At 40.6% G+C, this 133304-nt stretch overlaps 2 protein-coding genes across 2 annotated transcripts; both read right to left on the reverse strand.

Moving 5' to 3' along the window:
* Positions 1–19722: 19722 nt before the first annotated feature.
* On the reverse strand, positions 19723–20682 carry LOC135219247 (transmembrane protein 60-like). Its single transcript, XM_064255844.1, has one exon. The coding sequence runs from the start codon at positions 20680–20682 to the stop codon at positions 20203–20205; it is 480 nt and encodes a 159-aa protein (XP_064111914.1). The 3' UTR covers positions 19723–20202.
* A 232-nt stretch (positions 20683–20914) lies between these two features.
* LOC135219246 (F-box/LRR-repeat protein 12-like) lies at positions 20915–120786 on the reverse strand. The gene is made up of 5 exons (XM_064255843.1): positions 120559–120786; positions 74092–74270; positions 64124–64299; positions 32489–32632; positions 20915–21052 (listed from the first exon to the last, which is right to left on the reverse strand). The coding sequence occupies exons 1-5, from the start codon at positions 120648–120650 to the stop codon at positions 20942–20944; spliced, it is 702 nt and encodes a 233-aa protein (XP_064111913.1). The 5' UTR covers positions 120651–120786; the 3' UTR covers positions 20915–20941.
* Positions 120787–133304: the final 12518 nt, after the last annotated feature.

Here is a 133304-nt window from a genome sequence, read left to right on the forward strand (position 1 = left end):
GAAGCAAGAGATGACACCGCATAGCTGCACGAGGGTTGGGGACTGAAGACATCCTCTTTAGTCCTAGAAGGAAGCGGAGACTTATCCACATCCTTGGACTGTCTCTTGAGGGGGGTGTGAAACATCTTGAAAGTGTTCGTGACGACTTGTTGGGAGTCGTGCCATCCAACTCTGACAACAGATCATGAACACAAAAGGAGACGCCTTTTCACAAACCTCTCTTAGACCTCCGGTATGTCTTCTCCCATGTGCGGGGGAGTTGGGACAGTGACCTTTGTATAGGAGCACTGTTGGGCCAGACAGCCACATCCCCTACACAATCACTATGCACTGTACTAACATTAGATTGATTGCCTTTTCCATTAAGGCTTTAACAGAGGCACCAAGTTCCATCATCGCAGTTGCTAAAAATTCAAACTTCTTATTGAATTCTGACTCGAGGCTGGCAATGGTGTTGGGATCGGAAGCAAGCACATCTGGAATAGGAGTTACTGACACAGGAGCAGGAGGAGAAAGGATTGGAGAAGCAACAGGAATTACTGGCGAAACAATCATGCTATTTTCTACCAATTCGGCAGCTTGAACATTTTCTAAACTAGATTTACTTTCTGCCCTAGCAGCTGCTATCCTCTTTCTGTCCTTATCCATCTTGTCCTGATAGGAGCAAAAAATCTTCCACTGCTTGTTGTCCCATTCACAACATTCAGCACAAGTGATTTCCTTCTTGCACTCTTGACCTCTACATTTACTACATCTGGTATGTAGATCATAAGATTTAGTGACCCTGGTCTTACAACCATCTGCACAAAACCTAACAATAGTTGTGCTAGAATCAAACATATTTGAAAGACTGCGTTATCACGAAACAAAAGAGAGTACTTCACCAAGAACTCCGAACTCATCAATACAATATGTTAAAGAAGGCTGCCTAAACCACCGATGTTCACCGGGAGCTGGCAGAAAATGAACTGAAGCTCTCTGCCAGGTTGTTCCCTATATTAGCCCCTGTAGTGGGCAGGGATTTCAGCTACACTGTAACCGAAACTAGCACTAACATACATTTTCAATTGTTAAGCTGCCATAGGTTAGGAAGCTCTTAGCTATACAGTGGTCCCCCACGCGGGGGTGCGTACAAGACCCCCCCATGAATAGTTAGAACCCACAAATGTTTGGAACCCCTATAAAAACACTAAAAACAGCCTATTTTGTTAGTTAAAACTCGAGAAAAACCCACTACAAATTTTCATACTTGGTTTTTTAAATAGTTTTATCACAAAAAGTGCATTTTATGATGAAATTGATCAAAAAAACCAGGAATTTCTGGATATTTCTCATAGAAAAATACCGCGAATAATGTGAGGAAACGTTCCCGAGAGAAATCTGCGAATGTGTGAGTCCACGAATCTGGAGAACGCGAATACGGGGGTCCACTGTATATATATACAAAAGTAATTATTAAAAATATTATTACCCTCCAATAAAGTTACTAGACTGTCACAACTTGGGTAACTGAGATCTAAGTGATCTTATGGTTATGTGTTAACCCTTAAATGCCGAAGCGGTATTTTAAAAATCGTCTCCTGTATGCCGGCGGCGTTCGCGAGTGAGCGCCAAAGCGGAAAAAATGTTTTTTTTTTTAAATTACAGCACGCTCAGTTTTCAAGATTAAGAGTTCATTTTTGGCTCCTCTTTTTGTCATTGCCTGAAATTTAGTATGCAACCATCAGAAATGAAAAAAAATATCATTATCATATATAAATATTGGGATATATGACAGCGCAAAAAAAATTTCATATATAATTGTATACAAATCGCGCTGTGAGTAAAATGGTTAAAGCTAACGAGTTAATTTTTTTCCCGTTGTATTGTACACTAAGTTGGGATCATTTTGGTATATAACAGATTGTGAAACGATCAAGGCAACACAGAGAAAACATTATCACAAAATGATGCATGAATTCGTAATGCGCGGACGTAAAAAAAAGCTCTTCAAAAATTCACCATAAATCAAAATATTGTGCTAGAGACTTCCCATTTGTTGCAAAATGAAGGTAATTGATTGAATATTACTAGACTGTAAGTGTTGTAGCTTACAATTGCAGTTTTTGACCATTTTGGTCGAGTTAAATTTGACCAAAGGACAAATTTTTTCTATTTATCGTTATTTATTTGGAAATATTTCAAAACTGATAAAAGCTACAACCATGGGTTGTTTTTTTGTTGTATTCTACATGAAATTGCGCACATTTTCATATATAAAACTTTATGTAACAGCTAATTTAAAATGGTGCAAACATTATGGCAATCATATGGCATTCGATGATAATGATTCTTTAGGAAGAGAATTACCGCTTACAATGCGTAGGAGTTTAGTTCATAAATTGGCACATAAATCAAAATAGTTGTTAGAGACTTTTCATTTGTTGCAAAATAAAGGTAAACTGAGGTTGATGATTACCTAGAATGTAATTACCTTTTTAGCTACAATTTGAAAACGAATTTTTGACATTCGGTGGAGTCAAAGTTGACCAAGGTTGAAATTTTGGCACTTAGTTGGTTTGAAACTGCACTAGTTATTTTAGGATATTTCAAACTGGATGGAAAACGCACACCATAGTATTGTTGAGGTTGATATTACTAGATGATTTTTTAGATTGCGCACAGTTTTCAATATTAAACTTATGGTAGAGCTACAAACCTTTATGCTAAGCATTTTTACGTAACTAATTTAAAATGGTGCAAGCATTACGACAATCGGACAAAAAATTTCTGATTTTGTTCGTATGAGTTACCGCGCGGACATAAGGAATTTTTTTTTTTCATAAATTCACCATAAATTGAAATATTGTGCTAGAGACTTCCAATTTGTTGCAAAATAAAGGTAAATAATTGAATATTACTAGAATGTAAGATTTTTAGCTTACAATTGCGTTTTTTTACCATTTCGGTCGAGTCAAAGTTGACCGAAGGTTGAAATTTTGGCACTTATCGTTATTTATATGAAAATATTTCAAAACTGATAAAAGCTACAACCATGGGTTGTTTTTGGTTGTATTCTACATGAAATTGGGCACATTTCCATTTATAAAACTTTATGTAACAGCTAATTTAAAATGGAGCAAACATTACAACAATCGGACGAAAAAATTTCTGATGTTTTCGGAAGAGTTACCACGAGGACGTAAGGAAAAAAGTTTTTTTTTCATAAATTCACCATAAATCAAAATATTGTGCTAGAGACTTCCAATTTGTTGCAAAATGAAGGTAAATGATTGAATATTACTAGAATATAAGAGTTTTAGCTTACAATTGCGTTTTTTGACCATTTTGGTTATTATTATTATTAATAGGGGTTAGTTTTTCCAGACCTCTGAGTCTCAAGTAGACTCTTCTCGGGCTGGTTCTCAGGGATCAATCCTGAGAAAAAAAAAAAAAAAATTAGACTTTATTTGAGAAACCCGTCTTATTTAAAAAATTTATGATTTTATTAATTGAAAAATCCCTGCTTTCCGCAAGAATATTTTTCATTTCCGAATTCCGCAGATAAATAGATCTTTCCTGGGTCAATTTGGGCACTCAACAAGCAAATGCTGTACTGTCATGGGTGTTTGACATCTGTTACATTTCACTGGGTCAGCATGTGGTGTTGACATCAAGTGACCATGTGAGAATCTTGTGTGTCCTATACGTAGCCTTGCTAGGATCACCTCTTTTGCTCTTTCCTCCTGTGAGGATGTTCTCCATGCATAGACTTCAGTTTTTATATTTTTAAGTTTATTTGTTGTTGGCACCGAGGCCCATTCTTCTTTCCAATCCTGGTAAATTAATGTTTTAACTGATTTTACCCAGTCTGACACTGGGGCATATGAAATGGAGTGATAGTGCAGGCTAATTTGGCAGCAGAGTCTGCATATTCATTTCCTTTTATTCCCACGTGTGCTGGGATCCAACATATTTCCATTGATATTCCTGATTGGAGGAGTTGATGAATTTTTATTTGAATTTCCTGTACTATTTGGTTTCCTGGTTTATACTGTCTTATTGCATCTATAGCGCTACATGAGTCACTGAAAATAACAAAGACACTTGCTTTTGCCTCAGATATCATATCTAGAGCCATCTGTATGGCTGTGACTTCAGCAGTAAATACTGATGATATTGAAGGTAGGCTTTTTTTACTTAACATATTTTTCGAATATGCAGATGCTCCTACTCCAACATTATTTTTGGAGCCGTCTGTATATATCATAAATTTGTCGCCTTTTCTTCTAATGTGCTCCAAAGCATGTTGGCGGTACATTTCCGTACTTGTCATTTGTTTTTTGAGTAGGTAAGACAGGGAGGTACATATCTTTACTCTATTTAAAATCCATGGTGGTAGCAATTCCATTGGTGGGTGAAAAATTGGATTCATATTATGTATGTTCATTATGTATCTAGCTCTTTTTGGGAAAGAGCTAGCACTATTAACTGCTGTTACTTGATTACAGTTTTGGAAGCAGTAAGTTGCAGGAGACGATCCCGCTTGCATTGAAAGACCTCTTTGTATTGTTATTAAATTACGGTGATGTTTTAAGGGCAAAACACCTGCCTCCACCAAAAGTGAGTTTGTTGGGGACGATCGGAAAGCTCCTGTGCACAATCGCACGCCTTCATGGTGCACTGCATCGAGAGATTTTAATGCAGATTCTGAGGCGGATGAATATATTGGACAGCAGTAATCTATTATGGATAAGACTGTTGCCTTATATATCATTAATAAAATGTCTCGCTTTGCTCCCCAATTAGTGTGTGATAACTTTTTTAATATGGCAAGGGCTTTGATGCCCTTGGCTTTAATGTATTTGATGTGCTCTTTCCAATTTAAATGTTGATCAAATATTACTCCTAGATACTTGATTTTTGTACAAAATTGTATTTCAGTGCTATAAAGATGCAGTTTGATTGTTTGGTTCTTCATCCACCTTTTGTCTTTGTAGAAGACGATTGCTTTTGTTTTATCAGTTGAAAATTTAAATCCAACTGAATTTGCCCAACTACATATATTTGAAATGGCAGTACTGAGAACTCTCTGAGCATGTCTCAAATTACTACTCGTATAGTAAATGACAAAGTCATCAACATATAAACTGTTTTTTACACCACTTGGTAAATTTATAGTAATGTCATTGATTGCTAAAGCAAACAATGTACAGCTCAAGACACTACCTTGAGGGATTCCTTCTTCCAGTTTATAGGTTACTGAGTAGGAATTTTCTACTCTTACTTGAAAAGTTCTGTTTGTTAAGAAGTTCTTAATAAATATTGGTAAGTGGCCTCTTAGTCCCTTGGAGTGGAGTTTTTGCATGATGTTATGTTTCCATGTTGTATCGTATGCTTTTTCTATATAAAAAAATATAGCTACTGTTAATTTCTTTTGTTCAAAGCCTTTTTTGATATGATCTTCTAAATGTGTTAAGGGATCTAGGGTTGATCTGCCAGCTATTGAACCAGATTGTGTTGGTGTTAAAATGGATTCTTTGGTTATTACATACGTTAATCGTGCATTAACCATTTTTTCTAAGATTTTGCATAGGCAACTTGTTAGAGATATCGGTCTATAATTGGATGGATTACTTGCATCCTTTCCTGGTTTCTTTATTGGAATAATTATGGCATGTTTCCATTTATCAGGAAAGACACGTTTTAGCCAGATACTATTGTAAAATTTTAATAAATATGATTTAGCTATAGGAGCTAATTTTTCTATCATTTCAAATGATATTTTATCATATCCTGGTGCAGAGGGATGACAAGACTTGATGGCATTATCTAGTTCATCCATGTTAAAAATATAGTTATATTCCAGGTCTTCAAGAGTTTCAAAATTGAGTATTATATTTTCTTTTTGTTTTCTGATACTTTGAAAATGTGTATCTAGGCTGGAGTAAGCACTGATGTGTTTTCAAAATGTTTCCCAATTATATTTGATATTTCATAAGTATCATGGTATATTTTTCCATTTAAATGTATTGCACTTCTTGGAGGTCTTATATGTTTTCCATTGATTTTCCTTATCTTTTGCCAGACATCCCTTGTGGATGTGTTTGAAGATATGTTTGAGACATATTCTTTCCATGATGCGATTTTTTCAGCTATTACCGTTTTTCTAAATTTGGCTGTATATTTGTTATATAGTGGTTTAATGTGGTTAATTGTTATGTTTGTTATAACTATTTTGTTTAATATGTTTATACTATAGGGCATTTTGTTGAGTGATTTAAGGCGAGTTTTGAGTCTGTTTAGATTGCGACTCAATATATGTTTTATTTTACTTAATGTTGTTAATGTTGGATTCCACCATGGGACAGGGGATTTTGTGGAATGTGTTTTGGTTTTTTGAATACTTTTATCTGCAGCATTTATTATGAAGTTTGAGAAGGATTCACATGTAGTATTGTGATCTTCATTATGTGGGAATGGTGGTATGTTTTGTGTGTATAGGAAATATTTATCCCAGTTAGCTTTTTGGATATTATATCTTGTAGGTGGCAATATTTTGACATTACTTAAGTAGTTCAGAATGATTGGGAAATGGTCACTTGTGTATGAATCGTCTAGGACGTTCCATTCAAATTTCTCCGCTACATCATTTGAACATAATGAAATGTCAATTGAAGAAAAGGTTAGGTGTGTATTTGAAAAATATGTTGGAACTTCACTTTCATTGAGACAATACAGGTTGTGTTTCATTATAGTATTCTCTATGTTGATTCCGGATGTGTCAGTGGGGTTATTAATATCCCATAATGGATTATGTGCATTAAAATCTCCTACTATAAGTAGTGGTTCCTGTATACTTTTGCTAATAAGTTCAGAAAAATCACTGAAATTTGCATTGAAATTTGGTTGGTTATATAAATTACAAATAGTAATTTTACTTTTATCTGGCATATACAGTTTAATTGATGTTATTTGATATGGCATAGATGGTATGTCAACAGGTTCATATGTAATGCTATTATGAACGTATATGGCTGTGCCTAATTTTCCACCGTCAGTTGGTGAATAACAGGCAATTTTATAGTGTTGGATATTTGTAGGGTTACTTCCTATATGTTGTAGACATATGCACATTGGGTTGTGGTCTCGTATGATTCTTTGTAATTCACCCAGACGTAGTCGGGTTAAGAGACCATTTATATTCCATTGAATGATTTTATATTCCATTATTGGGAGGAATTGGTGTTAAATCCTGTAAATTGATTGCTGATTTTACTTTATCTCGTAGTTTATATGCATTTGAATTTATTTGTGGTTTTTTAATCATTGTATTTGTATGTTGGTTATTAGATTCTGCAGTTGTTTGTTTTTCATAGTTGAATATTAATAAGTCTATTTTTTATTTTATAATTTCCTTTTTGTATTTTTAAGGATTCAGAACATAATTCGTTCTCATGTTGGTGTGTTAAAGGGCACCTCCTTAATTTGGTAAAATTGTCAATACAATTTCGTACTGTGTCCTCTGTCTTGGTAGTTAGTTGGTTATATGTACTTACAAAGCATTCATTACAACCACAAGATGAAGCATGTTTGGTAATGTTAATTATTGGTTCAGAAGTTTTTGGTCTAGCTTTAGAAATTTCTGGTTTTGTAATTCTATTGTTCCTTTTGTGTAGTGATAAGGACTGTTGGTTTGAGGGGTTATTTGTTTTGTTGTTGTTAATGGGATATTTCGGTCTTGTGGATGGTTGGGGGGTGATAGTTATATTTTGGTTTGGTTTAATGGTATGATTTTTATTAGTATTATTTGATGGAAATTGTAAAGAGTGATCTTTACTGTCCAGATGTTGGCTGTTTGATTGAGATTGAGGGTAATTGTGTAATTTTCACTTGTGATGAGGTTAGTTTAATATCTTTTTTAAAATGTTCTCCTGGTGTAGTTGGAGTCTCTCTGGATTGATTGTAATTTTCAATATTTACTTTTTTTTCCCTTAGGTGGGGTTCTTTCTAGAATTCTTTTCTTTTTGCCAGTTCGATTATCATCATTATTTAATTCTTCTTCTATTGGAAGTTCTTTTCCATGGATAACTGAATCATCTATGTTAGTGGTGGTATTGGTTGTTGTAATATCACTTTTATTTTGGGTTTCAGTATTATTGGTATGAAATCCAGTTTCCATGTTTATACTATCTTGTTTGTCATTGTGCTGTTTGATGTCTTGATTTTTAGTCACATTTGAAAAGGTGGGGGTTTTGGATGGATTGTTAACGCCTCTTACTTTTAGCTCAAGTCTGGCTTCCATGACTGACATTCCTGTCCTATTTATTAACAACTGAAGTTCTGTGTTATATTGGTAAAATGAACACTCCTTAGATTTTGCGTGATGGGCTAGTCCACAATTAATACATTTTGATTGATTACTGTTCCAATTAGTGGTATGGTCATCTGATGCACAGACTGCACATATAGCTTTATTACTGCATCTTTTGTATGTGTGTCCATACCTTGAGCACTGTGTACATTGTAATGGTTTAGGAACAAAAGGACGAACTTCTCTATTTTGTCCAAGAATTTTTATTTTAAATGGTAAGTCTTGGCCTGTAAATTTTATTTTGGCAATGTTGATATTTTTACTTTTATCTTTCCTACTTGAAATAGATTATATTTCTAAATCGTGGATATTGTTATATCTCAATTTTAGGGAGTCTAGCAATAGTTGTTTTGAAGGAAGCTCCTGCTCGCTATTGGGTAGGACGACTGTACCCTGTACATAATTCAATGTTTCGTGGCTTGTAATTATTACCTTTATATTATTTATTTCTGTTATACTTAAAAAGGCAGTGGACTGCTTTTTATTGGTTACTTGGATAAGCCATTCATTGTCCTTGATGTGTCTGCATTCCATGTCTTGTGTTGGATATATGTTAAGTAATTTGTTTTCTAGCATCGCTGCTGAGATTTTGTTGTCAGCTGTGAGGACTAAATATCTTGACCAATTATCTGGTCCAAAGAGGTCATCAAAATGTACCAATGTGGGATTAAGTCGGTAATTTTTGTTTCTCTTTGGTCCTTGTTTTATGTATGTTGCTTGTCTATTATGATTTTTATATTTTTCTGTATTGCTGGGAGGATTATTTGTCTCTAATTCAGAATTATTGTTCATCATATATGGTTCCATTGTTACGATATTGGAGTTTACCAATTTATTTTTGTTTGTTTCTTTTTTATTTATGCACTCTATTTGGTTTTCTGGCTCTGCTGCTTTACTTGGAACAGGGTGTTCCTTTGTATCTTTTATAGTACTTTCACTACTTGTGGCAGTATATACCTAGGAAATTCGGGAGTGACGTGCCAATGGTCATCAACTGTGCCGTAGTTTTTCCATCATGGGGCCCAGGGGTACTCAAATCATTTATTTCACAGTTCATAAATTTTGAGTTAAAAAAAAAAAAAAAAAATTCTTGAAAAGATATCATTGGCCCTTCGCGAAGTTAAATCTTCTGCCAAAGGCACAAGTGAGAAAGGACTCCCAAATGTCCGCATCCCTACGCTACCCCAAAAGGGGATGGCATAACATGATTAGTATGGCCCAAGTGTAAGCAGAACCCGCTTGCTAGGACTAAGAGTATTATGTTAATACAATTATCCCCATCCTAATCACATTATGGGCAAACTGGATAGAATGCCGAGAGTTCTATTCCTAGAACCAGGCCCCCCCTGGAATCCGTGGTCCAGCTCCACAGAATAGTTCCGCCTGAAAAACAGGTCCGAACATTGTCGGGTAGATGATGGATCTACCACAGTTCTCACTATTTAGCTTCGGATTTAACTCCACGTTAAGCCATGATATGTTTTCTCATTTATTTGCTTTCAAAAATTTTGGCAAAAAATGGAAAAGTCCACATAAGTTTACTCGAAAATATATAATGTCATATGGGACTCTTGGGTTCGAACCTGGGAAGAGATTCCTGAGGTTCGAGAGCCCCCTCACCACGTCAAGGTGGTCCCAAAATGAGGGGGGACCATTTTGGTAGAGTCAAAGTTGACCAAAGGTTGAAATTTTGGCACTTATCGTTATTTATATGAAAATATTTCAAAACTGATAAAAGCTACAACTATGAGTTGTTTTTTGTTGTATTCTACATGAAATTGCGCACATTTTCATATATAATACTCCATGCAATGGCTAATATAAAATGGTGCAAAAATTATGTCAAAGTGACAAAATAATTTCTGAGATGTCTTGCTGATGCTTTTTAGTGCGAGAAGAAAGAAATTCCCGCTTGCGCGCCTGGGTAACGATTGTAAACAAAAGAACGCCTTGATCTGTGAGGTCCCAGCATCCCCCAAGGCGCATGGTTCAAAAGTTTTTGCCTAGTAGGCCTAGGCCTATAACTATTTTTCCGCAAATTAAAAAAAAAAATGTTTATATTGACGTATCATACGTCCAATTGGCACCCAACAGACAATTTATATCGACGTTTAATACGTCCAATCGACGTTAAAGGGTTAACCTACCTGAGTAAGATCCTCTTTTCCTTCCACAAGTGGCTTGAACTGCAAGTTCTTTGTTTGTTTGTTTATTTGTATGGTGTTTTTACGTTGCATGGAACCAGTGGTTATTTAGCAACGGGACCAACAGCTTTACGTGTGGCTGCACATATTAGGTATGGATCTGTACACAAAAAATAAATTTTGTCTTGAAAAAATTGCATTTTCCTGTGATGGGCCAAAGGATACACAAATTAATCAAACATTTCATTATAAAATTAACATATACATGCAGTTCACCATGAAACTAGATATACAGTAATTGAAAAAATACATAGTCAAAAGAAAATGTTTAAAACTAATTATATATACATAATGGCAAGCATTACAAATGAGCAATTTTTTTGGAAGATTATCATTTCTCTCATTGCTGACTTATATAAACAAGTATTAATTTTTGGGGGAGGAGGTGTTCAAATGTAAGACCTTTCAAAATATAGTAATATAAACAAAATTACCAGTGAAGCAAGTTTATATACCTGAACGTCACTTCCCAAATTTTACAGATCTAGCATTTAGTTATTCTACCCGTATACAGCAAACTTATAAAGAAACTAAACTGGCAAACCTTCATATAGTTTCTTGTAAATGAAAAGTATTGAAATGACAAAACATTCAACTAAGGTAATGCTGATTAATGAAGAAGATAATTTAACCAACCCTCTAAATCAAAACTAGCTCTCATTCCTGGTTAAATTCATTAATTTGGTTATTTTTAAAGGTAGATTCTTTTGACAAAAGTATGAAACGGCTACACTGTCTCAAGAGTAAAAAATAATTTACTTAAATAAAAGACAAGAATTATTACATCATTATGGAGCCAGGTGTACACTTCTTCCTGTTAACATGTAGTGCTGCTCCATGCCTTTAACTGGGGTCTATGAATTATTTAAAAAAAAATATATTAGTTTTGCCCACAGTTACAACTGATGCAGGCTGAATTTAATAATTCAATATAAATGTTAAATTTAAAGTATTGTATTGCATTACAATGAAGCAGGATAACATAGTGAACAAAAGCATGATAAAATAGTGAACACATCAATACATATCTGTTTTTTGTTAAAGGAATGTTAATGATTGAGATTTTCTGCAATATATTTATATATAGATATATTTATAGATATATAGATATATATAGAGATATTTTTATAGATATATCGATAATATTTTTATAGATAGATTATATTTTATTAGATATATTTATATCTAATAGATATATTTATAATATATAGATATATATATATATATTATCTATATATATAGATATCTTTATAGATCTATATATATATATATATATAGATAGATAATATATATATCGATATATTTAGATATATATATAGATTATATTTTTATATTATATAGTTATAGATATATTTTTATATATAGATATATATCTATATATATATATATATATATATATATATAGATATATATATATGCATATATATAGATATTTATATATATATATAGATATATTTATATATCACTCATGCTGGCGAAAAAGGGGGTAAGTCCAAAAATGGCCTAAATGAGTTATGACTGCCAAAATGTTGCTAAAACGGGCTACTATGCTGAAAAAAAAGGGGGTAAGTGTACTGTGAATATGTTAGTCGGTACGTCAAAAAGTCGCCAACAGAATGATGCAGCATCATTCTGTTGGCGAAAAAGGGGGTAAGTAGAACATACCCCTTTTTAACCACATTTTCATTAAAATTCATAGCATTATATTGGCGAACAAAGAGGTAAGTGATACATACCCCCTTTTTAACTACATTTTCGATATAGGTCAAAAGGGGTTAAGTAAACAAACTTATTAATATTTAGGTAATTATTCACTTTTTATCTATAACTCTGCAATTTTAGTTCTAATCTAGTCATAAAACTCATACTCTTCTTCTTCATTTAATATGCCAGTATTAATCCCACTAGGCCTAGCAGCTAATGCACTCCACGAATGTGTATTATTGTTGCCCGAGACAGGGCCCAAACTCGTTCCCTCTACCTAAGTGCGGCTTGGCACATCCGCACGCACTAGATAGAGAGAGATATGACGTGTTGTAAGCTGTGTCGTCGTTCTGAACGCGTATTAACCAGTGTTGATTACAACTCGCCTTTGATTGCAGGAGTAGTAATTTATAAGATTCTAATATTATGAACTTGTGTATAGATGTAAATTGAAAACGGTTTTGGTGATGGATGCATCCAAATCACGTGCTCGTCGAATTCTTGACAAAGCATTACACGAAAATGCAGAGAAAAGAAGAAAAATGGACCTGGAAAACCGCCAAAGTAATGTCAAACACTGGCTTATTGCTAATAACTTTGGAGAGGAAAGAAATGAAGGTATGTTATTGATGTTCCTGGGATGCCTGCAGTTTAGTGGGACACCTCTAATTCCGAGCAGTGATTTCCTTTTGACGGGAAATCTACTTGTAGTGCCATTTTTTTATGTGTTTTAAATGATTTTAATAGTTATTTCTATCGGAAATGAGCCATTTCCAAGTATGAATCCAAACAGTTGGAGCTTGTTAAGATGGACATGCAACCTTAACCTAGGCCTATTCCCAAAAAATTAGAAAAACAGGCCATTAACCTAACCAAACCACACCAAATCTAACCTCAACTAGTAGGCAGTTTCACAGTACCTAACCCCGTGTTACCTAGCTGGGGGAGGACCCCCGTAAGGGAGTATAAGTGCTATTTTACGTAAATTGAAAATTGTCATAAATCGGTATAAGAAGTATGTTTTCAGGGGTTTTAAGGGATGCTGAACAACTTTTCTTCAATAAAATTTTTCGATATAATGAATATTAACGACTTGCACGTCGATCTTAACACTACCCCTCGAATAGCTGAATAACTTTTCTTCTATGCATTTTTACAAAATAATGGCTCTATAGTAGATATTGGTGTCCCACTAAACTGCAGTTAACCCATGTTCCTTTTATAGTTAACCCAGTTCCTTTTATAGTTAAGGTAAAAATTTGTTCATATTATAAAGTAATTTTTTAATACGATTTACTATAGAAGTAATACTATCTATTTGTTCGACGTACATCACAAACCTGAAGGATACTGTACTTTTGATTGTTTTATGACTTGTTCACATGAAAGTATGGTAACACGTCATATTTGTTAGTGTTTGTGGTTTGAGATGTTCATTATTCAGACAAAAAGGGATATGTCATTTCTTAGATTTTGTATAAATAGCATCAATTTTGTTTATTAACCAGTGGTAAACAATAGTAGGAACTTTGTTTATGAGCCTAACAATTTTAGTTAGGCTTAAAATTCGCCTTACAAAATGAGCTTCTGCCTTCACGGCAGCTGTATTGTGAAGAGCCAAAAATTTTTTTATATGAACGGATCTTTCGTGTTTGGTGGTCGACACTAAATTTCATTGTAACTAGAATTTTTTATGTACATTTGCTCATAGAATTTGAAAATCACAATCGTTTGTCAGAGAAATGGTTAGATTTTTAGTTAAAAGCATCCAAAAATGAGTTTTTCACTATTTTATAGGTACTGACAAAACACGAACTTTGCAGAAATTATATTTTTGCAATGTATGTTGTCATTTGTCATTTTTCATGATTTTTCAATGTAATTGTGTGGATGGCAGGAGCACGGTTGTTCAGTATAACAAAACAAAAATATAAAATTAATTTTAAATCAAGTATAATGTTAAAGTTATTGTTGATATTAACACAGTCTGAATACTTTTATAACAGATTATGATGAGACGCCTGATAATTTCTATGATGATGATGATAGTGTAAAAGATCCAAATTTTGAAGTTACTGATGAAACCTGCAGTGTATCGTCTTCGTCCACAATTTCTCGTGAAAATAACAGTAAGCATGAGATTAGACTTAAGGGCAATCAAGAAGCAGAACATCCAAGAGAGGAAGAGGGCAGTCAAGAAGCTGAAAATCAAAGAGATGAACAACCTTGCCAAACTCCAATGAAAAGGTACTCAAGAAGAGCACGAAGAGAGAGAAAAGAGTGTCGACAGACCGGTAAATCGTATACGACTGCGTCAGGTAAATTAGTTTCCACTAGAAAACAAACTCCACTAAAGCAATGTAGATCTGCAAATATTATTCATTGAATATTGGGATTTGGGCTCAGTAGATTCAAGAAGAAACTACCTCGCAACTCTTATTACACCAAAGAACCCATTACGTACCCGCCTAAGAGATGGAGGCGGCGAAAACATTAGAGTGCGAGATGTAACCTACGAGTATGCCTTAGAAATTCAAATGAAAAGACATCCTATTTGTCAAAAATGCTTTTTGAGGGATTTTGGTGAAACCAAAAAGTTCTTGGAAGTATTACAGAAAAAGAAAAAGGAAACTGCCTCTGGAGTGAGCCGAGGGGATAGGAGAGGAACAACTCCAAATCCGCGTCGTATTAAAGAAGAAGAACTTTCTAAAATTGATGATCATATCAAATCATTTCCAGCATACGAGTCTCATTATTCTAGGGCACACTCCTCCAAAAAGTATTTGTCATCAACACTTACATTAGCAAAAATGTATTCGTTGTTTAAAGAACGCTACCCAGAGTCCTCAGTAACACGCTTTACATATGAGAAAAGATTTCATTGTCATAACTTGAATTTCAAACAGCCTAAAATAGACACATGTCATACCTGCGATGTGTTAAAGATGCAATTAGATATCACCAATACCCCTGAAGAGAAAGAACGTCTACAAGCCGAAAAAGAAAGTCATCTGTTAAGAGCTGAAAATGCCTATAGTCGTAAAAGAGATGATACAAAGTTAGCTTGCGAAAATCCCTCATTTGCAACATACACATTTGACTTACAACAGTGTCTCCCCACTCCATACTTACAGTCTTCCGTAGCTTTTTATAAGCGCTTGTTGTGGACATACAATCTCACTGTTCACAATAATGTCAATAAAAAAGTGGACTGTTTTATGTGGCACGAAACCATTGCTGCTAGAGGTGCCAATTAAATAGCATCTTGTCTAATGAATATCTTGCAGAATTTGCCCAGTGATGTCCAGCACGTAATTTTTTATTCTGATGCTTGCGCCGGACAGAATAGAAATTCCCATATGGCTGCTATGTTTATGCATGCATTGTCCAAATTTCCCAATATACTGACAATAGATCACAAATTTCTCATTTCCGGTCATTCACACATGGAGTGTGACTCCGACCACTCTGTCATTGAAAGACTCAAGAAAAAGAGAGCCACTGCAATCCACCATCCACGTGACTGGTACCAGCTGGTAAGATTGGCAGGAAGAAGATTTCAGGTTCATGCAATGACTCAGGAGGACTTTTATGATTACGCACAGTTATTTAAAGGCCCTCTGGTAAAAAGATCAAAGAACAGCAATAATGACAAATTTAACTGGTCACAGTGCCAGTGGTTCAGGTATCAGCGCCCCATTGGAATTTTGTTGTATAAAGGATCTCTTTCAAACGAGGAGGTGTTTGAACAAGTAGATATGAAAAGAAGAGGACAGGATAATCCAAATTTGTAGATGTCAAAAAGGAATATCATTCATTACTGCCTATCAGTAAAGAAAAAAAGAAGGACTTGATTGATCTATTGCCTTTGGTTGATCCTATGTTTCACGATTTTTATAAGGCACTACCAGATATGAGTAATGTTCAGGATTGTGATCCTGACTTAGAGGAATTTGTTGAATAAAGCAATTTATAGCTTTTTACACCTATGCAATGCTAACTAAAGTTGTATTTCTTTAACTAGATGAATCTCTGAGGAAATAATTTTTTGACATTTCATTATGTCTAGATTAGTCTCTGGGAATTTTTTTTCAACATTTTATTATACCTAGATAAGTCTCTGGGAATTTTTGTTTCAACATTTTATCATACCTAGGTAAGTCTCTGGGATTTTTTTTTTTTTTTATGGAAACCTAATTTTCTTCAATGAATTGACTGTACTAAAACTGTATTTCTGTAACGGTTTATTATACCTAGATGAGTCTTTGAAAAATTGTAAAGTTTTATTTTTGAAAAAATATTCCTTTTGTTTTTGTATGATTATGCAATGCCAACTTAACTTGTCATTTAACCGTTTATTATAAATAAATAGGCCCTCTTGAGAAATGAAAATTATCATCAGCTGTATTTTCTTTACAGAATAAAGTTATAGTATCATAAAAATGCATTTAATTAGCCTAAAAAGAGCTATGTGACAAGTAGGTCAATGAGGTTAAAAAGGGATATGTATGATATGTAATGATAACAAAGTGGTTAAAAAGGGGCAAGTCTTGGTCAAAAAGTGATATGTACTGATAACAAAATGGTCAAAGAGAGGTAAGTCCTTAAAAGTATATAAGAACTTTGAATATATTAATGTCTTCATAGTGCATGAAAAATACCTCAAATCCTTTAAATTTAGTAAAGAGTTCATATCGCTATCTTCTATCAGTGATTTATTGAATGCATTTGAAAACTTTAAATGCAATTTTCTCAAAACAAAAAGTTTTCCATTTTTGGACTTACCTCCTTTTTTTTTTTTTTTTCGCCTCATTGATTGAATATATAATATGTATATTTTATATTTTATATAGATTCTTTATATTAATATAGAGATATATTTTATATATGTATATATATATATAGATATATATATATATATATATAGATATCTTTATGTTATATATTTAGATATATTTATATATATAGAGATATATTTTTTTATATATATTAGATGATATTTCTCTCTATATATAGATATCTTTCTATTTATATAGAGATATCTTTATATTCATAATCTTCTATCCTAGATATATCTATCTTCGATCTATGTATATATCTCTTATAGATATTCTTTATCTATATAGCTATATATCTATATCTATTATCTAATCGTTCTCTTTCTATCTATATCTCTAAGAGATCTTTATATTACTCTAGAATATATTAAAATATATCTATTAGATTATCTATATATTTTATCTCTATAGCTATATCTATTTTATTATATAATAAGATATATTTATATTACTTTTATATAGCATTAGCTTTCTATCTATAGTATATCGATATATTTTATATATATATATAGATTATTTTATTTATATAATATTATAAATATATTTATTTATATATATATATAATATAATTTATATATCATATTTAGATATATTTAATTATTATCTATCTATAATACTATAGATATATTTATATATATAGTATATAGGATTAGTTATATTTCTATATATCTCTATTATATAGATTATATTTCATAATATATTATATATATATAATATAATTTTAATTATATATATAAGATAAATCTATAGATATTAATTTTTTATATATAATCTAATATATATATAGATTATTTTATAGATTTATAATAATCGATATATTTATATAATATATTATATATAGATATTATATATATATATATATCGATATATTTATCATATATAATATATAATAGATATTATTTATATATTATATATAGATATATTTATTATATATATATATAGATATATTTTATATTATATATATTATATATATATATATATTTATATATATATATATATAGATTATATTTTATATATATAGATATAGATAATATTTATATATATCTATATAGATAATCTTTATATATAATATATTATAATATATTTATATATATATATATAGATTACTATTTATATCTTATATTATATATATAGATAATTATTTATATTCTATCTATATATAATAGGATCTATTTATTTATAATATAATCTATATATGTCATCATATATTTATTTATATATATATATCTATAGATATTTATTATATATATATATATAATAATAGATATCTTTTTATTGTATATATTAGATATGTTATATATATTTTATTATCTAGATATATTTATATTTTTCTATTTATAGATTCTATTTATTTTATATATATAGATATATTTATATGTTTATTCTATCTATATCGATATATTTATATATATAATATAGATATATTTATATTTATATATAATAGATCATTTTATTTCTATATATATCTAATGATATTTATTCTATATATATATATATGATTTATATTGATCTATAATATATAGATATATTTCTATATATATTATATATATACTATATTCTATATTTAATTATTATATATATATATATATATATAGATTATAGATATAACCATTTTCCTTACATAATTTCAAAGTAACTATTTTCTTACATAATTTCAGATTAACATTTTTTAATCTTAATGTGTACCTAAATCAAAACTTTAAAATTTTACATTTATATTTCCAATATCTACCTTTCAGATCTATGACAAATTTACAGAAAACTAAAACTAAAGAAATAATGAAATTTACACAAGCATAAACTAAAATACACAAGAATCTACATACTACAGTATATATACATTCAAAGGTCTTCTTCAGCAAGCTAAATGACCGCAAGACAGTTAACCAGAATAGCATTCACGCCTTTCACAGAGCTGGCTTTATCTTCTTCACTTAAACAATTTCCTTACTTGTTTGAATCCTACCAGTCAGTGCTAAGCCCACCATAGCATACGCAACATACAATTAGCTAGAAAATTAACAGCACAGTTGGTATTCTCTTCTGTAGAAAAAATGCCTGTCTAAGATACTTTCAAATGCGGGTTAACAAAAAATAATTTATCTTGTGGGTAACAGAGAGAACATAGTGCATATACCACAGTGTAAAGATTTATAATGAAAAAATGCACTTTGTTGCCATGAGAATCATACAAAATAACAATTATGAATCCCATTCCAGAATATGATGTTTCTCATAACTTTATTGTAATGTATGGTATACTTTAGCTTGAATTATCACTAAACAGAAAATATGCATTCTAATTAAAGACTCGGTTCAACAATTAAAATCATATACAACTTGCTCATCAATACAGTTCAAAATATAATTTAAATTCTACTGCTCATCAATACACTTCAAAATATAATTTAAATTCTACTGTCACATACTTATTGGTGCCAAGAAATGGGTTAAGAGTATTGTAACTTCAGTCACATAAACTGTAAGGCATACATTGAAGTCTATAATAAGTGACATGAATAGTAAAATTTTTGTGGCCAACACACAATTATGTGCAAATAACTTAAGCTTTCAAAGTCTGCAATTTCCTCTCCAGCACTAAATGACCTCTAGGTCCCAGTGCTTGGCCTTTGGCTAAACTCTATATTCAATTCAATGCAACAATTTTAAAATTCCGATTAACAAAGATAATTAATAATTAAACCAATGTCTCCAAATTTGCATTGTAGCCAATAAAGCACCAACTACAAGAAACTTGTAATAAAGAAAGAGAATGGGATAACGAAAACTGGGAACTAATATGAATGATAGGAAAACCCATAGGGATAGATGCCTGATCTTTGGTGATATATCCTTACTAACGACTGTCTTAAAGCAACATTAAGATTTATCATGACTTATTTAGGAAGATAATATACTTGCTGTTACATTTATTTACGAAAACAGTACGTTGGTAGTGCTGGCTACACAATGAAAGCTTTACGTACTTAGACAAAGGAAATCTATTACACCTAAAAACAGAAGGGATTTGTTTCAACTTGTGCTATGTATTCCGAAAAAATTGCAGCAAAGTAACCTCCTGCCAATACCACTCCTATTCTTTTTATTCTGGATACAAATCCCTATGTTGCAGTACCAGGCAGTGAAGAACATTAATACACAACCCTAAGAGTAGAATCCACAATGGTAAGAGAACATGATAAGAGGGAAAACTATCTGACTTGCTTTCCAATTTCAAACATAAAATTACCATAAAAGCCATCTTCAGTATAACAGCACAAACAGGCCACACACGTTGCAAGATCGCTGACACCCGCTGATGAGCTGTACGGTGGTGAGAGCCACCTGAGCCACCAACTGCTGTGCGACATTCATTAATCATTTTTATACTTATGTATATGAGTAATATTGCATCATAAAACCACATTGGTATGAAAACAATGAACCAGTTCCACTTTGTTCTTTGATCTAGCCTCAATGCCAATAGAATAAGAAACACTAAAAGAAGAAACCAGGTGAACAGTGCTCGGTGTAACATAGCCATGGCTACTCCAAGTCTCTTGCCTGAAAGACAAGGAATCATTCAAGTGCTGTCTGTATTTAGATTTGACTGATGTGCGATGGCATATCGATATGCCATACAGGGAACTTAATATTGAATCCAATACAAAATACTGCTTTGCCTTTAAACTTTTTAAAACATTACATACATTTGCAGTGCCAACCTATAAATATAAAAAGCTAACAAATGACAACAAATATCCTAATATAATATAAGACAACAATCTATGTCTCCATTTATTACATATTGACAACTTGTGGTCTACAAGCTGCATACTCAATCAAGCTCTCCACTTTCTTGTAAGAATGATGCTGCTACTGTGCTTGTCATCTCGCTTGTCCCATGAACAATGCCCAGTACGGGTATATCTGGCTGGCCCTACATTCACAATCTGGAAAGAAAACATACCTTATAAACATAGTACAGGTGCAAGACTAAATCAGAAATAAGAGGTAATTTGTTGAAAGCATCCAGAAAATTGGTTATCTGAACAACTTAATAGAAAAAATAAGAAAATTATATTTAATGAGATGGAACCAGTAAGTGGGAAAACCTACAAGAATATCTAAAGAGCAAAAAGAACAGGCCTATGGGAAAAGTCATGTAAAACTTCTTTAGCATCAGTTTGGGCCAAGAAAATCATTCAGAAAGGCTTTTACAATGAGGAACTACAAGAAATTAATAACTCACATCACATATTTGTCAATCTTTAGCAGGTATTCAACAGTATCAAGACGAATGACTACAAAGGCAGATGATAGCAGGAACTCATACTGAACAAGATCTAAGCATCAAGTCTGGAGCAGGTGTTAGAAGAATATGAGATAAATGTCCTAGTCCATCAGGGCTATAACTGTTTATTACAGTAAAAGAAAAACATTCAAATTACAGAAAGGAGATAACATGAACATGGAATTGCTGCAAGCAAATGCCTGGTGTTAACAGCAAATACTGCAGAGTTGGTCATCTTAGAAATTTTCTGAAAGATGAATATGTACCGGTATGCAGAAGAGTGGAACCAAAAATCAATGTAAGCAAAATAACAATCAAGGAAATCAGAAAGGAAGTAAACAAAGAATTACCAAACTTTGCTGCAGTAAAAAACAGGTTTTGATATAGGAAAACCCTATATTTGGTAGTCACTGTTGAATCCTCAAGGAGTTAGTTACCTTTCCATGGTCTAATCAGAGCTCCATGAATACCAGACTAATGTCAATGAATTCTCTTTTAGCTGGTCTTGTGGCTGGGTATTGTCATAATGATACACATTATAACACATGATAGAGTATAAATGGACTTAGGATAAGAGGGCTATTACTCTTTTCCTCAGCAAATGCTAAACCCAGTTTACCTACATCAAAATCCACTCGAAGAAGTGGTTATGCACATATGCGGTGTCATATTTTTTTTCATATTTTTTTACATGTGACCAGAAATGTATGAAGAAGCCATTACTTCTGTTGGTCAATATAGGATAAACCCTTACCCAAATCCCATGTCTTTTCATCAGGGAAGAGGGAGGGCTTTGAGGGCTCAACAGGGACTGCCAAAAATAAGTTTTTCCTACGTCAAAAGCTGTTTTTTGATAGCGTAGTCGCTGTCTCGTCCTCAAGGGGCTTTACAAAGAAAATGACGGGTGAGGAAAAGCTCTGGAATTTTAATCCCAACCAGTTATCACTGGTTATCAACACCATAAGCGGCATTATGATGCCATAAATCACAAAGTTTCGGCTAATGTCAGTTTTTGCTTATTGGCACACCCCTGGGAACAAAACCCCCACCGATAGCCGGGACTGCCTGTATACCAGTTACTGGCAGGGATTCCGTTCTTGGAGGGGTGCTGATAAGCAGAAACTGCCATTAACCAAACCTTGGCGAATTATGGAGCTAGGTTTCGGTTAATGGCACCTAGTTAGGTACATTATAGCACCATAACTCTATTACCAGCACCTTATGGCGCCGATAACCGAAATGTGGCCTGTTATGGCACCATAAATCATCTACTGAGATTAGAGAATTTTTATGGTACATGTATGTACTATGTTCATTAATATTTTCAAGTAATAATAATAATAATAATAATAGTATACTTTATTAAAAGTAAGGCTACTTCAGCAACATTACGCTTGTAGAGATTCTTCTCTATTTTTTGAATAGCGGCTTTCTCAGTATCACTTAAACAGGCTAGTAGAGTGCCTATGGAGGTCATTTTCAAATGCGGGGCAAGATCAGTGTATATAATTTTATATTTAAATTTTACAGATAAGCAATGATACCATAATCATCAAAGCATAACACTGCTGAAGTAGCCATTACTTTTAATAAAGTATGCTTGAGAGAGGGTCTGCTTTCTAAGTAAATAATAATATAATAATAATAATAATATTAATAATAATAATAATAATTATAATAATAATAATATAACTGTAATACAAAAATTCTTATGTGATATTATTTCAAAGAAATAAAATAACCTTTTCATTTCCCTTTTAAGTAAGGACAACTCTTCTCTCTCTCTTACCAAGATGAGAGAATTATGGAACTGTATATGTTTATCAATATTTTGAATATTAATAATAATAATAATAACATAACTGTAATTACGAAATTCTTAGAAAATAGACTTTTCCTCATCTTTTGTTTTTAACTGTATGAGAAGCTGGAAGCTAAAGCTGTCAAATATGTCAAGTTAATGTGTCAAGTGGGGGTGTTGCTGATTTGCAGGCCAATGATATTCTCTCTCTCTCTCTCCCCAAGATACGTATGTCATAGTGATATCTCGCTCTCTATTTTGGCTGGAAGTGTTAGAGGTATGTATGTTTATATCTTTAAGGGTACTAATATATAAAATAACTTTGAAATTATATTAATATTAAAATGACTGAAATTAAATTAATAATATAATCTCAAAGATTAATACAATAATAAGATAATAATTTAAGGTAAATTTTATGTAGTATGTTATTTAACCCTTTAATGCTGACTGGACGTATTAATCCTCTACGAAAATTGTCTGTCGGGTGCCAAACCGACGTATGGTACGTTGACGAAAATTTTTTTTTTTTTAAATTCGCGGAAAAATAGTTATAGGCCTACTAGGCAAAAACTTTTGAATCACACGCCTTGGGGGATGCTGGGAGCTCACGGATCAAGGTGTTGTTTTGTTTACAATCGTTAACCAGGCGCGCAAGCAGGAATTTCTTTCTTCTCGCACTAAAAAGCACCAGCGGTTACATGAAGCATTATATATGAAAATGTGCGCAATTTCATGTAGAATACAACAAAAATCAACTCATGGTTGTAGATTTTATCAGTTTTGAAATATTTTCACATAAATAACGATAAGTGCCAAAATTTCAACCTTCGGTCAAATTTGACTCTACCGAAATGGTTGAAAAACGCAATTGTAAGCTAAAACTCTTATATTCTAGTAATAATCAATCATTTACCTTTATTTTGCAACAAATTGGAAGTTTCTAGCACAATATTTCAGTTTATGGTGAATTTATGAAAAAACTTTTTCCTTACGTCCGCGGGGTAACTCTTTCGAAAAAATCAGAAATTTTTTCGTCCGATTGTCGTAATGTTTGCACCATTTTAAATTTGCCGTTACATAAAGTTTTACATATGGAAATGTGTGCAATTTCATGTAGAATACAACAATAAAAACTCATGGTTGTAGCTTTTATCAGTTTTGAAATATTTTCATATAAATAACGATAAGTGCCAAAATTTCAACCTTCGGTCAACTTTGACTTCACCGAAATGGTAAAAAAACGCAATTGTAAGCTAAAAATATTACTTTCTAGTAACATTCAATCATTTACCTTTATTTTGCAACAAACTGGAAGTCTCTAGCATAATATTTCGATTTATGGTGAATTTATGAAATAAACTTTTTCCTTACGTCCGCGCGGTAACTCTTCCGAAAAAAAATAAGAAATTTTTTCATCTGATTGTCGTAATGTTTGCACCATTTTAAATTAGCCGTTACATAAAGTTTTATAAATGAAAATGTGTGCAATTTCATGTAGAATGCAACAAAAAACAACCCATGGTTGTAGCTTTTATCAGTTTTGAAATATTTTCATATAAATAACGATAAATAGAAAGAATTCGTCCTTCGGTCAACTTTAACTTGACCGAAATGGTAGAAAAATTATATTTTAATGATAAAACAAGGTTTCACATATACTTACCAAACAATTACACTAGCTGTACGCTTTCTTACCTGGCAGTCGAAAAATCAAATTCCTGGCGGCGGTAGCAGCGCTGCCATCGTCTGTGTAGGTAATACAGATGCCGCCCACTTTTGGGAATACCTGGTACTGCTGAGCTTTAGACTTCAAATTCGTTGAGCAGCAACGTCCACATGTGGGGAGGAGGGAGGGCTCTGATTATGTAATTGTTTGGTAAGTATATGTGAAACCTTATTTTATCATTAAAATATCATTTTCACATAAGTGACTTATCAAACAATTACACTAGCTGACTCCAAGAAATAACAGTCATGTGCTCACATTATATATAATGTCTGCAGTACCTTATCTTGTGAGAGAGCAGCTACAGGTAGATACGTACTGCCTCTGGTCGGCGCTCTCATCACATGTAGGAAACATGGCAGTAAAGGCCAGGGTCGTCCGTGTGTGAAGGACTTGGAGAAGACGCTTATTTTGACACAATTGGATATCTTAATAACCACTGAGAAGTCCCAATTGATTCCTACTCAGAGGATTCTCTATTACGGATGATTCTCTCTAGCTTTTCGGGTTTTTCTTTCCCTGAAGGAGAAAGAATCCTGCCTGTCGCCAGTCCAACAGTTTCTGGTTTGCCCATCCTACTCAGCTCTCGAATGGATGAGCCTAGTCAGGACCCTGGCTTCACTGGAGAGTTTGTTAAGTCACGATGCCTACACATGAGGCCACTTCAGTTCTTGAAAACAAATTGGTCCTGGAAGACACAGTCGGACTCGCTAGTTTTCCCCCTGATGGAAGAGATAACGTTGGATCTTCATTGGTGGCTTTCAGGGAAAGATTACAAGAAGGAATTTCCCTAGTCGTGTCGAACGCCGACCTGCAGTTCTTCTCAGATGCCTCAGCCAGCGGATGGGGAGCCCTCCTAGGAGCCAAGAGAGTATCAGGTCTGTGGACAGAATGAGAAAGACCTTGCACATCAATGGGAAGGAATTGAAGGCCATCCTTTTAGGAGTACAAGCGTTCGACCTTTAGTCACCGGAGGAAACATAGCAGACTACTCGGCCAACACCACAGCATAGTCGCATGTGCAGAAGCAGGGAGGGACCTACTTGTTCTCTCTCAGCAAGATAGCCGAAGATCTCCTCACCTGGACGAACAAGAAGAGGATCACCCTTCTTCCAAGATTGCATAAGGGAGAATGAACGTGATTGCAGACGAACTGAGTCAGGTAAATCAGGTGTTACCAACAGAAAAGACTCTGAACAAGAGTGTGTGTCAGGACCTCTGGAAGCTTTGGGGAAGACCATCAGAAGACCTGTTCACCACATTGAGGGACAATCGCCTTCCCCTTCCTGTTCTCCTATTCCAGAACCACTAGCGTGGAGAACAGATGCGATGTTGCTAGATTGGGCAGGACTGGACGATTGCGCTTTTCCTCCCTTCGGAATGATAAGAGATCTTAAACAAGCTTCAATCGCACCAGAATGTGACAATGATCCTAGTAGCGCCATTCAGGCCCAGGAAAGAGCAATTCCCGGACCTCCTCAATCTGCTGGTGGATTTACCAGACTACTTCCACAAAATCCATCGCTTCTCAGATAACCCCATTACAACCGATACCACAAAGGTTGTCCGCTCTGGTCTTGTCAGGAACCTGGTCCGAGCAAAAGGGTTTCCGCGAAGGGCGTCAGAAGCTATTGCTAGCTGCAGAAGAAGCTCTTCTGCCGAGCTCTACCAGTCCCAGTGGAAAGTTTTGGGTCATGGTGCAGACAACCTGGCATCTCTTCTTCTGAAACATCTATAACAGAAATTGAGGAATTTTGTTATTTCTGAGGGACACCAAGAAGTTACATCAGTTTCCAAGCATGAAGAAGTGGAATGGAATTGGATGTAGTTTAGGGTGGCTCAACGGTCCCCAATTCGAATCATTGAGTTCGTTAACCATGAGAGACTTAACTAGGAAGACACTATTCCTAGTCGCCTTAGCCACAGCAGGCAGAGTAAGTGAGAGTCCACAAGGCCGGAGAAGTCTCCTTAGGAGGAGAAAGAAAACTCCCAAAGAAGGACCTTCTCCTGTCGCATAAAACCTGTAGTTTTTATTTGCAACTACGACTGAGGGAAGGTGAACGAAGCCTTGCCTGACTCCCTCTTCTTAGCAAGCCACTCTTCTCTTCTTTCAGTGCTTTCTTCGAAGATTGGTTTCGGTAATCCCGAAAGCGTTGATCTCATATCCTTCACAAACATCGGCGGAGGGGAATAAAGCGAAGCTCATTCAAAAAACAAATTCCGTATACGTCTGCAACAGGAACCTTAACAGACTAGAATAAGCAGAAGAGGGCTTCGAATCTTGGTCTTGAGTTCCTCTTCTGACAAGACGGCCGATACCACGTCTTCCTCTTCCATCTGGCTCGTTGTCTTCTTCAAAAAGACCATCAATTCTTGAAGTTGATGTTTAAGGAACCCAGACCGGAATCCTCTAGCAAGGGTTTGGCCTTCGCATCATCCTTAGGCGAAGACGATGTCGTGGCTGTCGTACGGCTCTTCTTTGAAAACGAACGACTGGGAGTCGAAATAACACGAGACGTATAAGGCAAACGAGTCGAAGCAGCTCAAGATGTATGAGGCGAACGAGTCGAAGCAGCTCGAGGCGAACGAGTCGAAGGAGATCGAGGTGAATGAGGCGAACGATTCAAAACAGCTCAGAACGAATGAGGCGAACAAGTCGAAATTCCTATTGACACACAACTAGGGTTGCCGTATTGAGGAATTTCGTCTATAAGTGTGGCTTTCTGGTGACATCTGGCAACTCCTCATGGCTTTTCCGACCACAGGCTATGGCACTGAATAATGAAATTCTTCATTTGCCTTTATGTAGAAAAAACGGCACCACTGCACACAACGAATCCAACGATGCGAGTCAGTCTCACAAGTGTGCGAATGTAACACACCTGAATGTCTGACTCCGTCCGAAGATACGCTATCCGTTGTTCAGCTATACGCTGAACAACTGGGAGTCGAAACCACACGAGACGTAGAAGGCGAACGAGTCGAAACAGCTCGAGACCAATGAGGCGAACGAGTCGAAACTCCTACCGATACACAACAAGGCGAGTCAGACTCTCAAGCGCTGTAAAGCACGTGAGCGTATGAGTCGAAGCAGCTCGAGGCGAAAGAGGCGAACGAGTTGAAACAGCTCCAGACGAATGAGGCGAACGAGTCGAAACTCCTACCGATACACAACGAGGCGAGTCAGACTCGCAAGCGTGCGAGCGCTCTTAACAGGCGGCGACGTCCCTCTCGTATGCTGGGCATGACTCTTCAAAAGACGCGACGCTAAATCACTCCACACTTTTCGCCTCGACACAGGCGACTGCACTTCTGAGTCAGACAACAACTGTGCGTCACTGATATCTACGCCCTTCCAGCGGTGCTTCCTGGGCACTTGCGAGTCGACTACGTCGACAGAGTCGGCGACTGACCGCGGGCAAACTCCCCCAGTCTCCCTTCGACCTCCGGTATGTCTTCTCCCGGGAGCTGGGGAGTATGACAGTGACCTTCGTCTAGGAGAACAGGGGGAACGGACAGCCGCCTCCTCGGACACTACACTGACACTGACACTTGGCCTAACACTGGCCTTATCGCTTGACTCTTTACGAACGCACTTCTAACATGGAAATGGTGTTGGGATCGGAACATGGGATACCTGGTCTGGAGTAATTGGTACTGAAGTTGGAGGACTATCAAAAAATGAAATATTAGATAAAAGTGGAGAAGATAGTGACGGTTTGCTCGCCTCTAAAGGCACGGAAGTTGTCTCTACTCTAGTTTTACTACACGCTCTAAGCGCTGTTTCCTTCTCCTATTTTTGTCCATTTTATCCAAATGGGCTTGAAAAGTCTTCCAACCTTGTTCATCTAAACTACGACACTCATCACAAGTTAATTCCTTGCTACAGCACTGACCCTACATTAACATATTTTGGAGTGCGGATCGTAACATAGTTTAGCTAATCTAGATTTGCAGCCACTGCTGCAAAACCTAACTGAAGAAGACCTAGCATCAGACATCTTCGTACTTTTTAATAACTAGGCAGCTTACTGATGAAGCAAAAAAGCCAACCAAGAAATTGTACATCACCAAAAAGAAAAAATCCACAATGGCGACGAAAGTCGACTGCAAAAAACCACCGGTGTTACCCCGTGGCCGGCAGAAAATGAATTGAAGTCTAAAGCTCAGCAGAAACAGGTATTCCTGAAAGTGGGCGGGATCTGTATCACCTACACAGACGATGGCAGCGCTGCTACCGCTGCCAGGAATTTGAATTTTCGACTGCCTGGTAAGAAAGCGTACAGCTAGTGTAATTGTTTGGTAAGTCACTTATGTGAAACTGCAATTGTAAGCTACAACACTCACAGTCTAGTAATATTAAATCAATTACCTTCATTTTGCAACATATGGGAAGTCTCTAGCACAATATTTCGATTTATGGTGAATTTTTGAAAACGGTTTTTTTTTACGTCCGCAAGTTACGAATTCATGCATCATTTTGTGATAATATTTTCTCTGTGTTGCCTTGATTGTTTTGCAATGTGTTATACAGTGGTTCCCCCGTATTCGCGGGGGATGCGTACCAGACCCCCTCGTGAACAGTTACAACCCGCGAATGTTTGGAACCCCTGTATAAACGCTAAAAACAGCCTATTTTGTTAGTTAAAACTCAAGAAAAACCACAACAAATTTTCATACTTAGTTTTTTTAATAGTTTTATCACAAAAAGTGCATTTTATGATGAAATTGATAAAAAAAAAAAAAAAAAAAACAGGAATTGTGGATATTTCTCATAGAAAATTACCGCGAATGCACGAATTTTCCGCGAATAATGCAGGGAAATGTTCCCCAGAGAAATCCGCGAATGTGTGAGTCCGCGAATCCGGAGAACACGAATACGGGGGGCCCACTGTATACCAAAATGATTGCAATATAGTGTACAATACAAAAAAAAAAAAAAAAAAAAAAAATTAACTTGTTAGCTTTAACCCTTTTGCTCACAGCGCGATTTGTATACATATATGAAATTTTTTTTTCGCGCTGTCATATATCCCAATATTTATATATGATAATGATATTTTTTTTCATTTCTGATGGTTACATACTAAACTTCAGGCAATGACAAAAAAAAGGAGCCAAAAATAAACTCTTAATCTTGAAAACTAAGCGTGTTGTGATTTTTTTTTTTTCCCGCTTCGGCGCTCACTCGCGAACGCCACCAGCATACAGGAGACGATTTTTAAAATACTGCTTCGGCGTTTAAGGGTTAAGGTATACATTTGGTATTTGAACTTTCAAGATAAGCAGTTATAAGCATTTTTAGAGGGGGTACTAAGTATTTGTAGATTTTAACTATTTGTGGAGGTCTGGTACTCATCCCGTGAATACAGGGATCTACTTAGTCATGGATCAGTTAATCACGGGTTTTTCCTTGGACCACTTCTCAACCTATATTGCTGGTATGAATCGCAGCATTGCGGGCTTGTCCTGGTAGGCTAAGCCTCGGCCGCAATCCATAACCACCAACATGCATGAACAGATTCACATTATGATATTAACAGACAATAAAATTAATAAAACCATTCTCACCTTATATATTATTTGCATATCTTCACAATAAATAGCCTATTCATGGAATAATTCCACATCATTGACATCAAATTGTACTTGGAGTGAGTGACCAGCAACGTAATGTAAACATTTAGTTACAGTGCGGTCACAGCGACCTTTATCATTCTAACCTTTTAGAAATGTTAATAGTAGTGTAATTATGGTAGTAATAACATTTAGGAAAACATTAATTTTCAATTCGAACTTCATTATTATTTTCCTATAACTTAATTAACTTCTCTAAACAATGTAGTCATACAAACGAAATTGAAATTGAAGATCGGTAAGAATTTATAAAAGATTTGTGACATTATAGACATATAACTTAAACACACACAAACAAAGGAGGCAAGGGAGCCATTTCAATGACACTACCCTTCTACTACTACTAATAGGAGGAGCCATAGATAGCTTTAAAATGTTAAGTTGCAGTAAGTACATGTGTATCTTCAATCTACATAGGATAGCATGGTCCAATCAATAGTAAGTACCCATATGATAGTTTGAGGCATATGTTTTAAAATTAGTATTAAAATAGGCAGTTAACCTATAAGAGTTTTTATAGGTAGGACATCTTTGGTGATTTAACTACTGAAGTAAGCAGTTGGGGTGGGTATAGCCTGGGGTTTTTTGAGGTATGTGATATCACGGATATTTGCTTATCGCGGGTGGTTGTGGCCCCCAACCCCCACGATTATCGAGGCCCCACTGTACCTCTCTGCAACTTGTTTATACACAACTGTGCATTTACCATTTTAAAAACAAAATGCAGTTATTGGTAGCATATAAGGAGATGGTATTCATATTTTGGAATCCACTGATACTAATTCTAATGTTAATGATGCATAACCAAAGGAACTCTTCAAGATAAATCCTTTTTTGTTTCATCAAAATCCCATCAGCCATTATACACATTCGCATTTGTGGTCCTTGGATGTCCATAGCTTAATAGTCGCTTGTTTAATAAGCAAAAGTATGGTAACGTCAAGGCACAAGTGCCATTTGAACCCTCAGATACTTTTCACCCTCCTCACTTTCCTTGAATATGCAACGGTATTGACAGCTCTCTTAAAGATTTACTAAATATGCAATAGTATTAACACTCTATTCAAGACTTACCGGACTGTTCCCTCCCTCTCTGCAGGCTTGCCAATTTCCAGTGTTATTCTAAAGATTATTTCATTAATCACTGCTTAATTCATCTTTATTTTCACTTTTCTTGAAATAAGGATACACCAAACTGTTTTCTCACCTCAGCAAGTACTTTTGGTTGTCTGTTTACCTCTTTTACTCTGATTTATTGGTTTCATGAAGATAATTTACTGTGAGTACATGTCTCTGCATTTGCTACTAGTACTCCAAAGAGTTTTTCGATATTTTGTGAATATTATTTATCAAAAATATCACTTGTTTTGGTGTCAGTTTCTTAGTGTTTGTGTGTTCACCAATAACTGGCTAACAAGCAATTAAATAGTTAACTCTTGAAATCAAACATTCTCCAAAAGACAAGTGCAAATATTTCAAAAGAATCTAAGGATTCAGAATAAATTTAGAATCAAACAACCTAAAATAGCCAGGGTTTTAGTAAAATTATGGTAAATGAAAATAAAATGCATAAAAAGGTCAGAATAAGCACATTAAAACACAAAATAATACTGCAATAACTATCTAAAGTTAAAACTACACAAAATTGTCAATAAGAGTACACTGTCCTAAAGCAAATATTTTGAAAATTTCTTTATTTGTGCTAAAGTCCCCATTTACTTTCTTTACTTTACAATGAGTGAAGGGAAGTTACCTATCCTTTCCAGTTGGTGCAACACTTTTGGTATTTTATTACACAAAAGGCTCTTGAGTCTGCAGACATTCAAAGACCATGAATGTGAGCACATACATGATTGCATGATTGATGGGTTTGTATTAAAAACAAGTTTTGTTTCAACAACTGATTTCTACAGACATAAGCCACTAACCTGTAAAGCAGGGCAATGACTCATAAGAAGGGTAAGGTCTTTCTGAGTAAGCCAAGCTCCGCAACCTTCAAGGATCACTTCCTCCAACACAGGCAAGTGTTTCTCCAGCCGGAAAAATGGTGAAGTTACAACAACCATACGGTTCTGAAATATTTTGAAAACATAAGTAACAGAAATTTTGTAACAGGTTATATTTCCAAAGTAAAAATCTCTCACGGCTTATGCATAATACTTGATATAAGATAAACTAATTATTACAAGATATTGTTCTACAGAAAAAACTTGCTTCACTACCAGGAGAAAAGTCCTCTAATTATCAAAAGTTCATTAAATGTCATTCCAAAGCCTAGGTGAACTGAAGTTTCAGAATGGCTTATTCAATCATAATCAAACCGCATTTACCAATACTAAGCTAGTCTCCATTCTATGTTCATATAAAGGCAACACCACAACCTGGAGTTTAACTATCCTAATTTACTTTTGTAATACAACCATGGCCGCATGTGGAGGATTTTTCAATCCTTCCCAGGACCCAAGTACTTCCACAGAAAATCATATGTGACTCTCACTATTAAACTGCACCAACAAAGCTCAATCTATAACATTGTAGTCTTGATTCTACAAATAAACTCCTACTCTGATACTGAAATCATGAATCATCCATCATTCTTATTAATTTAAAGTTATGGAGACACAAATAAGGTTTTTTTACAGTATTACAGTGTTCCCCCTCGTATTTGTGGGGGATGGGTACCAGACACCCCCCACTGGTAGCTTGAACCCACGAATAGTTAGAACTCCCTTCTAGAACTGCTTACATCTGCCTATCTTAAAAGTTCAAATACCAAATGTATACTTAAAAGCATCATCCTACATCAAATATACCATTGAATTGTTATTATAAATATTATTTCAAAGTCATCTGAAACATTTTACCATTAAAAATATATACACAGTCAATAAAGTGTATGTACAATAATACACTTTATTTACAGGTATGTAGTAAATATTAGTAGTATATGTAGTTTAAGTTAGGTATTGAATGGTCCAAATTGTTGTATTTCATTGTTTATTGGTCAATTTAGCTTTATTATAAAATTTACTGGGGTGTTTTTGTTGGGCTTGGAATGAATTAGGCAATTTACATGTAAAATGTGGTTCAACATACGAAAAAATCAGGTTACGAAGGCTGTTGTGTTCTTGAGATTCGCAGACTCACCTATCTGCTGATATTTCTTTGGACCATATCTGCCCATTATTCATGGGAAATCATCTTTGTTGGTTTTTCCGACATAAATATTCACTAATTAGTGTATTTTTATCATATTCTCATGACTAAATAAATTTTTATGATACAAAAATAATTTACTAATTTTCAAATATCAAAACTGATTAATACTGCATTAGTAACTTTAATAATATTATGACATCAAATAAAATAATAATTCTCTCTCTCTCTCTCTCTCTCTCTCTCTCTCTCTCTCTCTCTCTCTCTCTCTCTCTCTCTCTCATTAAAATGAGAGAATTTTTATGGTTCGTGTATGTATATGTTAATTAATATTTTCAAATAATAATAATAATAATAATAATAATAATAATAATAACTGTAATTGCAAAATTCATATGTCATAGTATTTTAAAGAAATATGATATTGTTATTGTACAATAAAGTTTCATACATACTTACCTGGCAGATATATACTTAGCTATAGACTTTGTCGTCCCCGATAGAAATTCGAATTTCGCGGCACACGCTACAGGTAGGTAGGTCAGGTGATCTACCGCCCCGCCGCTGGGTGGCAGGAATAGGAACCATACCTTCTAGAACCAGATTTTCTCTTCCACCTGTCTCCTGAGGGGAGGCTGGGTGGGCCATTCAATCGTATATTATCTGCCAGGTAAGTATGTATGAAACTTTATTGTACAATAACAATATCATTTTCATACATTCAACTTCCCTGTCAGATATATACTTAGCTGATTGGCACCTTTGGCGGAGGGTAAGAGACAGCTGATTACTGATTAGACAGGTAAACAACATACGTTGTAGGTAATAAATAAATAAAACCTTGGTTCCTATGCGTTTAGACGAAGGGTCGACTTCCTAGCTATTGCTAGTAGTCTGCTTCGTCTCAAGAGCCTCAGTGAGGATGTGACCTATGGCTAAGAGTTCTTGTAGATCTGTCAATGGGGTCTTATCCACTTACTCGACAGAATCTAATGGTCATTTGTCAATGGGGTCTTATCCACTTACATGACAATACACCTATGCCTAGGGGCATAATTAAGGAGCACAACACCGATCCCAATCACCTGATCCTAACACGAGGGTTTGTGCTTAGTTTGAAAAGAGCTATCCCCAAACTCCTTTCAAACAAACCAAAGAAAAAAAAAAACCACTGTTAATATAAAAATTAACTCACTTAGTTAAGGATCAGTGTCGGCTCCCTATCCCAGCAACGTATCCGTAGACACGTAAAACCAAGAGAGAAGGATCTCTCGTAGGTCAACTTGACCTCCTTCGTGCAAAGGGAAGTCAACACAGAGTTGCATCTCCCGTAAGTTACAGCTAATATGTCCTTCACGACATATTGTTATGTAACGAACAAGAATTCATAAAAGCTCGCACTTCAAGCGCTTTTAATTCTCAGCTGTTTGAAGGAATCATCAAGTTATTCATGAAGTGCTTTAGTGATCACACTTATTTCAAAGAAGACCAGGGCTTCCTTTGAAATGGATCTTTTCTGGATGAAGCCTAGAGCCTGGGTGGCGCCTCGCGCCTCGTGCCTGGCTGGCGCCTCGCGCCTGCCTGACACTTGGTTGGCGCCTAACCCCTGGAAGGCGCCTCGCGCCTGGAAGTAGCTTCGTGCCTGGTTCCAGACTGGCACTATTTGGCGTCTGGCGCCTGGCTGACTCCTCTCCACTTGCTGGAGCTTCGAGCTTGGTAGAGTCTTGAGGATGTCTGGCGATGCCCACATCGGACACTCTTATCTGTCCGATTTGTTCGCCTCTAGCGCATCTGCGCTAGGTTGGAGGCCCCCTCTTTCTCTTCATCAGACAATGACAGTGTTCCTTGAAACTGTCTGCCTCTGGCGTTTTTTAAGCCTGTTTCGGCATATGGCACCTGGTTGGCGCTACATTGTCCAAAAGTCCTGAACATCCACAATAGTTTATCAGGAGATTGGAGAAGAGTGGAAGAAGTTCTTCCACTTTGAGCTTTGGCCTCTCCGGCAAGGGGAGGTGATTGTAATCAGCTACATCCAGTAGACGATAGGATATCTAACCGTACGAGAGATAAGAGGAGGGTCCTTCTTGAATACTTCCGTGCTCACGAGATCTCTTCTTACATGTTGAAGGGGTGTCCTCATTGGCAGAAGATCTTCCCTAATCCTTGCCCGAAGGAAGGGAAGAAGCCTGGAAGTCGAAGGCGACTCCGAGCTGAAATTGGGAGTACTCCTGATTTCTAGCTCTTTATTGTATCCCTCTGAACACCTTCTGGGAAGCATTTCGAGCCGTCATCGCATTCCAAAGACTCTGTAGGCAAATGTTTGAACCATTCTACTGTAGATGAAAACGTAAGTACCCTGCCTGGACAACGAAACCTCTATCTGAAAACATTGAATCAGGAATAGGGGGTTTTAGTTCTTTTGCCAGACATACTATGCTGGCAAGAACCCATTGCCTAATCTCTATAGAATCTGATGAGAGATTCCAATGCTCAAAAAATTCACTTGTCTTCTTGATCGTTTAGGACCAAGAGAAACAAAGAATTCCCTCATAAAAATTTCTCAAAGAAGTTTGATGAGGAGCAGTTCCATCTTGTCGGAACATAGAATCTGTGGCCACAAAAAGATCCCATTAGAAGTACATGATATCCTACTCTTGTCATATTGAGGTATCGTATAAGATCCCGAAGATCTTAATCCTCTGCTATCTCCAATCCCTTTATAGAGACAGAGTATAGCCTTTTACTGCATTCTTTGATAGCAGATATATACAAAGGTGATTCTTCCCTCTGAAAGGGAAGAAAAAACCGCTATGTGGTTCACAGAGGTATCGGAAGAGGACAGTTTCCTCTTTCCCTCTAGCACGATCTGCAGCAATTCTATATCTTGTCCATGACTATTGTCATTTACCTTGAAAAATCCTCTCATTCATGTCCACTTCTGGTCAGTCTGCACGCAGACAGACTCAGAGTGAAGAGGTTGTTAAGGTCCATTTATAATAGATGCTGATAGGATATTCAGACTGTCTTGGAAAAGACTTCCAAAACATGCTGAGAAGAACGTGACCTCTGTGAATCCAACCTCTCTAAGGCCAAAATGAGGCATAAAGTATTATCCTCTCTTTCTTTGATGCCCTTTATCTTAAATTCTGTAAAGAATTTATATTTTAGGGGAAAAAAGACTAAAGTTTATTCCCCTTTCTATAAAATAAAGATGGCGTATATTCCTACCTCTCTTGGTTCGAGGAAAAGGAAGCAGTCTACAGGAAGACTGTTCGTCTTCTACCTTGCTAAGAGATCTATGAAGAAGACTTTTTGCAGGTTCTCACAACTCTTTGCAATAAATGTTAGACATACTTTCACAGTTATTATCGTCGATCGAGAAGGTTCTCACGGACATGCAAAATCTTGCATCGAACCTCTTAAGGATCATTACATTCCCTGTCTGTTTTCCGAATAGGTTCTCTTTGTTAACGCGAACAAGAGCGAAAAAAGAGATTCTCGATGCTCTTAGCGATATGAGAGAGTCGTGGAATTGGCCTAAGTGATTAAATGGGTAACGAAATCAGGAACGAATCTTGTCGTTACCGAGCGTGCTGTCTGAGAGGCTACTGGACTCTTAGGTTAATAACTCGCAAAACGAGAAAATATCTTGGATGGTGCTCTTGGCTCATTGCGCCAGGCTGGTGCTTCTGGCGCAATTTTGCGCCAGGCTGGCGCTTTTTGGCGTATTGCGCCAGGCTGGCGCTTTTTGGCGTATTGCGCCAGGTTGGCGCTTTCTTCTAATTCTCTTTATGTTATGTGCCAGAACATCTGTGCCTTTATGATACCTGACATCCTTTCACATGTTAATTCCGTTCTTAGTAAGAAAAAACTCTTAAATAAGTAGTATAGTCCATTCAAGGAAACCATTTCTGCCACGAAGAGAATGTTTCCCATCCCACTCATCCATCTTCTCTTGAGCAATATCCGATTCTAAAAAGGTTGTGTGCGTTTCTCGAAAGACTTGACCATACCGTAGTCTTAAAGTGAATTCTCTACTACATCCATCTTCTCACTAAGCATGTATTCTAATAAGCCATGCTTTCGTAAGCATGAGAGCATTATATAATATAATGTTCTGCTGCGTTAGAATCCTTTAATAATGTTACCTACGGTAAACAGCATTGAAAGGTTATAATATCTTTCTTATTGAAAGCTTCTTAGCAAAAGGCAGACAATATTTTATTTATGTTAGCTTAACTATCCCCTCCATTCGAGACTAAGTCCATGATTGTAGGGGGAATATACGGTTAACCATTCGATCCCGTTGGAGAGAGAGATGTAACCGACTGGTCATGACTGAGAACTGGATGGTACTGTATTGGCCTTAGAAATTTAGAATGACAGCCCGGCAGTCTCGCTCGCTGCCTGGCTGCATTCATCGTGAGTTGCCAGTTACTTCATTCAATAAAGGAATATAATAAAATTATTCTCGAGCCTAAGGAAGCTCTTAATAATGCAAATTTAAGCCAAACAACCTTTGTTAAAATACCGAAGCTGAGTAGGAATTGTCGTAACAAACCTTTTAAGCGAAGTCCTTACCAGGAAAATCCTGTAAGGATATAGATAATTCCGTAGCGAACCACAAAGGCAACTATGGTATGCGTATATGACTTGTCATTCAGTAGTCGTATACAGCAAGTCTTGCTACTACATTCTTTCCTCTCCGATTCAGAGAGAATGGAAATCTTGCCCTCTTCGTTCTTTTCGTCAATAAACACGAATTAGTATTAGTCAAAAGAGATCGCAATGAAAACTCTAGGATCGAAGAGAATCCTCAAATTTTTATTTTTTTATTCTCTTGGATATAAGGCCGTATTCTACGCCTCTATTATTTGGAAGAGCCTCTAATCAATGAATGAGAGCTCGTACGAATCTTGTTTAATTTGCAAACGATTGCCACTCTTTCTGTAAATGGTTGGTTGCATTATTTTAGAAGGGGGAAGATTTTAATATCGTCTTATTAGTAATGAACTAATTTTTTCCAATAAAAAAGGTTTCCAATTCCGATCTATCTTCCATTTCCTGTCCATCAAGTTGGGAGAAGAATGAGCAACCGAAGGAGAGCGCCTGCTTTCGTAAGGTGAAGAGCTTTTAGCAGTACCGATTCTAACCTGACAAGGGCTACGGCCGCCTGTGCGACATCTTGAGTCCCCGCCAGGAAAAAAGCCGATCTTGCTCTTGCCTTTACTTGCATTAAGACTATCCAGAGAAGGGCGACGGCCGCCTGTGCGACAACTCCCGTTCTTATCAGAAGAAGGCCTCGAATGTCTTTCACCTTTCGCAGAATCAGGCTCTAACTCCATCTCCGATGAAGATCCTGGTTTATAGTTTCAGGCGCTTTGCGCCTCATCTCAGGCGCTTCAGAGGTTTCAGGCGTTTTGCGCCTCTTTTCAGGCGCTTCAGGCGTTTCAGGCGCATAAGGCGCTTTTCGCCTCGATTCAGGCGCCAGTTCAGGCGCTTTGCGCCTCAGTTCAGGCGTTTCAGGCACTTTGCGCCTCATTTCAGGCGCTTCAGGAGCTTTGTGCCTCGTTTCAGGCGCCTCGGGCTCTTTGCGTCTCGTTTCAGGCGCTTCAGGCGCTTTGTGCCTCATTTCACCCGCTTCAGGCGCCTCTTTAGAATCCTCTCGCCTTGTCGGCGATTTGCGCCTGGCCGCCTCGTCCGAGCTGTCAAAGACTTCTATCGGACGGGATTTCTTAACAGGAAGGAAGAGATCCTTTCTCCTGGGAGGATCCTTCTTCAAAACTTCTATTAACAAAGATATCTACTGTTGCCTTTCTCCTAGGATCTTCGTAGAGTCGTCTACTTTCTCCGTATCCAATCTAGGGGAAGGAGGATTTAATGAATAAATGTCTTTCTTCTTCTCAGGTGGATAGCCTTCCGGAAAACTTTCCAGGACAGAATCCCAAGCTGGCGATTTCCACGACCTTTTAGAAGGTCTCGACAGCTTGTGAGAACTCCACCCTATTTTCCTTTCGATGAAGACTCGGATGACGCAAAACCACTGTTTTAGGATGCCTTTCCAACGGCTATCCTTGGCAGTCTGGGACGCTAATACAGATCCTGCCGAGGGGACGCCCGACCGTTGGGGATTCTCTGAAACCTCCTTAAGGCTTTCGACATTCCTCTCCTCTGGGCTTGTGAGCTTGGAAGAGGTCTAGGCCTGAGAGCGAGACACAGCCGATCGGAACGCACCCTCCACTATTTTAGGACGCCTTTCCAATGGCGAACTTGGCAGTCTGGGACGTTCTACAGAGTCTGCCGAGGGGACGCCTGATCGGTGGGGATTCTCTGAAACCTCCGTGCGGCTTTCGACATTCCTTCTCCTCTGGGCTTGTGAGTTTGGAAGAGGTCTAGACCTGGGAGCGAGACAGAGCCGATCAGACGCACCCTCCACTTCAATGGGGAACACTAAATTCACTTCTTACCTTTTAAGAGCTCGCTTTTGAGCTACATCCATTATCTTCAAATTTGCATATATAAATTTGTAGTTTCTGTGGAGTAAGAAGGTGATGAGGATGTAACAACTACCAGTACTGCTAATACTCTAACTGCTCGTTAGCACAAACGCTATTAAAGCTTATAAAGTAAGCGTATCTAGTTATATGCTTTTCTGACTTCCTAAAGTAGGAAATTAGAGTTTAATATTTCCTCAATAAAGTTGTAACCTTTATTATATGTAATAATGAATAAATATTAATAATTCCCTTTATTGCAAACTATGTGAGTGTCTACCGATAATTTCGGTAGAGTCACTTAGTATTTTCTTCGAAATTTTGAAGCGAAGTTCATTAAAAAGTTGATAAAAGCGTATGCCGAACCAAAGACCCAGTACTTCCCTGCAAAAGACAGCCCAGAAGATCGATGGCGATGAAACACGAAAATCAAATCAGGATGAACGGTAAACGTATGTTTACATTCCAAACGATAGAGAAAATCTGGTTCTAGAAGGTATGGTTCCTATTCCTGCCACCCAGCGGCAGGGCGGTAGATCACCTGACCTCTCCCCCCACAAGATACATATATCATAGTGGTAACTCTCTCCCTTCGTTTTGGCTGGAAGTGTTAGAAGTGGATGTATACTACATCTTTAAGGAAACTATTACATTTTGTGATAAAATAATAATTAACCGTACTAATTTCCAAATAATATTAAGTAATAATAAGATTAAACAATAATAATAGAATTTTTCTCTCTCTCTTACGTGTGTTTATTTGTTTTGTAGTATGATAAATAAATTATTTACCTAATAACTAATTTTCAAATACTAATAAAATTAATAAAAGAAATAGTGATTCCCAGTCTTTTTATCCACTTCGAGAAAGGAGGCCAGGGGAGTATTGGCAGAGGGGAAGGAGTTAAGGTGTTATTCTCTCTCTCTCTCTCTCTCTCTCTTCTCTCTCTCTCTTCATTATTATTCTCTCTCCCTTCATTATTATTCTCTATCTTAGAAATAATACATAATTTCACTCCTGATGGTCAGATACTCTATGATGTTGCCAATTCAATTCTCTCTCTCTCTCTCTGTGTTATTGGCTGTATGTATATATTTTTAATAGTAAAATGTTTTAGATGACTTTCAAATTGTATTATAATAATGTAATTGCATAGATTAATACAGTAATAAGATAGTAATTTAAGGTATATTTGAAGTAGTATGTTATTTAAGGTTACATTTTGTATTTGAACATTCAAGAGAGGCACTTATAAGCGTTTTTAGAAGGGGCTCTAAGTATTTGTGGGGGGTCTGATACCGTACGCATCCCCCGCAAATACAGGGATCCACTGTACTTACCCAGAAATTACACAGCTATAAGTGGATCCACTTATATGGCAGCTTGAATAAAAAATTTCATGGATAACACTTCAAACTATGTGTAGGCGACCAGTCCCACCTACTAGTGGGAGAATAGGAGCAGCAAGCTTAGTTTGTTCATGCTTGTGTACATCAAAGGGGAGGGAAGGCAGGCTCTGATCATGTAATAACTCCGTAAGTATTATTAAAACTTTGTTTTATTATAAAATTGTCATTTTTAATTAAGTAACTTACCCAGTAGTCATTACATAACTGATTCCCACATTGAAGGAGGTGGTAGACATGGACATATACTACTACAAAATATTACGTAATAAATTGAAATAGAAATGCTATCACTGAATACAATGCTTGTCATTTCCTCATCAGTTAAGAGAGCTACTCAGATAATGCCTCTGGCTGGTCCTCATTTTAATCTGTAGTGGCGATTTGGTGTCAGGGTGTAACTGGTACCAGAAGCACTTTACACCAGTTGAGCTATGAATCTGGGACTGGTGGGCGCTTGTAGGAGTTAGCAGGAACTCAGCACAAGAGATGGTGCCAGGATGTAACCAGTGCCAAATGAATAGGGAGCTAGATGAGCTGGACGCCAAACAAGCTCAAGGCTCATGGCTCTATAGTTGGTGTCAGATAGTAGCTTACGCCAGATTGTAGCTGTCACCCGGTGAACTGAGTGTCAGACAGTTTGGTTGTCAGACAAGCTAGAAGTTTGAGGCTCTGTAAGGCCTACTCTGGGGGCCAGACTTTTAGCTGGCTCTAGGCAAGTTGAACGCCAGGAGAGCTAGTAGTTCTGGTTTCACTTAAGAGGAAAATTAAATGCAGAGGGCAATTATACTTCCAGTAGGACGATACAGAAAGGAAGTAAGGGACATATTGTGTCTGAAGTTAAAGAGGAAGCTGGATCTCACTAGTACGTCCTAGTCAAACTCAGAGCTTACTCATAAGGGTGTCTTCAGAGTAAGGAGATCAAGATGAAAACAAGGGAAAAAGCAAGGCACATGGACATACATCCAGGTTCCAGGAGACCTGATCCCTTCCTTGCTTGGATGCTGACTCCTACTGCTGCAAAGGGAAAACACCTTCACTTTTTTGGGGGAGGTTTGGATGTCGACTTCTTGAAAGCCTTGGAGGGGAATCATATGTTCACTCTCTGTCTGGATTGTGGCCTTGTCTACCCCTTTAAAAGGGCAACTGTTGTACAGGGGAATAGGTTTGGCACTCAAAAGTTGAAACCTCCCTAGAACGTTTCGAAGATTGCACCAACGAGTCCTGAGTTGACTTTCTTGGTAACTCGGAAGTGATACCACTTACCACTGCTTGTGGAAAAAGGAAATCATGAACTAATGGGGAAAACAAAAGTGCTGACTTCTGTGCTGAAGATACACCTTTAAAGGTAAAGGAACACCAAAGTTCACACTTCTTAAGTATCCCCATAGTAAAGTAGATGTCAACTCCAGGGAGCCACCCTAACTGCTCTGTCAATGCATACATGAAAGAATAGCAAAATAATAAATCTGCAGAAAGATCAGCAGGCAGAGATGGATGATCTTGGATCTTCTTGGCCAGATTGCCTACTGCCCAATCCAAAAAGCTGATCACTTCAAACACCTTGAAGTGATCCAACTCGCCTGACGAAAATATAAGTTTAGCAGTCGAGAAAACAGACTTGCGTGGAAGCTCAGTAAGTCATGAAAAGTCCCCTTGGAATGAGGCAAATGCACCAAGAAAGGGCCTTCTACAGTGGCATAATATGAGTGTCTTCTCTTTGACAAACACAAAGGAGGGAAACAGAAGCAGCATTCCCTTGCACCCTTTTGTCCACTAACCCGCATTCTATTTTGGTCAGGATCTTTCTTTGAAGTAGATAGCACCATATTGGGTAGTTTAACTGCATCCTAGGATAAACTACTCATTTGGAAGGCAGAAGAGGAGAAGACTGGGCTACTGGGATGAAGAACAATGGGAAGTTCATGAAACAAAGGGAGCCATAAACAGTTGGAAGCAAAGGCTCAACCAGATTTTGATTCTCTTCTGCTGAACCAAACTGGCAAAAAAGTAGCCTCTACTGCACTAGAGACAGTGTAAGTTTTGAGAAAATGTAAAATGACATCAAGACACTGTTAGATGGGACCCTAAGCTGGGTCTAGTACTTTCATAGTAACACCTGAGGAAGCCGATGAAGAAAGTCTCGACTACTGGGCGCTCACTAATCTCTGGGCACTCAGTTGCTACTGTTCATTCCCGAACCTTCGGTAGGTTGTAGACTACTGAGTGCTCTGGTGCCAATGGGTGCTCTTTTGCCAATGGGCACTTTGGTGCTAAAGGGTGCTCGGTAGCCGAAGAATAGTCCTTACGTTTTGTATCTTGCACCACTGGACACTCCTAAGACCACTTAGGAGAATGTACATTAAGTGATGATCATTCTGACACTACAGGGGGCTCAGACAGAGAACACAAAGCTAGCCCTTCCAGACACTCGACGCTCTTTGGGAGAACAAAACATGAAAAAAATTTAGTCTATTCCAGAAACTACAAGATGGTCTCTATTTTTTGGCCTTCTTGGGAGGAACTTGAGGGGTGCTAGACACATCCACTGCTTACCTTTTCAATGGTTGGTATTCACTGCTGGAGCACCACTGGTGCCTCTGTTCAGGGCTCAAAGGTTCAGAACTAGATGAGACAATGACTGGAAAAGGTGTAAAAAGAAAAGGCTGAAAATTTTCTAGTTATTCCAGAGTTCTACATTTAACAAAAAATTAAATGTAGAACCCTTGGTGGGGAGTGTAAAGAAATATCTTTATGCTTTTCGTATATTTCTGTTGTACTGAAAAGTACATTATGTCTTTTGTTTACTTTGATGGTGGTTGGAACTATGGGCATTTGTTTAATGGTAATTTGCTTTATGGTTATAGGATAATTTGCGACTTTGTTTACTATTGAGCCTGAATAGTTCTTGAAACTGACTGTTTGATGGTTAAATATCCCCTCACTCTGCCTTTTGAGTATTTATATTCAGCGGTGCAGAATCCAGGCCACGGGCAGATGCCAGTAGGACAGTTTTTCCAGCGGAGGAGAGTCAGGATTCCAGTCCAGAGACCAGCACAGAAAGCAGTCCGGAGTGGAGTGGCACCAGACCTTTGAGATTTTCTGACATTATTTTTTACCCTGGAGTTTTCAAGTGTCATGGAGGGATAAACTCCACCTAGGCCGAGCGATAGGATTTCATGTTCGGAGAGAGGCAACACGAGTAACTGGACTTATCATCTTACCACGAAAGACCAGGATCTAAAGAAACGTAAGTCAGTTGAGAGACCTTATGCAGGCTCAAAAGGATTGATCTGTTTCTTAGATATAATTTACGCTTATTATAGTTTAAATTATGGTCGCCAACACGTCGAAAAATTAAAGTAAAGGATTTTATCATTATAATTACCATTATACTTGTGCCTTTGGTTTATAAACCAGTAGAGTTTTCATTTGACTAAGATTAACTACGAACGTAATTCAAATATATTTTTTCTTATTTAGTAACGAGTGTTCATTTACGAAATTTACGTTTTCACGAAGCTAGCTTGCTGAATTTCTTTCCCTTCTCGTTAAATTCGTCGATTTATTTCTTACGTTAATTGATTCTTTTCAAGAGCGTATTCTTTTTTATTATTTTAGGTCCTTTACATATGGTAGATGAGTTACTGTGGAGAGGAAGTGGTGCATACATCCGAAGACAGCTCTTTGGGTGATTTCCTCTCAAGACGAGAAACGGCAGTTCAACATTTATAATTTCACCTATTAAACTCAATAGTTTTCTTCGTCTTTGGTTTAAATCCTCAATGTCAATTCATAATTTTTACCATATGGCGACCGAACAGGGACTTGTTGGTTATTTGCTAGTTGTTGCCGTTTCTCCGTCCTTTGTTTTCTTATCCGCTCGGCCATTCGAAATTGTTTTGGTGATTTAGGGTTGTTTTTAACAACTGGTTACTTTTAGTTAGAGGTCTTAACGACTTTTCATTGTGCCCCTTGAGCAGTTTTCTGTCGGGAGGTCTAGTTCAATTTTTTTGAGTGAGTCATTTGCGACTTTCTATATTATATTCATTTCTTTAGGTTTGTAAGGGGATCGCAGGCATGTCAAAAGACTTGAAATTTCTGATTAGTTCTAGGGCTAACTATCGAGGACAGGTCAACCGTGTTCATTCTGAATTAGACAGTTTTGGTAATAATACTCCTCAGGAGAGAGACTGCCTTGTTAGAAAATTGAAAAGACTCAAGGATGAGCTTGAAAAGGCCGACTCGGTCATTCGAACCCTGAAATGGGAATTAAACTCCGAGGATGAGACGAAAGCCATAGCTGAAAATTATAAAGAAATTGAAGAATGTTGTAAGTATGAAGATAAGATCAGTGAATGTTTGTCTACTCTGTCTCATCTGGCTACATCCAGTCCAAATCCTTCCAGTCCAGAAGTTTCTAGAAGCACATTTAGCAGCATGCTTAAGAGCGCAACTGCCCCTTTACCTAAATTTACAAGTGAAGAGGGAGAGGATCTTATTAGGTTCTTTCAGCAATTTGAAGATACGACGAAACGCTTCAGTTATTCTGACTAAGATAAATTCTTACTTTTGAAACAGCAAATTTCAGGGCGTGCCTTATCTTTGATAAATTCCCTGGACAGCATACAGCATTCTTATAACGTAGCAAGAGAGCTTTTGTTGAATGCTTTAGCCTCTCCCGTCACTAGAAAATTCAACGTCATCAAACAAATGTCGAATCTGAAGCTTGATTACAATACAGAACTGTTTGAGTACATAGGGAAAATTAATTCTATTTGCGGATCCATTAGCGCTTTGAAAATAACCTCAGAGGATATTTTACAGTATTTTGCCTGGCATGGTTTGAATGAGAACTTCCAGTCTCATTTAATTCATATCACCAACGAAACCAGGCCATCTTTGAATCAGATAGGAGATAAATTTTTTGAAGCCACTGAAAGGTACTTAACCAGTCAACGACAGTATAAAATTAAGCAGAAAGCAAGAGAACTTTGTCCTAAGAGAGCTACGAGTTTTGCTGCAAATGTTAATTACCAAACAGGCCCGTCACTCAACGTTTTCAAAGTGTGCCCTTTATGTAATGAGGATGGTGACTCCTCTCATCCCATTCACAAGTGTGAAGAGTATCCTAAACCTAGGTTAAAAATCAACAAGCTAAGAAATTTGAAGGCTTGTATAAAATGCGGCAGATTGGATCATAATGAGGATACCTGCAAATTTCACTTCCGGAAGCGTTGCGATTGTGGCGCTTGGCACTTCAAATTTCTATGCATGAGCCAAGAAAGCAGTGGAGTCCTGAGGGATAGTGGTCAAAGTAATGTAAAATTGAAAAAGGAAAATTCTAAACAAAGTGATCGAGTTGTGAAGGAGAGTAATTCAAGTATGATATTTGTTGAGAAATTTTCTGAGTCGTTCAAGTCACAGACTGTAGCCACGCAATACTCCCTACCTTTTCTTGCATTCTTCAGGAGAGACAAAGATTCGTTGCATGAGGGACAGCGGGTGTCAGTCAAACTTCATAACAGAGGAGAGGGCAAAGTATGAAAATTTGCCTGTCATAAATTCTGATCTCAGAATCAAAATCAATGGATTTAACTCTTCCAAAGTTTATCATACTAAGTCTTACAAAGTGCCTTTGATGATGGAGATCATATTTACGAGATTGAAGCAACGGGTGTGCCATCTATTCACACTTCATTGAAATTGCCTGGCTTGCAGAAAATTGTTCGGGAATTTATGAACAGGGATATTCCTTGGCTTTTGATGATTTCTTGAAGGACGGAAAAGATGAAATTAATAACATAGATTTTATTCTTGGGTCAAATTTTGCTTATTGTCTTCCTGAAACAACGAGTTTTCATTGGGGGGTAATGAGAATGATGCACCGTCGGTTTATTCCTTGACTGCCGCAGGTGTAATGCTAGTGGGTAACACAGATCAAATTTGGAGCAATTTGAAGCACCTCCCTCCTTGTTTTGGGGAAGAAAAGACAAAAGCTGAAGTGCCTTTGTATACCTGTGAGGATCTTTGCCCGTTTCAAGTCATAATTCTTTAGATCCTCTCCTTGATTGTGATGATCTGACTGAAAGTGAAGGCAGGATAACAATAGTGAACGATGCAGGGAGAATCAACTATGCTTCCTTGGAAAGAGCTACTCAAGAGATCCTTGATAAGTGTTGCACAGATACCTTAAATTATGACACGCAAATATTTCCCGGTAAGGTAGTTGAAAACGAAAGAATAATAAATTATGTTCTTCAAAATACAAGGCGTAATGAAGACGGCAGGTTAATCATGCCACTAATCTGGAATCACAAAGTGAAGCATTTGCTAGGGCAAAATAAAACTCTAGCTACTAAAATTCTAAATTCAAATTTCCAAAGATACTCTAAGGGTGATGGAGTAAAGTTGAAATTAATCGACCAATGCTTTAGAGAGCAATCTGAACTAGGCATTATAGAAAGAATTGACAACCTTGATCAGTACTTAGAGGAAAATCCAAATCACAGTTTCTTGGCCCACATGGCAGTATTCAAACCAGAGCGTGACACTACAAAATGCCGAGTAGTATTTTTATCTAATTTATGTGAAAATAATCCTTTACAGGGAGTAACCATGAGTCACAATCAAGCTATGTTGAGTGGACCTTGTTTAAACCAAAAGATCACCACAGCTTTATTACAGCTACGCTTTGATTCCAAACTCCTGTGTTTCGATATTAAAAAAGCCTTTCTCAACATATGCCTCTCTGATCTAGATTCCAGCAAATTACTTTTTCTATGGCATCGTAATGTACAGAGGGGAGATTACAGTATTGTTGCATATCGTAGCTTAAGACTTCCATTTGGTCTTGTTTGTTCCCCATGCATATTATTACTTGGACTATATAAAATTTTGATGATTGATACTGATGATGATGACCAGGTAAATTTGCTTAAAAGACACATTTATTCATTAATATATATGGATAATGGCAGTATTACTGCAAATACGTAATGGTGAAAAATTGAAGTGGGCCTTTCAAGAGTTAAAAGGAATATTTGAGCCCTATAAATTTTATCTACAGCAGTTTGTAACAAATGATACTGAAATTCAAGAGGAAATTGATAACAGCTCTGGAGAGAAAACTAGCAGATCAGTCAGATTATTGGGGCTCTTATGGGATAGAGTTGATGATACCCTATCCACTAAGCCTCTAGTTTTAGATGGTGAGGCAAATACAAAGAGGAATGTTTTGAAAACTATTGCCAGTCACTATGATGTATTTGGCTTTACTTTGCCCATTCTGAATCGAGCACCGCTCTTTCTACATAAATTACAATGTGATTCGTCCTGTACCTGGGACTCCAAATTGCCGGATGCAGAAATTAAAGAATGGAAAAACATATGTCGACAGGCAAATTCCTCTCCCAGCCTCGGAATTAGAAGATTTGTTGGCCAGAGAAATGGAGAATATAAACTGATTACCTTTACCGATAGCAGTAAGGATATATACGGAATTGTTATCTTTATTCAGGATATCCATTCATTAGAAGTGAACTTTGTTCTAGCTAAGAACCGTTTTGTGAACAAGCAATTATCTGGGAAGAGCATGCCTTCCCTTGAGTTTCAGGCCATTACTTTGGGTGCAGAAGTGTTAATAGATATCTATAAGGAATTAACTGGGCCCTCGTGTGTTGAAGCAATCAACATCAAAGAACTCCATCTGTTTTCTGATAGCTTGGTGTCCTCATCCTGGATTAATTCCTATTGTTATAAATTAGATAAGATGCATAAACACAGCACCTTTATTCGTAATAGGTTAGAACATTTAAGTACCTAGTGTGAGACGCATCCTATAAGATTTCAATTTGTTTCAGGTATTGAAAATCCAGCTGACGTTGTCACTCGTGTAGCTTCATATAAAACTACCGTTAAGTCTAATTTCCTCTCTGGGCCAGTGTTTTTGAAAGAATCTGCTAACTTCTATTCAAGTCGCAGTGATATAATCAATATCATTGTACCAAACCCCAGTGCAAAACCAGTGGATGTTGTTTCGGAGAATTACAATCAAATTAATTTCGGCTCCACCGAAGAGGAATGTGCAGAACATTTAGCTTCAACAGGCGGGTGTTCTGGGTCTTTCAAATCCGGCCAAATTACTACTGGTGCAGCCGGTAAGGGAGAACCGGAGCACTTGGTGACTGTGAACAGGTTTTCCAGTTTGTCTAGGCTTGTATCTGTTCATAGGTACGTGCTTAAGTTTATTGGGAGCCTAAAATGCAAACTTTACTCCAAGTATCCTGAGAGGTATGGAAACCTGAAAGTTCTTGACGAAAACTTATATGCCAGGGCAATGAATTACATAATTAGAATAGAACAGCACATTTATTTTCCCGAGGTATTCAGGTATTTTGACAGTGATTCTAAGTTCGTTAAAGATATCCCAAACATTGTTAATCAACTCAATGTATATCCTGATAATGAGGGAATTCTAAGAGTGAAAAGCAAATTCTCAAGATGGAAAAATGATAAGAATTACAGATTTCCTGTTTTGCTCCCTAAGAATAGCTACATCACAAAATTAATTGTTTTAGATTTGCATGAGAAAATGTATCACTCAGGCTGTTACAAGGTTTTGTCTGAATTAAGAAGACAATTTTGGATTCCACACTGTTTCTCTGTTGTGAAACGCATCCTGCAAGAATGCATACTTTGTAGAAAACTGAAGCGGAGAGCTATTAAACTAAATCAATCTCCCTACAGGTTATTCAGACAAGAACCACCTAGTGTTCCCTTTCGTACAATATTCATAGATCACATAGGCCCTTACTTTGTACTTTACAATGGCAAAAAGGTGAAAGTCTGGATTCTTTGCATAACTTGCCTTTGGTCGAGGGCTATTAATTTAAAAGTTTGTCTTGACATGACCTCAGGTGAGTTCATTAGAGCTTTACAGCTTCATTCATTTGAATATGGAGTGCCTGAATTATGTTTATCTGATCTTGGTTCATCCTTAGTTGCAGAGCTAAACATGTTAATTACTGACTTTCTGATGATCCAGAAACCCAGAATTTTTTTGAAGAACAAGGAGTACGTCCATTAAAATTTGAGCAATATTTTAAAGGCCATCATCCTCTTGGGGGATTAGTAGAAGTATGTGTGAAGATGGTCCGCCAGCTGCTTCATTGCTCAATCAAGAAAAATGTTCTTCAGTACAGAGATTTTGAGTTTGTGGTTTCACAAACTATTCACCTGGTTAATCGAAGGCCTATTGCTTTCTCGGAAGGTCTAAGAGATACCAGTGATGACGTAATTCCAGACCCTATTACCCCAGAGAAGTTAATACATGGCTTGGACTTAGTGTCTTTGAATCTTATTCCAGCCATGCAGCCGCTTCACACTAGCAATGATCCTGATTGGTCTTTAAACTCTGACCCTATTCATACCATAAGAACCAGTTATGAGAAACTGAAGAAAGTGCGCATGCATATGATAGAAACCTACAATGCAGAATTTTTTAATAATTTGATGACTCAGGCTGTCAATGATAAAAGTAGATATAAGCCGGTTACCCACAAAAAATTACAAGTAGGGGACATTGTACTGATAAAAGAAGAGAATTGCAAACCTACTAATTTCCCATTGGCACTTGTTAAAGACATTAAAACTAACGTAATTGATAAAGTAACTGACGCTGTTCTGCTTAAAGGTAAAAACAGGGAGATGGTTCGACGCCACGTCACATCTTTAATCCCCATATTAATGCGCAATGAAATGTCACAATCAAATATTAAAACATTGAAAGATCATATTTCTGTTAATACTACCGATCCCAAGGCAAACCTGGGGGAAGATAAGCCTCAGAAAAAAGAGAGGCCCAAGAGGAAAGCTGCTCTGCAAAGCATGCAAAAGACTCGAGGTATGATCAGTGACATTTGAGGAACCTTTCAGGAACATAACTGTATATAGTTGGGTTTATTAACTGTACATAATTTTGCTCATTTCACAATTATATATTTTCATATATAATTTGGGATTAGTCCTACATTTACTAAGGATAGAAATGTAGAACCCTTGGCCTGGAATGTAAAAGAAAAGGCTGAAAATTTTCTAGTTATTCCAGAGTTCTACATTTAACAAAAAATTAAATGTAGAACCCTTGGTGGGGAGTGTAAAGAAATATCTTCATGCTTTTCGTATATTTCTGTTGTACTGAAAAGTACATTATGTCTTTTGTTTACTTTGTTGGTGGTTGGAACTATGGGCATTTGTTTAATGGTAATTTGCTTTATGGTTATAGGATAATTTGCGACTTTGTTTACTATTGAGCCTGAATAGTTCTTGAAACTGACTGTTTGATGGTTAAATATCCCCTCACTCTGCCTTTTGAGTATTTATATTCAGCGGTGCAGAATCCAGGCCACGGGCAGATGCCAGTAGGACAGTTTTTCCAGCGGAGGAGAGTCAGGATTCCAGTCCAGAGACCAGCACAGAAAGCAGTCCGGAGTGGAGTGGCACCAGACCTTTGAGATTTTCTGACATTATTTTTTACCCTGGAGTTTTCAAGTGTCATGGAGGGATAAACTCCACCTAGGCCGAGCGATAGGATTTCATGTTCGGAGAGAGGCAACACGAGTAACTGGACTTATCATCTTACCACGAAAGACCAGGATCTAAAGAAACGTAAGTCAGTTGAGAGACCTTATGCAGGCTCAAAAGGATTAATCTGTTTCTTAGATATAATTTACGCTTATTATAGTTTAAATTATGGTCGCCAACACGTCGAAAAATTAAAGTAAAGGATTTTATCATTATAATTACCATTATACTTGTGCCTTTGGTTTATAAACCAGTAGAGTTTCATTTTGACTAAGATTAACTACGAACGTAATTCAAATATATTTTTTCTTATTTAGTAACGAGTGTTCATTTACGAAATTTACGTTTTCACGAAGCTAGCTTGCTGAATTTCTTTCCCTTCTCGTTAAATTCGTCGATTTATTTCTTACGTTAAATTGATTCTTTTCAAGAGCGTATATTCTTTTTTATTATTTTAGGTCCTTTACATATGGTAGATGAGTTACTGTGGAGAGGAAGTGGTGCATACATCCGAAGACAGCTCTTTGGGTGATTTCCTCTCAAGACGAGAAACGGCAGTTCAACATTTATAATTTCACCTATTAAACTCAATAGTTTTCTTCGTCTTTGGTTTAAATCCTTACTGTCAATTCATAATTTTTACCATAAAAGGTCCCTTTCCACTGGTTGTCTGTTGTCATCTGGGATTGTCTACAGGTGCGACTGAGAGGCCGCCTACCCAGTAGACTCCTTGGACTACCCTGGACCACCAGTATGTCTACTTCCAAGGGGAATACGACATGAACTTTTAAGTCTAGGATATCTGGCAGGCCAGATAGCCGACATTTCCACTACACCTCCATGAAGACAGATAGCCGAGATTTCCACTACACCTCCATGAAGACATCTTTTCAGTGACTGTCTGTCAAGACCTGGATTAGAAGCTTGACTGAGGAGTAACTATCCAGAGCCAAACCCTGACAGAGACAAAGCACTAGGATCTATAACTCAAGAAGTCAGGACAAGCTCAAACTCCTTTTCAATGGTTGTCTGTCAAAACCTGCAGACAATAGGTTTGACTGAGGGGTAACTATCCAGGGGCAAACCCCTATGAACCCCATAGACCGACAGTATGCCTCTTCCAAGGTTTAGGGGAGTATGACAGGGACTGGGTTAGGAAATTCGATAAGGCCAAATAGTTACATCCTCCACTGCACGTCCAGTAAGACGCTTTTCTAATGGCTGTCTGTCGATACCCGACCTCCCTTGGAACTCCAGTTTGCCTCCTCCCAGGAGCAGAGGAGTCTGACAGGGACCTTTTGTCTAGGCGAATTAAGGGACGAACACCATTTCCTCCACTGCACAACACTTCAATAACACAGAGTTAATATTGTTAACCCGGCACAAACCGGAAAGGGCATGGGAAAGAAGTGAAGGAGTCAGACGCAGAAGCAAGTGGATAACATTATAGGGCTAACAATAGGAGAGAAAATAAGGTATGTACTGACTGTTCACTCTGTTTGGTTCATGTTACAGCCCCCCACAGGGATGAATCCCTCTGGCATATTCTTGTAGTTTTCAAAATAAGGTGTTTCTTGTATTTTATAATTGTCTTTGTTTTCACATCAGCATCATATTTGTTCAGGAAAAATGAGTCTTTAGTTGTTCTCTTCTTGTATGACCTTCAATTTAGGCACATTAGATGTTGACCATGGGTGTTCATGGACACTCTTGGGTGCTTATGGACGGTCCTGGGTGCTCATGAGTGCTTAAGAGCACTGATGGATGCTCTGGCGTGTATAAGTGCTTTGAACACTTGGGTGCTTTTAGCGCCTTGTAGCTAAGAGCGCGAGCTGTTGCCCGATGGAAGATGGTGCCAGTCTTGCCATCGTGTGGTTTTTTGTCTGATAACATGGTCAAATAGTATACAAGTTTTTAAAATTTAATCTTTATATAAAAGTCAAAACGAATATCCATCTCCTACATATAGTCAACTTTCATTATGGAGGCAAACTATGCAGATGCAATTGCATTGGCAACACTGGATCTAGTCATTTCTCCACACTGTGTGTGGTCAAGGCAACAATGCTGGCCATCGAGCACTCGTAGAACGAGCTGGCGTCACACTGAAGTGAACACTTCTAGCTTCTGGAAGACAGGAGCGTTCACAATCTTTGATGTGTGTTCTCTTTGTACAGAAGATATGAGAAAACACCTCAGAAAAGTCTTCGGAATTCACTGCTGAAGTGAGCACAGGTCGTTCCCAGTTATTGGCGGGGATTCTGTTCCTGGCGGGGTGCTGATAAGCGAAAACTGCCATTTACCGAAACTCTAAAATTTTTGGAACTTATGGAGCTGCCAACCAGTTAATGGGCGCCTCTGTTTGGTATGTTATGCTACCATAACTCTATTATTGGTGCCTTAAGGGTCCCGGCCGGTAAGCCAATACATATACGTATGGTGGTATAGGGCGAAAAATGCAAAGTCATGATAAAATTCATGGAGCTATGTATGGCATTGGAGAATGTGTATACAAAATATTTTGTAAAAATTCCTCTTACTTTCATATTTATAGGGTAACTGGTAAAAGTAACTCAATAAGCCAAAAACATTGATCCGTACAAGAAAATGCAGTATTTCTTCTGTTATCGTAAATTTTGATAATTATTATCATACAAATTGTGAGCAATGGCATATGTAAAGATTCCATGAGTCACAAGATGGGAAGTTATGAGGTAATGCCCTTCAGTGCAAGCAGAAACATGAGAGAGTACACGTTCGAGTTTCACCTCTTGACATTCACTTGCTTTCATGTCTGTTTTTCTTTGTTTCAGCAAGAATTTCATTATGCCAAAGAGGAATAGACAAGCAAAACATCTTGCTAACATACAGAAGAAAATTCACTCAATAAGAGTTCAGAAGATCATAATATTGGCGATATTAGCGGAGTTAGTGAAGAAGAGTGTGTGTGTTCTGCAAGAAAGAGTGCCCCATCTCACCTGACGCACAGTGCCCCAGGCTATGATCTTTGAGCGAAGGGATCTTTATTTATAATTAAATTATTATAAATAACAGAGTTTTGGTTTATTAATACACTAAAAGGAATATAAAATTCATAAAAATCATTATTTATTAACACTGTTTTTGTAAAAATACATTCCCTTGCTTTTGTCTTTTTTTTTGTTTTGGCAAGAATTTCATCATGCCAAATAGGAAAAGACAAGCAAAACATCTCGCTAACATACAGAAGAAGAAAATTCACTCTGATAAGAGTTCAGATGATCATAATATCGGCGATATTAGTGGAGTTAGTGAAGGAGAGACAGAGTGTTGTGTAAAGAGGAGTGCCCAGTCTCGCCTGATGCAGTGACCAAGGCTACAATCTTTGAGCAAAAGGATCTTCATTTATGATTAAATTATGATAAATAAAATATTTTTGGTTTATTAATACCTAAAAAGGAATATAAAATTCATAATAATCATGATTTATTAACACTGTCTGTAAAAATACAAAAAAAACTTTGAACGCCCGTATCTCAAAACTATACCAAGTTCTGTACACATACAAAAAATGCAAAACTTTGGTTCAAAGGAATGACAAAATATTCAAGAATTACTTTAAGACAAAAAACAGCTTGTGAGTGCTTATACTTTGAAAAAAATCATTTGAGAATTTAATACTAAGTCCAAACTCTAAACCATAGGTTTACAAGCAATGAGGCACAGTAAACAAAACATACTGTAATGTTTGGCCTAAAGGAATGACATAACAAGCAAGAATTACTTTTAAGGCTGAACTATTATCATCGGCTTGCAAGCATAAACAAAAACTAGTTGATGAACAAAATAATAAGAAAACAAGTAAAAACTCATCCTGAGATTCAATTCAAGGTTACTTATTATGCATTCCAGCAGGAATGCACGCTGCTGAAATCCAGTTCAATTACCAGAAAATAATGAACAAGCTACTGCCATCACTGGTGTTTACCAGATGATGGCAAGAACAAACTGAGCTTGCTACTCACAGTCGTTCCTATTCTCCCGCTAGTGGGTGGGACTAGTTGCCTATGCAACAGTTTAAAGTGTAATCTGTGAAATTTTGAATTCAAGCTGCAGTAAAGTGGAACTTATAGCTATGTAATTACTAGATAAGTTACTAGGTTAAAATTCCCAATTCTTGAGTCAAACAAAGTCTTCCATAAGTCCTCCGCGCACTTCACCTCTGAAGTGGAACTGAGAAGCCAGTAGTCCAGATAGAGAGAAATGTTGATGTCGAGAGTCACTTCCCAAGAGGTGCGAGATCTGAGTGAACACTTGTGGGGCCCATGGAAGACCGAAACATAAGACCCGAAACTGGAGAACTTTCCCCTGAAAGATAAAACGTAGGCCCTTACTCGATTCTGGATGTATGGGGACATGAAAATATGCATCCTGCATGCCTACAGTGCAAAACGTAGGCACTTCCTTGATTCTGGATCAGGGTGACCATCCAGTTGCCCAGATGGAGAGAGGACATGACTGAGCAACTGGTTTCCAATGAAACTTTGTCTTCAGGACAAACAAATTCAGGGCGCTGACATCCAGAACTGGCCTCAGGCTTCATGATGACTTGGGGATCACGAAGACACGGTTGTGGAATCCCTCTGAGCTGCAGTTCAATACCTCCTGTACTGTTGCCTTTGCGAATAAGGAATTCAACCTCTTGAGAGAGGGCAGGAAACTTCTCAGATCCTACTGAGTACGCTGTTAAGGTGATCGGCAACTTGGATAAGGGGGGCGGGGGCTCCCCTCTGAATGGAATAGTGTAGCCTTCCTGGAGAAATTAGATTACCCAAGGTTCTGGCCCTCTGTGACTCCATTCCTCCTAAAAAAGGTGAAGCCTGGCACCTACTGGGGCACGAAGGATGACTTTCACTTCTTGAGGAGGGACGCAGATTGGAATGAGGTCTAGATTGAGGCCTCGATCTTCCTCCTCGAAAGGACTGTGGTTGCAAGGACGAGAAAGGCTTGGTCCCAGTTGCAAGCGTTTCTTTCAGGCGATTCATCGACTGAACTAAAAGATCAGTAATGGATTTCTTCTGTAAATCCAAAAGGACTTCTTTAACTGTATCTTGAGGGAAAAGATGGGATCTGTCCAAAGGAGAGAACAAGAGGGATCTTCCCCAGTGGCCTAAAAGCAATACATACTTCCTCTTGAGCTGCTTAGATGGAGGGAAAGCAAAGGTAGCTTTGCCTTGCTCCCTCTTTGCAGTCAACCACTCCTCTACCTCCCAAAGAACTTTCCCCAAGGAAGAAAGGATCAACTTTGGGAGGCAAGCACTGTCAGGCATATGTTTCCTCATAAAGAAGGTTGAGGCAGGAGAACTAGGAGCATCTAGCCAGAAAAAGTCTGGGAAGTTGGCAAGGGAAAACTTCAATAAGGAAGTATAAGCAGAAGACGGAGCTATATCCCGGTGCCGAGTGTCCAGCGGGTGGTGCCAGGCTGTTGGGTGCAGGCGCCAAGCAGACTGGTTCTGGCAACAAGCGGTTGGGTACAGGAGCCAAGTGCCCTGAAGAAGAAAGGCGCTCAGATATGAGATAGTGCTTAGTAGAGGGAGACATGTGCTTATGCTGAACATCAGGGTGCTCAAGACACAAAATGGACTCCAGACTATCCCACGAAGACCGGTGATGAGAAGCAGAAACAGCAGCGCAGAAGGCAGAGCAGCAAAACTACAGGGGGGGCTGTGGGCTAACGCTAGCCTCCTATTACCTCTTGGCAGGTGGAGGGGAGCTGTCCACAATGGTAGTGTCTCTTCAATGCCCAAGGTGGAGTCAACTGAATCTGAAGACAAAGTTAGCACTAAAAGAGACACTTTGGCAGTGGCATTTTGTTGAAGCCTGGGGATGGTCAACAGGCTCGACAGAGGGGGTGACTGTCTGTGGGGTATGGGTAACCTCAATGGCTTCCTTTGGACCTTCGGTATGTCTTCTCCCCAGTGCAGGGAGCAGGACAGTGACCTTTGTCTAGGAGCACTGGTAGGACAAACAGCCACCACCTCAACATTCACTGACACTTGATACAATGAGAGAAGATTTCTCCATAAGAAACCTGAAAGATGTACCTAATTCTATTATTGCATTTGCTAAAAACAAACTTTTTGTCAAATTTAGATTAAAATCAAAAGAACCTGGTAATATTAGAATATGAGGTAAATGAGTTGGGGGGGGTGATTAAGGATGGGAGATATGACAGGAAGTTGAGAAGAAACAGCACTATCTTCTACTACATTAGATAAAACCTCTAAAACAGCTGTATTTTTTTTGGCTCTGAGGGCCACCTTCCTCTTCCTATCTCAGTCAAGTTTATCTAAGTGAAACTCTAACACCTTTCCATTTCTTATCCTCCCAATCCTTACCTTCAGGACAGGTTAGGTCTTTTTTACAATCCTGCCCTCTACACTTGACATACTTACCATGAGAATCTTACATTAATTTGGTAAGTCTAGTCTTACAACCCTTGAAGAGCTGGGGTTATAGACATCATGAAGAAAACTAAAAATAAATTTAACCACAGCTAACAACATAACTAACTTGAAAAGCCAACACAGAAAAGTGAATACTTCATCAAATATACAGGACAACAATCTGAAAAATGATGGAGATGACTGCCCACAACTACCGACATTAGTCTGGACACGTCAGAACACAAATTGAAGCTCTCTGCTGTATTGTACCACTCAGTCCCTGAAGTGGGCTGGACCTGTTCACCTGCAAGAAAAATGGTAGCACCACAGAGGATTTTGAATTTGTAGACTGCCGTGGTAGGAAGCTTCTAGCTATATGTAGTGGTCCCCCTTATTCGCGGGGGATGCGTATCAGAACCCCCCCCCCTTGAATAGAACCCCTATAAAAATGCTGAAAACAGCCTATTTTGTTAGGTAAAACTCAAGAAAAACCCACTAAAATTTTTATACTTGTTTTTTTTAAATAGTTTTATCACAAAAAGTGCATTTCATGGTGAAAAAAAACAAAAAAACAAAAAAACAGGAATTTGTGGATATTTCACATAGAAAAATTCTACGAATATGAATTTTCCCCAAATAATGCAGGGAAACATTCCCGAGAGAAATCCATGAATGTGTGAGTCCGCGAATCCAGAGAACGCGAATACTGGGGGGGGGGTCCACTGTAATTGCTTGGTAAGTCACTTACAGTAGGGCCTCGATAATCGCGGGGGATAGGGCCCAGAACCTCCCGTGATAAGTAAATATCCGTGTTATCCTGGTAAACCCCTCAAAAATTGCTTAAAACTGCCTACTTTAATAGTTAACCCACCCAAGACCACTATTCCAATGTTTATAACTGCCTACTTTAGTTCAAACACCAAATATGTCGTCAACTATTACATTAAACTAAATTCAAAGTTATTTTACAACATTAGCCTTAAAAATATATGTAATATACGTACTACTGTACATATGTAGCCTATTATGGGGAAACACCGCAGTGGAGCCATCGTCATTGCGTGGCTCAACCTTATTCACTTGATATTTAATGGGTGAAACAAGAATATAATTACATCTTTAAGCATACCATTCAAAAGATTGAAGTTTCGTCAACATAATGTGCTATATGAAAGTGCCATACGAACTAAAATAAGCATGTGAGGTCTTCATAAAATATCTTTTCATGGCAGTTTTGAAATCCAATATGGCGGCAACCGCGAGAGGTGTCGTTCGTAACCACAGCCAAGCCACCATCTTTCCTAGCACTCATTTGAGCAATGTTAGAGTATACATGTAACGTTTATTGATCTTACTCAAGATTGCAGTTGTAATCAGCATAATAAAACATTTTGTTGCTTATATTAGTGAAAGTATGAAACTTCTTATTCCCGGGGTGATGGTTTGAATTGAAATTCACTTTTACCTTGTAATCGGTGGTTTTATAATAACTACCATCACAACTGAAACTACAGTGCTTATCTGATTGTAATTATACATGTTTTGGTCTTAATGCACTCCAAATTGCTTTAGGCTTCTTTCCCATAAGAGTAAAAGAATCAAGGCTTTTGGATGCCACAATTAACTTGTTTACATAAGAACAATTTAAAGAACGTGGCGAACACGACTTCAATATGTAACAACATGAACGAAACGTGGGTAGGCCAGTGTCGCCAAATGGGAATGGCAATTTCTTGCTAGATTTTGATCCATAGAGTGCCTAAAAATTCACATCATACACAACAATGCCACCCAGCCAATTTCAACCGATTGCTCTCTTTTTTTATTCAAACATGTTTCTAACATACACAGTGTATTGTACATTACGTTACATGATTCCTAATAATTTCGAAACCTATTCTGTTCAGTTCCTGAAAATGGTTTTGCAAGATTTTGTTCTTTTTCTTACATGATATATCAAACATAGTAGAATAAAAGAAATATTCAACTTAGCATTACAAAGTTTTGATCTCAAATACGTATGCTAGATGTATTTGAAAACAAATGCAAATTTTCTTGCCAGATGCTAAATTGAACATTTTCTTGCTAATTACCTCAAGAAAATGAAAGCTAGCATTAAAAATACGAAATTGGTAAAACTGGACTCACAGATCCGTGTTATTAGTACAAATGATAGTTACTGTATCATTAAAAACATCAAAATAAACGACGTCACAAAGCTGATTCTATCCATGTTTTTCCTAAACACGTAGCCTAAAAGGAAAGCATTATTTTGTTTGTTTCATGCTTCCACAAACCCCTGACAATGCAGAGTACATATGATCATTCTATGCTATTATTTACTACCAGAATAACAATGATATTTTGTATTGAAAATGAATGTTATGCATATTTCATTTACGCTTCCTCGCACAGAGAGAGAGAGAGAGAGAGAGAGAGAGAGAGAGAGAGAGAGAGAGAGAGAGAGAGACTCTTTCTTCAGATCTCCATAAAATGAAGAATGAGTAAAAATGTATATAATTTTTACCTTTGGAAGCCACCATTGAATATTGGCAGTGACAACTTAAACACAACTCGATAAACGCTCGACAGTGACGTCAGCAATCAGCTGTTTTCTCTATCTATATATATATATATCTATATAAGATATATTAGGTATATATATATATATATATATATATATATATTTAATTATATATATATCTATCTCTTATATATATATATCTATATAGATATATATATTATATAATATGTATATATATTATAATGGGAGGAAGAGAGAGATCTATAAGAGAGCGAGAGGTGAGAGAGAAGAGGAGAGAGGAGGGAGAGAGAGACGAGAGAGAGAGAGAGAGAGAGAGAGAGAGAGAGAGAGACTGTTGCCTGATTAGGTTGTAACATTGATAGATATCCATTAACTAAGTTGAATAATAATTGTGTATTGAGAATAATGATCATTTTAATAAAACTGTTGTTTTACTGTGTCTAATCATACTACATGTATTATTAGCATATTATAGTATTATGATATGAACATACCGATCTACCATTTGCATTCTGGTTTTGTTTACATTCTTAAAATAATCAATTTATGTTTTACCAATATCACCACTGTTTTTAGTTACCGAATAGAACTTAATTCAGAGATATGGCTTTATTACCTTTATCGTCAGTTAATATCATAATGTGAATCTGTTCATGTATGTTGGTGATTATCGCACTGCAACTATGTTTAGCCTACCAATGAACGTCATACATATACCTTAAATAGGCTATTTAGCATGAAGATATGCCAATAATATATAAGGTAAAAATAGTTTTAATACCTTTATTGTCAGTTAATATCATAATGTGAGTTGTTTCATGTATGTTGGTGATTATTGGACTGTAACCGAGGCCTAGTCTACCGATAAACATCGCATACCGCAACACGTATGCTGTGATTCATACCAGCTATATAGCATGAGAAGCGGTCCAAGAAAAAACCTGTGAATGATTCCGTGATTGCTGATCCGCGATTAAGCAATGCCCCACTGTATATAAAAATGGTAATCAGACACAACCATCTGCTGAAAATACAAAATCAAGCTGCTCAAACAGCTGAAGCTCAGTCATTAACTGGCAGAAACAAATTGAATTCCCAAGTTGTGCTGTATCTATTCTTCCCGTCAGTCCCAAAAGTGGGCTGGACCTCTTCACTTACATGAAAAATGGTAGCGCCACAGAGAATCTTGAATTTGTAGACTGCCAAGGTAGGAAGCTTGTAGCTATGTACGTAATTGCTTGGTAAGTCACTTATATAAAAATGGTGATCAGACACAACCATCCGGTGAAAATACAAAATCAAGCTGCTTAAGTAAATGAAGTTCAGTCATTGACCTGCAGAAAAAAATTGAGCTCCTCAGCTGTGTTTGTCTATTCTTACCCGGAAGTGGGTGGGGCTAGTTATGTACACTAAAACATAGGAGTGCTACTGTGAATTTCAAAATTTAAGCTGCAACTATACTAGTTAGAAACTACAGCTATGTAATTACGTGGTAATCAAGGGTGTCTGGAGCATTTCAAGAAAGTGCAATTGATAGCTACCCTGACAATTACTGATGACATCTATGGTAGCAATCAGGTCCTACCTAGTTGGTACAGTCCTTGGTAGATCCTCTTAACATTTTTTGAGGGCAGTTCCTGAATGTGGCATGGCATCCTTTGAGGATATACCCTAATGTAAGTGCCACAACATACAGAGATGGAACATAGGAAGTGATAGACCACAATTCTTTCTAAGGATATTATGCTATGAAGGGTGGGGTAGATACTCATCAGAATGCTCAAGTTTTTCATTTTTGCAACAAAATAAAATTATTTGTCTGTTTGGGTTAAAGGGTGTGACACACTGCATAATGATTTCTCTTTGGATATATTCACCCTCTTGGTATCTGGAACTTCATGGCAGAACGTCCTTTCCTAGAGGGGTAGGGGGTGGGGGGGGGGGGGGGGGGGGGGGGGGGGGAGACGGGCAGTGTGCATGTACCATTTCTTTACATTTTTCAATTTTTCTGTCAATACTATGTACTCTTTAGAATGTATATGTAATGGACTATAAAGTCAAGATATTATTAGCACAGAAAAGGAATTCATTCAGTCGAAGAACTACATTAGAAATTAACCCTTAATGGATGGATACCCTCATATGAATAACAGGTTTTGGATGGTGAACATCAATATTACACATAGTTGATTTGGAGAAATCGGGCGGAAAAGAGGTTCCATTACTTCAATAGCCCACAAACTTACTAATGGCAACTTTTAGACTGGCTTAGCTCACTGATTCTAGGCATCTCATGACTCGGTTGCATACTTGACTTCAAGGGGACACGCAGTGCTTCTCTCTCACATGACGTCTTTTAATATATTTACTCATAAATAAACCCAGGGGTTGCTGTTGGTTTACTTCTTATCTTGCATGACAGTATGTCAATTATAATTGTAATTTTACAAAGAAAAGTACCAAAAACATTTGAATTATGATATATTGCGAGAGCTATAATTAGTATAATTTTACAAAATACAATAAAATTATTTACTAGAAAAAAACATGTATAACTTGGTAAAATTTACAATTGTCTTGTACAAGAGCTCCCACAGGGGGTTCATAAATAGGCATTTTCAACTTCTTGTGGAAGGCAGGGGGAATGTTATAATTTTTTCTTACAACATGTGCATTTGCATATCTTCCTCTTCCCATTGATGTGTTTTTCTTAAATGGCCAACCTCAAAGTTTGCCTAGTCTGGGGTGCAGCATACTGATTTCTCAGCCCAGCTCTTAAGGGTTAAACTCTACTGAAGTCGATCCCGCCATGTATCAGGGGGTATTGCCTTTGAAAGTAGTAGTAGTAGTAGTAGTAGTAGTAGTAGTAGTAGTAGTAGTAGTAGTAGTAGTAGTAGTAGTAGTAGTAGTAGTAGTAGTAGTAGTAGTATAATAATAATAATAATAACAGACCTGAGGCAAATTGAAGAGTGCTGAACCACACAGGGATAACTTCTTCAGTGATGCAGGAAGGGCAGAAAACTTAGTTGTGGAGGCATCTATATAACATCGGTGAAGATTCAATTCTTGCAGGTGAGGACAACGCCGTTTCAAGCTTGTAAGAAAGGCTTCCGAAATACACTGTGAGCCTGCAATAAAAAAGCTCTTCTTACTGACCTTCTAGTATAATATTCCAGACATATTCTTTCACAATGAAAAATACAAAATTTTTACATAATATCTCAAAGTATAAAAACCAAAGATTCAAAAGATTCAATGTGGCTTAGTTAGGGATTTGGCAACATGGACTGAATAACCATGCAAAACTAATTTTAGAATTGGTTCTTTATAATATCAAAGAAGGTAATGTACCTAAGGAATGATTGGTAGCTAGCTATGTTATGGAGGAGTGACATGGTAATTGCATTTGACAACGTCTTCGAGAGAGAGAGAGAGAGAGAGAGAGAGAGAGAGAGAGAGAGAGAGAGAGAGAGAGAGTGTCATTGGGTTGTTTGTATTTGTTGGGAATAATTGAGAATTTGTATGTTTTCATGTGATATGTTACTGTATGGTGTTGTGTATGGTAGTGTGTAAGTGTGTGTGTGTTTTTCTGGAGAGTTTGAGCGAGCTGTCGAGAGAGAGAAAGAGTGTAAGCGGCCTTGGATAATTAGTGATGGTCTGCTTGTTGGGCAATTGTTTGGGTTGTCTGCTGGTGAAGTTGCGAGTCAGTCTTGGATCGGTGTCTGTACTGGACAGACGTTTTTGGCAGTGGTCTTGCATAGCATTGATGGTCAGTTGTATTGTGTTTTTCTGGAATTGTTATTTGAGTTGTTATTGATGTTGTATGTTTGAAGGTTGTTGTGCTGGTGCTTGAAGGTTTTTGTGCTTGTGTGTTGGAAGGTTGTTGAGCCTGTGAGCTTCTGTTGAGTTGGGTATGAGTTGTGAGTTGTTTTCATGTTGTTTTTGTGAGCTGTTGTGATTTCTTGGTGTCGTTTGTGAGTGGTTGTGTGTGGACTTGTAAGGTTGTTGTTTTCATGTTGTTGGTGTTTGTCTGCACAGTGGTTTGTTGTGTTGTTGAGTTGTTGTATGGTTGTAGTGCTCGGTTGGTTGTGTTGTGTTGTGATTCTCAGCAGTTGTTGTGTCTCGACAACTGTATCCAGCAGATGGCACAGCGTCTCGCCCTGAAGTCAAATCATTGATGGTGCGTATGAGAGTGTGAAATTTCTGTATGTATCTGTTGGTGAACCAATTGTCCTGTCAAATAAAGCAACATAGGAAGGGAAAGTGTGGCTGAGGGTCTTTTTAAGAGTCGGTATGATTAACATAATTGTGGGGAGCTTTGCTTGCTTTGTTGTTATCTTTGATTCAGCCACAGTATTTTTGGCACCCGAACACGAACTGCTAGAGTGGCAGAGACAGGATGGTTGGTGCATCGTGTGTATGAGTGGGGAAAAGTCAGGATGGAAGGATTGAGTGAGGTAGAGAGGTTGGAGGAGGAGTTGAGGTTGGTGAGGGAAGTTGGGAAAGCAATGGAAGTGGAGATTGAGAGGCTAAGGCTTGAGTGTGAGAAAGAGGGAATGAAAAAGGAAGTGAAAGAGGCTGAGCAGCGGATGTGAGAAGTATTAGAGGGAGTTATAAGAGTTTAGTGGAATGATGAGGAGTGCAAAGAGGGAATGAAAGAGGAAGTGAAAGAGGCCGAGCAGCGGATGGTTGAGAAGGTGGATGAAAAGTTGGGATCGATGATGAGTAGTGTGCAAGAGGTGGTGGAGGAAATTATGAAAGAGTTTTTTGGAGAGGGAACTGTTGGAGGTAGGTCTCCTGGGTCTTGTGACAGGCCAGGAGCAATTAAGAAAGTGAAAGAACAAGTGGATGAAAGTTGAGTGAATAAAGTGATATGGTTGTGGTAAATGAGAAGAAAGAGAAGATACAGAATAAGGATAGATCACAGCATAAGGGTAAGAAGGGAGTTGAGAGTAAAGAAAAGGCTAAATGGAAGAAGATTAGTAAGGATGGTGGGCAAGATAAGAAGAGAATGAATGAACATGAGAATAGAGTTGAGAGTAAGGTACAGGATGGGAGCGATTTAGATATGTAGTGGTAAGTGGGAATTAGTAGGTAGGAAGAAGGGTAAGATAGGTATAGCTTGGCTCCTGGCTGGTGCTTCTGAACCCTGGCGCCCGGCTAGCTCCTCCCCCTTAGCTGGAGCTTTGAGCTTGGTTGGAGTCTCGAGGTTGGCTGGCGATGTCCACACCGGACGCACTCATCTGTCCGATCTGTTCGCCTCTGCCCCATTTGCGCCACGTAGGAGGCCCGCTCCTTCTCCACTTCAGACAATAAAAGCGTTTATTCGAGCTGTCTGCCTCTGGCGTTACTCGCCTGTTTGGCAATTGGCGCCTAGCTGGCGCTGCGTTGCCCGAGGATCCTGAACAAACCACTATAGTTTATCAGGAGACTTGGACGAGGGGAGGCGTTTGTAGCCAGTTACATCCAGTAGACGATAGGATATCTAAACAGGACAAGAGAGAAGAGTCTTCCTCCGAGGAGGATCCTTCGTGAGTACTTCCATTGCAAATGAGATCTATTCCTCAGAAACTTCCCTCTCCTTGCCCAAAGGAGGGGAAGGAGCCTGGAAGTCGAAGGAGACTCCGAGCCGAAAGTGGGCGAACCCAGGTTTTCTTAGCTCTTATAGTGTCCCTCTGAGTACCTTCTGGGAAGCGTTTCGAGCCCTCATCGCATCCCAATGACTCTGTAGGCAAACGTTAAGCCATTTCTTCTGCTGAAGATAAAAAATTACGTACCCTGCCTGGGCAATTAGACCCTTCTATTTCTTCCCTTATTCATTGGGAAAGCCCCTTGACTTCAAAGCTCTGAGCCAAGATAAGAAGGGTTTTAGTTCTTTGCCAGACATAGAATGCTGACAAGAACCAATCGCCGAGTCTCCATTGAATCTGATGCAAGATTCCAAAACACAAAAATTCACTTGTTCTCTTGGTAGTTGGTAAGGTCAAGAGAAAAAATGAATTCCCTCATAAAATTTCTAAAAGAAGCTTGATGAGGAGAGGTTCCAACTTGTCGGAACAGGGACTCTGCGAACCTCGAAAAGATCCCAACTCGAAGTACATGATATCCTACTCTTGGTCGTATCGAGGTATCGTATAAGATCCCGAAGATCTTAGTCCTCTGCTATCTCTAAGTCCCTTTGCAGAGTATAGCCTGCTACTGTACTCTTTGATAGCAGAAATATACAAAGGTGATTCTTCTCTCAGAAAGGGAAGAAAACCGTCATGTGGATCACAGAGGTATTGGAAGAGGACAGTTTCCTCATTCAACCCAGCACGATCTGCAGCACTTCTTGTCTTGGCTATGACACTTGTCATTCACCTTGAAAAACCTCTCATTCATGTCAACTTCTCGTCAGTCTGCACGCAGACAGACTCAGAGCGGAGAGGTGCTCAAGGTCCCTTTCTAAGTGAGGCTGATAGAGTAGACCGACTCTCTTGGGAAAGCCTTTAGAAAAGTGCTGTAAGAAGGACGTGACCTCTGTGAATACAGCCTCTCGAAGGCCAAAAAAGGGGCGAAAAGCATCATCCTCTCTTCCTCTGACGCCAATAATTGTCTTAATATATCTGTTAAGAATTTAAATATATATATATAGGGGAAAAAAGACTAATGTTTATTCCCCTTTCAAACTAAAGGATGGCGTATCTTGCTACCGCTCTTGGATCGAGAATAAGGAAGCAGTCTAGAGGAAGTCTCTTCGTCTTCAACATTGCAAAGAGAACTATGAAGAAGACATCTCGTAGGTTTCCACAACTCTCTTTCCAACTAATATTAGACCAACGTTAATAGTTCTTATCGTCGCTCAAGAAGGTTCTCACGGACGTGCAACATCGTGCAGCTAACCTCTTAAGATCGTTACGTTCGTGTCTGTGTTCCAAACAGGTTCTCTCTTGTTAACGCGAACAGGGGCGAAAAAAGAGATTCTCGATGCTCCTTGAGATATGAGAGAGCTGTGGAATTGGCCTAATTGATTTAAAAATTCTATTTTGTCCCTCCCTGGAATCAAACCCTCCTCCAGTAGACGGGGAACGAAATGAGAAACGAATCGTGAAGTTACCGAACCTGCTGTTAGAGAGGCTACTGAACCCATCGGTAAACAACTCACTATATCGAGAAATTATCAAGTCATCTAAATTGGTTGTAATTTCTTTAGACTATGTGCCAGAACCTTTGTACCTTTGTCATGGTACCCGGCACCCTCTCATATGTTATTTCCGTTCTTGGTAGGAAAAAACTTATAGGCGTAATATAGTCCATTCAGGGAAAGAAACTTCTGCCACGAAGAAAACGGTTCCCATCAGACTCATCCATCTCACTGTGCATGCTCCGTTCTCTAATACGGCTATGCTTTCGTAAGCATGAGAGCATTATATAATATAGTGCTCTGCCGCGTTAGAATCCTCTATAATTCTGTTACATTGCGGTAAACAGCATTGAAAGGTTGCGAGAAATCTTTCTATTGAAAGCTTCTTAGTAAAACGCAGACAATGTTATTCATGTTTGCCTACAAAACCTCTCCGTTCGAGGCTAAGTCTGATTGTAGGGGAGAGATACGGTTAGCCAGTCAATCCCGTAGGAGAGAGAGATGTAACCAACCGGTCAAGACCGAGACCCAGATGGTACTGTGTTGGCCTACAGTGACAGCAGCTTTCGATCGCTGTCTCGCCGTACTTCCTGAGTTGCCAGTTACACCATTCAATGAAGGAATATTATAAAATTATTATTGAGCCTAAGGAAGTTCTCAATAATGCATATTTAAGCGAAACAACCTTCGTAAATATAGAAGCTGAGTCGGTGTTGTCGTAACAAACCCTTTAAGCGTAGTCCTTATCTAGGAAACTCCTGGAAGGATACAGGGAATTCAGTTGCCAACCATAGAGGTAACTACGTTATGTGCATATGACTTGATCATACAGAAGTCCTATACACCAAATTCTTTACTACATTCTTTCCTCACCGAGCAGAGAGAGAATGGAAATTTACTATCTTCGTTCTTTTCGTCAATAAAACGAATTAGTATTAACCGAAGGAGATCCCAAGAGAGAACCGAGGATCGAAGAGAATCTATCAAGCTTCCTATTCTCTTGGACATAAGGACGTATTCTACGCGTCTATTACCTGGAAGAGTCTCTAATCAATGAATGAGAGCTCCTCTGAATCTTGTCCAAGAGAGCTTATATGCTTACGCAAAAAGATGTATTGAGATCTTTGTCAATGAGAACTAACCCATTAAGATACAAAGAGTATACATTTTTTGTCAATTATGTGTTATGCACTTACTTGACAATACGTTTAATATCTTCCTAAGGAAGGAAGTTAATTCAGGAACTCGTTAAGTCTTCGTGATTTCCACAGAAATTGCGGGAGGGACAGGATTCCTGTTCAGATCTTGAGCTTACGGAAGGAAGAATGATGTTCCCTTTCCGCAGTCATTCCCGAACGCCGAATAGATGAGATTTTTATAAAGAAAAAACTCCCGTAGCTCTTGCCTCGTCATAATGAGGGAAGAGTATGAATGAAGGAGAGAGTCCACGCTGAGAGGAACTGCCTGTTACAGCAGTCTTCTGAATATTGAAGAAGGGCTTCTCTCAGTATCAGAATCATCATGACAAAAGCGACGGCCGCCTGTGCGAAATCTTGCGCCTTTGCCAGGAGAAGGCTAATTCTGCTAAAAACTAAAAAGAGAAGCCTCGCGGCTGACCTCTCTCTCAAAAGGCAATTCGGGATAACCTGGCGCCTCGCGCCTGGAAAGATCCTTATGCCTGCTAGGCTCTACTTGCTTAGAAGGCTCTTTTCACGCTTCTTGGAAGATTGCGGATCAGCAGACAGGAACTCTGGCGCCTCGCGCCCGAAGGAAGGAACTCTGGTGCCTCGCGCCTGGCTGCTGGAACGCAGCTAGCGCCTGGTTGCTGGAACGCAGCTAGCGCCTGGTTGCTGGAACGCGGCTAGCGCCTGGTTGCTGGAACGCGGCTAGCGCCTGGTTGCTGGAACGCGGCTAGCGCCTGGTTGCTGGAACGTGGCTAGCGCCTGGTTGCTGGAACGCGGCTCGCGCCCAGCTGCTGGAACGCGGCTCGCGTCTGGTGTTGGAACGTGGCTCGCGCCTGGTTGCTGGAACGCGGCTCACGTCTGGCTGTTGGAACGCAGCTCGCGCCTGGCTGGTGCTTCTCGCCTAGCTGGAGCCTCATCGGTTGGCTCCTGGCTCATGGCTGGTTCCTGGCTTCTGGCTGCTGCTTCGCTTCTGGTTGGTGCTCAGGGATCTCTTAGTTTCCAGAGAACGCGATAGAACGTCCGAACTCCAAACATGTCCATTCTTTGTCTTTTTGGATGTAAGATGAAGAATAGGAAGAAGAGACGCACTTTTTAAAGGATGCCTTTGCAATGGCGATCCTTGGCAGTCTGGGATGCTCTAGATCCTGCCGAGGGGACGTCTGATCGGTGGGGATTCTCCGTAACCTCCGTAAGGCTTTCGACATTCCTTCTCCTCTGGGCCTGGGAGCTTGGAAGAGGTCTAGGTCTGGGAGCGAGACGGAGCCGATCAGACGCACCCTCCACTATTTGAGGAAGCCTTTCCAATGGCTATCCTTGGCAGTCTGGGACGTTACTACAGATCCTGCCGAGGGGACGCCTGACCGGTGGGGATTCTCTGAAACCTCCGTACGGCTTTCGACATTCCTTCTCCTCTGGGCTAGGGAGCTTGGAAGAGGTCTAGGCCTGGGAGCGAGACAGAGCCGATCAGAACGCACCCTCTACTGGAAACACTACATTCACTTCTTACCTTTTTTAAGAGCTCGCATTTTGAGCTCCCTCGATTTATTCTTCAAATTTGCACAGGATGAATTTGTAGTTTCTGTGAGGTAAGAATGTGATGAGGATGCAACAACTACTAGTATATTGTTAAAACTCTAACTGCTCGTTAGCACGATACTTATTAAAGCTTCTAAAGGAAGCGTTCTAGTCATATGAGTAGGAAGTTAGTGTGTTTATATTTCCTCAATCAAGTTTTTAAACACTTATTACACGTATTAGTGTATAAATATTAATATTTCTTTTTATTGCAAAATATGCGAGTGTCTACCGAAAAATTCGGTAGATTCACATAAAATTTTTCTTCGAAAATTCGAAGCCAAATTCATTAAAAAGTTACTAAAAGCGTATGCCAAACCAAAGACCCAGTACTTCCCTGCAAAAGACAGCCCAGAAGATCTATGGCGATGAAAAACGAAAATCAAGTCAGGAAGTACCACCAAAAACGTATGTTTACAATACCGGCGACAGAGAAAATCTGATAGAAACGGGAATGGTTCCTATTCCTGCCACCCAGCGGCAGGACGGTAGATCAGATCACCTGACCTACCTGCAGCGTGTGCCGTGAAATTCGAATTTCTGTCGGGACGACAGAGTCTAAAGCTAAGTATATATCTGATAGGTAAGTTGAATGTATAAAACTACGTTTTACATGTAAATTGCCTAATTCGTTACAAACCCTACAAAAATACCACAGTAAATTTTATAATAAAGCTAAATTGACCAATTAACGATGAAATACAATACTAATTTGGACCATTCAATACCTAACATAACCATGACTGTACCTGTTAATAAAGTGTATTAGTGTACAGGGTACAAGAAATACTGTATGTACATGTACGTACCTACGTAGGTAGTAAAATGTGGTACCTTACCTTTCGAGTGAGGCGATGTCAGAAAGTGACAACAGAGGAGGAGGACAAATGGCAGAAAACATGAACACTTAACTTTACGAAACATTTAAAAATGGCAGAAAACATTAGCACTAAACTTTACGGAACACATTAACAAATGGCAGAAAACATTAACACTTCTTGATTATCTCCATCTTCGTCCTCCATAGAAAGCATCCTCTTCTTTGCGCGAACTTTAGCAACATTCTTGGGACCCATGGTAATAACATAAGTAATTAAGTTCACAATCAACACGATAAAGTAACTTACAATACAATGAAAGCAAAATCAATAACATGAATTTACGTTAACAAACTAAATACTATATGTGAATGAACAAATTCCAGTGTTTACGACAATGCTGCCGCAAAAAATGGTCAAGGAATACCTTTACATAGAGGCATGTTGGGACAGACGCAGACCAATAGGAGAGCAGGATCTTATGGCAGTGACTAGCATCAGGAACCAATGGGAGAGTGGGAGGATGGTGGCGAGTCTACTGAGTTGGAGGCGTGCTAGTTTTAAAATTGTTCTCGGCAGCCCAGGCAAATCTCAGACTTTACCCTTTCGCAACCCAAATTATTTTCGTACACAGAAGCAAAAAAAATCTTCGTCTTTGCTTTCATAACCTAAATTTTTCATACGTAGGGACTTTCGTATGTAGAGGTTCCACTGTACTGCCTTTGTATATATTGCTGAGCATATTCACCACTCGGCACTGGTTTAAATTAAAAATACAACAAGCGACAACCCTCTTACCTTTATTGCTGGCTATCTTTCTGCAAATGATATAAGCTGGGCTAATGAATCCTCGTAGATACAAAAATATACTTTTTAATTCCCAAACTAACTAAACATGATATGGAACAAAGTGATTAAACATGACGTAGTTTAAAGAACTAAGTCTGACCCTTAAAAGACAGTAAATCGTCATTCTACTCTCCTGAATTAGATTAAGAAATCCCACCTAAAACTCACAATCTATTTGTTTTTACATTTAAATAGTCAAGTCTTTTAGAGAATCCCATTCTCTTGTATAATGCCATGAACCCATCTAAAATAAAGAGACATATCTATTATATTCCCCAACATATAAATAAATGTTAAATAAATGTATAAACACTACACTTCTCTTTTCAAAAGGCAACTTTTCCTAAGTCTTTTTAAAGGTACCATACCTTTTATGATGGGGTTGTCTGACCCTGAGACCTCCAAAGCTGTCCTGTGTCTTATCTCTGACAAAAGGAGAGTGTCACCTTTCTCTAGGACCGGTGAATTGTTAGGTCTCAGCTTTCTCCGCTTAGTGACAAGAGAGGGCCTAGCAACATATATATATTTTCAAAAATATAAATAGCATACATAAAATCTCCATACTGATTTTACACTTGAAAGCATGAAAACTTATACTACTTGTAGGATACAAGTGCACACTTCTGAAATTAAACAAATTTTCTGAAGGGATATTATATTTGAAAAGTGCAGTAACTTTGTGATTGGGTATCACATCTTGTAAAAGTACGTATATGCACTAACTGGTAAGCGCTGTAATTACCCTTGTATCATATTTTTGCATGTACAAAAAAAGAAAAAAAAATTTAATAAAGATTTTATACAGAAAAGCTTTAAAACTAAAAAATTTACATAATAAATTAAACATAAACACTTTTGCAGGGTTTTGCAGCATTTCTGAGGGATTTGCAAACGTTCACGCTTTTGTGAAGAACTTGTGTATAATAATTAGTTAGGTTCCGATGAAAAGTTCTCACTAATGTGAATTCCCGCAAATCATATCGCATAGGTTCAGGGTATTACTGCAATATAATTTAATCTCATTAAACTTAATACAGTATTAATCAATCTTAATTTTTGAAAATTAGGAAATAATTTTTGTATGATAAAAATGTATTCAGTCATAAAAATAACATCAAAGTACACTAACCAGTGAATATGTATCGATGGAAAAATCTGTGAATAAGCGAGTCCTCCCGTGAATAATTTTTAGATAGGTTCCACAGAAAAATCCACGAATAGGTGAGGCCGCAAATCTCGAGAACGCAGATGTGGGGGGTTGACTGTATGTACTATATTCATACCAACTACCTTAACAAAAAACCCAAGCATTGTTCTAATATAGAGAAGTATAGAAAATGACTTCACACAAGGAAATTACTTTTCAATTACCTTTCGGGTGTAGTCGAATGCTGGCTCTGACAAAACCAGTAACAGTGATTGTGCGGGTATGAGGTCCAAGGAATCGTATAAATTTATGGAGGAACTGGAGACTCAGAGGTGTTCGTCCAAAATTCACATGGCGCCACAAAGACAGGTCACCTACTAACCGGGCAAACCGAGGATGAATGCTGGAAGTAAAAAATGATATTGTTATGATACAATAAAGTTTTGTACATACTTACCTGGCAGATATATACTTAGCTATAGTCTCCGACGTTCCCGACAGAATTTCAAATCTCGCGGCACACGCGACAGGTAGGTCAGGTGGTCTACCCTTCCCGCTGCTGGGAGGTGGGTGTATGAACCAATCCCGTTTTCTAATCAGATTTTCTCTTCCACCTGTCTCCTGAGGGGAGGCTGGATGGGCCATTAATTGTATACTATATCTGCCAGGTAAGTATATACAAAACTTTATTGTATCATAACAATATCATTTTTGTACATGAACTTTCCTGTCAGATATATACTTAGCTGATTGGCAACCTTGGTGGAGGGTAAGAGACAGCTAAACAATATAGAAAAGGGAAACAACATATGTTTTAGGATATAAAAATCTTGGTTCTTACCTGGTTAGGCAGAAGACTTCATGGGTACTGTCAATTAGTCTGCATTGCCTGAAGAGCTACAGCGAGGGCGTGACCTGTTGCTGAAAGACTCTTCAGATCTACCAAAGGGATTTCTGATCCAGTTACATGGTAGAATCCAAGTAGGATCTTGTCAAAGGGGGTTCGCCCACTTACATGACAGAACCTGTCCACTACTATCACAAGGAGCCAAAACCATCCAGACCACCTAACCAATCTAACCCGTGTTTGATCTAAGACACGAAAGAGATGCCTACCCGCATCCTCTTTCACACAACCATAAAAAACACAAACCAAAAGGGATAAAATTAGCTAACCTAACAAGGATAAGTTTCAACTCCCTGCCCCAGCACCGAATCTGCAGATACGTAGGGTCCTAAGGCGAAGCACTTGTCATACGTTATCCTTACGTCTCTCAAGTAGTGACTTGCGAAGACCGAGTGACATCTCCAAAATGTCGCCTTCATAAGGTTTTGAACAGACATGTTCTTGCTGAAGGCTAGAGAAGTGGCAATGGCCCTCACTTCATGTGCCTTCACCTTAAGAAGCTTGAATTGGTCCTCATCACATGCTACGTGAGCTTCCTTGACTAAGCTTCTCAGGAAGAATGCCAGAGCATTCTTAGACAAGGGCCTACTGGGGTCCCTCACAGAACACCAGAGGACGTCCGTATTGCCCTTAAGTTGTTCCTTCCTTCTGATGTAATATTTAAGACTTCTTACAGGGCAAAGAGCCCTCTCTGTCTCTTCCCCTACGAGAGCAGATAAACCTTGAACCTCAAAACTTCTGGGCCATGGATTCAAAGGATTCTGATTCTTGGCTAAGAATGAAGGAAGGAAAGAACACACTACGGACTGATCTTTGAAGCCCACCTTCCTTTCTATGGCTTGCAGTTCACTCATCCTCTTGGCGGATGCCAAAGCCATGAGGAAAAGGGACTTCTTGGTAAGGTCCCTAAAGGAAGCTGACTGAGGGGGTTCGAACCTACAGGAACTCAAAAATTGAAGAACCACGTCTAGATTCCAACTGGGTGTCCTCAGAGACCCTTTCTTCGTTGTTTCGAAAGACCTTATCAGGTCATGAAGGTCTTTGTTCTCTGAAATGTTCAGGCCTCTGCGCCTGAACACTGCAGCTAGCATACTGCGGTATCCTTTTAAGGTCGAAACTGCCAGTCCACATTCTTCCCTGAGGAAAAGGATGAAGTCAGCAATTTGGGTCACAGAGGTACTGGAAGAGGAAACTTTCTTACTCCTACACCATCGACGAAAGACATCCCACTTCGACTGGTATACTCGAAAGGTGGAAGATCTCCTTGCTCTTGCAATAGCTTTTGCAGCCTTAGATGAAAATCCCTTCACTCTGACGAGACTTTGGACAGTCTGAAGCCAGTCAGACTGAGAGCGGGGAGGTTTTTGTGATACCTGTCGAAGTGGGGTTGTCTGAGTAAATCCTTCCTTGGTGGAAGGGATCTTGGAAGGTCCACCAACCATTCCAGTACCTCTGTGAACCAGTCTTGGGCAGGCCAGAATGGAGCGATCAGAGTCATTCTTGCCGAATCTGACGCGGCGAACTTCTTTAATGTCTCTCCCAGGATCTTGAAGGGAGGAAAGGCGTACATGTCCAGACCCTTCCAATCTAGCAGAAGGGCATCGACTGCTATTGCCCTTGGATCTGATATCGGAGAGCAATACAGGTCTAGTCTTGTGTTCTTTGAGGTGGCAAAGAGGTCTAGATGTGGCCTGCCCCACAGCCTCCACAGGCTCTGGCAGACATCTTGATGAAGAGTCCACTCCGTCGGAAGGACCTGATCTTTTCTGCTGAGGAGGTCTGCCTTTACATTCCTTTCCCCCTATACGAATCTGGTGAGGAGCCTGACACTCCTTACCTCGGCCCAAAGCAAAAGATCTCTTGCTGTCTCGTACAGGGAGAAGGAGTGTGTCCCCCCCTGTTTCCTGATGTATATGCCAGAGCTGTGGTGTTGTCCGAGTTGACCTGAACAACGGAGCCTCAGACGTGGGACTCGAAGGCTTTCAGCGCCAGCCAAACAGCCATCAGTTTCTTTCTGTTGATGTGCCAGGACACCTGTTCCCCCTCCCAGGTGCCTGACACTTCCTTCGTCCCCAGAGTTGCCCCCCCAACCTGTCTCCGACGAGTAGGAGAACAACACTTGGACAAATCTGTTGGGATCTGCCCACCACAAAAGCTTCTACTTTATCTCCTGAGTCACGACGAAGGAGAATGTCAAATCCTGAGAACGACAATTCCAGTTCTGAGCTAGAAAGAACTGTAGAGGTCTCAGGTGTAACCTTCCTAAGGAAACGAATTGCTCCAGCGAGGAGAGCGTCCCCAACAGACTCATCCACTCCCTCGCTGTGCATACATCTTTCCCTAGGAAGGTCGCAATCTTCTAGGAGCCTCGGGCTATCCTTTCCGGGGACAGAAAAGCCCGAAAACCCTGTGAATCCATCCGAATACCCAGATAAACACATTCTTGATTGGGGATGAGCTGGGATTTCTGAAAGTTGACCAATAGTCCCAGCAAACTAGTCAAATCCAGTGTCTTTTGCAGGTCCTCCAGACAGCGTTCCTTCGAACTGGCTCTTATAAGCCAATCGTCCAGGTAAAGGGATATTCTCACTCCTTCCAAGTGAAGCCACTGCGTGACATTCCTCATGATCCCCGTGAAAACCCGAGGGGCTGTCGATAGGCCAAAGCACAAGGCCCTGAACTGGTAAACCTTTCCTCGCATCATGAACCTTAGATACTTCCTCGACGAGGGATGGATCGGCACATGGAAGTAAGCGTCCTGCAGATCCAGGGATACCATCCAGTCCCCTGCACGAAGAGGAGCCAACACCGATGACGTGGTTTCCATCGAGAACTTCTTTTTCTCCACAAAGAAGTTTAGGGCGCTTACATCCAGAACCGGTCTCCATCCCCCTGAGGATTTCGGAACTAGGAAGAGGCGGTTGTAGAAGCCTGCTAATTGAAGATCCGATACTAGTTCTATCGCCTCCTTTTCCAGCATCTGGTCTACTGCTAGAACAAGGGCTTGGTTCATGATGGGGTCCTTGTACTTGGCCGTTAACTCCCTTGGAGTTGTCGTTAAGGGAGGTCTTGAAGCGAAAGGAATGAGATATCCCTTTTTTACAATAGAGAGGGTCCAGGTGTCCGCTCTTGGCCCAGACATCTGCAAAACTTAAGAGTCTGGCGCCTACTGTCGTCTGAAGGACTTGCTTGTTATTTTGTAGTCTTGATAGACTTCGAGAAGGTCTTACCTCTCCTGCCGGGTCTTCGCCCTCGAAAAGATGAAGAAGCTCTGGAGAATGAACCCCCTCTAAAGGGCTCCTGCGCTGCGGGCTTCTCTTTCTTGCTCTTCACAGAGAAGGCCGGTTGAGGCTTTCTCGTTGACTGAAAACCTCGAGAACTCGAAACATCCCCTTCAGAAGATGGTCGAGCTCATTTCATGGCCCACGACGTCTTGGCAGGATTCAGGGCCGAACGTCTGGTGGCGTCCACTAAAGTAGAGAAGTCTGAATCGGCAGAAGACGGGAGACCCAGGCCCAAGGGCTCTCCCGTTTCATACCAAAATCCGGTACGTCCTGTCGGCTTGGATGGGGGGAAGGAAAACACCATCTTCCCCGCTTCTTCCTTGGAAAGAAGCCACGATCCAAATCCCCTTAGTGCCTTCTTCATAGAAAGCGTAGGCTTCATCCTGACGCAAGAAGATCCTTTCGTCATCTTGGAGGTTGAGAACAGTGAATGAGGAGACGGAGGAGCGGCAGGGCTGAGGGAATCTCCGAACTCCTGGAGAAGTAAAGCGGTTAGTTTCTTGTAAGCAGAAACCGCGGGAGTCTTATTGGAATCCTCGTCAGAGCCTTCCTAGTCTTCTTCCACCGGTGAACGAGGAGGGTCCTTAGAAGAGGAGGCGGTCCTGTCAGGAGAAGGGCGCCTACGAGAAGCTTGTCGCCTGTCAGGGGAAGCAAAGGCATCAGGAGAGAGACAAGCAGAAACAGAAGAGCGCCTACAGGGCAAGGAAAGTCTGTGTGAAGACTCGCGCTTCGAAGTTGAAGACAACTTGAACGAGGGAGAGCGCCTATCGGCCGAAGAATGTCTCTCATGACGAGGGCGCCTACGAGGCTCTTGGTTCTTATCAAGAGGTGAACGGCTTCCAGGAGAAGAGCGCCTACTGGGGGAGTAGCGCCTGCGAGGATCTTGGCGCCTGTCGCGAGGAGAGTGGCTACTAGGAGCAGAGCGCCTACTAGGCGAGAGGCGCTTGCGAGGCTCAAGGCGCCAGTCAAGAGGAGAGCGGCTCCCAGGTGAAGAGCGCCTAACAGGAGAGAGGCACCTATCCAGAGGAGAGCGGCTGCCAGGCGAAGACCGCCTACCAGGAGATAGGCGCCTGCGAGGAGAAGAGCGCCTGGTAGGAGTAGTAGACTGGCGCCTGTCCTGTAAAGAGCGCCTGTTCAGAGAATGGCGCACACTCGGGGAAGAGCGCCTGACAGGAGAAGAGCGTCTGCAAGGCGAACGGAGCCTGTCCAGCGAAGAGCGATTGTCAGCCGAAGAGCACCTGCCAGCCGCCTGGCGCCTGGATGAGGAGGGGAGCCAGCCAGGAGAGGGGAGCTTCTTGCGAGAAACCCTTCGCTCGGGAGAAGCCGCAACATCCGGAGAGGAGCGCCTACATAAAGGAGAGCGTAAGACGGGAGAAGGTCGCCTGGATTTCTTGATAGGAAGAGAAACGTCCTTCCTCCGACGAGAACTGCCGGCCAGGGAGTCAGCGAGGGCCGAAATCTGTGCTTGGAGCCCGGCGAGAATACTAGAAGGGGACTTCACAGGCTCCTCTTCCGGAGAAGTAGAGCGAGGCGCGCGAGGAGAAGAGCAGTCAAGAGATCTCCTGGGCCTCTTCACATCCAGAGAAGGCTCCTCTGGAAAGACTTCCGGGCTGGAAGCCAGAGGGCTGCAGGGCGCCTTACAAGCTCTCTTCAAAGGGCGCGAAGCTTCCGGGGAGCTCCATCTGCGCTTCGGTGATGGCGAAGCAGACGAGGAGAAGCACTGGCGCAGGATGTCCTTGATGCGGTCCGAGGCAGCCTGGGAACGCACATCAGGATCTGCCGAAGGGACGCCTGACCGGTGGGGGCTCTCCCTAGTCTTCCTGTGGCTGTCGACTTTCCTCCTCCACTGGGTCTGGGAGTTTGGAAGAGGTCTAGGCCTGGAAGCACTACGGAGCCAGTCAGACGCCCCCTCCACAACACTGGGGGCACTGCACAGATCACTTTCACTACCACTCTTACCTTTTTCCAAGGAGCTGATCTTGAGCTCCATGCTGCGAATCGTGGCTTTCATCGCAGCCATCTCCGAAGACGTATCCTCGGGTTCGGTGCAGGGAGCAGGGGCTGAAATAGGGCAAGAAGGTTCTACTTCTACGAGAGGGTTAGGTTCAGACTCTAACTCGCTAATGCGAGACCTACTCGAGCTTCGAGAAGAAGCATTACGTACCCTGTCTCTCTCCAACTTCCTTAAGTAGGAAGAAAGAGCCTTCCACTCATGCTCATTCAAACCCTCACATTCCTTACATGGGTTATTAAATGTACAATCATTCCCCCTACACCTCATACATACAGTGTGAGGGTCGACCAAAGCCTTCGGCAACCTCACCTTACATTCATCCACTGAACATACCCTAAACATAGCAGGTGTCTTAACAACAGAATCCAAATCAGACATATTCAAAGAAAAATCCAGAGCAAAATCAAAACAGTCCACAAAAAAGCGTATGCCAAGCCAAAACGATCCAGTAAGTCACCAAAAATCTGTCCAAAAAAGATCCCAGGCAAGCGAGAGCGAAATCAACCATCAGGAGGAACCCACAACAGTTGTTGCCGGTCCCAGCGACAGAGAAAATCTAATTAGAAAACGGGATTGGTTCATACACCAGCCTCCCAGCGGCGGGAAGGGTAGACCACCTGACCTACCTGTCACGTGTGCTGCGAGATTTGAAATTCTGTCGGGAACATCGGAGACTATAGCTAAGTATATATCTGACAGGAAAGTTCATGTACAAAAAGTTTCATTTATGCATTACTAAATGGTCAGCAAAAATTTTTCAGAACAGGAATTCATAACTTCTAAAGAAATAAAGTTGTATATCAGATCTTTGAACACTTATAAGTCTTGAACACTACAGAAGAAAATATAATGTCATGGCTTCCTGTCCAGTGTAAACAAGATTACAGCCACCAAATATCTTAAGTACCATATTGACTTTAAAAAAAATCAAAACAGCACCAATATCACAGACTTTCTAAGTACTTTGTACTTTTCCTATGTATACAAACCAGACCCTTCAATGTAGTATTCTTCAGTGCAAGATGGAATTGGTCACTGAAACTGGGAAACAAAGTGGTTAAATTGAAGAAGGCAGGTGAGTGGGGGGAAAGGGAGAAAGGGGACCCTCCACCCACCTGCTGAAAGCAAGCACTTTTTTCTTCAGCATTATGGGGCTACATAGGGTGGTAGAAGGAAGAATAAGATCAAATTCTGGTTTGTATACTTAAGAAAAATACAAACTACAGTAATTTTAAAATGTGGTATATTTTCATAATAAAATTAAGTGTCATGTATACTTACCAAGTAATTACCTACACAGCTGATGTTTCTAACTAGCGTGGGAGTTTAAATTTTGAAATTCACATTAACGCTTCTATTGTTTCAGTGTAATTGACAAACCCCACCCACTTCCAGAGGAGAATAGGTACAACACAGCTGAAGAACTCGATTCACTTGTGCCCTATGTCCATGACAGGGGAGGGAGGGAGGGCTCCAATTCTATAGTAATTGCTTGGTAAGTACATACAAAACTTAATCCTATTAAGAAAATAACATTTTCACATAACTTACCAAGTAATTACATAGCTAAATCCTATATTGACAAGAGCTTGGATGCATGAGCATTCTACTCCCAAAAAATTCGTAAAGAATTTTAAAATGCCTGTTGTAACCCTACATGGTAAGAGAGCTACTGCAGGTAGATAATGCCTCTGGTTGGCATTCATCTTAAACTGTAGTGGTGTTGCGGTATAGCTGTGAAGCTCCCTACTTCAACAGGAGCTTTGTAGTGAAGGGTTATCCCGATGGCTAGCAAAGTATCAGTAGAAATTAAGTAGCAAAGGAGTTACCTGATGACTAGAAAACCTTAAAAAAAAAGTCCCCTTGCCCTGGGTGCAGTACCATAAAGAGACAACCACAGCTTATATGAAGAAATGTAGAATGGGAGAATAACTCCTATGCTTCAGCCCTAATACTATGCTAGCCACAGACAGCAGATCCAGGGTACTGTACTGCAGCTCTCAAAAACTGTCTCCAATTCTCATAAGTAAAACATTGCAAATATGACATTTTTGAAAGTAAAATGTTATTGTTATAATACAATTAAGTTTGTTCATACTTACCTGGCAGATATATATATAGCTGTATTCTCCGAAGTCCGACAGAATTTCAAAACTCGCGGCACACGAAGTGGGCGGCCAGGTGGTAGTACCCATTCCCGCCGCTGGGAGGCGGATATCAGGAACCATTCCCATTTTCTATTCATATTTTCTCAGTGCCACTGTCTCCTGAGGGGAGGTGGGTGGGCACTTAATTATATATATCTGCCAGGTAAGTATGAACAAACTTAATTGTATTATAACAATAACATTTTGTTCATGCAACTTACCTGACAGATATACAGGCAGTCCCCGGGTTACGACGGGGGTTCCGTTCTTGAGGCGCGTCGTAAGCCGAAAATCGTCGTAAGCCGGAACGACACTTGGAAATATGCCTTAAACTAAGAAAAAGTTAGAGAGACCTTACCTGTGTGACATGCAAGTATTGCATGATGTGTAGTGTGGTTATTTCAATGCCAAAGGATGGTTCTTGAAGGTATAATTCTTTATTAAACTCTTGTGACACTATAAAGCACAATGTACTACACTTAATCCTTAGGTTAGATTATACACTAAACACTATTACACTGTATACTATAGTATGTAGTACACTAATCCTTTTGTAGATCCTGGAGTACACTAAAATCCCAGTCTGGTAGCTCTGGAAGGTAAAAGTATAACACAATTAGTACAAAATACTACACAAAGTCCTGAATGCAATATGTAAATTATAGATATCAAGAGTAAAAGAGTTAATGTATGTTAATTAATTCCTTACTTTTAGTTTATAATTCCTTACTTTGAGGTATATCAAGAGTAAAAAAGTTAATGTATGTGAATTAATTCCTTACTTTTAGTTTATAGTTGTCGTGCTATGTAACCCTGGATGCACAAAGTCTTATGTGGCCCCATAGCCTACATCATTCAGGGGGTTCTGGAATGTACAAAAAATAATTAGTATGTCAGTAAGTACTCTTTGCATAGAGTACTTACTGTTAGTTTCTCCCTTCTCCGAACGCTTCACCACGTCATATTTTACCTCCATCGTGATGACCTTCCTCTTCTTGGATGAACTATCATCGGAGGAAGTACTTTGGCGTTTAGGAGCCATTGTAAATTTGCGAAAATGGCAAGGAATTTCAGCAACGTCTTAGCACACAACCGACTGAACTTCAGGCAGAGACGCGATTGAAGTGGCGTCCTTTCGTATTGTTACGCTTAGCGTCCTCGACCGTCCGAGGTCATTGTTCGGTCAATTTACCATACAGTTTAATAGCGTTAATTAATTTATGCACCTCCGCTCAAAAACTAGTTCTGCATATGAGGTATCGTTAAAAAGCATAACAAAACGTCGTAACCTTGGAATTTGCGTTGTAATCTAACCAGAAACTTAGTTTTTTTAATTATGTACTGGAAACAAGCAATGATTTTTTCATTATTTGCGCTTTTGGACTGTTTTAAACTGCGCATCCCAAGCTAGTGTATTCATTCGCCCGCAAACTAGTTCCGCATATGCGGCGTCACTAAAAAAAGAAAATTAAAAAAATACAAAAAAAAAGTGTCGAAAATCATCATAACCTCAAAATTTTTGTTGTAATGTAACCAAAAACATATTTTTATTATATACTGTGCTAAACTATAAAGGATTTTTATCATAGCATGCGTTTTTTAAAAGCGTCGTTAACTCGGAGCGTCGGAAGCGTCAGCGTCGTAACCTCGGAACAAGCGTCGTAACCCAGGACGGATTTTCCATTGAATATTTAAGAAAAAGCGTCGTAACCTCGGAACGTCGTAAGCCGGGGACCGCCTGTATATATAGCTGAATCCCACCTTCGGATGGTGGGAAGAGACAGAATAGGATTTGTAGGAAACTTAAATTAAGTAGATGATGTACACCTTGGTTCCTCACCTGTTACCAAAGTAGACTCTGTGATTACTGTCACTTAAGCCTGCTTGTGCTTAATCAGAGTTGCCAGCCAGGTGGAGACCTGTAGTGCTGGTGCGCTCTGGATGCTCTGTCAACGGGGACGTGACCTCAACGTGACAAGAACATCGAGCCATACATATGAGGGCAACGAAGCAACTGACCACCACCTGACCAACTATCCAAGACCCCCTGAACACTAAGCTAAGAGATGGGAGGTCTTCACCAAAGACTCACCACCAACAAAAAAACACAACAACTAAAAACTAACCTAAACCTAACTAAGGGATAGGGAGAGAGCTACCTTCAGACCCCCAAGACTGTGTCTGCAGAAACGTATGGCCCAAGAGAACAACAGTCCTCGTATATCGTTCTCACATCTCTCAAGTAGTGTGAGGCGAATACTGAGTTCCTCCTCCAAAAGGTGGCGTCAAGGATGTCCTTGATCGACATGTTCCTTTGGAAGGCAAGCGAGGTTGCGACAGCTCTGACCTCGTGAGCTTTCACTCGCAAGAGGCTCAAATCGGTCTTCTGGTAAGACAAATGAGCCTCTTTAATCACGTCCCTCATAAAGAACGGCCAAAAGCATTCTTGGATAATGGTATATCGGGTCGTTTAACCGAACACCACAGATTATCTGAGGGACCTCGTACCTCCTTTGTCGTTGTGAACATAAAGCTTTAGAGCCCTGACAGGGCACAGGGCTCTCTCAGGTTGCTTGGCCACAAGGCTTGTCATACCCTTAATTTCAAAGCTCCTTGGCCAAGGGTTAGACGGGTTTTCATTTTTTGCTAAGAAAGTGGGACTCAAAGAGCAGACAGCATTGTCACCTTTGAAGCCCACCCGCTTACAAATGGCTTGAATTTCGCTAACTCTCTCCGCCGTCGCCAGAGCAGTTAGGAAAAGAGCCTTCTTCGTCAAGTTCCTAAGAGACGCTGCATGGAGAGGCTCAAAAGGACTCGACATCAACAGTCTAAGGACTAAATCTAAGTTCCAAGAAGGAGGCCTCGCCTGAGGTATCTTGGTAGTCTCAAACGATCTCAAGAGATCGTGAAGATCTCTGTTGTCAGTAAGGTCTAGGCCTCTGTGTCGGAAGACTGCTGACAGCATACTCTTATATCCCTTGATGGTCGGGACTGCCAAGCTTCTGCACATTCCTTAAAAATAGCAGGAAATCGGCTATCTGGCTCACAGAGGTAGTGGAAGAGGAAATCCCCTCCTTTCTACACCATGCCCTGAAGGAAGCCCACTTCGACTGGTAAACAGCTCTCGAGGAAGTCCTCCTTGCGTTGGCGATCACTTTCGCAGCTGCTTTAGAAAAACCTCTCGCTCTGGCCAACTTTTCGATAGTCTGAACGCAGTCAGACCCAGAGCGGAGAGGTTTCGGTGATATCTTGTGAAGTGGGGCTGTCTGAGTAGATCTTTCCTCCAGGGCAACGTCCTCGGAAAGTCTATGAGGAAGGACATTACCTCCGAGAACCATTCCTTTGCGGGCCACATCGGGGCGATCAGGTCAACCTCGTCCCCTCCGATGCCGCGAACTTCCTTACTACTTCCCCCATGATCTTGAATGGCGGGAAGGCATACAGGTCCAGGTTCTTCGTCCAGTCCCAGAGCAGAGCGTCTATAGCGACTGCTCCCGGATCCTACACAGGGGAGCAATAAAGAGGCAACCTCTTCGTCCTCGACGTCGCAAATAGGTCGGCAGGATCTGATCCTGTCGGCTGAGAAGGTCTGCTCTGACGTTCTGGACTCCTGCGATAAATCTCGTCAGGATCCTGATTCGCCTCGCATCTGCCCACAGCAGAATCTCCCTCGCTAAGTAAAATAGAGGACGGGAGTGTGTACCTCCCTGATTCTTTAGGTACGCAAGGGCCGTGGTGTTGTCGAAGTTGACTTGGACAACTTTTTCTGCAACCTTTTGCTGGAAGAACTGTAGCGCCAGGAAAACCGCCGCTAGTTCCTTCACATTGATGTGCCAGGACACCTGTTCCCCCCTCCAGGCGCCTGACACTTCTTCCCCTCCTAGTGTTGCTCCCCATCCCGACACCGAGGCGTCGGAAAACAACACTAGGTCGGGGCTCAGAAGCTTTAGGGACAATCCCTCTCGAAACTTCCGAGGATCTAACCACCATCTTAGATGGTTCTTCACCGATTTGGTGATCATAAAGGTCGCATCCAGATCCTCTTTGACTCTCCATTCTTCTGCCAAGAAAAAACTGGAGAGGCCTGAGGTGTAGTCTTCCCAGGGAAACAAACTTTTCCAGCAAGGAAATGGTCCCAGCAGACTCATCCACTCCCTCGCCGAGCAAGCTTCCTTCCCCAGGAAGGCCGAAACTCTCTCTAAGCCTTGCAGCTGTCGTTCCTGGGACGGAAACGCTCGAAAAGCCACTGAATCCATCTGAATCCCCAGATACACGATGGACTGTGTTGGGGTCAGATGCGACTTTTCGAGGTTGACCAGAAGTCCCAGGGACCTCGCCAAGGCTAACGTGAAGTGAAGGTCCTTCAGACACCTCTCTTCTGACGATGCTCTGATAAGCCAATCGTCGAGATACAGGGACACTCTTATCCCTGCAGAATGTAACCATCTCGCTACGTTCTTCATGAGCATGGTAAATACCATCAGAGCCGTGCTTAATCCGAAACAAAGGGCTCGGAATTGCCAAACTTTGTCCTTTAGCACAAACCTCAGAAACTTTCTTGAAAGAGGGTGGATATGAACGTGAAAGTATGCGTCCTGTAGGTCCAAGGACACCATCCAGTCGCCCGGTCTCAAGGCTCCTAGAACCGACTGAGGCGTTTCCATCTTGAATTTTTTCTTTCCTATGAAAAGATTCAGCCTGCTTACGTCCAAGACTGGACGCCAACCCGACGGACGCTTTGGTACCAGGAAAAGTCTGTTGTAATTACTGGTGACCCCAGGTCTAAGACCTGTTCCACCGCTCTTTTCTTGATCATTTGATCTAAAAGATCGAAAAGAATCTGACGTTTCTCCCCTTGATATGACGGGGAAAGATCTCTGGGAGTTGTGGATAGAGGAGGAGGGTCCAAAAAGGGGATCTTGTACCCCTGTTCCACTATCTTGAGGGACCACGCATCTGTATCTCTCTCTCTCTCCACGCCCCCGCAAAGAACTTTAGCCTGGCTCCGACCGGCATCTGAAGGACTTGATTCTCACTTAGAGGATTTAGGCTTGAAGGAACCTCTTCCTCTTGAAAGCCCTCTCCCTCGAGGGAGGAGCGCCACGAAAGGGTTTAACCTTCCTAGGTGGTCGTCCAAAAGACGACGTGGTAGGGACTGCGGGACGTCTTGAAGACTGGGCCAAGAGGTCCTGGATAGCCTTCTCCTGTAGGCTCACTGCCAGGTCCTTTACCATAGCCTGGGGGAAGAGATGGCTCGAAAGAGGCGCAAAGAGAAGCTCCGCTTTCTGCGTTGTAGAAACAGACCTAGCCGTAAAGTTGCAGAAAAGCGCTCTCTTCTTGAGAAAAGCAGTGCCGAAATGAGACACTAACTCTTCCGAACCATCCCTGACGGCCTTGTCCATGCAGGATAACACATTGGACAGCTCCCCCAGACTTAACGAGTCAGGACTCCTAGATTGAAGATCCAGGACTCCCAAGCACCAGTCTAGAAAGTTAAAGACCTCAAGAGTCCTTAACAGACCTTTCATGTGATGATCAATCTCCGTTGGCGTCCACGAAATCTTCGCAGTCGATAAAAGGGACCTCTTCTGAGCATCGACCAGACTAGCAAAGTCCCCTTGGGAAGACGACGGGATCTTAACTCCTACTTCTCCTTTGGTCTCATACCAGATGCCGCCTTTCCCACTGAGTCTTGAAGGAGGAAGGGCGAAAGTCGACTTGCCCTGATCCTTCCGACGTTCCATCCAATCTTGCAACTTCTTAAACGCCCTCTTAGTGGACAAAGAAGTTTTCATTTCCACAAACTCCGGAACCCTGCAAGACTTAGATGACGAAAACTGAGAGGGTGGAGACTTGGGAGCTGCAGGCTGGAACTTCTCTCCAAAAGAAGAGCGTAACAGTCGAACCAGCACTTTGTAATCAGACACAGACGAAACCGAAGGCTGTTCCTCCTCAACTGAGTCCGCCGGACTACTAAGCTCTCCTTCCTCCCTAAGAGGCAAAGGAGATTGCACTTCTGGAGAGGGCGTGCGCCCAACGGGTCTAGCCTTCAACAAAGGCTTTCGAGGATTACGTGTAGCAGCTTCTTCAAAGCGACCGACCTTCTGTCGATCCTTAGAGCTCGAAGAACGAAGAGCGTCTTGACCGCGCTGAGCGTCAAGAGAGGCTACTCTTACTCGCTCTAGAGGAGCGTCCTTACGCTTTCCGCTAAAGCGTCTAGCTTTCGCTTTCAAAGCGTCCTTCTGGGCGCTCTCGAAAGCCTTCTCAAAAGGCAAAGCGTCTAGCAAAACGTCCCGACGAGCGTCCCCAAAAGCGTCCTGCTGAGCGTCCTCAAAAGCGTCCTGCCGAGCGTCCTCAAAGGCGTCCTGACGCGCGGGCTGATCAGGACGTCGAGAGGGAAGAAAAGCGTCCTGTCCACAAGACTTCCTACCAGTAGAACGAGAACGAGGAAGCTCCGAAGGAGAAGCAAGCGGAGACAGAGACGAACGAGGAGACGGAGAAGGGGACTGCTTCGTCTCTTTGACAGGCGTACTGGCGTCCTTCCTTCGCTTAGGCTCGACTGCTGCTGGGCGAGTCTTCTGAGCTATTAAAGCTGACAATTGGTCTTGAAGAGACACAAGAATATTCTTCGTTGGTGAAGAAACTAGAGGAGGTGAAGGGCTGAACCTGCGAGAAGACGAGGGGCGAGGGGACGCCTCCTTCCTTCTCACAGGTACAGCAACCTGCCTCTCCGAAGCGCGAGAGAAGCGCTTCTCAGCGTCGTCCTCAGACGACGTCCTACCTCTCTTCTGTGGAGGAAACGCGTCATACGACGCAGGAGAAGACTGCAACGATAACGGAGAGAGGGGACGTGAAGCGTCCTCCCTCGGAAAAGTCCTTTTCAACGGACGCGAGTCTCTCCGAGCGCTCCACCCCTTGCGCGGGGAGGGCGCCTCGGAGGACGAAAAACAGTCCTTAAGGATGCGAGCCTGAGCACGCTCCTTGGCAGCCTGGGAACTAACAAAAGGTCCTGCCGAAGGGACGCCAGATCGGTGGGGAGCCCCCGTAACCCTCTTGCGGCTTTCGACATACCCACTCCCTGAGTCCTGGGAGTCCGATAGAGGTCTAGGCCTAGAGGCATCATGGGGCCGATCTGACGCCCCCTCCACAACACTAGGGGCACGATCACACACTTTACTTGAGCCGTTTTCTAAGGCCAACACTTTGGACTCTAGAGTGCGTAACGACTCTAGAATCAGAGAAAGGGCATTACCTTCTCCAGACACAGAATCAGGGCCCTCAGGCAACAACACAGGATTAGGTGAAGCAAATTCTACTGGTGTTAACATAGGTGAAATGTTACTTCCCTTACCTTTCGTAGAACCGCTCTTGGAGGAAGCCCTCCTGATCCTATCGCGTTCCAACTTACGCCGATAGGACTCATACACCTTCCATCCATCATCAGTCAAACTTTTGCATTCAATGCATCGATCATCCAACAAACAAACATGCCCCCTACACCCCATACATACTGTGTGGGGATCTACCGATGATTTCGGTAGCCTCACCTTGCAATCACTCTTCACACACACTCTGAAGCTCACTGAACTTGATCCAGACATCACGTTCACAGAAAAGCCAATCCAAAATAAAAAAACAGTCCACTATCGCGTATGCCAATCCAACAATCCAGAGTCAATAACCAAAAGTCAATCCAGATACTTAGAACGAGTCAAATCCAAAAATCCTAGGCGGAGGTCTGTAAACAGATGTTTACCGACCGGCGACAGAAAAAATATGAATAGAAAATGGGAATGGTTCCTGATATCCGCCTCCCAGCGGCGGGAATGGGTACTACCACCTGGCCGCCCACTGCGTGTGCCGCGAGTTTTGAAATTCTGTCGGACTTCGGAGAATACAGCTATATATATATCTGTCAGGTAAGTTGCATGAACAAAATGCATTTTTTCCTAACCATACAAATCTGGAGTCCTTTACTTAGGATAGATTGCAGCTCAGCTGAAACTACCAGCTAATACATTCTTTTATATACCGAGGTAGTAACTACCGGGCTGCTAGTTACCTGCCTGGCAGTGGGGAAGCACCGCCTCCCCAACAGCTCACCGAGTCATCACTTTGATTACGGCCACGCCTTTGATGATGATCCCTGAATCAAGGGGGTGGGTGTTTTGCGGGACCATACAAGTAAAGGACTCCAGGTTTGTATGGTTAGGGAAAAATGATATTGTCATGTTACAATAAAGTTTTATACATACTTACCTGACAGATATATACTTAGCTATAGACTCCGTCGTCTCCGACAGAATTTCAAATTTCGCGGCACACGCTACCGGTAGGTCAGGTGATCTACCGCCCTGCCCTGGGTGGCAGGACTAGGAACCATTCCCGTTTTCTAATCAGAATTCTTCTCTTCCACCTGTCTCCTGCGGGGAGGCTGGGTGGGCCATTAATCGTATATATCTGTCAGGTAAGTATGTATAAAACTTTATTGTAACATGACAATATCATTTTTATACATTCAACTTCCCTGCCAGATATATACTTAGCTGATTAGCACCCATTGGTGGTGGGTAAGAGACAGCTAACTACTGAAATAGACAGGTAAACAACATATGTTGTAGGTATTAATAAACCTTGGTTCCTACCTTATTAGGCTGAAGACTTCGCGGCTACTGCCTTGGAGTCTGCTTAGCCTCAAGAGCCTCAGCGAGATATTGATCTATGGCTAAGAGTTCTTGTGGGTCTGCCAATGGGGTCTTATCCACTTACTCGGCAGAGCCTAAAGGCCTTTGTCATTGGGTGCTATTCCACTAACATGACAATACACCTTGTTCAAGGAGCACAAAACCGATCCCGATCACCTGATCCTAACATCCATGTTAGTTCTAAGATTGTAAGGAGTTATCCCCGAACTCCTTACAAACAACGAAAAAACTCGAAACATAATTACACTTTCATTACAAAATATACAAAAAAAAAAAAATTTTGTACTCCCCTACTAGCCATACATACCCTTGATCCCCTACCAGCAATGACACTATGCTCCCGTGCGACATCAGTGAGCTTGCTAATAGAAAACCAAGCACATATCTGACAAGAGGGTTTATGTACGATAAAAACACAAAATTAAGGATCAGTCTTTGCTCCAAGACCCAGCACTGTATCTGCTGATACAAAAGGACCTAGCGAGAAGCACTTCTCATAGGTCACTCTCACATCCTTCAGATAATGAGATGCAAACACTGAATTGCACCTCCAATATGTAGTCTCAATGATATTTTTTAGAGACATATTCTTTTGGAACGCCAAAGACGTTGCTACTGCCCTCACCTCATGGGTCTTGACCTTTAGAAGACCGAAGGATTCCTCCGAGCAGTTCTTGTGAGCGTCCGTAATAACGCTTCTCACAAAGAAAGCCAAGGCGTTCTTGGACATGAGTCTTTTGGGGTTCTTCACCGCACACCAAAGACCTTGTTGACAAGCTCCCATCTGTCCTTCCTCTCTAAATAATATTTAAGAGCTCTCACTGGACAGAGAGACCTCTCTATCTCTCTGCCTACGAGGTTAGATAGGCCTTTTACCTCAAAACTTCTGGGCCACGGTTTTGACGGGTTTTCGTTCTTTGCCAGAAACATTGTCTGGAAAGAACAGATGGCAGCATCTCCTTTGAACCCCACCGTGGAATCCAGAGCGTGCAATTCGCTCGTCCTCTTGGCTGTAGCGAGAGCCACCAGGAACAAGCATTTCCTAGTGACGTCGCGGAAGGAAGCCAGATGTAAAGGCTCGAATTTATCCGATGAAAGGAATTTCAGGACCACGTCTAGATTCCAACTAGGTGTTCTAGGAGTAGCTGCCTTTGAAGTCTCAAAAGATCTAATTAGATCGTGTAGATCTTTGTTGCTTGCAATGTCTAGGCCTCGATTCCTAAATACTGAAGACAGCATGCTTCTGTATCCCTTTATTGTTGAGACAGATAAAAAGAGGAGGAAATCGGCAATATTCACTATAGAGGTACTGGAGGAGGACAGCTTCTGACCCTTACACCACCTCCTAAAGACTTCCCACTTTGATTGGTATACTCTTCTCGTCGAAGCTCTGCGGGCTCTAGCGATAGAGCCCGCAGCCTTGCGAGAAAAGCCCCTCGCTCTGACAAGTCTTTCGATAGTCGAAAGGCAGTCAGAGCGAGACCTGGGAGGTTGTGATGAAACCTCTCGAAGTGGGGTTGTCTGAGTAGATCTGGTCTGTTTGGAAGCGATCTGGGGAAGTCCACTATCCACTCCAGTACCTCCGTGAACCATTCCTGGGCTGGCCAAAATGGGGCTATTAGCGTCAACTTCGTGCTCTTCGAAGCTACGAACTTCCTGAGCACTTCCCCCAGGATCTTGAACGGGGGGAAAGGCGTATGCGTCCACACCCGACCAATCCAGGAGAAACGCGTCTATTGCGAAGGCTCTCGGATCTTCCACTAGAGAGCAAAATATCTCTATTCTTTTGGAGAGGAACGTCGCAAACAGGTCTATGTGAGGTCTCCCCCACAGGGACCAAAGACTTCGACACACTTCTTCGTGTAGAGTCCATTCTGTGGGAAGGACCTGATTCCTCCTGCTCAGTCTGTCCGCTCTCACATTCTTGATCCCTTGAACAAACCTTGTGAGGAGAGTTGTGCCTCTTTCTTCCGTCCAGGTTAACAGGTGTCTTGTTAACTGATAGAGGGAGAAAGAGTGCGTGCCTCCTTGCCTCCTTGCCAGAGCCGTGGTGTTGTCCGAGTTTATCTGTATCACCCCGCCTCTGACTATCTCTTCGAAGAACTTTAAGGCTAGGTGTATGGCCACTAGTTCCTTGCAATTGATGTGCCAGGACACCTGTTCCTTTGTCCAGGTGCCTGACACCTCCCTTGCTCCTAGCGTCGCTCCCCATCCCGACTCCGAAGCGTCGGTATATAACACTTGGTCTGGGTTCTGCAGGGCAAGCGATACGCCCTCGTTCTTTTGAAGAGGAGGGATCCACCACTTCAAATGATCTCTTACCTCTTGTGGAAGTTGGAAGATGTCCGAGAGTTGTCCCGTCTTCCAACTCCACACCTCTTTCAGGAAAAACTGAAGAGGGCGAAGGTGAAGCCTCCCCAGAGAGAAGAACTTTTCTAGTGAGGACAGGGTCCCTAAAAGGCTCAGATAATCCCTCGCTGAACTGTTCTTTCTCTCTAAGAAGCTCGAGATTCTCGACAAACCTCGAGTGATTCTTTCTCGCGAAGGATATACTCGAAAACCCCGAGAATCCATCTGAATCCCCAGATAGACCAAGTTCTGGCTGGGGATCAGCTGTGACTTCTCGAGGTTGACGAGCAATCCCAGCGAATCTATCATGTTCCTTGTTACTGATAAGTCCTCCAAGCACTGAATCTCCGACTTGGCCCTGATCAGCCAGTCGTCCAAGTAGAGGGAGATGTTTATTCCCTCTAGGTGAAGCCATCTTGCCACATTCGCCATCAGGTTGGTGAATACTTGCGGAGCTGTAGACAGACCGAAGCACAGAGCCCTGAATTGAAAAATCTTGTCTCCTATTACAAAACGAAGATATTTCTTTGACAAATGGTGAATTGGAACGTGGAAATATGCGTCTTGCAAGTCCAGAGAGACCATCCAATCTCCTGGACGAAGAGCAGACATTACTGAAGCGGACGTTTCCATGCGAAACTTCTTTTTCTGAACATAGCGATTCAGAGCGCTTACGTCCAGAACTGGTCTCCACCCCCCCGATGCCTTTGGTACTAGAAAAAGGCGATTGTAAAATCCTGGGGAGTGTGGATCCTGCACAAGTTCGATGGCCTCCTTTTCCCACATTTGTTCCACCATTTGTAGGAGAGTTTTTCTCATTACAGGGTCTCTGTACCTCGCTGATAGTTCCCGAGGCGTAGATGTTAGGGGAGGGCTGTTCTCGAAGGGGATTACATATCCCTTCTTTAGGACCGACACTGACCAAGGGTCGGCTCCCCTTTTTGCCCATACTCCTGCAAAGTTCAGGAGTCTGGCTCCCACTGGTGCTTGAAGGAGTAACAAGTCATTTGGATCTTTTGAAAGGTCTAAAGGAAGACCTTCCTCTCTTGTCAGAGCTCTTCTTTCTGGCAGGGGGACGAGCCGCTGTACCTCCACGAAAGGGCTGCTGAGGAGGACGAGAGTCCTTCTTAATCGCCGATACTACAGGGCGTCCTTTCTTGGACGTTTGTGTTAGTAGGTCTTGTGTCGCCTTCTCAGTTAGCGAGCGAGATATATCCTTCACTAACTGAGAAGGAAACAGATGGTCCGATAGAGGGGCGAACAATAAAGCAGTCCTCTGGCTCGGAGAAACCCCTTTTGATGAAAGGGATCCATAAACTGATCTCTTTTTCAGGAGACCAGCACCAAAAAGGGACGCCACTTCTCCCGAACCGTCCTGTACTGCCTTGTCCATGCAAGACAGGACGCTATGGAGAATCTCTGGGTTCTTGAGAAACTCCGGATCTTTAGACTTGTTGGCCAGAACTCCGAGTGACCAATCCAGAAAGTTGAACACCTCTAAAGTGACAAAAAGTCCCTTTAGAAAGTGGTTCAACTCCGAAGTGTTCCACGTCGCTCTGACCGATCCTAAGGAGTGACGTCTAGAGGCCTCCACTAAATTGGAAAAGTCCGCATCTGCAGAGGCGGGCAGAGAAAGACCCATAGTCTCTCCTGTTCCATACCAAATACCTCTCTTTCCATGTAGTTTGGAAGGAGGCATGCAGAATACCGTCTTTCCTAACTCCTTCTTCTTGTCCATCCAAGAATCTAAAGAATGGAGTGCCTTCTTCACTGAAATTGCAGGCTTCATTTTCAGAAAGGCCGAAGATTTTGCCGTAGCCGAGCTCGAAAAGAGAGAACGAGGAGGAGGAGGAGCCGCCGGACTAAGAGAGTCTCCAAACTCTTGCAGCAATAATGAGGCTAAGACCTTATAAGTCGAGAGTCCCTCATTTGCAGGCGGTTCGTCATCAGACAAATCTTCTAAACCTCGGTCAGAAGAAGGAGAAAGTTCACGTTTGGAGGGAGAGTCCTTCCAAGACCTCCTACGATCTGAAGGAGAGGAACTCCTATTTGGAGAAGAGTCATAAATTCCAGGAACGAGTCTCCGACTCCTGCCTCCTGGCTCTTGACTCTTGCCTCCTGACTCTTGCCTCCTGACTCCTGCCTCCTGCCTCCTGGCTCCTGACTCCTGCCTCCTGCCTCCGGACTCCGGACTCCTGACTCCTGACTCCTGACTCCTGACTCCGGACTCCGGACTCCGGACTCCTGACTCCTGACTCCTGACTCCTGACTCCTGACTCCTGCTCCTGGCTCCTGCTCTGCCTCCTGCCTCCTGACTCCGACTCCGACTCCTGACTCCTGATCCTGACTCTGCTGATCCTGCCTGCTGGCTCTTGCCTCCTGGCTCCTGCCTCCTGCCTGGATGCCTCCACACTCCTGGCTCTTGGCTCCTGCCTCCTGGTTGACTCCTCACTCCTGGCTCTTGGCTCCTGCCTCCTGGGTGACTCCTCACTCCTGGCCGGTGCCAGACGTCTGAAAGGTTCATCCAGGTTCGTACAGGACACCTCACCTCGAGTAGGAGTATCGATCCTGGCGGCAGATACCTCCATACGCCTGGAGGATCTTTTGATCGGAAGGGAAGAGTCTTTCCTTCTAGGAGGTTCCTTTGACAGAACTCCTACAAAAGACGAGATCTGCTCTTGCATCGCCATCATGAATCTCTTCGTAACCTCCTCTTTATCCTTTTCGGGAGGAGGGGAAGGAGGAGGGGAGGAGTCCATAGCCTCCACCTCCTGCCTCCTTCTCACTCTGGTTGAAAGAATGGCTCTTCTTGCCTTCTTCACTCCCGAAGGAGACTCCTCAGGGAAGTTTTCTGGGCTCGAATCAATATCCGGAGCCTTCCAACTCCTCTTGAGTGGCCGAGATCGATCAGAATCCCTCCAATCACGTCTCTGAGATGAAGATCCCGACGACGAAAAACACTCACGCAGGACGCTTTTTACAATAGCGATCCTTGGCAGTCTGGGGTGTCACAGAAACCGCCGAAGGGACACCTGATCGGTGGGGATTCTCCACAACCTCCTTTCGGTTTTCGACATTCCTTCTCCTCTGGGCATGTGAGCTTGGAAGAGGTCTAGACCTAGGAGCGTTGCTGAGCCGACCAGATGCCCCCTCCACTACACTGGGGACACTCATATCACTGTCCACTGAATAATCACTAGCCTTACCTTGTATGGCAGCCATTTTGTTTTCCATCAACTTGAAGGCTGCTTTTAGATCCGCCAGTTCTTTCGCTGAATCTACAGGTTCTGCAATAGGTGAAGGGGCTGCAATGGAAGGAGAAGTAGCAATACTTACCCTTGGGGAAGATCCCAAGCTAGGAATTAGTTCAGATCTAGAACTACTCAAACTTCTATAAGAAGCCTTCCTCACTCTTTCTCTCTCTAACTTTTTTAAATAATTAGTTAGATTCTTCCATTTGTTCTCACTCAAATTCTCACATTCCTTGCAAGTATTAGTAAAAGAACATTCATACTCCCTGCAACCCTTGCATACCGTGTGAGGGTCTACCGAAGCTTTCGGCAACCTCACCTTACAGCCTACATTCACACAACGTCTCACAACCATTCCAGAGTCAGACATTTTTAAAGAAAAATCCAAAATCAAGTCCACAAAACAGTCCACAAAAGCGTATGCCAATCCAACAATCCAGATACGTCACCAAAAGTCGGTCAAGAAGATCAATTGCCGGTGAAATAAGAAAAACCAATCGAGAGGAACCAACAACAATGTTGATGGCCCGGGCGACAGAAGAATTCTGATTAGAAAACGGGAATGGTTCCTAGTCCTGCCACCCAGGGCAGGGCGGTAGATCACCTGACCTACCGGTAGCGTGTGCCGCGAAATTTGAAATTCTGTCGGAGACGACGGAGTCTGTAGCTAAGTATATATCTGGCAGGGAAGTTGAATGTATAAAAATACATTTTACTTTCAAAAATATCATTTGTTCCTACACCGTATACAAACCTGCCGTCCTTTACTTAGGAGACTTATCGTAAGGTAGGGATGGAATCCTGTCTCGCTGGCTGAGATTGGGACCCGGGATGCCAGGACCCGGGCTTATACCTCGGGGTTGTGGATCCTTCACCCTGCGAGCCATGGTAGATGTGACCCGATGGCTGACGGCCTGGGTATCAAAGGTGTGAGAGTAGAACTCTCTCTGGCAACCAAAACCAGGCTATATAATCATAACAGGTTTGTTGGGTTGTAGCACACACTCCCCTTAGGAAAGGAGTGTGGAGACTGACTTCTGTGTGTCTACAGAAAAACCACTTGTTGGACATGGAATGGTTACCAGTATCAAAGTCGGCGCCGGAGAACGGGTTTCAATGCTGTGGCCCCAAGAAAGGGGAGAAGGTGAAAAGAGAATAGGCCAGTCTACTCTCACGTTCACCCCCAGCCTGGTAAGGAACCTTGACCCTCGATTTGATACTTCCACCCTCTGAGGGCACAGAGGGAGCTAAACCACTTGCTGAGCAGCTACCACAGGACCAGTGTCAGTTGTGTCGAGGTAGCTGTGGGTACAGTCTCTAAGGTAGAACCTGATGAAGGTGGAAGGGCGAGACCATGTGCCAGCTTCCATCACCTAGGTAACAGAGAGCTTTTCCTTGAAGGCAAGCGATGTGCTCATTCCACACACATCGTGAGCCTTCACTCGACTGGTACCAGCAAGTGGAGATGAGGGAGGGGAGAAGGTATGGCAAATCACCTCTTGAATCCAATGTGAAATGGTATTCCTTATAACTCTCTTCTTTGAAGGGCCTGTACTGTGCTCAGAAAACCGAGAATCAACCTGGGCCAGTATCTGGGTTTTCGCAACAAACTCAGGGACAAAGCTGGAACAGGCATTGGTCCAGCACTCAGCATGAGTGACAGTATAGGCTAGGCCATGAAGCTCGCTGACTCGCTTGGAGGAAGCAAGGGCGAGAAGTAAAACCGTTTTCAGGGTGAGATCCCTATCAGATGCCAGGGATAGCGGTTCATATGGAGCTCTCTTCAAAGACCTGAGGACAGCAACGATGTCCCAGGGAGGAGGCTTTGCCGATACCAGAGTGCAACCCTGTTCAAAGCTTCGTATGAGCATAGAGAGTTCCTCCGAGGAAGAGAGATTGATTCGCTTCAGTCTGAGGTAGAGTAAGAAGCCAGCAATCAAGGGGATAGAGGTTCCGAGAGGAGAACAGCCTCTCTGACGACACCAACCACAGAAGATGGGCCACTTGGTCTGATAGTCAGATGTTGAGGACTTCCTGAGGTATCCTGACATTGCTCTCGCAGCCTCTCAGGAAAAGCCTTTTGCTGTGAGGAGCTGCTGGATAACCTCCACACATGAGAATGTAAAAAGCTCACCGCGTTGTGGAAGATCCTCACATGTGGTTGGCATAGGAGGTCGGGAAGTGGCGGAAGCACTCTTGGAGTCTCTACCAGCAGAAGTAGAAGGTCCAGGTACCATTCTACGCGAAGCCATTTCGGCGCTACTAGCGTCACGGCCAGGGAAGGTGTGGATAGCACTCAATTCAACACCTGCCTGATCACGCAAAATGGCGGAAAAGCATACACGTCGAGGCTGTCCTCGAATGCTGCTGCCGGATCTGGAACTGGAGAGCAGTAAATCGGCAACTTCCAATTTAGAGTGGTAGTGAACAGGTCTGTTGTTGGGGAACCCCACAAAGTCAAGACTTTGCTCGCTATCAGAGGAGCCAAAGGCCATTCAGAGCCAACGATCTGTGTCCTCCTGCTCAGACTGTCCGCCATGATGTTCCGTTCACCTGGAATGAACCGAGCTGTCAACCCTACCGAGTTGAGAGCTGCCCATTCGTGAATCTGCACTGCTAGTTGGCATAGCTGCAGGGAGACAGTACCACCTTGACAGTTCACGTATGCAACTATGGTGGTGAAGTCACTCATCAGCGCCACTGAATGACCTGTCAGAAGAGAGCTGAAGTGCTGAAGTGCCAGGAAGGCAGCTTGAAGTTCCAGCACGTTGATATGATCCCAACGTTCCTGGTCAGACCATAGGCCTGAAGGTAGGTGTTGCAGTAGGTGCGTGCCCCATCCTTCCTTGGATGTGTCCATAAACAGGAGCTGATCGGGTGGACGAAACTGGAGAGGGAAGCCCCTCAACAGGTTCGTGTTGTCCAGCCACCACTCGAGATCAGAGCGCATGTTCTCCTCCACTGGGACTAGATCGTGAGGAGAATCGTGACTTTGCGGCCAACGATTCTTCAGACCCCACTGAAAGGATCGAAGGTGCATCCGACCATTGGAACAAGGTGTTCCAGCAAGGCCAGATGTCCCGGCAACTGTTGCCACTGATGTGCTGGCAAGTGGGACTATCGAAGGAGGGGCAAAGCAACACTTCGGAAGCATTACAGTCTTTCCGGTGTTGGAGAGGCTTTCCCTGCAATGGTGTCGAGGATCATACCAACATACACCAGTCGTTGAGAGGGCTCTAGACTGTGATAAAATGCCAGAACCCTCTAGGTGGAGACGAAGCAGTTCCACTGAGGGCGCCAGTATCAGTCAATCGTCTAGGTAACGCAATAGATGAATGCCCTGGCGATGAGCCCATGTTGACACTAGGGTGAACACCCGAGTGAAGACTTGCAGAGCTGTGGAGAGACCAAAACATAGTACCTTGAATTGGAACACTGTCCGCTACATCAAGACGAAGATACTTCCTGGACAATGGATGGATTGGGATCTGGAAGTATGAGTCTTTTAGGTCGATCGTCACCATGTAATCCAGAGGACGAATGGCCTGTCTGACCATGCTGGAGGTCTCCATCATGCACAGGGTTTGCTGAACAAACTTGTTCAGGGCTGAGAGGTCGATGACTGGTCTTCAGTTTCCAGACGCCTTCTTTACAAGAAAGAGTCGACTGAAGAAGCCTAGAGACTCGTTGAGGACCTCCTCGAGAGCATCCTTCCCCAGCATGTCCTGGACTTCCGCCTGAAGGGTGAGATCCTTCATCGATCCCTGACGATAGGATGATGACGTCTTCAGGGGTTGAATCAGAGGAGGGGGAGAGTTGATGAACGGGACGCGATACCTGTGTCGGAGGACGGTCAGCGTCCAATCCTACGCCTTGTGGTACTGCCGCCTCGTCCACCTGGCTTGCAGGCATTCCCCCACAGGTGGCAGAGTTGAGGGAGTGCCCTCCTCACTGGTTGCGCCCTCAACCACCCATGGTTGAAAAGGGCTGCTGACCTCTAGGCCGCCGAGTGGTGGAGGCAGTGGGAAAAGGATCAGCCCTGGCAGGATGATGAGAAACCCTCCTAGATGGAGAGCCAGGGCGACGTCGAGCAGAAACAGCATGAGGTTGGGGCTGACGGAAGGATGCTGCGTAGTGCAGCAAAGAATCCTGGCTCGCTCTCCTGAAGTTTCCGATCACCTTGTTTACATCCAAAGATGGAAAGAGGGTGGATCCCTGAAACGAGGCATTCCTCAGGTTGGTCACATCCTGAGGGTCCAAAGCTCGATCAAGCATTGATGAGACTGAGTCCCTGCGCTTCAGCACCAGGTTGGCCAAGGTTGGCAAGCTAGTGGACTAAAAACTCTATAGCCTTACCTCCTGACAAAACATGGTCATGGAACTGACGGGCCATGTCCGCTTGCTTGTCAGGATGTTGAAGAGTCTCAGAGGTGGCAAGAAAGCCCACTGTGCCGCCCCAAAAGTCCAACCACGAAGCTGCTTGTGACGCCGCCATCGTGGTTTGTTCGAGCTGCGACATCTCCTGGGAAGAGAGCATTGAGGTTTGGTGTTGCAGTGTCTGCAGCGAAACTCCAGGTCCCAATGATGGTATCGTCGGGTTTATGGGCAAGGGTGAAGGCTTAGCCTCTTGGGCCACATAGTACTTCCTCTGCTTCTGGAAAGCAAAGGGAAGTAGCTTAAAGGATCGAGATGCCCACAGCGAGTCCTTTCTCGCTGAAACTTGTCTATCGACCTTGGTCAGAGCCTCCCTTGTCAGGGATGACAAGGACAGTTCAAATCGGGACTGAGCACCCCGAGGGGCGTGACAAAGAAGGTTGACTGCCGATGTACAGCCTTTCGGAGAAGTAGTTGGAGCTCCTCCTAGGCTGTTTATCTTCCGGATGAGACCGATGATCTCACGGAAGGTGGTTTCAGCTGCATCTTCCGGAACCAGCTGCTCCTCAGCTGCTGCATCTTCTGGAACAGCTGGTTCCAGAAGGTAGCCAGCTGAATTGTTGTTCGCCTCATGAAAATCATCCTCCCTCTGCATTGACGCACCCAGGCGTGAATGAGAGGGGTCCAGTCTTGTTCAAGAAGGGCGGCAGAACGTCTGAGACCTGAGGCCCCCAGAGCAACAGGAGCCCTTGGAGGTTAGGAATTGTGAGGGTGATTCTTCACTGCCATCCAAAGGTCCTTATGCCCCTGTCAGACAGTCCCTTGCAAGAAGGGGGAAGGTGGAGTTGGAGGACACCTGTCTGCTTCTGGTGAATCTGGAGGAGAGAGGGGAGATGGAGCCCTCTCCACAAGCACTGTTGGAGACCTGTCAAGAGGATCTCAGCTGGGTTCGAGCTTGATGGGCGAGATATGATACTTCTCTGCAAGGGAACAAGCCCTTGGAGATTGAGAACCTCGAGAGGTTGAAGGTCTGGACTTGTAAGGAGGAGTCACGGGATGTCTTTGCTTCCAGAGCACCTCATGGCAGCTTAGGGATAGTAAATCCCCTTAACTGCTCTCCCAACTTCCCAAGAGGAATCAGAAGGGGGGTTGGAAGGTCATATGAAGGAGAAGGAGCCTGCTTGCGGCCTTGTTCTGGAGGAAGAGTCGGGGAATGACGACCTCTGATCAAAGGTGAAAGCCTATTTGGCGTCCTTTTGGAAGACTGGGTTGCAGCTTTACGAGGATCCCAAGGTGGAGATGGGACCTCCAGAGGAGGAGCAGACGAAGGAAGTTCCGAAGATGGGTACTCCGACTCAGACGTCTCCGTTTTCCATATCAAAACATTGCAAAAGCAGAGGACAAAGGTTTTACAGGTGTGTGTGTGTATCTGTAGGAGTAAGAGCTCATGTCGGTGCGGGCACACACACAGGTTCTGAACACATGTAAGCATGTACAGGCGAATAGCACACATATTGGCGCATGGGAGAACGCCTAGAGCCGCGTGCGTTAGAATGCGCTGGAGAGCGTTGACACTCTACAGGCAAAATTGCGTGTCTTGTTGCGAGTGTAGTAGTTCTCGCTGTATTGATGCATGCATTGATGTAGAAGGGGGGTGTGAGTTGGTGCATTGCCCCAAAGAGGGAGAAACAGTTCTCTGCGACCTCTCTCCAATGAAGGCTCCTATGCACATGCCGAAGCATCACACACTGCAGGGGAGTGTTCAATTACCGAAGCCTCCTATGCACATGCCATAGCATCGCCCATTGAGGAGGAGAGTAAATCCAACGAAGACTCCTTTGTGTGTGATGTAGCATCGCACAAAGAGCTTACATGTGAAGCTCTGGTAGTTCTAAAAGGAGAGCGCACGTCAGTACACCTCTGAGAGGGGTCTTTACTACTTCTCTGAGAGTCACTGCTGGCTCTTGAAGAAGGTTTGTCAGGAGGAGTCCAAGGACCTCGTCTAGGGACAAGCTGCAGGGCCCGCATCCCTAAGGGCGGGCAGACAGGATGACGCACCTGGTCAACATCGAAAAGAGCCTCCGCAGGGGAGGGCTCCGGGGGCTGTGCCGCAGAGGGAAGAGCGTCTTCCTTAACAGCACGGGAGGATGAGGCTGACTTCTCCGAAGAGACTAAGGAGGAGGATGCAGCCCCAGAGGAGAGTGCCAACAAAAGTCTCTCCTTCGACGGCAGGCTAGGAAGTCCCAACAAAGGCCACAAAACACGAAGGGTGTCGTCAACACAAACTGAAAAAAAGGCTCATCCTTAGAAGGGCCAAACCTTCCTGTTTCATCAGGGGAAACGGGCAGGTCTCGCTCTTTCAAAGGCTGGCCAGGAGTTAAATTGTCGCTCTTATGTGCTTCACTCCCGGGGAAGTGAGACACCAAAGGTCCCGAAGGACGAGTCCCCAACGAGGAAGCAGAAGGTCTGGGTCATTTGGTCTTCGAGGAAGAATTCGAAGGTGAACAATCCCTTTTCTTCTTCTCACTTTGCCGCCGGTGATACTCAACCCACTGGCCAGGCGACCAGGGACGACACTCCTAACAATGATTCCGATGTACAGGAATGCCCCCTGCAAGAGGGACAAAGTGAGTGAGGGTCTCTGTCAATCCTGGGCAGGAACGCATAACCATATTGTCAGACATACTCGGATTCAGCTAGAAAGAGAAAAAGAATGTTATGAATAATTTCAACAAGACAGTGAGAGCAAAAGTGATGACTCTGAGCTGGTGGGGAGGCGGTGCTTCCCCATCGCCGGGCAGGTAACTACCGGGCCGGTAGTTACTACCTTGGTATATAAAAGAATGTATTGGCCGGTAGTTTCAGCTGAGCTGCAATCTATCCTAAGTAAAGGATGGAAGATATGTATGCGGTGTAGGAACAAACTGATTTACACTTCCAAAATGTTGACTGAAGAATGACAGATATGGATATGTTGTGTTTAAAAGACAACAAGGTAGTGACAACTCTAATTTCATGAGCATGTAACTTTAAAAACTGGTAAAAATATTCTCCAAAATTTTTGGAAAGTGGTTGGGAAGGATTTTTAATGGTGAAGGTTGGGGCAAGGCCTGGCAAAAGGGCGCGACTTTCCCCTACTAAAATGCTGCTTCTGAAGCGGTGAAAAAGGCTTGGGTGGAGCCACAACTGCTGCTGAGTGAGGGTTTTGGGTGCTTGGTGGATTGTGCTAGCAAATCTGAAGTGGATTTCTTTTTTGAGAGAGGAAAGAATAGTATCCTGAACCGTGTCTTGCGGAAACAGGTGCGACTTGCCCAAGGGGAAAACAGTTGAGCACTTCTAAATCACCATTACCCCTCTAGTGGTAAAGGAGCACCACAGCTCATGCTTCTTCAACATACCCATGGCGAACAAGGAAGCTACTTTGTCCGCACCATTTCTAATTTGCGTCTACCAGGGCCGAGAAGTTCCCCTGGAAGGAGACAGATTACTCCCAAAGAGGGAGCTTCCTTCGTGATGTAAATCTGGTAACACTTGTTGATGAGCAATGAAGGAGGGTGGGTGAAAGACGCTTTCCCATGTTCTCTCTTGGTCGCAAGCTACTTATCCACAAAGCATTCCTAGCTGCAGACAAGAACACTAACATCGAAAGGAGATCTTCTGGATGCTTCTTTTTTTTCAGCATGAAGATCGAAGGTGGAGGAGTGGCAGGTGAAAATCGGTCAGGAAAGTATTCTAAAAGGAAACTCATTAAAGAAGCGTAAGCTGTTGGAGATTGAATCGAGACCTGTTCTAACTCCTTCTCTTGCTCTCGTAATTGCTCTTGCTGTAGCTATTGCCTTTCCTCTAGTTCTTGTTCTTGTTCCTCTGAAGACTCAAGAGACATGGAAGCTTCTTCCTTCCTCTACTGAGGCATCCTACCCTTAAAGGAGGGCAACAATTCTTCAAAGTGTGGCCGAAAAGGATGGATCTTATTGAACAAAAGATAACTTATGTTTTGACTCTGAAGAAGGTTTTAGACTCAAAGTCGAAGTCTGTGGAGCCGACTGAAGCAGTGCTGCTCGTTTCAAATGTACCCATGCCTGTCGGGCCTCAGTCAATTCTGCTGAGTCACGAGTCGAAGCATAAGCTTTGTGAGTCGAAGCCGCATGACTACAAGATGGGCATGGACTGGCAACTGTACCCCTAGATTTCTTGGCAGGGATAGGGGAGACATCCGTAGTCGAAGATCTCTTAAGAGGGTGAAAAGCCCAGGAACTATGCCAGTGATGCGAACCCGGAGAAGATGAATCACTGGAGTCTGATAAATTCGTACTGAAAGAGATACCTTTCCAACGGCTCTCAGCCGATGCCTAATTTGACACTTCAGGCTCAACAGAGGGAGCAACTGCCCATGGGCAAACCCCGCCAGTCTCCCTTGGATCTCTGGTATGTCTTCTCCCCGAGGCGGGGGAGCGGAACAGTGACCTTTGTCTAGGAGAACTGGAGGGATGGACAGCTACCCCCTCAGAAAGAACTTCACTTGCACTAGCAACGAGCACTTTAACAACACTTTTCTCCATGAATGTCACAGAGGCACCTAAATCCACTGTTGTATTGGCCAAATACTCAAACTTCCTCTCTAACTTTGATTTGAGGCTGGCAATGGTATCAGAAAATGCAACATGAGAAGCTGGTAAAGGAGTCGGAAGTGAAGGGGGGAGTTGGAGGACTGAGAATGGGAGAAAGATTTCCAGGAATAGGAGAAGAAGCAGGAGTAGAGATCTCCGCCAACACGGGAAGAGGGAGGAGCTACATTAGCCTTACTATCTGCCCTAAGGGATGCTTTTCTCTTCTTATCTTGTAAAACCTTCTTATGATGTGAATTGTAAAGTTTACATTTGTCATCATCCCAATCCTGACATACTTAACATCTAAGTTCCTTAGAACACTCCTGACCACTACATTTCGTACACCTAGTTTCTTTAACTAGCCTAGTTTTGCAGCCATTGCACAAAACCTAACTTCAGATGAGCTTGAATCAGATATATTCAAGCAAAAAAAGGGCAGGAAAATAAACAAAATGAGCAAAATAAGCTAAGCTAATTCGAAAGCACACCAAAACCCCTGTATGTCACCAATATCCAACACAGTCAAAAACCATCCAAAAGATGACGAAGAAAGACTTCAGAGCTGCCGATGTTACTTGGGAGTCAGCAGAAATCCAATTGAGAGGTGTAAAGACATCATACCTGCTTACCGTAAGTGGGTGGTAACTGGTTACCTACACTAACGATGGTGGTGTCACCGAGTAATTTGAAGTTTAGTCTGCCCTACGTAAGAATCCTACAGCTGAATAATTGCTTGGTACGACTGAATAAAACAACATTTTGTTGCCTATATTAGTGAAAGTACGAGACGTGTTATTCCCGGTGTCATGGTTTGAACTGAAATGCAATTTTACTTTGTAATAGGTGGTTTTATCCTTACTGCCATCACAACTGAAACTCCACAGTGCTTATTAGATTGTAATTATGCACATTTCGTTCTTAATTCACTCCAAATTCCACTTTAAATACGTGAGAGTTTGTTTACAGCAAAGCCATGGCGGGAATAATTTTTCAGCCTTATTATAAACCTGGCAGCCAGAATCCATGAGTCGAGCAGATGACGGTTTAGTGAATTGTTTATGAGAAAAAATTTGTACTTTTTTTTTGCTAGCACTTTTCATTTATTTAAGTCTATATTACTATTTTGACTTTTTTTTCTAATTTTCAAAATTGTATGACTGAAAAAATTTGCTTTTAATTTTTAATAATTGTATTGCTGAAGCAAATGTAACTTAAATGCGTGCTAGGAATGGCAAGTCATTGTTGCCAATTTAGTGGAACTTGACATATACGCCAATGCCTTTACAAGCTGTTTCCATGAATTCTAGATGCCATACTAATGTAATAATGATAAAACGGCTTTAATATTTATGTATATAAATTACAAATAAATACGCTAAATTCACTAATTTCCATGGTTTTGTGCAAGTCTTATCCCAAGTTTGGAGGGTAAGCACAAACCAATTGGCAAAAGTATAAAAAAAATAGGAAAGCACGAACAAAACATCATAGCTAATGTTCACAGCAAAACCAATGAAATTTGTGTCAGGAATCTGGTTACTTTTACAACAACAAATATTTTCGAAATAATTATCATCAAAGCGTAATAAAACTATGCAATTCATAACCTTATTCTGGTATTTAACATGATATTGTTATGATACAATAAAGTTTTATACATACTTACCTGGCAGATATATACTTAGCTATTTGACTCCGTCGTCCGACAGAAATTCGAATTTCGCGCACACGCTACCGGTAGGTCAGGTGATCTACTTACCTGCCGCTGGGTGGCAGGACTAGGAACCATTCCCATGTTCTATCATATTTTTTCTATACCGCCTGTCTCCTGAGGGGAGGTAGGGTGGGTATAAATTGTATAAATCTGCCCGGTAAGTATGTATAAAACTTTATTGTATCATAACAATATCATTTTTATACATTCAACTTACCTGTCAGATATATACTTAGCTGATTCACACCATTGGAGGTGGGACAGAGACAGCTAAATATAGATTCAAACAGGAATCACAACAATCGTTGTAGGTAATAAATAAATAAAACCTTGGTTCCTACCTGTTTAGACTGAAGACTTCATAAATACAATCCAGGAGTCTGGTCAGTCTCAAGAGCCTCAGCGAGATATTGATCTATGGCTAAGAGTTCTTGTGGTTCTGCCAAAGGGGTCTTATCCGCTTACTCGGCAGATCCTGGAAGGACTATGTCAATGGGTGCTTATCCACTTACTTGACAAGAACCTATACAAGGAGCACAACACCGATCCCGATCACCTCAACCTAACCATGTTAGTTCTAAGATTGCAAGAAGTTATCCCCTAACTCCTTGCAAACAACCACAAACTCGAATCACAAACATTCATACACTTAAAGTACAAAAATGAAAATAAATAAAAAAAAAAAAAAAATTTTTGTACAATCCAGCCAGTAAGACGTCTCTTGATTCCCTACTGACCCAAGCCAGGACGCACGTGCGCCACCAAGCATTCTAATCAGCAGAAAAACAACAACTTGTCTCACAAGGTAGATCTATGTACCATCAAAAATTAGAATAACAAATACAAATTTTTCTAAGGATCGTTATGTGTTCCCAGCCCCAGCACTGTATCGGCTGATATAAAAGGACCCAGAGAGAAACACTTTTCATATGTCACTTTAACGTCCTTAAGGTAGTGCGATGCGAAAACTGAATCACACCTCCAGTAAGTCGCATCCACAATGTCTTTTAAAGACATGTTCTTCTGAAAAGCTAATGAAGTGGCCACCGCTCTAACCTCATGAGCCTTCACTCGGAGAGTCCTGAAAGAGTCTTCAGTGCAGTTACTATGAGCATCAGTAATAATGCTCCTAACAAAAAATGCGTCCCGAACTGCACACCACAGGCTTTGTTTACATCCCCTAAGTTCGTTCTTCTTCTTTAAATAGAACTTCAGGGTTCTAACCGGACATAATGATCTTTCTAATTCCTCTCCTACGAGATTTGAAAGTCCTTTAACTTCAAAACTCTTTGGCCAAGGTTTTGAAGGGTTCTCGTTCTTGGCCAGAAACAGAGTCTGGAAAGAACAAATTGCCGCATCACTCTTAAATCCTACTCGAGAATCTAGAGCGTGTATTTCACTAATTCTCTTCGCAGTCGCTAAAGACACCAAGAAAATACATTTTCTCGTTAGATCTCTAAACGACGCGTTGTGAGGAGGTTCAAATCTATTTGATGATAGAAATTTCAAAACCACATCTAAGTTCCAGTTCGGAGTACGAGGAGAAATGGTTTTAGAGGTTTCAAAAGATCTAATAAGGTCGTGGAGATCTTTATCTTCTGCTATCTTCAAACCTCTGTTTCGAAACACAGCAGAGAGCATACTCCGATAACCTTTAATGGTTGAAACTGATAATTTAGATTCTTCCCTAAGGAAAATCAAGAAATCAGCAATGTTGGTCACAGAGGTATCGGAGGAGGACACTTTATTCTTCTTACACCATCTTCTGAAAACATCCCATTTTGATTGGTAGACCCGAATAGTGTAAGATCTCCGGGCCCTAGCAATTGCTTTTGAAGCTTTGCTTGAAAAGCCTCTCGCTCTGACAAGTCTTTTGATAGTTGAAAGGCAGTCAGAGCGAGAGCGGGGAGGTTTTGATGATACCTCTCGAAATGGGGTTGTTTGAAAAGATCTCTCCTGTGTGGAAGAGATCTTGGGAAGTCCACCGTCCATTCCTGTACCTCTGTGAACCAATCTTGAGATGGCCAAAAGGGAGCGATGAGTGTTAGTCTCATCCCTTTTGATGCCACAAATTTTCTTAAAACCACTCCTAACATTTTGAAGGGGGGAAAGGCGTAGGCATCTAGGCCTGTCCAGTCCAGCAGCATGGCATCCACCGCTATCGCTCTCGGGTCTTCCACTAAGGAGCAAAAGTTCTCTATCCTTCTGGATAGGAAGGTGGCAAATAGGTCTATATGCGGACTGCCCCACAGGGACCACAGAGCTTGACACGCCTGAATGTGAAGGGTCCACTCTGTGGGGAGAACTTGGTTTAACCTGCTTAGCCTGTCTGCTCTGATGTTTTTCTCTCCTTTCACGAATCTTGTGAGGAGAGTCACATTCTTTTCTTTTGTCCAATATAACAGCTCTTTTGTTATCTGGAACAGAGAAAAGGAGTGAGTTCCCCCTTGTTTCTTGATATAGGCCAACGCTGTGGTGTTGTCCGAGTTGACCTGTACCACTTGACCTAAACTTCTGCCTCGAAGGCTTTTAGGGCTAGGAGAACAGCATAAAGTTCTTTGGAGTTTATATGCCAGTCTTGTTGATCCTTCCTCCATTGGCCTGATACTTCTTTTGTCCCTAGAGTCGCTCCCCATCCCTTCTCTGAAGCGTCTGAGAACAAGATTAGGTTTGGGTTCCGAACCTCTATAGACAAGCCCTCGTTCTTTTCCAAGGGAAATATCCACCACTTCAGATGATTCTTTACTTCCAGAGGGATTCTGAAAGTGTCTGAAAGTTGCCCGTTCTTCCAACTCCAAATTCTTCTTAGGAAGAACTGAAGAGGGCGAAGGTGGAGTCTTCCTAGAGAAATGAACTGCTCTAGTGAGGAAAGGGTTCCCAGAAGACTTAACCATTCCCTCACCGAACTCCGTTCTTTCTCTAGGAAGCTCGAGACTTTCTGTAATCCCCGAGCAATCCTTTCCTGGGATGGAAAAGCCCGAAAACCCCAAGAATCCATCTGAATCCCCAAATAGATTAAGTTCTGGCTGGGGATCATCTGAGATTTCTCGAGGTTCACGAGTAATCCTAACGTCCTTGTCAGGTTCAAAGTAGTCTGTAGGTCCTCCAAACATAGTTTCTCCGACTTGGCCCGGATTAGCCAATCGTCGAGATACATTGAGATGTTGATCCCTTCTAAATGAAGCCATCTGGCCACGTTCCTCATCAGATACATAAATACCTGAGGAGCGGTTGATAGGCCAAAGCACAAGGCCCTGAACTGGAAGATTTGTCCTTGTACAACAAATCTGAGGTATTTTCTTGATGATGGGTGAATCGGAACATGAAAGTAAGCATCCTGAAGGTCCAGGGAGACCATTCAATCTCCCTGACGTAGGGATGACAGAACCGAAGCTGAAGTCTCCATGGAGAACTTCTTTTTCTCCACGTACCGGTTCAGGATGCTTACATCCAGAACGGGCCTCCATCCCCCCGAAGCCTTTGGAACCAAGAAAAGGCGGTTGTAAAACCCCGGGGAGAATGGATCCTGCACTAGTTCTATTGCATTCTTGTCCCTCATCGACACCACCGTCTGAAGGAGTGTCTCTCTCAGTCCAGGGTCCTTGTAACTCATCGACAAATCCTTCGGAGATGTTGCTAAAGGAGGTCTGTCTACGAAGGGAATGATGTAACCCTTCTGTAGGACAGACAGAGTCCAGGGATCTGCTTCTCTTAAAGACCAGGCCTCCACAAAGTTTTGAAGTCTGGCCCCTACCTGTGCTTGGAGGACATGGCTGCTACTTGCTCTTTTTAAAAGAGCGGAAGGAAGACCTCCCTCGCTTGTCGAAGGGCTTTCTCTTCGAAGTTGATCGAGTCGAGGGAGCTCCACGAAAGGGCACCACTGGAGTACGAGCCACCTTCTTCTGAGCCGGAACTGCAGGTCTAATCTTCTTCGTAAATTGCACTAGAAGATCCTGCGTAGCCTTTTCTGACAGGGATCTCGAAATATCCTTCACTAACGATGAAGGAAACAGATGTTCTGACAGAGGTGCGAAAAGTAGGGCGGACCTCTGAGAAGGAGAAACTTCTTTCGTCAGAAAGGAACTGTAAAGAGATCTTTTCTTTAAAACTCCCGATCCAAACAGTGCAGCTAACTCACCAGAACCATCTTGCACAGCCTTATCCATACAAGATAGGACACTGTGCAAAGTTTCTGGATCAAGAAAATCTGGCTCACTTGTCTTCTTAGCCAGCACCCCAAGGGACCAATCCAAGAAGTTAAACACCTCTAATACGTAGAATATTCCCTTAAGGTGCTGATCTAATTCCGACATACTCCAGGACGCCTTTGCAGAATTTAGAGACTGTCTTCTCACTGACTCTACTAGGCTCGAGAAATCTGAATCTGCAGACGAGAGGAGCATCAAGCCCATAGCCTCTTCCGTTTTATACCATATACCTCTCTTCCCTGTCAGCTTGGAGGGAGGAGAGCAATAAACAGTTCTAAGCGTTTCCTTCTTAAATAAAAGCCAAGAATCCAAAGACTGGAGGGCTTTTCTCATAGAAATCGCAGGCTTCATCTTTAAGAAAGCCGAGGATTTCGGGGTTTTCGTGCTCGAAAACAGCGATCTCGGTGAAGGAGGAGCAGCAGGACTAAGAGAGTCCCCAAACTCCTTGAGAAGTAACGAGGCTAAAACTTTATAATTGGAAAGTCCCTCGTTGGTCGAAACTTCTTCAGAAACCTCTTCAAGGTCAAGGTTAGAAGGGGATCGCTCTTTCCTGATCGATTCTCTATCAAGAGAAGTAGCTCTAGGAGAAATGCTTCTAGTAGGGGAAGGACTACGTACAATAACATCCCCACAACTAGTAGAAGCTTCGCGCCTGACTGGATCATGCCTAGCGCTTGGTAGGCTGCTCGCGCCTGGCTGGCGCTATAAACCTTGGTGGCATCACGCGTCTGGCTGGCGTCTCGCGCCTGTCAGGATCCTCGCGCCTGGGAGGCGTCACGCTTCTGGCTGGCGTCTCGCGCCTCGCAGCGTCCTCGCGCTTGCCTGGCGCCTCTCTCCTGGGAGGCATCACGCTTCTGGCTGACGTCTCGCGCCTCGCAGCGTACTCGCGCTTGCCTGGCGCCTCGCTCCTGGGAGGCGTCACGCTTCTGGCTGGCGTCTCGCGCCTTCTTGGCGCCTCGATCCAAACTGACGTCACACGTCTGGCTGACGTCTCGCACTTGGAATGCTCGACGCGCCTGACTGCCGACTCGCGTCTAGAAAACTCTTCGCGCCTGGGTAGCGCTTTGCGTCTGGCTGGCGCTTCACGCTTGGCTGTCGCTTCGCGTATAGACAACTCGACGCTCTTGTCTGGCGTCTCGCGCCTAGAAGGCTCTACGCATTTGGTTGGCGCCTCGCGCCTGGCTGGCGCTTCATGACAAACAGGAGATACTCGCCTGTCTGGCGCCTTGCGCCTGACAGGAGAACGGATCTTGCTCGGTCTATGAAAGGCTGATGAATCCGATTCCAAGTCCGAAGAAGACAAATCTTGATGACGAGTCTGACCCCTCGACAGCCTAGACTTCTTTATAGGCAGGAAAGCGTCTTTCCTTCTAGGAGGGTCTCTTGACAGAACTCCCACCAGAGAAGTGATGGAATCCTGCATAGTGCGAAGGATTCTGTTAGTTTCTTCATTCTTGTCTACCCTAGGAGTAGAAGATCGGTCTTTAACCGATTCCCACAAGTCTGTGGGGGAAGGAATAACCTTCTTTGCTTGCTTAATTACTGAATGGTCCTCCTCTTGAAAACGCTCAGGACTTGAAGTAATCCTGGGTTCATCCCAACGTCTTTTCAGGGGGCGAAAAAGATCCGCCGATCTCCAACCTCTTTTAGGAGAAGAATTCTCCGAAGAGGAGAAACACTCACGCAGAACGCTTTTCCTGTAGCGTTCTCTGGCGATACAGAAAATGCCGAAGGGACGTCTGACTGTTGGGGATCCTCCACAACCTCCTTACGGCTTTTGACATTCCTTCTCCTCTGGGGCTTGGGAGCTTGAAAGAGGTCTAGGCCTGGGAGCGTTGTGGAGACAATCACACGCCCCCTCCACAGCACTGGGGACACTTATATCACTATCCACAGCACTTAAATCACACTGCTTACCTTCAATGGCCGCCATTTTGGTTTCCATTTTCCGAAGGGCGGCTTTAAGATTCGCAATCTCTGATGCCGAATCTGTGGGATCTAATAAAGGAGCAGATACTACATTAGATGGGGCAGTAAAAGGAGAAGAGGGTATAATATTACTGATAACCCCGCTAGATACAGAACTAGGCAAAGGTTTGGAAGAAGACCTCCTCACCCTGTCTCTTTCCAACTTCTTCAAATATGAAGCTAGAGATTTCCATTCTTCCGCACTCAAATCCTTGCATTCATTACAAGTATTATCAAAAAAACATTCATACATCCTGCATTTCTTGCAAATAGTATGAGGATCAAGCGATGCCTTCGGCATCCTAACTTTACACCCCACATTCACACACATTCTCACCACACTTCCAAAATCAGACCATGTTGAACAATCCAAATCAAATTCCAAAAACGGTCCACAATCGCGTATGCCAGTACAATCAATGCAAATACGTCACCGAGAAGTCCAAACGAAGATCAATTGCGATGCAAAATACGAATCCAGCCGGAGATACCCACAACAAAGTTGCCAGTATGGCCGACAGAAAAAATATGATAGAACATGGGAATGGTTCCTAGTCCTGCCACCCAGCGGCAGGTAAGTAGATCACCTGACCTACCGGTAGCGTGTGCGCGAAATTCGAATTTCTGTCGGACGACGGAGTCAAATAGCTAAGTATATATCTGACAGGTAAGTTGAATGTATAAAATAATTATTTAATGTTATCTAGCGCACTCTTCTTCGTCCTGAACAATCGCCAGGTTTCCCCAGTCGCAAGTGTAAGCACCATCCTCGTTTAAGATTGTTGTGAAGAAAGGGGGTAAATATGAGCAACAGTTCCGCACTCGTTTCAGTGAAAAATAGACACCTATATTAATACTAAATATACTGAAGAATTGTTCACTTTTTATTTCTGATTGGGAAAACAATTTTAAGTAATAAAATAAGCGATTCCAATTTAAAATGCTTCAGTCAAAAACTAGGTCCAAAAATGATGTAATCGGTGTGCTGCTGCTTGTAAACTGAAGGCATAACATGTAAAAATCCTCATAAGAATGTAGTTCTAAAAGACTATGACAACCAGTCACCTGTCCTTTTTGAAAAAGTAACCAATTACGTGAGTCATTATGTCACTTTAGCCAATGATAGGGTTTGTACTAAACACTTTTTATTGTCTTTTGTTTCTAATTGTGGAAGAATATAATTTTCAAAAAAGGTTAGCCATCTTTGTTTCCCCGAGGTCAGTCTGCATTGCGAAATCCATCAGATAGCATGGAGGAAGCTGGCCTATCTCACATAACTCCACTGGATTCATCGTTGAAAGTGTTCACATGTGTTGAGTGTTTTGTGACTTACGGACAGCTACACTATATTCATAAAGCAAATATAGAAAAGATTGTGGTACATTCAGATTACTGACCACGTACGTACTGTTATAAGTTCCTTTGGTGACCGGAAATACAATGAAGGGGGGTGTGGGGTGGAGCCCCACCTACCTATATTCTACACTGAATACAGATATTACCGCTTGCCAGAACAGACTTGCTTGCCAAGAATCTTTTAAAATGCAGATAGGCTGCAAAGTAGCGTTCTGCCATGGCGTTTTTTCATTTAACATTGTTTTAAATGATATTCTACTCATTTTACTGATTTTCCCGAACTTTGTCTCCCCCCACCCACAAACCGCAGTTGTCACCTGTGGTACCCCAAGATTGATGGGTGGCTGAAAGGATTTACCCAAAGTTTTACTGATACTGCAGCAAAAAAAAACAAGAAATTTTGAGCGATTTCTTAGGTTTTCCCGGCATCTATGTGTAAAAGTGGTGTGCGGACTTAGCACAGGAAATGGTAAGTTTGTTTACACATGTGACTCCACAAACATTGAGATGGTGTCAATCTTCTAGGGGAAACAACTGTCTTGAGTCCACCTTACTCAGGCAGATCACCCTTATTCACTCGATATCTAATTGGTGAAACAATAATACAATTACATCTTTAAGCATACCAATCAAAAGATTGAAGTTTCATCAACATAATGTGATATATGAAAGCACCATACAAACTAAGATAAGCATGTGAGGTCTTTGTAAATATGTTTTCAAGGCAGTTTTTAAATCCAATATGGCATCTCTCGCATCCAGTCCCTTTCGTAACTGGCATCGATACCACATCCTTTCCAACCTTCCCAGCGCCCATTTGAACAATATTAGCATATACATATATGTAGTGTTTATCAATAGTACTCAAGATTGCAGTTGTAATCAGCACAATAAAACAATATTTTGTTGCCTATATTAGTGAAAATATGAGATGTCTTATTCCTGGCGTCATGGTTTGAACTGAAATTCATTTTTACCTTGAAATCGGTGGTTTAATCCTTACTGCCATCACAAATGAAACTCTACAGTGTTTATTTGACTGTAGTTATACACATTTTGTTCTTAATTCACTCCAAATTGCACTTGAAATACGTTGAGTGTTGACAGCAAAGCCATGGCGGGAACAATGTTTATCTTAATGTACAGGGTGTCCAAAAAGGCTCAGGGTAATTCTAAGCCCGCATTCCGTGGTAAAGTAGACTATGGCAGTTGACGTTTTCCTATGTTATTTTTTACTTACTGAACAAATATTTAAAGTAATATCTATTCGGCTGACTAATTAAACCGTAATTTACCTTTGAAGACTACATGACGGTACAAGGGGTGCGATGTACCGAAGTACAGAGTTCAAAGGTAAATAACAGATTAGTTACAGTTGACAGGCAAAATATTACCTTAAACTCTTGTAAAGTAAGTAAAATAACAGGAAAACGTCAACTGCCATAGTCTACTTCGACTGAACAATCTTCAAAATTTTGGTTCGGGCCCAAGAAACGTAATCACACCGCCATATTTGAATTCTGGTAGGGGGTGTGGTATACGTAACCACCAGGGAGTGTAACATATAGGTTACGATACTAACCTAACCTACCCTAACCTGGTAGAACGTGTTATCTGACCGGGGGGTCGGAGCCCACCATACCCCCCTACCCCTTAAAGGAAGGCAAGCTTCTTTATTAGGGTTTTTTATGGGAACAATTATGGATATTTTCCAGTCCTTGGGTAAAATTCCAGTTTCCCATATTTTGTTTATAATCTTAAGTAGATACTTTTTGGCATCATCTGGGAGGTGTTTAAGCATTTCATATAAAACTGAATCACCCCCTGGAACTCTTGATTCAGTTGAAGAGTGCGCCTCCCAAAATTCTCTTAAGGAAAATTTGTGATTGTATGGTTCAGATTTTCCAGATTCAAATTTCAGTCATTTCGGCATTCCAAATTCTTTGAAATTCTAGAGAATAATTGTCAGGGCTGGAAAATTGAGAAAAGTGTTTTCCCAGCTAATTGGCAACTTCAGTGGGCTCTGTGATCAGAGTGTTATTGACTTTTAATGAGGGTAATGGTGACGCAACAAATTTTCCACTTAGTTTCCTGATTTTGCGCCACACCACTCTCAATGGAGTTTTGGAATTGATTCCATTGATATAGTAAAGCCAACTATCTCTTTTGGCTTTCTTGTAAAAGCGCCGCTGCTTGGCTAACGCACGATTATAGATTAATTTAGACTGAGGGGAGATACTAGTTTTGTATCGTCGGTAGCACTTCCTAGTGACTTTCCTCAGAATACTACGTCTTATTCCACCAGGGAACTGCAGGTCTACGAAGTTTACCTTTTGTCTTGGGAATCGACCCCTCAGCACTCTTCAGAGTGGATTCAATGAAGTAGTCATAGGCATCTAGGTGAGAATGAAATGACTCAAACTCCCTATCTAGATTGACTCCTTTACTGAACTTGTCCCAGTCAGCATCCTCTACCTTCCACTTAGGTAATGTTTCAGATGGAGCATTTACAACATATTTCATTAACAGACCAGTTAAAGTCAAGGTGGATATTTGTTGAGGAAATACTAAGGTCCAGTGCAGAAAGATGATTATTATGAATGCTGTGGAAGGTCATTGACCCATTATTATATAGGGCGACATCATTCGTGTCAATATGGTCCTCGATTATTTTCCCTTTGCTGTCTAAACACCGACTTCCCCAAAGGAGGTTGTGGGCATTAAAATCTCCTAATAAGGGAAAAGGAGTGGGAAGTTGGTTAATCAAGGACTGAATATCTCCAATGTTAAAAGAAAGGTCTGGTGGGAGGTATAATGAACAAACCGTTATCCTTTTGTCTAATATGACTGAGACAGCAACACCTTGTAGAGTTGTATTTAATTGTATTGTGGAGTGCTGCTGAGATTTATTAACAATAATTGCAGCACCTCCATGGGCACAATCACCAATTGGGGGAAAAGGGTTAAAAATAGCACAATCAAGTCCAGGATTATAAGGAGAGTTACCTAACATAGTCTCCTGGAGGTATACAATCCCTGGATTGAATTCATGCATTAAAACTTTAAAGTCTTCTGTCCGGGCTCTGAGACCCTTACAGTTCCACTGAAGGACATTGAACTTGAATGTTAAGGTGGTAATGTACTACTTCCCACTCTTTGGAGGGGAAGTACTGATCCTAAGGTGGAGAGGAAAATTTTCCTTAATAAGAGATTGTTTTCTTGATCCCTTTTCATCTTTATCAGAGATCAGGGTTCTTGGCTGACAAACAGATTTCTGAATTCGAGGCTGATGCTCAGGATTTTTACTGTGATTCTGTGCATCACTACTACTATTAGTCTTGGGGCGGCAAGACTGATGAGAACTCGCATGTCTTTGAACTGGATCTGCTTTCGGAACTATCTTCCTTGGCGGAGAGATCTCTTCCAGAACACTGCACCCATTTGAAGTTTTTATGATAAAACTTTCATTATTCGGGGACGTGTTTCTTATACGCTTCCTGGTGGGCGCAGCTTTAGTTTTATCGTTTCTTAGCGACTGTGATAATTGATGGATCCGAGCTAGATCTCTCTAGTTTGGACCACTTCTTTGGTTGCTTCTTGGTGATATTATTTGTGGACATTTGCAAACTTTGCTTAGGGGCTGAATTTGCAACTGTTACATTTGTATCAGCTTGAGAGGATAAATTGTCCATGCTTTTGGATGAACAATTTTAGTATTGGGCTTCAAAGCACTTGCTGACATAAGTTTCCGATTATTATTTCCTGTGCAAGGAGAAACAGGTTTCTGATGCTTACTGTTAGATTCTATTACTGGTGGCCTCTCATTGCTAGAACTCTTCATCAACTTTATTACAGAAGCATAGGTAGAGTTCGCACTTGTTAGCCCCCATTACCACATGCTTTGCTGCACTGATGCTGAGATGTTCATTATCAGCCACTGCCAACACATCTTGCTCAAACCTGTATCTGAGGCAAGTCCTACTGTTTGGAGAGTGATCACCCTTGCACTGGAAACAATAACGGGCTGCTTCACACTTGTTGAAATTGTCATGCTCGGCTGAGCACACAGAACATCTCTTATTGTTTCCATACGAGTCTTGAATGTGGCCATATTCGAAACATTTGCGACATTGTTTAGGGTTTCTTTTATATTTTTTGACTTGCATCCTCTCATGGCCAACATTGATGGTATCAGGCAAGTAATTGGAGGAGAAAGTTAAAAGCATAGCTGCATCCCCTCCCAATTTTTTTTACATGAGATACACAAGGAGGGCACCTTAGGAGAACCTCCTCCTCATTAAAAACATGCAAGTCTCTGGAATAAACTACCCCTTTCAGCGTGTTAAAGAATCTGTGCGATGTTATAGTCTAAATATTTCCACTTTTGGGGGGTTTGAACTTTGATAATAAAATAGCTTGGGTCTCATTGCCTGCTTTTATGAGTAAGTTCTTTCCATATCATTTCAGATTACCGATAGGAATAAAACCCACTTTGTTCTCAATACATTCTGCGGCTTTAATGAAATTTTCCCTTCCCTCTTTATAACTGGCAACATGCCATATAGGGGGAGGAAGCGTCCTGGTATATGTTGCTGGTCCACATTCTTCGTTCTTAGGAACAAAATCGAATGGCTCATCGTTCAAATTCCTCACTGAAAACACCTTGGTGCTTAGAACAGTCATTTAGAATGTGGCCATTTAATTTCATTTGTGCCTCATTAGCTTCTTGGGAAGAGGAAAAGCTGATGTATGCAGAAAAAGACTGCTTGTCTTTTTCTAGAAGCATTTTAATCCTCTCCACCTTACCAAACTGTTTTGCAACATTATGCAAGCACTCATAGTCCAACGAAAGGCTTGCATTAGTGCAATAAAACACTCTATTATTCATGTCAAATCCTCCAGTTTTAATAGTACCCTAGTGTCTCGGTGCATGGTTCTGTGTGATAGCCGAGCTCATATCTGTGTCCATGCCTGAAGTTGTCACCAGTGCCGTTAGGTCGTCAGATGGTATGCTGATTTAGCACAGGAAATGGGAAGCTTGTTGACACAAGTGACTCCGTAAACATCGAGATGGCGTCAATTTTCTAAACTTCTTTAATTATAAGTAAAAATTTTGACAACGTTTTGGGGTAGTGTGCACTGCGTTGGCCACACTTTTCATTACTCTCTGTTTAAATCTTAAAATATGGCCTCAATTTCTAACTTTTGAGAAAATACTTACCTATTTCGAAAGGAGAGAGTAGAGGTCTTGAGCTCCTGCTATCACCACCAACAACTCATGACTGATGACCGTATCCAGTGTCAGGACGTGTTAAAATACTTTATCGGAGGGTCGCCAAAACCGTGGCAGTTGGTGAGCTGGCCAGTCCACTCGGTTGTTTACCCTAACTTCTGTTAGGTAAATTGGAAATTAGCTAGTAGGTACCTAGCTAATATGGCCTTAATTTCTAACTTGGGAGAAAACACTTACTCCAAGAGGAAAGTAGGTAGGGTTCTCGAGGTGTTGCTTCCACAGAGGTTGGCTTGTGACTGACGTCTAATTCAGTTTACTGGAAGTGCTAAAGTAATTTTTTGGGAAGTGGTCGCGCATCCGTACAGGTGGTCGCCTGGCAGCACAGCGGTGCTTTACCCTATTGTCTTGAACCAAAGTTAGTCCTAAGTGTTGAAATAAAATGCTAACGTAATCCATAATGATGACTTGTTCGTTTAATTTCCTTCCAGGATATAATCCAATTAAGAAGAAATCAGCGATTTGGCAGATCTGTCCTACGACTACCTGCTGCTGAAGCAAAACACCAAACACTTACCTACTAAGTTTATGCAAATCAACTGCATATAACAGCGAAAATATCTTCAGTAGTATACACTCCGGGAGATCTAATAAGCCGACATGGGACATCGTACTACACAAACACACATATTTCCCATAAAAGCCGTTATTTTCTTTTAACCGAGCCGAAAATGTTCAAGAAACAAGGGTTACTTCCGACCTCTGTCGCTGGGTAGTGATCCACTCGGGTCTGAGGCTGTATTTTGTAAACATTGGCGAGCAAGGAATGGGGTACAGGCGTATCTTCAATTAAAAATTGCACAATATAGCGCTATTTTGTTTATATTATATATATATATATATATATATATATTATATATATATATATAATATTATATATATCTATATATATATATATATATATATATAGATTATATATTATATATTAGATATATATATATATTGGATAACCTTCAATTTTTAGAGGTTTTGCTGTTGTTATTGAAATGTGTCTACATTTCGCATTTAAAGATAATTAACGCTTACACAATACACACACTATTTGGAGTTTTTATATATATATATATATATATATATATATATATATATATATATATATATATATATATATATATATACCTATGGACGTGGGCGCGCACACACGCACACACACACACACACACACACACACATATATATATATATATATATATATATATATATATATATATATATATATATATATATATATATAGTATATATATAATATATATATATATATATATATATATATATGTATTTATATATTTCAGGCATGGGTCCAAGTATAGTACATGAGAGAATACATATGGTCAAGTGGAAGTACTGAGAGAAAAAAACAAGTACATGAACAGAAGATTTGCATGAGACTTAAGGTCATGTACTTGACAATGTACTATTTAGTAGGCTACAAGTACACATTTCAGCTGATTTTCTGTTATCACTAGTGATATATATGATTTAAAATCAGTAGCATATCTAATGAAGATTAACATGAAAATATCTAATGGAGAGAAAATTTGGTATTATAGCAGTCTTTATAAAGAGAAGCCTCCCAAGGATATACTACCTGAGTAGTTCTCACAATATGTGTCGAACAGAGGTGAAGCGATTTTCATAGGGTTTAATGAACAAAAGTGATCAAAATTGGTCTACCCACAGGTTAAGGTAATGAGTAAATAAATTTAATTTTTCAATTTAATTTACAATGCTTGTAAATTAAATTCTTGATGCAGTAATACAAAATATATATATTCACCGCAAAAAAAAAAAAATTGATACTGTTAGAATAATTTAAACAAAATTGTTTTCCAGAAAAACTTTAAACAAAATTATACTTTTCAGAGAAGTTCTAAGCAAAATTATATTTCTATCTTTGACACGATTTCCATTTCAATGGCCTTTTCTACTTGTAGGATTAATTATTGCAGACTCAAAATTCTTGTCAGTAAGTGACATCTCTTAGCGAAATACTTTTTCTTCAATGCTGAAAATCCTCTCTACTGTGGGATAGAAGAAGCAGGGATTGATAGGTAATTTTGTGCCATCTTAGCAAGTTGGAAATGTTTCTCTGTGATCTTTCCAGTATGCTAGAACATCTCTCTCTTCTGAAATGCATGGCTGACCATGGTATATATCTTTGAAATTCAATATTAATAGACTTCTGAATCTGCGTTATATCTGTTGATTGTCGAATTGGGTTACGCACAAAACTAAACAGTTTCTTCCTTTTTGGTTCACCTTAACTAGGTCATGGTTTATCCTCGTACGGTCTCAGGCCTGTATCGAGGGTGGGAGGGGGCGGTGGGGGGGATGTCTTCGAATGACATCCCAAAAATTTCTGGAAGTCCATATTTTCTGTGACTATCCTTTTCATTGAACTGTACTTACAAAGTAATAAATAATTGTATTGTTTAAAGACAAAGTATATAACATAACAACAAATAAAGTAATATGCATGTTATTGTTAACATAATAAATGAATCAATCAATAAAACTGAAGAAATATTCTTGAATTTCAGTGCAAACTTTCAACATTATAAGTAAAATTCTGTTAACTAAAGTCAGTACTTTGAATAACATCTAGTCGGGTAGAAGGGCATAGACCGCATACCCAATTTTCCTTCTTAATATAACTAAAATAGCATTTTCAAGTATTACATCTTGTATATACCTATATATGCCATGCCATTTATAGAAGAAAAGGTCCAATTTTGGGAAAAACGACCCGCCCCCATAAAAAAAAAAACAACTCAAGGTATGGGTCTGGGTCCGTGGTAGGATCCATACTAGCACACGAGCTGTAGTATCTTTGGACATGATAAACTGGGTTGGAGTTATGACAGAAGACATAAGATTCACCTTTCCCTCTTCTCCAGAACACCAATCTAATTCAAACCTTGGATCAAGAATAGTTGCCATTTGAATATATTTTCCGTTCGTCATATACCTGTAATGATCTCTTTAATCTAAATACCAAACCGCTATTATACTTAGACTGCATTTCCTTTAAGTGAAACTTGAGCCCTCGCACACTTGGAATTACTATAGGCTAGAGGAAACAGAATTCTGTCTTTGGGCACAGTCGGTGGCCTCCTCAAATGGCTCAGAAATTTCTAGCATGTCATTGAGAATATTTTGGTCATAAGCGCCAAGCTTTGGTGCACCATCCATATTGTAACCTTTCTGGAGCATGATATACCACAATCACACTCCTTGCCAATTGCCTTGAATGTGCCAGAAGTATCCTCTGGCAACTTGAAGTGGCTCCATATGCCCGAGTCCGGTGATGCCATAACATCACCAGCACATGAATGATAGCTACTGAAAGATTACCTGAAGATGTAGACTTCAAGTGAACAGGTTGTTGCAGGTTTATTCTTGAATTGATGACATGAAAATTGACTGATATTCTGTTGATACACAACAGTAGATGTTAAATAATTTGAATTAAACTTGGTACCTATATCTTCATTATTGAAATGCTTAATTCATTATAACCAAAAATCCACAGATTATATTCAAGTTGATATTGTGACTACTAGTGCAGTTTTTGTAGTACAGTTAGTTATGCAATACAGCCTACTAAGTATGTAATGTACTTAAAAAGTTCAGTTAATTTTGGTGTTCCGAAAAAAACTGTTTTGCTTCTATCCCGTATGTGTCTGACGCCAAGTTTTCACTTAGACTTATTCAAATCACAGAACAGGAAATTCCATGTCTTCAACTCAAACTCATTTCGAATAATCCATGTAAAATAGGTTCATTTTTTTAATTCTAAAGATGGCTTGCAGTCCTTCATGAGATCGAGTGTTGTTTATAAATTAATATGCCCTGGATGTCCGGGCTCTTACACTGGATCGACTCGAAGGTTAACTGAAAGTGAGATATTGCAGCCATATGGGCTTCAGCTTTCGTACAGGCCAAAGACTTAAGCAACCAGAATTTTCCAATAGCAAAAATCATGCTGCAATTTGTAAATAAAAGTCTTGAAGCAGCACTTCCCCATAATTGGCTATACGAAGGACCCATATCACTTAACCACCTTAAAGTCATTACTCATAAAAAGGCTGGTTCCTTCACTAAGCAATGACACTTTGTATCTGGCAAAGTTTTCGTTTTGACTGGGACCTTAGTTTTTGTCATTCCCTCTTCAGTATTCTCTCTGTTGTTTATTTTACCGTTTTTTTTTTTTGTATAATAATAACGCATTCTTAGTTTTTTTAATGTCAATTTTAGTCTTTAATTTTTTATATCTTTTGTGAAATCCTTTTATGTATTAATATAATGTAATTGTTTTTTTAATTTCTTCACAGACTGATATGCACTATGTTGTGTGCGAAACGATTTTTTGATAAATTATGGCCTTGTACCAAGATGTATCATGGAACCTCCGGAAATACTATATATATATATATATATATATATATATATATATATATATATATATATATATATATATATATTTGTGTGTGTGTGTGTGTACAACGGACCAGGCTAATATTAAATTTCGCAATTGTTTACAGGTAATCAACATCATTTACAAGTTATTTTTTATTGTTGTTTGTTTGGTTATAGTCATTAACCTGAATTACTACGTCGGCCTCAGCCCAGTTAATAGGTGACCATTTCAAGCCAACGGATGGCCAGAGCATTATTTATTTACCCTCTAGAGACTATTTTTACACTGTTCGTTCCTATGTAAATGCATTTAGATGTTTAGTCCAAATAGAAGTCATTACATTCCGAATACGGCATACCGTCTATTATACAATATCGGCCATGGGGATATCTAAATTAACATATTTTCCAGTATGTAATTATATTTAAAAATGACCCTTATTCTTAGAAGTAAACTATTTTGTTTACCTCTCATGAATGTTATTTTTTCTATAAAGAAACTAAAGACGGTTATTTTAAATCAAATTACACAGTGAAACATATGTTAATGAAAAAAAAAAATACTGTATCCCGCGTTCAGAATGTAATTTATTTAGGCCAAGTATCTAAAGGCATTTGTATAAGAATAAACAGCACCAAAATTGTCTCAAGAGGGTAACATAATACTCCAGCTATCCGTTGTCTTCAATATGGGCCCTGTATTAACTGGTCTAGGGCCGACATAAGAATTCATGTCTGTGACTTAACCTACAGAAACTTCCAGTAAACAATGTTACTAATTACCTGCGCACAAGGACGACATTAAAATGCTACCCAGGTCTGTTTTCCACCGGCCTTCTATTTCCTCTTTTGATGACTCTGACTTATCTGAAATCATCGAGAAACTGGCCTCCTGAAAAGCCATTTTCTTTATAGATGCGATTACGGTTGATATATACCCAGACCGTGGATTTTTGGACCGTAATATGATGTATCTGTCCTTTTTATTTTACAGGCCGAGGAGCAATTAAGAGCCCGGGCCAGCACGAGGCTGGTTTAATTTAGATCGGGTGTCAAACTCAAATCCTTTCTAGGGCCAATTATGCCATCAAAGATTTGGTCATTACTTATTCCTCATGCCTCATTTATTAAGATTTGCAACAAAAGAGCCTTATTACCAGCAATTATAATATGAAATAAATTAATAAATTATTGTCATATGAAAGTAAGGTAAAACTTATTATGTCTCGTTTTAACAGTTTAGTAACTTTAGTTAAATTTTCCTCAGCTCTAACAGTTATAGCAGCTCGAGTTGAAAAATCTCTTGGCACTTCGCGGGCCACTTAAAACCATTCCGCTGGTCACATTTGGCCCGCTAGCCATGAGTTTGACACCCCTGATCTAGATAGAAATATAGTCATTTTTAAGATTTAACTGTGCCCTAACGATGTCAAAACCAAGGTCCAAAGGTTACCTTGGTAAAAAAAAAAGATGAAATTGCTCTTTTATGTTATCAAGAGAAGCCCTTACCATTGGGGATTACTCAATTCTGTTCTTAGAATCAAGGTCGATCTACTATGAGATTCAGAGCCTTTGTCCATGTGTTTTTCTGGAATAACTTTTTCTGTACATTTAACAAAGATATTACTTAGCCTTAGTATACTTTACATCCATACCTAATTTTCGACAGCATTCTTTATTACTTATATTAGAAGAAAGTAAGTAAAATAAAGCAGCTGAAGCCAGTGGCAGAACACTCATGTATGGATTCAAAGTTATAAGTAACATGAACATACAACGTCATGACTCCTCCCACAAGGTGATGACGACAAACAGCTGTCTCTGAAATTCTGAATGAATATTCGTACCTTGTCAAAGCTTCAAGAATGGCGGCTATGATAAGTCATTGTCTCCGTGATTGCAGGACAGCTTTTGTAATTCTACTTGCATAATTGTTTAGAGGTGAGGAGGAGGCCCGTGGCAAACCCTACGTAAGCTTGAACAGGTAAATGAATAATAGGGCCCATTTTTGGGTAAGGAGTACACCCGGACATCCAAGGGTACCAAGTTTTTGTTATTTGTTGACTTCAATTAGGTGCAGAAAGATAATTATATATGCTCTATAAAGCAATAGTTGTTGATTTCTTAGTAAAATATAACTTGCAGAACAACATTAAAATTTGCTTTGCCAAAAAAAAAAAAAAAAAAAAAAAAATGTCGTGGGTTATGGTGCATCACTGAATGATCTTTGCTGTCCCAGTGCTTGGCTTGAAGTCTAAATTCAATAATCCAAGCTAATAATGTGCAATTTTCTATTTATTAAAATGATCGTCACTGTCTTATTAGGAAAAATATCAAAGGAGTTACGACGAATGCCAAAGTTTTCTTCACTTTGTTAATTGATTTTTAATCATATAATTTTTCAAAGGAGAAATAGTGATAGAAAGTAATTTCTCGGATTACTTGTGGAAACTTGTCTTTAAGGATTCTAGCACTCGACTTCTTGGAATATATCCTATATACTACTTCTACTACTACAACTACTACAAAGTGTAAATAAGGAGTATTGGTTGTATTTCATTGTTGCCAGAGTTGGAGACTTTTTTCGCGAATAGCCAATTATCCATCGAAAAGGAGGCAAGTTAATGACGTCATAAGTTACATCATTATATCTTCGAAAGACATTCCTCTGAGTTTGCTGGCGATGTCTACGAAAAGTCGGTGTTACTCTTATAATTACCAGAATTATGCCACTTTCGTAATACAGTATACAGTCAAGAATTAGGTGGGGATGTAAGATACCCTGTGACAAAGTGTCATCTTTGTCAGGCATGGTAGACCTTGCTCAGACTGGCCCTGACCTCACGTCGTTTTCCGAGTGTTGACGCTTGTTACTGGGCACGCTTAGCAAAGATCGCCCAAAATAAATGTCGTTTTCTTTTATGTAGCTATGTCATTTTATATGAAATTCACCATATGAAATCACTAAAAGATACTGTGGACTCCGTCAGTTTCAGTTAGACTGGCCTTTTATTTTTAATAATACTCTGTTATTTACTTTTACGGCGTTTCTCTACAAAAGCTTTTGTATGTTATCTTTTTGCATTTTTCTTATTATTTTCCGTCTTGCTATATGACAACCAAATTTTAAAAAACGTTATAAAATGATGCATTGCATCACCAAAATCCTATATTTTCCATAATTATAAATAAATCTTTCAAGCAAATGACTTTTCGTCGTTTTGGATTGGTGAAATTAGTAAATTTTATTTTTTTTATTGTTCTTTGTTAGAAATGGAGGAATTCAGTCAAGTTCGGTATGACTGACTCGTAGCAGTCGTGCGAATAGGAAGCGTCTGTAGTGTCCTCTTTCTTCTGTCACCAGTCTTCAGCCGGCCATACACGTGCAGTTTCAAGTGACAGTTATGACTGTGCAGTTATAACTGAAACAGTTTAAACTGACGTCAGTTAAAAATGAAATGCACACACACACACACACACACAGTTCAATCCCTCAGTTTTTACCATGGATTCCGAGAAGTACGATCTTGCCGCTCTCGGTGTATTCTTTGTAATGCTACAAACAAATAGAAAAAAGAAAACTAAAAAGCGTAAACAGTGGTGCAAAAAGTGGTTACTGAGGCGAAATCAATGTTCTGATATTGAATTATTAAAGGAATTAAGTGAAGAACCAATTGATTTTCTCAATTATTTGCGCATGACTGAAACAATGTGCCAAAAGTTGCTTTCCCTTTGTTTACGTGCTACCTAAACAAACTGCACTCACTGCTACCATCTGTAGAAATGAGAAGTTGAGAACTGTACAGTTACGAATCCCCACACACGCTCAGTTCAGTTACTCCTTTCAGTTAAAAATAGGGAACATTGCATTTGTCTCAGTTTAACTGTACAGTTTTGTTGAACTGGCGAAATGAGCAACTGAGATACCCACACACGTGCAGTTTTAACTGACAGTTAAAACTGCACGTGTGTGGGTATCTCAGTTGCTCATTTCGCCAGTTCAACAAAACTGTACAGTTAAACTGAGACAAATGCAATGTTCCCTATTTTTAACTGAAAGGAGTAACTGAACTGAGCGTGTGTGGGGATTCGTAACTGTACAGTTCTCAACTTCTCATTTCTACAGATGGTAGCAGTGAGTGCAGTTTGTTTAGGTAGCACGTAAACAAAGGGAAAGCAACTTTTGGCACATTGTTTCAGTCATGCGCAAATAATTGAGAAAATCAATTGGTTCTTCACTTAATTCCTTTAATAATTCAATATCAGAACATTGATTTCGCCTCAGTAACCACTTTTTGCACCACTGTTTACGCTTTTTAGTTTTCTTTTTTCTATTTGTTTGTAACATTACAAAGAATACACCGAGAGCGGCAAGATCGTACTTCTCGGAATCCATGGTAAAAACTGAGGGATTGAACTGTGTGTGTGTGTGTGTGTGCATTTCATTTTTAACTGACGTCAGTTTAAACTGTGTCAGTTATAACTGGACAGTCATAACTGTCAGTTAAAAATGCACGTTTATGGCCGGCTTAAGAAAAAGGGAAAAAAATGCGTTCGGCATTCTCCTCGTGCATTCAAGAAATGGTCAGCATTCGCTGCTATTATATATACATATATATATTATTATTACTATATATATATATATAGAATATATATATATAATAATACATATATACTATATATATATAGATAAATATATATATATATACATACTACATATATATATATATAATATAAAAAAAAATTTTATAAATTATATATATATATAGATATCAGTATTATATCTATCTATATATATATATATATAATACATATATATATGATAAATGAATAAATTTTTATCACATCACGGCGATTCATATACATGCATTAAGCTACAAATGTCCTTTAATAGCCAATTCGCTCTACCTCAGAATGAATATAGTTTCATATATGTTAACCGAAGGGAAATTTATTAGTTGATAATAATTTCGTCCTCTCGCTGGTTCGAATCCACTGGAGGACGAAATTATTATATAATTATCAACCAAAAAATTCCCCTTCGGTTATCATATATGAAATTATAATAATTCCCAGGTAGAACGAATTGGACATTAAAAGACATTTTTATCTTAATACTCACGCACACACATAAATATATAGCTCTTCAGACTTTTCAGCTTTCTTGCAGATGCGATGAAAACATGATTTAGTTCGTGGCCTCAACAGTGCGCAAAACTGCTTTTGAGAAGCCGTACATCGATCCGTTATTGCCATGGTCTAAGAAGAGTGTTTGTTCACAATTGACCCAAAATTCGACCAATTTCGCGCATGACATCAGCGGCGAGCGGATGAGCTATTTACCTGTCAGTCAGGTCAGGGAAGTAATATATATATATATATATATATAGATATATATATATATATATATAATATATATATAGATATACATATATATCATATATATAATATAAATAAATATAAATAATAAATATAAATATATATATCTATATATATATATATATATATATATATATATATATATATATAATATATATATATATATATATATCTTATATATATATATTATATATATATATATATATATATATAATATATATATATAGCAGACAGGAGGAGGTGTAAATGGGAGCGTGATTTTATATTGAGAATTCACGCATATTTTGGTTATTGTCATTGTAGAACTATGCCGAATATATGTGCACTGTATAGATGTAACTCAGTTTCAGATCGAAATACTGTTCTTCCTTTTCATAAATTTCCTACAAATGAAGAACTACGAAAGAAATGGATTCATCTGCGCGAGAAAAAGACAAATTTAGTGCGGATCCTTTCAGGATGTGTAACTTGCAATTTAAATCAACTGATTATGAATGACTTAACTACTTGGAATCTCAATATCAAGATATCTTGTACAATTAAAGAATGAAGCAATATCAACATCAGAGGACAAGTTTAAAATTTGGTGTTCTTTTGAAGTGAAGTCGAAGGTTCTTAATGAATCAGTTTATATTTTTACTATGACAATACGACAAAATATTTTCAATTTAAAAGTTGTTATTTTACCATTTATAACTAAATGTTATAAATGATTAGATGCCACAATTTCTCTATTTGGATTTTCTGTGGCATACAGGGGGAGAGTTAGTGTTAAGGTATTCTATTCAAGTAAAGTCAGTTTAGATAGTTTATATAGTTGAATACATTACAGTATGACGCATTTGTCAATTAATATTTACTATGCTACTGTTTCCTTTGAGAATCAAAATTTGCAAATTTGTCACTATTTTCTTCTGAGATTTTGGGTGGTGTGCTAGGAAAGAGGAGATATAATGTTAATAAATTTTTTATAATTACCAAAGTACTTACTGTATTTTCTATACAATTAAACGTCTGACCATTACAACTAATCACTTATAAAGCTAATAAACATAATCAAACTGGCTTATGAAATTTTTACGTTTTTAAACTTAGAAGATAATTGCAAGAGTAGAACTTTCTGTCGGGGAATAGAAATACCAAAATTCCCTTTGGTGAATGAACTGGGGACCTAGTTGTACCAGGGCAATATTTCGTCAGTTTCTTTGCCCCTACCAATCACTCACCACTCCCTTTGAGGATTAACTCTGTTAAGCTACCCTTGTTCATTTGACCGCGAGACCTTGGTTTGCAGCTTGCTGGCCGAGGAGAAAGTTAATTCTGAAGAACACGACGTAGCCGCCATATTTAAAGGGACGATCAGGATTGACCTCTTGTCTTGAAGACCTCACGTGTGACATGCGGCCGGTCAACTAATACCACCTGTCGGGACACCTGAACGTATGCTTAATCTTAAACAAAAACAACATCGTCCCAGCGGCCTCAAAGACTTTTAGACATTCAAGGAACACAGTCCGATTCTGGCAAAGTCGGTTTGCCTTGCTCTCCCGAGCTAGCCCCTCTTAGAATGTGGTTGTTGCCAGTGTGAGGTCACAATGAGACAGAACTTGGTACTGATGATTTATTACGTTTTAGATTTAGCTGGCCTTATGCCAGCATGGGCTCTTGCTCCTAGAGCAGCCTGTAATAATGATTTATTACCTGGGTACGTGATATACATAGCAGTGTGCGGACAGAAATGGAGTGCCCGACCCCCGAGTCCCACGACTCGCACACAGATAGAGAAGAATTTGTGTTTCTCAGCAGCCAATAATATGGTAATAACAAAGGACATAATGTATATACATTGATGAATTGTATATAGGCGGAAAGCCCAGTAAATTCTACATATACATGTGATTTTTGCTGCTTAGCTAAATGAGGTACAGGATTGTGATTAGTGGGTAACGAAGGTCTTGCTTGTAGATGCTTCTGCCACTGGTGTTGCTTCCAGCCATCTCGTAGACCGGTCTATGATTGTTAGGAGGTGTCTGGCACCCCCCAATTGTGGCAGAGGTCCTATGACATCCACGTGAATGTGCATGAAACCCATCTTCATGTGAAGGAAGTTCCTATAACATCCACGTGAATGTGCATGAACCATCTTCATGGCTGAAGGAAGTCTCCGATGCCTGATTCTGTGTGTTGGGTAATCTTGCTTGTCTGGCACGGTATGCAGTTCTTTACCCATCTCCGCACGTCCTTTTTTTTAACCCGTGCCACACAAACTTCTCGGTCATCCTGCATGTTGTTGTATGTCTCGATGGATGGGAGAGTCCATGGATGATGTCAAATACCCGCTTCCTCCATGATGCAGGTATCAAGGGGCGGGGTTGGCCTGTGCTGGCGTTGCAGATAAGTGCCGATCCCTGCTCTCCTACTGGCACATCCTTCCACTTCAGTGCGGTGAGTGTCGCGTGATAAGCTGGTGTTTCAGGGTCTGTAGCTTGTTCTTTCGCCAGGTCCTCGCAGTTAATGCCCAGGTGGACCGAATTTATTTCAATTCTTGACAGGCCGTTGGCACTGGGTTCTTCTTCCCAGGGACATAGCTGGTGGTGCACTCGAATTCAGATATAGCAGCCAAATGCCGCTGCTGTCCTGCCGACCACGCATCCCCCACCTTTGTGAAAGCATGTATCAAAGGCTTGTGATCAGTCAGGATGGTGAAGGGGCTGGCAGATACTGTAGCGGGTCTCAGGCGGCTTTAACTTGCGGCTGAAAAAGGTGAGCAGATGGGGGGACATTGCTGGGATCGTCCTGGTAAGCTAGGCTAGTGGCACTGGTGAGGGCTACTTTCACCTGCTTGAGTGCCCTCTGCTGCAGCGTTTCCCATGTCAGCATCTTCGGTTTCCCCTCCAGCACCTTGGTCAGGAGATACATGATACGGGTGATGTCCCTCATAAATCGTCAGTAGTAGTTGACCATGCCGAAGAACTCCTGCAGGGACTTGATCGTCTTCAGTGTAGGGAAGTTGTATACCTCCTCTACCTTGGAGGCCATGGGGCCAACACCCATTGGGAAGACCTTGCGTCCCAGGAAGTCCACATTCTCTACGCCAAAGGAACACTTGTTGAATCTGACACTCAACACGTTCTCCTGAAGGCATTTCAGCACAGCCCGGAGGTGTCCCAGGTTCTCTTCTGTGGACCTGGAGAAGATGAGGATATCGTCCACGTAGCAGATGCAGAAAGTAGGTCCCCCCAGGATGTTGTCCATCAGTCATTGGAATGTGGATTGGCGTTCCTGAGGCTGAAGGTAGAGTAGGAGAAGGTGTATGTTCTGAATGGCATGATGATGGCCGTCTTCGGAATGTTGTCAGGATGTACTGGCACATGAAAATAAGATTTAAATAGATCCATTTTAGTAAATATTTTGGAGCTGTGTAGGGCTCCTGTCAGGTCCTGTATGTTTGGCAGGGGCTAATGG

Source organism: Macrobrachium nipponense, chromosome 1 (genome assembly GCF_015104395.2).
Source record: "Macrobrachium nipponense isolate FS-2020 chromosome 1, ASM1510439v2, whole genome shotgun sequence".
Taxonomy (NCBI): Eukaryota; Metazoa; Arthropoda; class Malacostraca; order Decapoda; family Palaemonidae; genus Macrobrachium; species Macrobrachium nipponense.

What these genes read in the sequence shown, in the direction of transcription:
- LOC135219247 (XM_064255844.1), bottom strand. Translation starts at nt 20,682, where the DNA reads ATGATTCCTTGTCTTTCAGGCAAGAGACTTGGAGTAGCCATGGCTATG.
- LOC135219246 (XM_064255843.1), bottom strand. Translation starts at nt 120,650, where the DNA reads ATGTCCCATGTCGGCTTATTAGATCTCCCGGAGTGTATACTACTGAAG. An exon ending in GATTTGCATAAACTTAGTAG is followed by an intron (nt 74,271 to 120,558) that starts GTAAGTGTTTGG and finishes TTTTACTTCCAG; the next exon opens with CATTCATCCTCGGTTTGCCC. An exon ending in CACTCTTCAATTTGCCTCAG is followed by an intron (nt 32,633 to 64,123) that starts GTCTGTTATTAT and finishes AAAATATTTCAG; the next exon opens with AACCGTATGGTTGTTGTAAC.